The sequence below is a fragment of the Cupressus sempervirens genome, chromosome 9 (genome assembly GCF_028749045.1).
Source record: "Cupressus sempervirens isolate cs-2001-9-10 chromosome 9, ASM2874904v1, whole genome shotgun sequence".
In the NCBI taxonomy this organism is placed as follows: Eukaryota; Viridiplantae; Streptophyta; class Pinopsida; order Cupressales; family Cupressaceae; genus Cupressus; species Cupressus sempervirens.
Window position 1 is genome coordinate 91,246,167 of NC_143126.1, and position 144,179 is coordinate 91,390,345.

The 144,179-nt window shown below is 36.0% G+C and overlaps 1 protein-coding gene across 1 annotated transcript; it reads left to right on the plus strand.

Annotated features, from left to right (window-relative positions):
* The first annotated feature begins 29,276 nt into the window (after positions 1-29,276).
* Positions 29,277-106,657, plus strand: LOC149537771 (26S proteasome regulatory subunit 4 homolog A). The gene is made up of 6 exons (XM_089799161.1): positions 29,277-29,863; positions 57,649-57,894; positions 68,834-69,003; positions 69,108-69,324; positions 70,240-70,380; positions 106,329-106,657. The coding sequence occupies exons 1-6, from the start codon at positions 29,387-29,389 to the stop codon at positions 106,410-106,412; spliced, it is 1,335 nt and encodes a 444-aa protein (XP_089655287.1). The 5' UTR covers positions 29,277-29,386; the 3' UTR covers positions 106,413-106,657.
* The last annotated feature ends 37,522 nt before the right edge of the window (positions 106,658-144,179 follow it).

Sequence of the window (144,179 nt, forward strand, 5' to 3'; positions counted from 1 at the left end):
AAGGCGATCCACAACCACATATATGCAGTCTCTGCTTTGGGCTCTAGGCAGTCCTGTGATGAAGTCCATAGACAAACACTCCCCCTTCCTATCAGGAATCGGAAGTGGCTGAAGTAAACCGGCTGGATAGGAGTGTTCTTGCTTATTCTGCTGGCAAGTGGGACACTCCCTAACATATTGAAGTACCTATGCTTTGAGCCCTTTCCATGTGAATTGCTCTCTAATCTATCGGTATGTCTTGTAGAAACCAGGATGTCCTGCCATAGGTGAATCATGAAAAGATTTCAAAACCACCCTCCTCACTACTGATCCTGGGACCAAAAATATTCGTCCTTTGTAAATGATGAGCTCATTCACAAGGGTGTATCTGCTGTCCTGAATAGTCCCATCTATGAATCCAGCTGCCCAAGTGTCCTTTTCATACTCTGCAAGGATCAAGTGTCTCCAATCCTCCGATATGTCTGTCAATAAGCTCAAATGGGGCCTACGTGATAAGGCATCGGCAACTACATTCTGTGTCCCCTTAAAATATGTAATGTCAAAGTCATAGGACTGTAACTTGCTCACCCACTTTTGTTGCCTATCATTGAGATCTCGCTGCCCCAAAAAGTGTCTTAGGCTATTATGGTCGGTTTTGATACAAAATTTGCTACCTACCAAATATTGCCTGAATTTGGCCAAAGCATGCATAATGGCTAACATCTCCTTATCATATATGCTGAAGCTCAACTCTGGCCCTCTCAATTTCCTGCTCTCATAAGCAATAGGGTGCTTCTCCTGCATAAGCACCGCTCCAATGCCCTCTCCGGAAGCATCACAATGTAGCTCAAAAGGTTTGCTGAAATCTGGTAATGCTAACACTAGACAAGAAGTCATCAACCCCTTAAATTTCTCAAAACACTCCTGTGCCTCAAGAGTCCACAAGAAAGCTCCCTTTCTCATCAAATTTGTCAAGGGTGTCGCATGCCTGGAATATCCATCCACAAACCTTCTGTAGAAACCACATAGTCCTAGAAAGCCCCTCAACTGTGTAAGGTTCACCGGTGAAGGCCACTCCACAATGGCACGAATCTTTTCAGGATCCATGCACACGCCCTCTGCACTGATGATGTGACCCAAGTACAACAACTCTATCATGCCCAAATCACACTTTGACTCCTTTGCATACAAGGATTCTCTGTCCAATATACCCAGCACCGTGTCCAGGTGAACCAAGTGCTCCTCCCAAGATCTACTATATACCAAGATATCATCGAAGAAGACAAGTACAAATCTCCTCAACTGAGGATGGAAAACCCTATTCATTGTTGCCTGAAAAGTAGCAGGTGCGTTAGTTAGCCCAAATGGCATAACTACAAACTCAAAATGGCCACAATGACATCTAAAGGCTATCTTCTCGATTTCCTGCTCTCTAACTCTGATGTAGTGATAACCTGAGCTCAAATCTATCTTTGAGAAGAAGCAAGCTCCATGAAGCTCATCTATCAACTCATCGATCCTAGGAATGGGGTATCTGTTTTTAATCGTCTTCCTATTAAGCACTCTGTAATCAATGCACATCCTCAATGTCCCATCCTTCTTCTTTACTAACACCACTGAAGAAGCAAAAGGAGACTTACTTGGTCTAATGTGGCCCATAGCAAGTAACTCCTTTATGGTTTTCTCAATTTCATCCTTCAACCTCTTCGGATGCCTATAAGGTGTAATCATGATGGGCTTAGCCCCCTCCTCTAACTCAATGATGTGCTCAATACCTCTGTCTGGTGCTCTACCTGGTGGAATGTCACTGAACACCTTAGAGTGTTTAACTCTAAGCTCCTGAATATCAGGAGGATATTCAATCTTATGTTGTCCCTCCTGTGATGGCATCAACATGCACTCTGCTGCCCACTCTACCTGATCATGTCGAATCAATCTAGCCATTCTACGAAAAGAGACCATCCTGAGATCACTGTCCCTGATTGCCTTAAGAATATGTGTCTTCCCATTCACTTTAAACCTCATCTCCATCTCCTTGAGGTTAAGAGTGAACTCACCAATATCGTGCAACCAACTCATCCCAAGAACTATATCTGTATCTCCCATAGGTACAACATAAAAATCTGCCTTAAAGTCATAATTATTAACTTTCAATGGGAGTCCAGTGATCCTATGATCACATTTGAGGACATAGCCTGTGAAGAACCTCCTTATAGCAATATCGTGAGAATGCTCGAAATAACAGAATACAAAGTGATAGCAGAACTCAGAATGAATCTACTGATCGCAAGCCACTTCGAGGGGGTAACCTCCTTTGAGCAAGCTCAATACAATAAATTCGTCCGTGCCCATCAAGGGCCTCAACCTATTCTTATATACTGAGTACGATCTAGAAAAGTAATGCTACCTATGCATGTGGGATAATAAAATATACTCACGGGATGACTTACAAAGCATATGCGTCCAACAACACTACTCTAACAAAATAAACAGAAGGAACACACAGGTTCCTAACATCCCCTCTCCCTTAGAAAAAAGCTTTGTCCTCAAAGCTTAAGGTGTGGAAATTGTTGTTGAATCTGAAGAAGGGGTTCCCAGGTAGCACCCTCTGGTTGCATGCCATGCCACTGAATCAAGACCTCAGAGATGGAGCGAGAGCGAAGCTGGCGAGTGCGCTGGTCAATGATTGCCACCAGCTCCAGGATAATGGATCCTTCCGTATCCATTTCAGGGAGAGTAGTTTGTGCTCTGACAGTGGTACCCAGAACTTTCTTTAGACAAGAAACATGAAAGACTGGATGAATGCGGGAAGAAGGAGGAAGTTCCAGTTTATAAGCAACTGAACCAATCTTCTGCAGAACCTTATAAGGCCCATAAAATTTTGGGGCCAGCTTATGACGCCCTTTCAGCTTTAGGGAGGATTGTTTGTATGGCTGTAGACGAAAAAAAACCATATCCCCAACTTGAAATGAGCGCTCAGAACGGTGTTGATCTGCTTGCTGTTTCATCCGATTACGGGCCATGTGAAGATTATCCTGTAAGGTACGAAGAATCTGATCCCTGCTGCGGAGAACTATGTCAACTGCCTGGACTGGTGAGCTGTTGGGAGTGTAGGGAAGGAGCACTGGAGGTGCCTGACCATAGACTGCTTCATATGGAGTCATTTTAGAGGCAGTGTGGTAAGAGGTATTGTACCACCATTCAGCTAAAGGGAGCCACTTGGCCCACTGATGTTGCTGTTCGGAAGTGAAGCAACGAAGATAAGTTTCCAAGCATTTATTGACAATTTCAGTTTGACCATCAGTTTGTGGGTGATAGCCCGAACTCATCTTCAGTTTGGTGCCAGTTTTCTGAAACAGTTCAGTCCAAAAATGACTGGTAAAAGTTGCATCACGATCAGAGACAATGGAAGAAGGGAGTCCATGAAGACGAAATATCTGGTCCATGAAGATTTGTGCAACAGAGGAGGCAGTATAGGGGTGGCTGAGGGCACAAAAATGACTATATTTCGAGAGACGATCGACCACAACCAAGATCACTGTCGTGCCACCGGATTTAGGAAGCCCTTCAATGAAATCCATAGAAATATCAGTCCAAATCCGTGTAGGGATGGGCAATGGTTCGAGCAAGCCAGGAAGGAGGGTCGTTTCACCCTTGTGGCGTTGGCAAGTATCACATTCAGCCACCATCTGTTGAATCGTCTGTTTCATCCCTTTCCAAAAGAAGTTTCTCCTTGCTCGCTCATAAGTTTTGAGGAAGCCTGAGTGCCCTGCTGAAGGAGAAGCATGGAGTTCATAAAAAATAGCCTGATGTAGAGCTGGGTTCTGAGGAAGCACTAGCCGACCCTTGTATCGAAGAGAAGCACCATCCCAAGAGTAATGTGGTATAGCAGAAGGATTATTGGCTAGCTGGTGAATGATTTGAGATAAAGAAGAGTCACTGTCATAGCCCTGCTGAACAGACGCTAACCAATTGGGAATGGGCATACAAATAGCGGAAAGGGAAGCTTGATTATCAAATGTGCGAGAAAGAGCATCTGCCACAATATTCTCCTTACCCTTCTTGTAGGTGATCTCATAATCATACCCCATGAGTTTGCTGACCCATTTCTGTTGTGTAGGAGAGGATACCCGTTGTTCCAGGAAGTATTTCAGACTTTGGTGATCGGTTCTGATGCAAAAATGACTCCCTAAGAGGTATGGCCGCCACTTCTGTACAACATGCAAAATAGCCATCATTTCTTTTTCATAAGTAGAGAGGGCTAGATTCTTACCAGAGAGGGCTTTGCTAGTGAACGCAATAGGATGGTCATCTTGCAGGAGAACAACACCCAATCCATTGCCGCAAGCATCACTCTCAATAGTGAAGGGTTTGGAAAAATCTGGCATCACGAGAACAGGTGTACTGCACATAGCCTGTTTCAGTTGTTCAAATGCAGTCTCAGCAACAGGGGTCCAGGAGAAGGCATCCTTTTTTAACAGAGCTGTCAATGGTGCTGCAATTTTCCCGTAATCTTTGACAAACTTGCGGTAGTAGCCAGTCAACCCCAAAAAACCTCGAAGGCTCTTGAGAGTTTTAGGATGCGGCCAAGTTTTCATGGCATCTATTTTTGTAGGATCCACCCGCACTCCATGGTGTGCAACAATATGCCCGAGATACTCCACTTCCTCCTGGCCAAACACACATTTAGATAGTTTTGCACAGAGTTGATGATCAGAGAGAAGTTGCAAGACAAGCTCCAGATGATGGAGATGCTCAGCCCAAGTTTTGCTATATATCAGGATATCATCAAAGAAGACCAGAATGAATTTCCGGAGGTATGGTCGAAATATGTTATTCATCACTGCCTGAAATGTTGAAGGAGCATTCGTGAGGCCAAAGGGCATGACTAAAAATTCATAGTGACCATCATGTGTGCGGAAGGCAGTTTTAGGTATATCCTCCTCATTAACCCGAATTTGATGATACCCAGAATGAAGATCTAACTTGGAGAAAAAATGAGCCCCATGAAGTTCATCAAGAAGTTCATCAACAACTGGAATGGGAAACTTGTCCTTTATAGTGAGATGATTAAGTGCTCGGAAATCAATGCAGAGTCGCCATGACCCATCTTTTTTGCGAACAAGCAGAACTGGAGAAGAAAAGGAACTGGTACTAGGGCGAATAATACCTTGCTTCAGTAAGTCACGGACAAGTATCTCGATTTCGGTCTTCTGATGAAATGGGTAGCGGTAGGGCCTGATGTTGGGCGGAACACTGCCAGGAAGGAGTTGAATACGGTGGTCCTCTGGACGAGAAGGAGGTAATCCCACAGGTTCAACAAATACACCAGAATACTTGTCCAAAATGTGTTGGAGATCGGCAGGAGTGCTAGAGACTGCTGATGGCTGCATCTGAATGGAATGGAGCTGAGCGATGACACCATGTGAATTCTTCTTAAGAAGTTTTTCCATACGGTGTGAACTGATGATGCTGAGAGACCCTGGTTGTAAGCCTTTCAAAGTGTGTTGGTGCCCCTCGGCTGAAAACTGCATCCAAAGTTCAGCAAAATCCCAGAGAATGGGGCCAAGAGTGCGTAACCATTGGGCACCCAAAACCACATCACAGCCACCTAAGGGTAAGGCAAACATGTCAGAGCGCATGTTATAATCTCCAATAGAGAGACGCACATTGCGACATTTCCCTTTACAAGGTAAAGTGCCCCCATTGGCAATCATGACTTCAAAGCTAGAGCAGGGATGGATAAAGCAATCAGCCTGTTTGGCTATTCGTGGATCAATGAAGTTATGAGTGCTACCAGAATCAATGAGTATAGTAAGAGGGATCTTCTTGAAGAAACCCTGGACCCGCATGGTTTGTGGAGTAGTGACTCCTGCCAAAGCATGGACAGATATCTCTGGTGGAGCTTCTGATGAAGGAGGTTCAGGCTGGTGAGGCTCAACCTCATCATCCACTGTTTCCTGAGCATCTACATATTCTTCCAGTTCCGGTGGAGAATCCACATCCAAGAGATAGAGCTTTTGCTGAACACATCTATGGCCCCGAGACCATTTCTCATCACAATTATAACAAAGCCCTTTGTCTCGCCTGACTCGCATCTCTGTTTCAGACAAGTGCTTGATCGGAGTAGTTCTGGGAGCTGGTATGACTGGAGGGTTGTGAGAACCTGTATTTCTGAATGGAACAAAATTAGATCTGGAGCGTTGTAGAGCACTAATCTTGTCTTCCGCTAACTTAGCCAACCCAAGGGCTTCCATCATTGTAGTAGGTCGAAACATTTTGACTTCTGAGCGAAGTGCATCCTTCAGACCACTGACAAAACAACTACGGAAGAATTCATCAGACAAGCCCTCTGTGTAATTAGCTAATTTTTCAAACTCTGTCTGGTATTCTCTTACAGTGCCTGTTTGACGCAGTTTAGTGAGTGCTCCTGTGAAATCATCAAAGGAACTAGGGCCAAAGCGCTCCAAAATGAGGGTGCACAAGTCTCTCCACGTTGGGCCTACATTAGCCTTGATGTACCAACAGAACCATTGAAGAGCTTCATGTTCCAAATGAAAAGATGCAAGGGGGACTTTGTGGTTATCCAAAGTATTATGCAAGCTGAAATACTGCTCTGCCCTATAGATCCATCCAGTCGGATCAGAACCATCGAAGCGTGGAAAATCAAGCTTTGGTCCACGGAAATTGCCAGAAGAGGACCCAGTATCTCCTGAATGGTTTCGGCTCATGGCTGACTGCTGAAAGTTAAGACCCAGAATTTTGTCATCCAGATCTTGAAGTTTGGTTTTGAGGGATGCAATTTCCTCTTCCATGATTTTTGCTCCTGTACGCGTAACAACCATAAAAGCAAGGTTTTTTTTTTTTTTTTTTTTTTTTTTTTTTTTTTGGAATGGGTAGAAGATGAGAAACAAAAACTTTTTTAGTTACGACAAACTTGGATTTGGGTAAAACTCATATAGGAAATGGGTGTTCGACGGGTGGTGGGAGACTATCTGGGGACAAGGGAAAAAGAAAAATGAGGGTTTCAAGGGTAGGGAGGCGAAATGAGGCGAACAGTCCAAGAGGGATAAGGGAGCAAAATGAGGAATTGAATCTTGTGGCTCAGTTTGGTGGCGATTGGATGAGAGGTGAAAAAGATAGGGCAAACCCTAAAATTAGATAAATGAGGGATTTAGGACTTTGATATGTAAAATTTGGGGTTGGGTCGCCAAGGAAGGAAGTATGCGAAATGATATTGCAGACGTTCTGCGGAAGTATGAGCAGAAACAGAAAGCAAACAAGGAAGCTACGACTAAAAAACAGAAAAATTTTTACTCTTTTTTTTTTTTTTTTTTTGAACAGTCGACTTAGAAAAATTCACTCACAGACAGAACAACTGAAAAGAGTTATTGCAATAACAAGAGATATTAGAAGTGAGAGGAACCTGAAGGCCACGACAGGAAAAAAAATTTCATGTAATTTCCACCCAGCGAGCCCAAGAGAGTGCTCTGATACCAGATGTGAAGAACCTCCTTATAGCAATATCGTGAGAATGCTCAAAATAACAGAATACAAAGTGATAGCAGAACTCAGAATGAATCTACTGATCGCAGGCCACTTCGAGGGGGTAACCTCCTTTGAGCAAGCTCAATACAATAAATTCGTCCGTGCCCATCAAGGGCCTCAACCTATTCTTATATACTGAGTACGATCTAGAAAAGTAATACTACCTATGCATGTGGGATAATAAAATATACTCACGGGACGACTTACAAAGCATATGCGTCCAACAACACTACTCTAACAAAATAAACAGAAGGAACACACAGGTTCCTAACATAGCCATCCGCTACCCTCACTCTAATTCCCCCAAACTCCTCTGTTTGTATGCCACACTTCTCCACCATCCTAGCATCAATGAAATTATGAGTGGCACCTGTATCAACCAAGGTTATGACTCACTGTCCAGCGAGTACTCCTCTCATCCGGAATGACCCTTCTTACTTAATACTAGTGAGACGAGCTTCCCTAAGTTGCCCATCTCCTTCCCCATCCTTGGACTCCATTTTAAACAAGTTTTCAGCCTTGTCTTCCTCTTTTTCATCATCTATTTCCTCTATATCAGACTGCTGATCTGAATTATCTGATTCTGATTCCTCAAAGTATGCCCACATAACTCTGTTAGCTTTTCCCTTTGGCCTAAGAGGACAATCATGGTTTGCATCATAGGGTCCCTTACAGTAGAAACATAATTTTTTCTTCCTCAAATTGTTTAATGTTTCCTTGTCAAAAGGTGCTGGAGTTTTATCTTTAAAATCATTTTAAAAATCAATCCTCTCTGATTTTTTATAAAATGGTTTGTTATCCTTACTAGAAGATGCTCCTTTGGACTGAAATTTGTTTGTTGGGACTACATGTTCCATACTTCTTGCCTTTTTCATCGCTTCCTATAAAGAAATAGGATCAAATGCCTTTATCCAACCTCTCAATGGTTCGGATAGGCCCTCAATGAAAAGAACTATCAATCTATGCTCTGAAATGTTTGGCACCATGACTGCCAACCGCTGAAATTCACCAATGAAATACTCCAAGTTGCCTATTTGTTTCAGCTGTGCTAAGTCTCAGAAGTAAATCTCTGGATCTTTTTTGTCAAATCTTTCAACCAACCTATCCACGAAGTCCTGGTATTCTATCACTTGGTTATGCTAAAGTGTTACCATACCATGGTACCACCAATCATGTGGTATTCCCTCCAAATGCAAGGTGGCATATTTGATAGCTTCAATCTCTGTCATTGGCCTCAGTCCCAAAAATGTGTCAAGCTTATGAATCCAAGCTTGAGCTGTCATCTTACCACTCCCATCAAATGTAGGCATAGTAAGCTTGCATGTAGCCCTCTTCAGCTCACTATTTTGACCTCTAGGCCTCCTATCTTGTCTGAGTGACCTGTAATGCTCTCTCCTCTGATTTACAAAGCGTTCAAAGGTCATCCTCTCCCGAACCTGCGGAGCTAATAATTCCCATTCATCATTTGCAGCCATGAGTGCATCTGTGAATATGGGGTCTCCTGTCGCCTCCTCTACCGGAGCTTCTTCTGGCTCCTCTGGAACAAATGTAGGGCGTGTAGGCCTATCAACTATTCTGGAATGGGTCCGTTGTGGTCTCTGATTACCTGTAGCACTCCTGTTATCTCCCTATTCTCCCGGCTCCCCATTTTGTCTAACAGGTGGGTTCATCCTTTCTACCATAGTAGTGAGTGCCTGTAATGCCTGTGCCATCTGCTGCTGCCCTGTAACCATAGCACGGTAGAATTCTCTGGTATCCTGATCATCATTATTTCTCCTGTTTCTAGGTGGACTACCATCATGCCTCTCTTCCATATTTCCTGTTTCCTGTAACTATTCTCTTTCAATTAGAGCTCTCCTACGAGTATGGTACCTGTGTGGTCCAATTTTCGGTGGCTGCATATGACTCCCCAAACCCTCAGGATGGCAGGAACTAGGCTCTAATACCAATGTAAGAACCCCAAATAGGCTCTACGCTGATCACTGTTTGTTTCCCTGGGTGTAATAATTATTTTTGGTTTGTTTTTTAATGTTTTAAGCTGTTTTTGGGTTTTTGAGTTGATGAAAAGAAAATACAAATATTGAAAACTAATCTACCTCAAATTATAACTCAAATCTGATCAAATTCATTTATTCAGATGGCTCCTAATGTTTGTACAATACTTATTGCTGGAAGCATACATTAAAAAATCATCATTAATAGTTGAAAAAAACCCGATTTTTGTCTCTGATACGCAACCACGCTGCTGGCTGCTTCCTCCTTGGGCAGCGCCTATCAAAAACCGCAATATTAAATCTCTGATTTTTAATTCACTATAGCGTTGTACTGTTCACAGCACTGTAGCTGCTGTTATAACCCCTTCCAACCTGTAACAGATTCATCCAATTCTTTCCTACTAAACACAATATTGACTCCAGAATGAAGTCAACTCACAGGCAAAATTCAAGTGATATTTCACACCCTCAAATTGCATCAACTCTGAAGATACTACGTCCTCCACAGTCTGAATTCTTCTCAAACTTGTAGAAACCCTTGTTGCCACAACTTCAAGAAATTTCACAAGGCCAAGTTTTAAAGCACTTCTCATAACCTGCTCTTCAAGGAAGACAAGGTTTGTTTATAAGGACTCCTCGACTCCAGAATGAGTCTCCACGCTCAATGTGGGATAAAAGATATAATAATAACATAAAAAATGTTATTACATTAAAACTTAGAAAATCCCTTTTAATTTTTCCATAAGCTTGGACCCACAATTAATTGAAACAATGGCCCCTTTTATGATATCATGACCCTCACTTAAGTTATATATTATAACTTAACGATATAGGTTCAAAACCAATAATGTTTATTTTAACTAAATAAACATTAATATCTCCATTATTACTCAACATTTTTGAATGTCGTTTGGACTGGGAGCTAACATGATAGAACTGCATATGGCCATAACCCTTTTCTAAAAATAGCAGGGGTTTATCTTTATAACTCCAAAACTGCTAAAAATAGCCTGACCAAGCCAAACTCAAAGGAAAACTCATCATAAACAAACTCTGGCAACCCAGAAGAGTACTCTGCTTTGGTCCTTGGAGGATCTCCACACCAAGGTGACCCTCTATCCAATCTTATTAGCCTACGAGGGTCTCTGATAGGCTAATCACCAGCTAAAGTGATGTCTCTAGCTAGAAGGGGACATCACATAAATCTTGACCACACCATCTTTAATGAGTCCTTGCTCAAGGATCATTCCTTTTTCTTTGATATCTTTGTAGGTCTGCAAACAGTTCATGGTCATGTGGTGAGCCAAGCTGGGATGGGCATTATCAATAAACATTTTCACCAAATGGTGTTCTGGCAAGGTACAAGATATGCGGGTGGTAAGGGTTTGCCATCTTTGCAGATATTCGAGAAGGCTTTCTCCACCTTTTTGCTTAGTGTGGACAAGATCAACTACTGAGAGCTTTGTTTCAACAAGATGGGCATATTGGGCAACAAATGCCTCAAACAATTCAACAAAGTTTTTAATTGTGCCATATGGGATTCTATAAAACCATTCAAGAGTTGGTCCGGCCAAGCTTTTTGGAAAGAGACGCAAGAGGAAGACATCACCGTATGCCACTTCTTGGCAGTGCATGTAAAATTCTTTGATATGTGTGACAGGGTCTCCTTTTCCTCTAAATTTGTCAAACTTGGGTATCTCAAAGTGTTTGGGAAATGGTGTCATGGTAATGGCTTTGTCAAATGGGTAAGGACACACATTTTCAAACTTGAAGGTTTTTGGATCATTTCCCTCTTGGATGTTCTTCAAAGCTATCTTCATGGCTTCCCATTCTAAATTAATGGGTGATGGCTAGGGTGCACCCAATGTAAGAGTGCCCTAAGGTAGGTATGTGCTAGATGGGGCAATGGAACATGGATGGCTTTGAGGTATGGGTTGGTAGGGATTGTACATGGCTTGGGCAACTGAATGGTGGATGATGGGTTGCTGAGGTGGAGGAGGCACATATTGCTGCATGTGTTGCAAGGCTTGCTGTTGATATGGGATTTGGGATGATGTAAACTGATGAAATGTGTAGAATTGTATGAATTTTATGCCTATAATTTTTATAATTTTTTTGACTAAGAATTTATTCATTTTATTTTATTTTGAAGTCCCTTTTTTAACTGTAAAAAATATAGAATGTAGTTCCCGTCAAACAAGTATGTGCAAATCATCTTTTTTTGTTCTAATTTGAAAATATTTTATAGATGACATGTATAGCTAGTGAACAAAAAAAGAAATAATTATTTTTGATGTATATTTTCTTTGTTATAAGTACTCAAGTTCGACCTTGTCAAGATCCAACAATTTTTTCCTCCCGTCAAAACTTCTCTATCAAATCTATACCTTCTTGAAAAAAAATTACATATTCATGAAGAGGATTCTCTCCTCTAGTGATAAATATAATTTTTTTATTTTTTTGATATGACTTACTATTTTTTTTCATTTTTTGAGAGAGCATCTTCTGAAATGTTGAAATATTGACTTATAATATTTTGAGATTATACATATTATAACTAATCAAAACACTCAACAATTTATATAATGATGATATTGAATCTGAGATCTATAAAAGGGTATTTTTAATTTTTGAAAAAAATTGAGTTTTAATAGAAAAATGAGATTTGACCAAAACAGGTTTTTGTATCACAAACGGTGACACAGATCTGTGCTTTTACCCATAAGATGGTTGTGAAGCTTGGAGAATGGATCGGGGAGCTTGTGGAACTTGACTTGGGATTTGAGGAGTTTGACCAATATATGTGGGTTGTGCCCCCATTTGGGAGGGTATCATGGCAAAGGAGGCCAAGTAATTGGTGGTTGGTGGTGGTGGATTTCCTCCTAGAAGTGGCATAGAAAAATAGTTAGTAATAGGAGGTAATGGATTAGTTGGTGGTGGAGGCGGTGGGAATTGAAAGCTTGGGAATAGAACTGATGGGGTTTGATAGCTTGGTGGTTGGATTTGAAAGCTTAGTAAAGTGGTGGCAGGAGCTTGGGTCACTTGAGAGCTTGGTAGAACATTGGTAGTACCTTGTGGGGTTTGATAGCTTTGTGGAGTGAGGGCAGTAGCTTGTGGATTTGTGGCTGATGGCATTGAGCTCCAAGGACTTAGTGGAAATGATGGAATTGTGCTCTGAGCTGAGGTAAACAAGTTGGGGGTGATGAAATGTTGATTTCTTGGCCCCATGGGTGGCATCCCGGTTGTATATTGCTAAGGTTAGCCAAAGATGCTAGCACTGATTTGGGAGATGGGTGGATTTGGAAGGCTAGGTTGGAGAGCAGCAACAACAATAGTGAAGGGAGTGAATGATGAGGTGTTTTGGGCGAAGGGGGTTTGGGATGGAGTGGTATGGACCAATGGTGGAGTGGTGGTGGCTAGATTGGCTTATGAAAGGGAGATTTCAACTTGAGTGGAGGCTGGTATGTTTGGGTCTGTTGGATCATAAGGATTGGCTTGAGGCTCTTCTTTTGGCACATATGGAGGATAATCTAAATCATAAGAGCCTATTGGGAGTGGTAGTTGTCCAAACAATGGGTGAGATGGATCTGATAAGGGAGGAGGTCTTCCAAAGTCGAAGGCTCCTATATTGTCCCTTCAAAAGTTAGCCATGATTGTTTCTTTGTTCTTGTCTATAATGGCGTTCACCAATACTACATTTCTTGGTTGGTTCATGAAAGCTTCAATGTCAGTAGGTGATGGTATAGTGTTCTCTGGGTTGAAGGATGGTTGAGTGCTCAAGGGGAGCGATGTTATTTGATCCAAATGATAGGGTTCCATTGTTTCTTTCTTCTTCTTGGCTAAGCGAGTGATGGGTGGCATGAAAATATTCCTAGGGATGAGATGCAACAATGTTGATGGATGCTAAGGGGGAAGGCTTTTCTATGAAAATGATTTCTTGGGTTGAGGCAAAGCTATATGACAAACCTAAGGAGGATTGGGTTGGGGATTCTAACTTCAAAGATATGTCGCCAAATCATGAAAGGTCTACTTTCCTATGTGCAAGCTTGGTGGTGATTGTGTCAACTTAAGGATAGACTGATGATCCTTTAGGAAAAACATGAGATTGACCACTTGTGGATCCCAACCTTTAGCTCAAGGTGATGAGGGATAACAAGTGACAAAGCTAGATTACCCTAAACAAAGCTCTATCAAAGGGATAACCTTGGTGAGATTGGTGGATTTGCAAGATGGTAGGAATGGCAGACTTTGGCAAGGTGACAACAATTTTGAAGGCTTGGATGTGAAGTTTAGGCTTTTGGGATGCTAGCTAGGTTTGAGGGGATTGGTTTGGTTCTAAGGCAAAGATCTAAATGAGATGGGTGAGCTAAAATTCTTAAGGGGATGACTAAGGGTGGCTGGCTTACCTGCAAGGATGACTCTAAAGTGGAGCTTATGCAAGAAGATGTGGAGGAACAAGGGGGCCTAATCATAGAAATCATGCCTAGTTGGTAAGGCATAAGCAGGGTTAACTCTTGGATGCTTGCTAAATTTGATAGTGCGATCTAACCAGGCATCTTGAAGGGCTTTGTCGACAGCTTTGTCTTCTACTTTGTGGAGTTTGGCAATTCGAGGGCTTGGTGTTACTTCCTTTTTCTTAGCTGCAATTTCTTGGTATGCCTGAGATGGCTTGAGTTTGGCTTTGTGAAACTTCTATTTGGGTTTGGGTTTTTCTGACATAAATTCTTGAATCTGCTTGGCTTAGATAGATTTTGGTTGTTTTGCTTCAACTCATTCAACTTCTAGAATAGGCAGTGACTATGCTAAGTATGCCCTAAGCTAGGATTGACCAAGTTTGGCAAACATTCATTCAACAAGTAAAAAATCAAGCAATAGATAGGAACAACCAGATAGAAGTTTTTGATTCTCAGAATGTGATACTTGCGCCAAGGAGTGTGTATGTTTTACAAATGTTTTGATCAGTCACTTCAAACACATTAACACCCTAGATGGTTGTCTGCAAGGCTGACAGTTGGTTTAGCTAAAGAGTCCTCGATATACCCAAGGTACGTGAGGCCCAAATCCATAGATGAAAACAAAAAGATGTCACACAACCGAGAGGAGCGGTAACCCACTTCTCCTCTTTCACTTCTCAAGGGTATAAAGTTCCTTGAGGCTTAGCCCAAGTGACAAAATCTTGATCCCAAGAGAGGTGTCTTTGGATTCACCTCTCGATCTTTATACTCCGCTGAAACGCTGGAGTTGAGGTCGTCCCAAGGGGTGATGAAATCCTCAAGCAAGCCTCCTAAAATTTAAACAAGATTTTGGATCCTAATCTTATGCAACCAAGATGGCCTCGAAAGACAATAAGGGGAGAGAAGACTTGGATGATCTTGGGCTAAAAGACAGAATTCTTTTCCAACTGACGCTTAAGTTTTTTTGATATAGACCTTGCAAACACACATGTTTAGGATGCAAATGTTCAATTCCAACTTGAAGCATTAACAAAAGTAAAATCGATCAAAGAATGAATACACCAAGAAGATTTAGGGTCAACAAAAGTAAACTCGCACGCCCGGAGGCCCTCCACGTCTAGTATCGATTGATTTTTCTTTAAGGCATTCAAGATTGAGTGTGAGTTTGTTTTAAGCCCAAAATAAAGATGTGTAAAACTCGGTTTCAAGCGCGTGCCCGAAGGCCCTCCACGTCAAGATTTGTTCAATTTTTATGCCCAAATGAAGTGTTAGCGAGAATAATGTGCATTCAAGAAATTTTTTATCTTAGAAAAACCAATAAAAACTCAAGTGAGTGGAATTTGATTTTTGTGGAGCACTTAACACCTTCTTAGGTAGACCCATCCCCACATATGGCGTTGATATTGCAACCAATGGTTACAATGATGAGTGATTAAAGAGGGTGAGTCCAACAACAAATTCACTCAAAGTGTCTTTATTTGTTTTTATAACTTAGAAAGTTTCTAAAATGTAGATTCTTTTTATGCCCCAAAAGATGAAGTGTGAGATATTGTAATGATTAATTGACCTTTTGCATTCAAGATTGAATTTGTTGTTTTAATCATGCATTCATTAAAAAAAAAACCTTGATTTTAATCCATGGCACTCAAGAGTGATTTTAACAACATGCATTCAAAGACAAGTGATTAAACATTCAATTTTTTTCTTTTGAGCATTCAAGATTGAGATTTTGTGTGTTGTTTTAAGAACTTTGAAGTGCTTTGTTTTAACCTTAGATCATTCAAGATTGTTTTGGACTTAAAAGTGAAAATGACTCTTTGGAATTTGGTTTTCATTCAAGATTTTGTGTTCTAGTTTGCATGTTTTAAGCCCAAAAATGATATTCCTAGATTGTTTTGATGCATGAAAAACCTAAGAAACATTCAAGATTTTGCAACAAGACATTTGTTTGGAACAAATAACAAAGCTTTTAGGACAATTTTGGCAACCATTTAGGACTCTTAGTTTTCATGAGATTTTTAAAAGAACTTTAAAATATTTGCAAATGAGGTTCATTTATCCTTGATTGATGCTTTGAGTTTGATTTAGATTTTAGTGTGCACTTAGTGTTGATTTTGAACCTTTTGAAATGGAAACATGAAGTTCTTTTTAAATTTCCAAAAATGAAGTGTTCCTAACTTTGCATGAATGCATCTAAAACCTTGATGTTGCAAGGATGCAAATGATTGGATTGGTTTAGTTTCACTTGTTAAAAGTTTTTTTTTTTTTTTTTTTTGCATTTTTTTAATTTTTAATGGATTTAAGTATGATTTGGGGGTTCATTTTAAGCACTAAAAAGAAGTGTGTATGATTTTGCTTCCTTAAAAAAAAAAATGGCCAAGATCTCCCACAAGAAGAAGAAGAAGAAGTAGATGGAATAAGAAGAATATAGACAAAAAGAGAAAGAAGAATTCCAAGTGCTTTGTCCACCTATAAGCTTGAAAAATCTGCAAACACTATGAGATAGACTATGAGTTCCTTTGTCTTCTTCATGCTCATGTGGACCTACAAAACCAATTTATACAATCCTACCAATCACAAAAACAAGCAAAATTAGCCAAAATTAGCAAATGACATACAAAACTTGACTAAAAAAGCTAATCAAGATGACCCATGCGGAGTCCCACCCGACATGCCAAAATGTATATGAGCAATGTTAGTATGTTAATAGAACCCAAATTTAAATAAAGCTTCTACAAACTAAACAAAATTCATAAACTTCAAAATAGACTAAGATGAGCTCTCAATTGAGAATATGAGCCATTAATGGGCTCTCTCAATGAGAAGCTCCCTTTTTGAGTGGCTTTGTCTAAATAGATAGGATGTATGCTCAAGCTTATGCTTCAAAAAGGGCTTCAAATGGAGTTGGAATTTGGGTGTGAGTGTATGGTTTTGATGTAAAATGGCATTATGACTTTACTTCATGGATTGTGTTCTTTTGCAAAGGAGAAGGATCCAATTTATAGGCAAGAGGCTTGAGGGATTGAGGGCTAAGATGCAAGGATGGGAAAAAGCTCATGGAGGGCTCAGATTGCATGAGAGGAGAGCACATGGATTGTGCTTCCTTACAGGCAATCAGGGAGTGACACATGTCACAGGGTGAGAGGATGGAGGAAAGGGGAAGGATGAGTCAACAAAGGAGGCTCAAGGGATAAAATATTCATAAAGACCCTCATAATGGCTTGTAAGAGCAATGAAAGGGCTTGGAAGAGTCATTTATGGCCTAGTGGGCTTCATAAAGTTTTATGATCGGGATATTTTGAAGGAGATGAGAGGAATTTCGACTTGGGCTTGATTAGGAAGGTTTTAAGCTTGCTTAGGATTGTGCAAATGATTAGAGGATGGATTAGGATGGTTTAGGATTAGCTTAGGGATAGGCAAGTGGATGGCATTTAATGAGGGTGGGTGAAGGAGGGGATATTTGTTAACTTTGGCTTGGGTTAGTAAGTCTTAACCCATGTTTAGGGAATGTGACAAGGTTAGGAGGGGATTAGGATTAGGTTTAAAGACATCTTCTAGAAGAGTCTAGACTTTGGATGAGGATAAAGACTTTCTAGAATAGTCTAGAACTTCCTAAGATGAGGATGAAGACTTTCTAGAAGAGTCTAGAACTTCTTAGGATGAGGATAAATTAGATTTTTAGGAAATAAATAAAATTTTATTTATTTCAAGGGTTTGGGTTGAAGAGATATTTATTAAAACTTTTTTAATAAACATCAGGATTAATATTTAATCTTAATTAAATATTTTGAGTTGGGATTAGGAGTAGGAAATGATGGGATTAGCCTTTAATCAAAATTAAAGAAGGATTAGAAGATTTTGGAAGAGGTTAGTGGTCTTAAGGAAATTGGCCAAGTTTTGGGCAAAAAATAAATTTTTTATTTATTTTGGGTTTTTTGGTCAATTTATTAATTAAATAATTAATAAATAAAGAAATAATGTTTAAATAAGATTTAAACATTTTTGGGAGGGATTCCTTAATTAAATATTTTTAATTAAGATAAAGGGATTTAATGGCATAAAAATAAATAAATTAATTAATGATGATGTCATCAGGAATTTTTTCAAAAACTAAAAATACTTTATTTTCTAAAGGATTTAGGTGTCTACAATGATGTGTTGTTAGAAGTACTGAATGTAGTAATAATGGTGGAAACATGGTGAACTTTCTCAGTACTGAAATTTCAAAAGTCTAAAGGAGGTTGCTATGTCGCAACTAGGAAATGAAGGAATCCTACCGATAGCGACATAGCACCTTAACAGAGAAGGGAAATGCGGTAAAATTTAAAGGATGGGTCCCAAGAGTCTCCTAGTTAGTGATGAGTCAACTATCCAATGTGACATGTTGGCATCAGTTAAAGCATGTATGCCAGAGGTCGCTATGTCACAACCAAAAAACCCATGTTGATTGCCAATAGCGACATAGCTCCTTACTGGAAAAGACGAAACACAATGGGGCTCAGTTTTACGGTGTTACAGAAAGGATTAAAATATTATATGGTTTGTCGGCTTGTCAGAATATTGCCAAGTCACATATGACATGGTAACGCACTAAAGAAAAGGGTGGATGAAGATTCAAGACCATCAAATTAGAGTTAATCAATGATTGTCACTAAGTCGTTATGAGGACTTGCTCATTTTTTAAGAGTAGTGACATAGTGACCTAAGAAAGAAAAGGAGGGACCCACCACAATCACATTAAATCACTAATCAAATACACATTGTTAGATTGAAGTGGAATCGACGATGGTCATTATGTTGCGTAAAGAATCTACTCACTATTTAAGCATGGCGACATAACAAGAAGACGCCACGTGTCCACAAAGCGCTAGTGGGACCAGTCCAAATTGCCAGCAGTGAAAGAAAAGCTTATATGGAGAAAGCTAATTGGGTTGACTTCTGGCTTGGCAACTGGAAAATGAGTCATTCTTGTTTTTATTCCTGGATCATCAGATTTTTCTCAGATCGACAACATATTTTCAAAATTAGAAGGTGGTGTCACTATGTTCTCCTTACAATTCATTTATGAAGGTTTAAAACTCCTCGTGCAAATTAGGAACATAGTATATTGTAGAAAATCTCATCATTTCTTTCATATGTGAACAAATCTCTAGGCTTTCAAAGAATTCAGAGCTACTAAGAATTTGCACTGGGTGACTACAACGTGAAAGATTTGCAACTTGTCCATAAAATATTGTAGAATTGTTGGAGGTAGCAGAGAGTCAAAGTAAGTTTCTTTTCTCACCAAATACATTAAAGTTTTCTAGTTTTTTGCAAAGTCATTCACCATACCTCCAAAGAAAGTTTTTTCAGGTCAGGTTGATTATTTGTCTAGAAACATACATGATGACCTCCTTGCATTGTTGCCTAAATCCACCAATGAATCTACCCAAGTGAAGAAATTAACCACTCTAAACCTAGACTCAAAATTGTTGATGGATTGTATGATAAGGGAAATTGGGTTAGGGATGCTAAGACTTCTCAAATAGGGCTTGTTATTTTCAAAAAATGGTTCTTAGAAAGGAAGTTGTTTGCCCTTCATGGGAACATCTGGAACTTTGACCTGGGAAAACTAGTGGTCCCTAGTGTTTTCATGGATTATGACCTAGTAGAGGTCATTGCTAAAAATTATGACCCAATAATCAAAGTAGTGAAGAGGTTGGATGGTGAATGTCTTGTCACCATAAGTCCTAACGAGATTTGAGAAGTTTTTGGTCTTGAGCCATTGTCAGACTATCATATCCCTATTGACCTACAAGAATTAGAAAAAATAATATATATCTAAGAGATCAGACAAGGTGCATTGAGGGCACACATAGGCACAATTGGGAACTTACCAGTGATCACAATATTTACTAGGGAACCTTTTAAAAAGGAATATTTCACTTCCTGGGCTGTGGAGATATATGGGACTCTGTGCAATTTTTTCAGTGAGGATGAGCTGAATTTTATGCCTATAAGTTTTATGTATATGATGGCTAAGATTTCTTCTTTTGGTGTTGACATTCTTTTTGATTTCGGCTCATACTTAGCAGAAGAAATCCATACAGGCCTAGTTGGAATTGCTAGGGGCAAGGTGGAAAAAACTTTTGGTCATTATTCACTATTGACGCATATATTCTTGTTTAATTGTGTAACATATTTTGGCAAAGAAATGGATTTGAACAAAGAACAAGAGGGAGAAGCTCTACTAGTTCAGTTGTGGAGTGCAAATATGACCTGGGATGCATAAAATGCTAGCTTTGTCAGGTTTGATAGGTACTTTGCCTCAAGGTTAAGGTGCCTCTTATTAAGTGACAATCCCAGAGTTCCTAAGGCACTAGTAAATTATATCAAAGCCATGGATAACCCATCTAGTTTGAAAGTATCACACAACTGGGGAGACATTATACCATACTCTATATCTACTATGTTTAGAGTTTATGGTTTCAAGGGGGCTCCTCATGTATTGCTCTACTAGCTGCCTCTAAAGGTGGGGATAGTTGAGATAATATGGTAGCTGGGAGCATTGGAGGAAAATTATTTGGTAAAATGACAAAGAGGCTTAATTTTCCCAACTTGTAGTGTAGTTCACTAGTTTGTGATCACAAAGGGTGGTTTGTTGTTTTTATACAAATTATTAGACTAGTACAAGATGGTAGTATCCCATACCCATTTTTGTGATACTAAGGGATTCTATGATTTGGTTTTTAGACACAGGGCTAAGCTTGGTTCTATAAAGCATGAGCCTTATTACCCTAAGGACATAATAAGGACTGAGTTCTCTTTGCAAGAGCAAGAGACCAAGAAAGAAAAGTGGAGAGTTCTTTCAAGAGTTTTGGAGTTCATTCATTGTTTTGACAAAGATTATGCTCCTCATGGTAATGCAAAAACAGAGGCAGATAGAATCAATAAACTCATGATTACCTTTCCTGAAACAATGGAAACCATGAATGAGAAAAAATAATTCTTTATTAATGCATATCAAGATAAGGCCAAAGAGGTTATGAAGAGATTGGAATTCACTCCCAATATGGGAATAGGAAAATTGATTGTCCAAAAAAGGTCAGGTTATAATGTGATCCAGAATGAGAAGACCACTATGGATAAAGGCAAACAAATAATAGGATCCACCAGCATTGTCTTGGAAGAGAGACCTAATGAGCCCTCCCCTAAGAGGCAGAAAATAATAAAAGAGCAAGGTCCTCACATTGAGGAGTATTCACCTACCCAATCCCCTTTGTAGATTGGAGAGGAGTAGCTCACTTGGGAGCAAGTTGAACAACTCGGGTCCCAAGGGGGAGTATTTATTACCCAAGCAGAGCTAGATGAGGGAAACCCTCAAGAGCCTGCGATGCCAAGCCTTGATTTGACAATGGTAGATTATAAATGAAGGGAATTGGACCCTATAATAGAACAAGCTAGCCATGAATTTTTGTCAGATGACAATTTTGTTAAATCGAGAGCTTTTTACCAATTTTCATGGAGATCAAATATAGGTAGATATGAGGAAAGGTGCAATAAGTTGAGGAATGAGCACCCATAAATGGAGGAGGTAGCCATACAAAGCCAAATAAAAGATGAAATGATGCAAGAACTCCAAAACCTAACCCTTGAGGAAGGGAGACAACTAGTGAAAGCATCAGGTGTTTTGCTACTACCTAATTGGGATATAGCAGATGCTTTAGTTTTCAATTTTATTTCTAATAAATTAGACTTATGAGTTCAAAACAAGAAAGAAATAAAGACGCCACCTTCAGTGAAGACCAAGCTACCTTAGTTATTTGGTCATTAAGGAAAGGATCCAGGACTATTTCATCACAGCTAGATGACACTAGCTTAATGGGGAATATCATTGTAAAGAGAGTGGCAAATACTACCCACGTGGAGACTGCACATTTGAATGTTGGAACATCTCATTTAGCTCTGGCCACTATAGAATGAGATGAGCAGGAAAGGTTGGAATTACAAGCTAAATATGAGAGAGTTTTGGAGGCTTACAATAAAGAAGTTCAGAAAAGGATTGAACTTGAAAACAAAGTGAAGGGACAGTCTTCCAGGCCAAGGATTACATACCCTCGCCCACCAATGGAGCCTTTTAAATCCACTCCTCTTATTGAAATGCCAGATACTCCACAAAGGCCACAATACTATGCGACTGAAGATTTTGAAGAAGAGAAGAGCAAACTATGGGTACAACATGTAGAGTTAAATGTGCAATATCAAGATAAATTGAAGAAAGCTCTTATGTATCTGGTTGATAAAATTGAATGGCCATTATTCTATGATCAATTAGCAAGGGTAATGAACATATGAGAGGAAATAAAAGCAAGCGAGGAGACTTTGAAACCCATTGTTAATAAGTGGAATAAGAGGAGGAAAAATGTTACATTCTTACGTTATTCTGTTATAGAATTTTCTCATGACTACATTGAAAAAACTTTTGATATTACTAATGACCTCCTGGATTTTGATGATAGAAGAGTTAGGTTATAAAGAAGAATTGTTAGTTACTTGGATAAGTACAAAAGTGTAAAATTTGACTTATTCCCATGTGCTCTAGATAGAAAGAATAAATTGAAAAGTAAAGATGAGTGGGCCAAGGAATTATATGACTTATTTTGTTTAAGAATGAATAAAGTCATAAACAAAAAAGGACATGCATGGTGGGCAACCACAATAGAAGAAATGGTGAAGGTCCAATTATTCTTTGATTCTTTAAAACAAGATTTTGTTAACATTGATAAAGAGGCTAAATATGTGATTAAGAAGCAAAATGATATCCTACAGTTTAACTGGCCAGATGACACAGTTTTTGACAAGTGGATGGTAGATATTACTTCTAAAGAGCAGTGGGAAGAAGGTGAAAGTTATGGTGATGAGATGGATCAAGATGAAGTACAAATCATTGATGCACCTTTAGGAGATCAAAAGAAAGAGTAGGACAAAGACACACAACCAATTGTAGTTGCAGGCAAAGAAGCCCAAACTGATGATATGGTAGAGGAAGAGGTAGGAATAAAGGTGGTTTTATCAGTTCATGATGAAAACAACAAAAATCCTCGAGTTGAGGTTGATTTGCAAGTATTAGAGCAAGACACAACATTGGCCAGTCAAATAGCTACATATTTCGAAAAGCCAAAATAACATAGGAGCCAATCATGGAATCAATAGCATTTGGAGATGTAACCGAAATGGGACCTACCAAAGGAATACTATGATGTATAAGTTTTCTGTTACACAAAAGTTTATCTTTTTGACAAGCAAAATGTAAATATCTTTTGTCTTAAGGGACAACTATCATTTTCTCTTAGCCTGAAGCTTGTTGCATCTCACATTATATAACTGAGATCCCAAGGCTAGAGAAAGTGGTCTGAATTATTATCTTTTTAAGTCTTAACTAGGTCTGTTTGGTCCATTTTTTTAAAAAGATATACTTTATGATATTTTAATTTGCAAATTAATGAGAATTGTATTAGTGTGACAGGATCTTAATGCTTGGTCTTGAGTTATTCTGAGTTTTATTTAATTGTATGCAAACTTTTCAAAAGAAATCAATGCAAATATGAACTGTCATCACATTTTTTCTGGTTGAATCTTGTCTCCATTTGTGTTATTTGGTTGCCTTGAAACTGTATGAGCAAGTCTTATTCAATTGAATATAATTAAATCAGATTGTATGTTAATTTTCTATTGCTTTTAATTCAAAGAATTAAGTAAATGCTTCAATGAAATTGATAGGATTACCATGATAATAGAAGGGATGTCTATAAGAATGAGTTTCAGTCAAAATTGTTGATAATATTGATTGTAATGCAATCAGTAAGATCTAGGAATTGAGTAGACTCTGGATCCCAATAGATTAGGTACTAATCTAATTATTTTAGTTTGCAGAAAGAAAGATCATGAAGAACCATCAAACTTAATTTCAAAATCCATTTTATTTTACTGTTGAAGATTATTAATGCTGATCAACACTCGTTTGCATATGATCTCTAAGTCTTAGTTAGCTACTATTGCCATAAATATTTGTAAACTTGAGGAGAATTGTGACCAAATTTTCTTTTAAGAGATGTATATAATTTTAAAATGTCATGGAATGAACAAACCATCTATATGTCAGAGATAGGAGATGAGAATCAGAATGAAACTAAAAAGATTCTTACTCACTAGTATTCATTTGAACCATCCCTCATGTATACCCACCTTGGTTCTACAAAGCCTAAAGAGTAGGAAATCCATCTTGATTTCGTTGCAGTTGGGTCTAAATAAGAGACATTCAATTGTTTATAGGAAGTAGCTGACCCTGAGATTTTTTGTGTTTTCATTATCTTGGTATTGAGTATCTCGTTAATTGGTAGTTTGAAAAAACACCAAAAATGTCTATTGCAACGACACTCTTTGAACTATCACTTGCCACATATCCAACTTTCAATGGAGTCAACTTGCCTTTCAAAGCACCATTAAAGTTCCCCTCTCAACAATTTTACAATATTTTCAATTCAAGATCAACCCAAAAAGATTCAAGATCAAGCACATTGTTGGATTTCGAATTAAGATCCATGTCATAATATTGGAATGTTAGAATTATTTAGAATAACTGAGAGGGGGGTGAATCAGTTATTCAAGGTCCAATAATGTCCAATTCAAATTTTCTAATAAAACAGGAGTGAATCAGAAGTATTATCCTTTTACTTTCTTATCATGCATGCAATTAAACATTAAACAATCATGAAAAGTAAACATGCATCACACCATAACACAAAGGATTTTGATGACCCAGAAACCCTCTAGGAATAAGAAGGTAAAACTGGGGTGGGGATGACACCCACAAAATAACTGCGCAATTGACTTCAACCACTTCTAATGGTTTGCCCTGTTAAAGGCCTGCCCTGATAAAGGCTTTACACATTGTAAGATGTGACCCTATTAAAGGATTTGTACACCCTGTTAGGAGTGTGCCTTGTTAGAGGACTTAAGAACATTCAACTTGGAGTGTCACCCTATTAAGGGATTTACATAGAGCTGTTAGGCTCACCCAAGTCCATGGGATTTACAGTCACCTTCTCAAAAGAATCTTTTATCCTTCTCTTGAGGATCTCTTATCCTTCTCCTAAGGATCTCTTATCCTTCTCCTGGGGATCTTCTATCCTTTTCCTGAGGCTTATCCACCTAGCTGTTAAGATAACCTAGCAATGTAGGATTTCAATATCTACTACAATGGTAAGAGGGTATTAGAAGGGTTTCGACCTAATAAAGATTACAACCCTAACTGTGCAGATTTTAGGTCACTCTTCAGTTCTTTTCTTTGCTTGGCTTTTCTTCCTTGTAGTGAAGACAACTTGTTCACCCTTCAAGATCTGTCTCCTTGAGTTCTTTCACTCATTATGCCAATGCACTCTATGGTCACTTGATCAACTCAGAGCCTTGATGCTCTGTTCGTACTCCTCTTGGCTTCTTCACACAACCACACTTATGACCAACTCCCTCTCATACATGCACACTTGATCTTTGACCTATAACTCCTTATATAGAAGTTTTGTTCTTCATTTCCCACTCAAATCTTAATTTGATCTTGAGAAAATAGTATTGTTTTCCCTCCAAATTGTTTCTTCTAGAAACTTCATGATAAGTCCATTAGCATTCGCCTTGAATTGGTTTGCATGGTTTACATAAAATTCTGTGACATCTACTCATCATCCTTATCATCCAAATAATTCACAAAATTTGATGTAACAACCTTATCGCTACTAATCTGGCAAATCTTTGACTTAACAAATAATGCAACAACTCGGCATCATTGGTTTACTAATGCTTGGCTCCTTCTGTGTTACTTGACTTCTACTACTTTTACTGATGCTCGACACCTGAAGAAATTTGCTCGACATCCATTACCTTTTTCTGATGCTCGACACTTAACCAATTTTGTGTTACTCGACACCTGAATATCACTTGGCTCCTATATCATGCTCGGCACCTGAAGATCACTTGGCACACACTAAAGTTGAACTTGCTCTGCTTCAACTGAGAATCTGTTCGGCTCTAACTAGCTTGCTCAACTCTCTCCAATGAACTTATTTAGGCTTTACAAATGACTTAGTTAATCCTTACATCTTTGATGTGTCTCAGTGTATCCATCCTCTGTGTTTTAGAGTATGTCATCAATACACTATTTCATCACTGGCTTAGCTGATCCTTATACTTCTTTACAACATCATAACTTCAACCTTTCTCTAGGTGCTCTAGTTACATCTTATTGATTGCCACCTCTTTGTTAATCAACCAATTAATAGTACTTGGATCACTTAAGCAATTATCATTCCTGCAAGTAGCAAGTTTGACATCAATGACAAAACAATGATTGAAAACATTCTTTACCAGTTCCATTATTCTTCATTCATGATCTTTTCAATCATTTTCAACAAATGGAAAGGCATACAAAAATTGCTTAGTGTTGCAATGCTTTGGTCCCTTAGACTGCCATAGTCTCATAGACGTCATTAAATTCATTCATTCATACACTACTAATACTAATAAAATTACAAAATCAATTTAATTACTAATTTTTATTTCTATATTTTAAAATAGATAACTATTAACCTACTAAATATTTTTTATTAGAATTTTAATCAATGAAATCCAATAAACAACAAGGACACAATGCGTCTAGTACCTGCCTATAGTAGTTTAGTAGTTTTGATTTGTGTTGTGGATAGTAGTTTTGAGTTTTGTTGAGTTTAATTGAAAGAAGTAATATTCATGTAAAGTGTGTTTAACAATTGAAATAAATGTTACAAATTTTGTTATAATAGGTACCAAATATTGAGGGTAGATTTATTTTATGGACATGCTAGATAAATAATTTCTTCTAGATTATAAAAAAATCAACATAAATTAAAACTACATACTTACAAAAAAGATGCTGAAAAATAAAATGTTAAAAATTTGAAAAAAAAGTCTATAGTTACATTTTTCTTTTAAAACTTTATAGTTACAAAAAGTGATTAAATAATAAACTATTTTGATAGGACAAAAAAGTTGCACTCCCTACCGTAGCAAAAACAACCAATCAAAGTGTCAATAATGTTAAATTATTTTTTATGCAATAAATATGCAAACTTTATTGTTCAAAAAGTATTTGAACAAGAGCTACACAGAGCTTGAATCCTTGCCTTGATATAGAAAAAGAGAAGTAAAAAACAAGAAGGAATTAAATAAGGAATTATAAAATTTAAGAAGCATTGGAACAGTGAGAAAAAGATAAACAAGTTTTTGATCATTATTAACAATATATAGAATAAAGAAGTTTTATATATTTTGAATAAACCACTAGTACAATTACAAAATTTCAACGAAGTATTGCAATAATTTGAATGCAATAGAAGAGTCATTAGATTAAATTACAGTACAACATACCAATCCATGACACTTCGTACTACTAATGGAATCATCGAGAAATTATGTAATATTTAGAAAACATTATACAAATTTGATATTTTCAATAATTGGAACTTTTGTAATTTCAAAATTTTAGGTTAAATAAATAGTTTAATCAAACTACAAAGATTTTTTTCTATTTTTATTTATTTTTGGTTTGAACTGAAATCCTTATGAAAGAATAGAAAAATATAAAAATTACAAAAATATATTTTTAAATCACTAATAATTAGACAACTTTATCTTAGAATTAATTGTACGATGCAATCACATTAGATTGAGAATTTTCAGCCTGGAATCTTGATAAAGGTTGATAAATAAATTCACCCATAGTCATTATACCATATCCATATACAATGATAATCAGAAAAAGATTGACATACTTAAGCCATATAAATCAATTCACAACTTTCAATCTGCAGATTGTTGCCAACAAGATAGAATTTGAATAGTCTATTTTTTGTGTTTCTTATAAAATTTCATTAAAAAAAGTAGAAAATGAAGGAAAAATCTCATAGCAATTTTAATAGACACATTTAGCAATATTGTTTCTAACAAAACTAACCATACTCCTGTCAGATGAGCGACTAGAGAAAACAATAGTCCTATCAGATGAGTAGCTAGAGAAAATACAAAAAATATCCTGTAACAGTCAACGTCACAAAAATAAAGGTTTACTTCCCTAGTCAAGTGAACTTCTTTTGCCTTGTGTTTATAGAAAAAAATATCCACCAAAACAACAATGAAAATATTTATTCATCAAATTACATTTTTGAATAAATTTTATTGAAAAGATTCATTCATAAGGTTGCATTGTAGAATAATTCTCATGTTAGGATTTCAAAGCCAAAAGGAAAAAGGAGTATACTTTGCACCTTTGCAACCAACTTCTCGTCCACATTCATTTTTCCAAATACTTCGTCACCAATAAATTGTGAACATCCAAGATGACATTTGAAAACAACAAATCATAGAGTAGGGAGGAATGGTTCTATATCAAATGAAAAGGCATGATTCATTTTATCATATACTAATCTAAATCCTAAGCATTTGAATAAAGAAATGTTTCATTTTATTTTAGTCTAAACTAAAACAAAGACATTTGATTTAGAAATAGTTCATCTGATAAAGCCAAATTCAAACTGAAGGACATATTTGTAACTAAATTAGGTATCTAAAAATTTCTATATTTGGATTTGGGATCAATTTTTGCACCAGATAATTATCTTCTATGATAAATATACTCAATCACATAGTGTTTCAGATTAAAAATGGAATATGTTGATGTGAATTAATTAAAATGGCCAGATCATGCACAATGTGGAAGTACAAAAATTAGGCATGTATTTTATTTTAGGCCACTGCATGCTCAATGTGGAAGCACACAGGCAACTTGAAATGTGTGAAAAGAGCCAAATGTTCAACCTTCAAAATATCCACAATGTATTTTTTCTTAAATTTTGAGACAAAAATAGAAAAGACCACTTGGAAAAATAGATGTAGCCAATAGGAAAAAACTAAATTTTATTTTTAGTGCACATTTAATTCTAAAATTTCTTTAGCACTATAGTTTAAGGCATGAATTTTTTAATGTTAGCGATTCCCAAGAAAGAAATTATTGCTGAAGAAGTACTCTAAAACTATAGTCTCATGCCTTAACAGCAAAGACTAAGAATAGTTTATTCTAATTAGACAAGTGCATTAAATGCTATAGTTTCTCCAAGTAACAATTGAAATATGAAATAATTTAACTTTGAAAACAACAAACCAAACTTCATATAACAAAATTTCACAGCATAACCGACTGCAATATTATATTGTCCACCCTCAAAAAGAAAACAAAGGTGAATTTCGACCATTGAAGAAAGCTTCGAACCAAATCAAACAGCAGCACCAGTTTCGTGAAGGGAAACTGGTATTCCCAAATTGAAGCAGCGAAAAGGGAAGAAAAAAACAATGGGGCAAGGACCCTCGGGTGGATTCAGCAAGGGAGGCGCACCAGGGGAGCGCAAGCAGGATGACAAGAAAGAGAAGAAGTACGAGCCTGCGGCACCACCATCTCGTGTGGGTAGAAAGCAGCGAAAGCAGAAAGGCCCCGAGGCGGCCGCACGCCTTCCCACTGTAACCCCGCTCTCAAAATGCAAGCTGAGGCTTTTAAAACTCGAGAGAATCAAAGATTATCTGCTCATGGAGGAAGAGTTCGTGGCGAACCAGGAGCGCCTGAAACCACAGGAGGAAAAGAACGAGGAAGACAGGTCAAAGGTCGACGATTTGCGGGGCTCTCCCATGAGCGTTGGGAATCTGGAGGAGTTGATTGATGAAAATCATGCCATCGTTTCGTCCTCAGTGGGGCCTGAATATTATGTGGGGATTTTGTCTTTTGTCGATAAGGACCAACTCGAGCCTGGCTGTGCCATTCTCATGCACAATAAGGTCAGTAAATTCGATTCTCCTTGAGGGCTCTTTCTTTGATTGTTTTGCGAGTAGTGATGTTGCTTTGCTGATTGCTCTCTATCGTACTTTGTATCATTTCGGGCGTTCCTAGTCTTTCTGTTGCCTCCGTTATCTGGGTTTCAAAGTTCGTTTTCTTTATAGACTGATTAGTTCATAGTGATGTTGCCGTGCCAATTGGCCCTCCATTGAATTGTGTTTAACGTCTGGTGTTTCTAGTCTCTCTGTGGAATCCATCATCAGGGTTTCAAAGCCCATTGCTCTCTTTCAGAAAGAATAGGTTGTTAGTAGTGATAAAAAAGTATATTGTTAGAAGCAATACTGCTCTGGCAATTGCCTCTCCATCGCATTATGCTTAATTTCTGGCATTTATTAGTGTCTGCTAAATCCGTCCAGAGTTTCAAAATCAATTAATATCTCGTTCTCAGTAGTAGCAATGGTTGTTTGCTAATTGTCCCTCCATCGTATCATATTTAATTTCTGGCATTTCTCGTATCTGCGCTGGATTCATCATCAGGGTTTCAAAGTTCTATTCTCGCTCTCTATGATTAGTTAGTAGCAATGTTACTCAGCTAATTGACATTTCATCGTATTATGTTTAATTTCCAATGTTTCTAGTCTCTCTTCTGAAAAGGTTTTAAAGTTGCCTTATCTATTTTTCAAGAGAATGTAGTTAGTAGTGATGTTGCTTTAATTTTCAACATTTCGGGTTTTTCCGCTGAATCCATGGTCAGGTTATAAAAGGTGAACTTTTATTTACTATCTTCTAGGCAACATAGAGCTATTCGGACAGTTTTCGTTTTAAACAGTTTGGTGACTCGTAGCTAACTCTTGTTAAAAGATGCAATCAATTCTGTACAGTGATTGTGTTTTTTATTTGTATAAATTTGTACTGTATTTACAATTTTTTTTGTTGTTGAGTAGTTTATCTTTCAAATACCCATAGCATGGTATGCTTTTGCTTAGACTACAAAACTGAGGGATGGAGGTACCGTAACTTCACTGGTTTTTGTCTTTGAAGCTATGTGACTACTATTTGGATGTGGAATTTGTAATGTCGGCTGATTCCTTTAGTTTTACCATGTTTCTTAGAGACTGAAACCTGAAGCTCTTCTCAAATGTACCAGAAACCCAAAGAGTGTTTGTGGACATGATATTTGTCCAATTTAAACTTAATATCGCTGATTGGAAAATTATTTCTAGCAATATTAGTAGACTAATACAAACTCCTTCTAAGCAATATAATGAGATTACCACAAGTTCTGTCAAGCACTACTTTGGAATCCACACTAGAAACTACCAATGGAAGACCAAAGTCAGGACTTGGAGCTATGTGACTACTATTTGGATGTGGAATTTATAATGTCGGCTGATTCCTTAAGTTTTGTCATGTTTCTTAGAGATTGAAACCTGAGGCTTTTCTCAAATGTACCAGAAACCCAAAGAGTGTATGTGGACGTGGTATCTGTCCAATCTAAACTTAATAACCCTGGTTGCAAAATTATTTCTAGCAATATTAGTAGACTAATACAAACTCCTTTTGAGCAATATAATGAGATTAACACAAAGTTCTGTCAAGCACTGATTAGGAATCCACACTAGAAACTACCAATGGAAGACCAGAATCATGACTTGGAAATCCACTCATTGATAAACCATTTAAACACTTGATGCTAACTATGAAAGACCAAGAGTCACAACTTAGAATTCCATAGAAGATGACCCTCCTCAAGGGATCTCAATTTTGGGTCTCCGCAATAAGAATGCAACACTTTAACTAATTGAGTTTAACTACAAAAGCCAAGGAAATCAATAAATGTTAAGTTTTTAAGAATTAAAGAAAGACCCTTTTTTTTGATTTCATGCCAGATAGGCATAGGGACAGAAAGTGAATCACAACAAGAGCGTAGACCATGAAATATGGATTTTGTTCATTAATTTTGAGGTTGTTGATTGCATAGTTGGAAAACTCGCCAAAGGCAAAAGCTCGCCAATCCCCCCAAAAGTTTAATCGAGAAAAACTCGGCGATTTTTAAAAAAACTTGGAAACCTTAAAAAATTGCTGAAATTTAATTAAAATACATTTATTTTGCAAAATTTAATGAGAAGATGCATCTAATAAGTTAATTAAAGAGAACACAAAAGAAACGAGCAGAGTTTAGATATATAAATGCATAGTGGGTACAAAATTGCATTCTCATGAGGAATGCTCATGGCAGGAAGCAAAATAGTAAATAGTTTCAATCTATCAAACTAGAAGTCTAAATACATCAATACAATCACATCTTCCTCTTTCCAGCTGCACTAGTAGGAAAGCAAGGGGCTCTAGTCCTCAAAGAAGTGCCCCGCACTGGGATAGGGTGTGCGTTGTGTGATTGTGAGCTCTGTGGTTGTGCCTCCTCGCTCGACATCCCTACTGACTGGCCCGGCGTCCTGGAAGAGGATGTATCTCCCCCTATATGTGGCCCTGGTAATACCTCATCCTCTGAGCTTGAATCATCATTGTCCTCATCCTCAATGTCATCCATTCTGAAATGAAAATCAATTCCAGCATCCCCCTCCATGGCCTGCCTCTCCAAGTCAGTGATCTCATCTGGTGAAAACAATGGACTTGGCTCTTGTGCTGTCCAATCAAAATAAGGATCTATCTCTTCCAGATCAAGTGGACTAGGTAGTGCTGAACTTTGTGCCCTTTTTATGCGCAACTTAAGATTATAGTGCACATAAACAAGGTCATTAAACTGTTTTTGAGTCATTCTGTTTCTTTTCTTTGTGTGGACGGACTCAAATAATCTCCAATTGCGCTCACAATGGGATAAGCTACAAGGTTGGCATAGGACTCTGAGAGCAAAATTCTTTAAAATTGGGGGTATTGCCACCCTAACTTGCCCACCAAGCATCTGCAAAACAAAATATAAAAAGTTATAAAGCAATGAAAAAAGATAACCAGAATCACAACTTATCAATTTGCAAAAGTTTTAAAGTTTGATGCTTTACTTGGTGCTTGAGTAGATCTTGCTCTCTTTGCTAGCATAGAAGAGAACAAGTTACTCCTCTGTTGGCTCCTGATTTAACATATTTAAAAATAACCATGAAACCAAACCAATACATCTAAGGCTAGCAGATTCCTATGATGGATGCACTTAATTGCTAATCTTGGGCCAGCTATAAGGCATAACTCCTTCACTTCAGGCTCTGCAACACCTAGGTGGGTTAACTTTGAGGTTCTAATATATGGTACTAGTGCAGATAAACATAAAATCTGAACCTATTAACAATAGATGAAACCCTTATATCTTCTGATACTTATGAAACAACATAGGAATGAAATAGCTACAAATCATAACCTATGAACCCATAAGCTAAGTGAGGGTTAATTCCTTTCGGCCCACTACAAAACATGAAAAACTGAATTGATTTGATTAAATGATTTGTGCAAATGACTTTCATCTCAGCTTGCATCTGAATTAGTGATCAATGCCTTATCCATTGCAACATAGTCATTACCAGCAAGATGACCTAACTTGATTGCCTTACAATTAAGTTTATCAATTGAAATCCCAAAACTACATTCTTACTAGCATCCCCTCCATACACCCAAAAACCCTATCAAATCATTGAAGCATTTACTTAACTCCTTGAATTAAAAGCAACGAGAGATCTGACACACAACTCATCCAAGCTGTCTTAAATTAAATGAACCTTATTCATTCAATCACAAAGTTAACAGCATATGAAGAATTAGGAGACAGAATAAGAGAACACCAATAATTCATTGTAAATCCCCTTTTGTATTTATCCTTGGAAAGACTGAATACATTAACTGGTAACACTAAATGAAACTCAAGATATGTTACATGATCTATCATCAATTTTCATTATCTTAGAGAAACAATACATGAAATGAAACTAGAAACCTGCACAAGAATGGATGTGTGGCCTTCATAGTTAGAGCTCTGCTCAACAGATAGGAATTAAAACCAACCAACAACCTGGTATCACAGTAAAAACTAGAACCCCTACAATGGATGAGAAAGAGAAAGATAAAGAAGAATAATGGAATCCCGGATCTGATCTGGAAGTGACATGTGTCCACTTGAATCTCCATTCCTTTGCTGTTGTATAACATCTCTCATCTTTCTACCCATGAAATCTGATTTGGTTTTCATCATTGTTTTGTAACAAACACAAAATATCTCTTCTTCAATGATGAAAAACCTTATGTTGCCAAAATATCTGAAATGCATTTGGAATGCTGATAAAACCTCCATTTAACTGACTTAGATATGACAAAACTTGCCCATAACTGCATTCATGCTGCCTTTTACATTCACTCAATTCATCATTTTATTGGAAATCAGATCTCAACTGCCTTAACCGAATCAAACTAAAAAAGGGCACCTGAGACAAATCCTCACATAATTGGAACCAACGACCTCTTGTGTAAAAACAAACTCCAAAAATGGAAAGTTCGTTTTCTCCTGATTCCGGCGATATATAATACTCCTATATGGACTTACTAGAAACTCCCAAGATCTTGCTTTGAAAATCAGGCTCCTTCTATGGCTTTAGAGTGCATTTGGGCAAATATTTTGACTTTCCCTAAAGTAACTATAGGTTTAAATGAAATTTCATTTAAAATTTACGCTGCACGTTCAGAAGAGGAGAACAATAAAAAATTAATTTTTTAAACCTGTTGATGTTTCCCTCATTTTCTCCATCCGGGTCAAACTTGTATGATCATCCTTCTGACACGTGTCATCACCGGATTGGCTGATTCCTACACAGTCATTTGACATATGCCACGTGGCCACTACACGTCTACCACGTCATTGGTCGCCATGTTGCGTGATGAGTTAGCATAGTGTCACGTCATTGCGACATAGCGATCACGTGATACGTGTCATCTTCCTCCACCTCAGCATCCAGTCATCATGCTGTATCAGCTTGCCACATCATCGGTCCATGTCATCGCCACGTCACCTCCGCATTAGCTGGTCGCTATGTTCCATGGTTAACGTTCAAGCGTCTTTCCTTTAGCATAATAGCGACAACTGTCAAATCTGCCACGTGGCATGATCTGGTGCATTTGGTCTATCTCGATCCAGCTGGCTCTATGTATTGCTACTTGTCGCTCTGTGATTTGTCATCAGGGTCCACATCATCATTCTTGGTTTGCGTGTCAGTTCAAAATTTCTTTGGTCTCTGCACCAGCTGTCTTAGTCGTCTATGGTGGGCCCTCCACATCACACTGTGGCTTTTCAAAAAGCTCGTGCCTTATTAGACACTTAAGAATGGAGCTCTGTGGTATTTAAACAACTAAGACTTCGTCCGCCCACTCAATGTGGGATAAAACCTTTTCATGGTTTTTCTCCTCTGCTCGCAGTTTCGTCTCTCAACTCTGCTTTTTCCCTCATTGTTCTCTTGCTTTGAATGGCATTAGACTCTTTGACTTTTGTTTTGCACGCCTCAGACCTTTTGCATTCCTTTATATGCCTTGCATAGGTTCTCAAAACGGCTCCTCTTTACATCCTTGGCGGACTTTGGATGAGTGTGTATAGCGTATGACAAGGGACCGACTTTTGCATTGGTTTTTGACTTGTGAAATGCTTCATCTTCACATGCCGTGCCCTGTTCAACAAGTTTCTTTCAATCTTCTTTGGACGAACCTTACTTGTTATTGTGCTTTCCTCCTTCAGTTTGGCCATTTCCTCCACTTTCTCACACTTCTCCCCCACCTCCACATTATTATCCTCATTACCAGATCCATAATTCCCATCCCCTAGCTCCATCGTCCTAAACTCAACCACCATACTGAAGCGCACTTACCTTGGAAAGCTACAGTAGCATAACTTAATAGCAATTAATGGCTCAAATCCAACTTGCATTGGAATTCTGCACCAGCCACTCAAAAAGTGACAGCTCACCCAAGAAAACTCTATTGACTTGGCCAATCAATAAATGCAACCCGTGGAGTGAATCCTACAACCCAAATCATGAATCTTTATTTGGTCTGATATCAATTTATTGGGAAAATCCATCACCCCACCTCTTCTCTGTATTTAAACATTTCAAACGTTTATCCAGTAGAAAGCATAAAGCGAATCAAGAGCTTGTATTTTCTCTGACAACTACTAATTCAAGATCAACATCAACAATCCACTAAAGAAACTCCTCCACCATATGCCATTCACTGGGTAGAAAATAGACGAAACCGACCCAATCGTCTATCTGAAAAACTATTTACTAGGTCTTGCAGTTGCCTGGCAGCAATCCTCTTTGCAGGTGTTGACATTGGTAACTTGTGATGAACTCTCGCATATATCTCAAAAGTTTGGCCAGCTAAAAGGTCGAAAGTATATAGACATGAGTGGATACAACGATTGTAGAGGCTTTTCTAGTGATTTAAAAAGTTTTAGCTCACTAATTTCAATGAAGGCTTCATGATAATTATATCCTCCACCCTTGTCAATTTAGCATTTGCATTGTCATTTGCAACCCCGTTTTTTCTCTCAATGTCACTATTGATTCATGCCTCACATATATTTGTCTTCTTTTTTTCCCTAGTAGTTAGTACATTGATTTACCCGTTCAATCCCATTTTTCATTTCCACCTTCCAAACTTTGTTTGCTCGATGGAATTAGTCGGCCCCTAAATGGGTTCGGCTAATTTTATTTTCTTTTTCAAACAACTGATATTCCAAACTGGCCTATTCACCATCTAACACTGATTTGAAACAAAATTAATCACTGGAAACAAATTTGCAACTCACTTTACACTTTGTCTACAAACTGTCAACTTCATGCCAAGAGGTCCTTTGATTGGCTTTAAAAACTGACAAAAACAACTGACTGGGCTTTGAAATCAACAATATTGATTCTCTGTTCTGCATTCTTGTACCCTATCAAATCTTATCTCATGATGAATTCTCAGTCAAAAGATATTGACTGTCAAAGTTGCTCATTTAAAACTGCCTGCAAGAAAACATGTTAGAAACTAGTAAATTGTGTTCTGTTTTGGCTTCAAAAACAGGGCAAACTGACACTTGGGGGCACGGAAGCTGGGGAATTAGTTCATTGTCATGAAGAGAATATGAATCTGTGATTAGGGCTCATGATGAATAATAGGGTGAAAATGGCGAGCGGTCAAAGTGGGCTACTCAGAATTGCAACGCTGGGAACAATGGCAAAAAAACGGTTTTTGCAAATGGAATGGACCTGGGAAAGTGTGCAGACGGATTCGTCAAAACTTGCAAACTGGCACACTTAAAGCATTTTCAGAGTAAAACACAATGGTAGAATCCATTTGATCTCACCTATCACGGATTTAGAGATATGAGATCACGAACAGGGGTACCAACCAATCTGCATTTACCGACACCAATAAAACTTTACAAATTGCATTTGGAATTGTGTTTGAAAACTGATCAAACAGATTCGTCATAAGCTCAAAATTGAAACATAACAAGTCTCTGACCCCTAGAAAGCAGCACAAAAGGAATTTTCTCATTTTGGTCAACTGGGTCAAAGATATAACAAGTCAAACAGGGCCTCTCAGAATTCTGAAAAATTTGCATCAGCATGACAACAATAAATGACCAACTTTGAGGGATTCAAAACCTAGTCAAAACATATTGAAACGATTTGAAATTTGAAGCATAGGTTCTCTGATATGGATATTAAACACTCCAAAGCGGTGAGTCATGAAACATTACTGGGTGCGAAATATTCAAATGCAAACTAGGCCTCCTGTCATTGTTTGACACTTTTGCAAAAATGCAGATTTGGACATTGCTCAAAACAGAACTTCATAGAATGACTCGGAATGGCAATTTATCTTCATGGGACGAGTGGATATGCTGAATGTAAGGTGTTGGAAACATTAAACACCTCTTAGGCCTTGAAAGGACAGTCGGGTACACATGCATTAAAAAGCATTTATAGGGCTTGATCACATCAATGGTACTCAATCAGGGCTTCAATTTTGAGTCCCAACACCCTCGATTCCACATAGACTTGTTGTTCGGTCACAACAATGTCTCTCTCTGCTTCATTGGATATCATTCTCTCAATGCATTTAGAGAGACCTTCCATGACCTCTCCGTTAGGATCTGAGTAGGAATCATCAGCCCTAAAACAAATAGAAAATGATATCAAGTCTTACTACACAACCTTAAAAAGTAAAGTAAAATAAAGTCTTAGTAAAATCTCAACTTCAAGGACAATCATAGTACCTGAATTTGGGGTTTAGGAAGTAGGCTTCTATATGAATGGGTTGATGGAGCATATTGTTCCACCTCCTATCAATTATTTCTCAAATGGGGTCAAATCTGAGTCTGTTTACATGATAGTAATTTCTAACAGTCTCTTTGGCCTTATCTATGGTCTCATAAAGACCTCCAATTGGGGATTGTTGCCCATCACATATGCGCAAGACTCTAACCAGGGGCATAGACATCTACATTTGAAATTTGAAATTTGAAAAATACAAATTAGTTAATAACATAGTAAGTTATGAATTAATAATGAAACTTGAATCAACTAAAAATATAATGTTTATATTCTTGAACTTACCTCCACAATCTCCTTAGCCTTTGCAAAAAAACTATCATCAAAGACTATCCATGCCACAGCCTCTCCTTTGGGCTTCTTTGAGTAAGATGAAGCAACCCAATCAGCACACACAAACATTTGTTTCAAAGCCACACACAAACATTTGTTTCAAAGCCAATATGTGGTCTCGAGAATAATTTGCAACGTCAAGAACACCGTTGCAAACCTTGTCATAGCAGGTCTCACCAAATCTTTGCCTTTAGTGTTCTTTTTCATCAAATTGAGAACCCATGGGTGATTATAGATATATTTGGTGACTCACCTAGCATCTTCCACAACTGGACTCACCCAATCAAGTTTTCCTATGTCCTCCAAAAGAAGGTCAAGGACATGTGCTACACAAGGTGACCAAAAAAGTGTGGAATGCCTCTCTTGGAGGATTCTACTTTAAAGATTAGTAAAAAATCAATAATTAGTAAAAAATCTAAATTGAATAATTCTATAGCATTACATTCATGATTCATATTGAACAAAAAAAAATAAAAATTTACCTGTTGTCACATATGCTGTTGCATTATCTGTGATGATTTGCACCACATTCTCTTCTCCCACCTCCATGACAACATTCTCCAACATTAAAGCCAATGTATGTATTTTTCACTTTGTTGGTGGCGTCAACAGATTTTCAAAACACCACATCATCTTTGCAAGCAACCAAGAAATTAATAATTGTTCTACTTCTTCCATCTGTCCACCCATAAGATAAGATGGTGCAACCATATTTCTTCCACTCTTTCTTTTGGTCTTCTATCAATACTATTGCCTTATGAACCGCATGGTCAAGCAACCTACAAAATTTAGGTGTAATAAAGTGTTAGAAAAAAATAAGAAATAACAATTGAGATTTAAAATATAACAATGAACTGAAGTGAATCACAATTATTTATAGTGACAAAATAGTGAAATACTAACCTTCCACTCAAATCCTTGCGAGTAGGCGGCTTGTACCCTTTGCCCGATATTGAAATTGCATTCACCAAATTCAACCAATAGGGACTATCAGCCACATACATTGAGATATTGTTGAAAAACCAAAAATCAGCTGCTGCAATATCAGTTTGCTCATGCACCTCCTTCAACCATCCAGTGCCCTCTAATGATGGTTGTGATCTAGCTGTGTTCCAGGGCATAAAATAAGTCCCTATCCTTGATGTGGATGGTGATGAAGAACTAGGAAATGTAGAAGAAGTGGCACCAACAAAAGAGGCATTTTGTTTGCGGATTTGTGGGCCACGAAGAGATCTTGGTATGTTCTCAAGTGCTTCTTCTTCTTTTTGCATATCAAAAGGAGCTCCTTGAAATTCAGCTATGGCTGCCCTCATAGCTAATTTCACCCTCTCCCTATTCAATTTTTTCTCTTCAGCAGCTGCAAGTAGGGCATTGATGAATCTTTTTTCTTCTTCAGTTACCTTGAAACAAGGAATTGAATCATGTTTCTTTATGCTTGTAAGGTGTTATTTGAAGCGGTTTATGCCTCCAGAAATAAGTGTCTCACATGGAATGCATATAACCTTTCCAACATCATTTGGAGCTTCATAGGCATACCGCCATGCCTTATTTCTTGCATTTTTAAGCCGAGTGCCTATATATCGAGATGGGCATGGTGTTTGTGGCCACTCTTCTTGCGGATTTGTCATTTTTTTTAATGCTTGACCGCTGCCCTACACATAAATTTATAGAAAAATGAATAAACAAAGTTAGAACAACCAGGGTTTGTTTTTAGAAAATCTTACATATTTGTCAAAAGAATTGTGAAACATAAGAGCTGAATGGCTTTCAAATGATTCAAATATAGAGTTAAAATACTTTTAAATGATTTGAAATCATTTACAAACAACAACAAAAATGATAGAATATTTGTTAAAACTTTAAAAAGTTTTCAAACTATGATTAAAAAACATACTTGGAAAGAGATTTGTCTTCTAAAATTGGTTAGAATCCTCTAAAATCCACTCAAATCCGCCTTGAATCACTTGCAATAAGCTAAGAATGCCTCCAAACCTTTTTCGCTCCACACCTCAAGGCTCTAGAGAACACAAATGCAACAAACAATGCAAAAAAAAAGAGTTTTTTGCCCTATTAAGCCGTCATAGCGCGCGGGTTACCTGAACCGCGAGTTTTTGATTAAAACTCGCCGATTTGCAATTAATCGGCGATTTTTTGCCCATGCACCAAGTTTTTAATCCTACGAGTTAAACTGGGATTTACTCGCCAAGTTTTTTGAAACTCGCCGAGTGTTCCATCTATGGTTGATTGTATTGCATTGATGACTCTGTTTGTCTTTCTCTCGCAATTGCAAGGATTATCACTTCTTGAAGTCATGGCTGTTTTTTTACGCCTGTTGTTGATTCCATGGTGATGACTGTTCCTCCTTTTCATCTAGGGCTTTCTTACATTCCCTTGTTTGTTGAAACATTTTTGAGATCCACTTTTGGCTTTTATTCACAATATAGTTTGAGTTTCAGAATTTGATAATTTGATTGAGAGCTTGTGTAATCGGAATAAAGTACTTGTTATGTTTAGTACTTGTTAAAGCTAGTTGGGTTGGGTAGTTAGGTGGTGAGGAAATGCGTTGGTTGGTTTCCAACCAACCGACCCATTTATAAATACTTGGAATATTGGTAATGTACTCATGTTGGTTTTTGGTATTAATGAAAAATTATTTCCTTGCCTACTAGTATTGTGGTATGTTCTATGTTTTACTACATATGTATTAATTGGATTACTCTGTGGGATTAGCATACATTGTTATTTGTGATATATCCATTCTACATTTTTGGCACCGTTGCTTAAGTCCGAACTTGGAGGTCGGCAGGATGGAGTAATGGGAAGGCCCTTTGTATTGCTCATCCAAGTAACAAATAGTGATAAGAAAGAGGAGGAAATAACTAGGGAAGATCAGTTGACATGTGATCTAGTAACAGCTTGGGAAGTTGCGGTCAATCAGTATGTACAAAGGGAAGCCTGTGAGAGAACGGTCCCTGAGGGTATAGTACGCAACGAACTTGTGGTGCCGCCAGCAGTGTACGATCTCCTGGGAGAGATTCCTTGCCTGTTAGCACGAAATTTGTTACGAGTGGAAGAGGAAAGAGCAGAGACACAAAGGGAAACGAGGAGACAAGTACTACAACAATTTGCGGAAAGGAGGACAAGGGAGCACGAAGAACGTGAAAATTCCAAAAAGGGAAACAAACCTTAAAACGATTCATGCCCCTAATTCCTAATATATATCCCAGGTGGACACAGGGAGAAGAAACTAAGGAAGAAGTCGCCTTGAGGATACTATGTCTCCAACATCAGGAGACGTCGTAATTGGAAAGGAGGATAAGGGGATTCTACGAGAATCTAGGAAGGATTGATTGAGAATACAATTGAAGGTATAGCAAATTTGGTCATCTCTGAGACACCAACAAAGAAGTTGGGATACAAAAACCTAGAGACACTGGTAGGAAGAGACTTCCGACAGGAGCAAAGTCAAGAAGGAGGGGATACTTTCAGCAGTTCCTCCTCGAGAACAAACTTCCAACAGGGAGGGAGTGTTCCATCGGGAGAGTGTTCCATCTGAAAGTGTTCCATTGGGAGGCGTTCCATCTAGAAGTGTTTCATCAGGGGGTGTTCCATTAGGAAGTGTTCTAGCGGGGGGTGTTCCATTGGGAGGTGTTCACATAATGTCAATAGATAAACAAAAATTACCAAGGGTCACAGGGGATGACTCGGAGGACCTTGCTCGCCATTGTAAAACATGTATAACGATATGGCAGGCCAATGGACAAAATGACGCGATGGAATGACTAAAAGCCTTTCTGGCCACATTAAGGGGTATTGGTATTGATTGGTATACGGACTTGGAGGTAGGAAAGAAAAATACATGGAATAACATCCGCACAACCTTCGAGGAAGAATTCAGACTCCTGAGAGATGACGATGAAATAGTAACAGAGATCTATAGCACAAGACAAGGGCAGAGTTAATCTGTCAAGGCCTATAGCAGAAGAATGAAAGAGCTGATAGGAAAACTAGATAACAAGCCAACAGATGGACTAAAAAAATGATGGTTCATCGAAGGATTAACACCATCTCTTAGGAGAAAGATAAAGATAGTCCCACCATCTACTTTTGTAGATGCATGTACCCATGCCATGGACATAGAGAGCGGGAGTAAAACCTCCAAGGCAAGAAGGCATGGAAGTTCAAGTGAAGGCTCAGAGGAGAGCGAAGAAGAATCTAAAACCATTCAAGCCCTGAGGAAAGACCTGAGGCGTTTGATGAAGGAGGTGGCAAGGAGCAAGGAAGAAAAGAAAGAAGGGAGAGAACTTTGGTGTACGGAGTCTGAAAAAGAAGGCCATACTAAGGGAGCATGCCCGAAGAAAGCATTTTGTGAGATCTGTCAGGTACTGGGGCATGAAATTAAAGATTGCCCCTATAATTTGAAAACAAGGAGCGCCCAAGTATTCCTAACTCAAGGGGGGCAATCCCCACCTCCTTCCACTCTGCTGAAGAACACAAATATAGAAGCCTCCCTAGGGGGATATAGAAACAACAAGAGAGGAAGCAACAATAATAGTAACAATAATAGCAACAACAACACACTGTGACGGCCACTCCAGTATGATTCTAAGGGGAGGCCGATGATTCAATGTAGGAGATGTAATGAATGGGGACACTTTGCCCGAGATTGCCAAAGTAGAGGACAAAATGGACGGATGCTCTGTAAATTGTGTGGGCCAGGGAACCATGAGGATGCAACTTGCCCGAGACAAAAGGGAGTAAATATGCTAGACATTGATGATCCAAAAGGCGAGATTCTTGCAGTCACCAGGATGTAGGCCAGAAAATTAACCTATCCGGATGCTACTACAGAAATTGAAAGATTTCAAGAAACAAAGAAACACATTCAAGATAGCATGAGAAAGGAAAGGTAAAAGCAGAGAAGCCTGTTTCAAATAGAGGTGTAACGAATATTGTGCGACAAGTCCTGGGAATTGCTATCCTAGTGAAAATAGGTGATCTATTAGAAACACTACCCCAGCTGCAGGTAGCGCTAACACAGGGGGTAAACCCGAAAGGTGTAAGCCCAAAGAAAGAAAAGGAGGGAGAAGTACGCACAGAAGACAATACATTATTCGCGATAGGGATGGGGAGAACACCTACCGTAGCAGAGATGGAGATACTAGGGTGTAAACTCTCAAATACTATTGTGGATGGAGGTTCTAGTGTAAATGTCTTATCAAAGGAAGCATGGAAGGAAATAGGGAAACGTACACTCTAGCCTTTGACATTTCAACTAGTGGGAGCAGACCGACATGTAATCAAGAGTATAGGGATGCTAATGGGACAAAAAGTCATAGTTGGTACACAACAATTCTTTATTGATTTTGTGGTTATCACTCTAGCGAAGAAAGGATACAATGCTCTATTAGGGAGGGGATGGCTGGTTGTAGCAAAAGCTACCCATAACTGGAAGCGAAACACTCTATTGATTGAGTCAGAAGGAAGAAAGTACATCATAGACCTCAAGAACCAATCAGTAAGTTAGGACTTGCCTTCTAACTCCGAAGAAGAAGACTATGGAGGAATAGAACCAGAGGAGGAAGGAATATTGAGATTAGGGGAATGCTTAGAAGATGACACAAGTTCCCTTAATGGATTATTTTATTGGTATATGGGAGACTATGAAATTTCCCATGTTGGATGTAATATGTTGGAGGTACAAGAATCTAAAGCGGAGGAACAATACCCCGAAGTATACATAGAGTATAAGGAAGGGATGACAACCCTCAGCAAGACACCTGTACACGTCTTTGAATAGAAGGTGGAATACGAAGAGGCCAAGCTCTAGGCTTTGAACCTCGAAGATGGAGATCAACCCAAGGAAATATGGATAGGAGATAATTGGAACCCAATATCGAAAGCAGCAGCCCTTAGAATCTTCTTGGAGTATAAGGACGTTTTTGCCTGGACGTACAAAGACTTAAGGGAGTACCTCCGAAACTATGTGTCCATCAGATCTAATTGGTACTTGGAGCAAGACCAATACGGAAAAGACCTTATAGAATGAATAAAAACTATGTAAAAAGGTTAGGGAAGAGATCACAAAGATGTTAGAAGCAAGGATAATATTCAAAGTACAAATGAGTGAATGGGTATCTCCTATAGTCATATCACTCAAGAAGGATGGCGCTCAAATTCGGATATGTGTAGATTTCAAATGTTTGAACGCGGTAACAATAAAATACCCATTTCCAATTCCGTTTATGGATAGCATTTTGGCGGAGGTAGCCGGTCATGAGATATATTCTTTCATGGATGGATTTTCAGGATATAATCAGATTAGCATTGCGGAAGAAGATAAGTTAAAAACTACATTTGTGGTTGAAGGAGGGGTATATGCCTATAATAGGATGCCCTTCAGTCTATGCAATGCACCAGCCACGTTCCAGAGGATAATACTACATATCTTTGATGGAATGTCTGTGGAAATTTTAAAACATTCCTAGATGATTGGTCGGTTTACAGTGGGCAGGAGCAATACCTCAAAATTCTGGGAGAATGCATGGAGAAATGTCGAAGAGCAAGATTAGCTCTCAATCCAAAAAAATGCAGGTTCATGGTTCCCCATGGGAGATTGCTTGGCCATATTGTGTGCAAAGAAGGATTAAAGACAGATTTTGATAAGATCAAGGTGATTTTGGAAATGGAAGTGCCATCCAATATAATAGGTGTGAAGTCATTTCTGGGTCATGTAGGATACTATAGAAGATTTATAAAAGGATATGCCGAAGTATCAATGCCATTAGAAAGATTAACCAGGAAAGGCGAGCGATTTGAGTGGAAGGAAGAGCAGGCAGAGGCATTGCAAGAACTGAAGAAAATATTATTTGGGGCCCCTATTCTCATATATCCCGACAGGGACAAAGAATTTCTGGTCCATGTGGATGCCTCCAATTATGCAGCTTGCCTTTCTCGTTCCATCTTAAGCAACTTTATTTGCAATGTTGGAGTTAAAAGCAACTTTATTAGCCATATTGGAGACACGTTTTTCCAATCTCGACTTTACTTAATCTCTTATTGTTGTGAATTTGAAAGATTTATAAGGGACATAGTGGTGTATACTCTTCATGATCACATCCTTATTTATCATGCCAAGAGATATAATTACAATGGCAGTAAGGCATGGATTGCAATGGCTCGAGTGGGTTAAAAAGTGCCCCTAAACTTAAATATGATAGCCATTTACACATCAAATCTAGGTTATTGAATTACTAAAAGACCAAGTCAAGTTTGGTTATGAAATGCCTCAAAATTACAGAGTTTGAATCAAAGTGGCATGGAATTATGTAGAATTTGGAATTTTTGTGTTTGAATCTTTTGAAGTCACTACCAACCAAGCCTAGGCAATTTTGAGGTTTACATGTTATTTCCAATCACGAATTGGAGGTGAGAAACTCTAAAATACAGTATTTATTCTTGAAAGTAAAAAACTCTAATCAATAAAGCTCAAACACATTTGACTGCAATTAAGATATGCTGGGAGGATCCTTCGAGAATTGTCATGGACTGTCTTTGCATGAATTGGAGACATCACTCGGAAAGACACCTCATTCCCAAATGTAGTCACTTAGAGAAATGGTGGGCGGAATAGGTACAGATTCATCATAATAATAATCAATCTATATTTATATACTAAAAAACATAAATGTTTATGTGATATCCCCATTTTGAAATAAGATTTAATAATAAACTAATCATTAAATAATAAAATTTTAATAGATAAGCAATAACATTAGCATAAAATTAGACAAATAAATAAATAATAATATCAAAATATATAGATAGATGATTAAATAAATAATATAATGTACTTAAATACAAGATAATTGTAATATATTTATGATATTTTTATTTTTTATTTATTTTTATTTTGGGGTAAACGCTTTGACTTGGAGCTATGAACCAGTGAGGCCACAAACGGGGGACCTCATCCCCATTAGATTTGAACCTTGATGACAAGGATAACAACTCAACAACTTAACCATCACAACATGCCCCTATTGGCAATATATTTACAATATAAATAACAAATAAATAACTTATATCAATATATATATATGGAAACCAGTAATTTATACCTTTAAAATGAAATATATACTAATTAAACATTATCATAAAACATAATCATAAAACATATATACACCAAACTTTAAATATCCTTGATGCTGAAATATCTAAATATAAATAGAAACTGAAATATAGTATATATTTTCGAAAGTATGTTTCACAAAAGATATTATAAATGATTAATATTAAATAGCTCTGAGTAACCTATGGCTGAAATGAGGGGAGGTGGGAGAGGGAGTGGGGCGATCCTAGGGTTTTTGGGAATGTTGGAGAGGAAGGGGAAGTCTTTGAATCCGATGATGACAATTGCTTTAGGTGTTTGCTCTGGTTAAAGGCTCCTGCTTGCTGGGTTGGTTTATTTTGCTTGGTACCTTGTAGTAGAGATATCTTTCACATTTTTTGTTCAAAGATGATTATGTTGAGGGCAGTGTTGTGTTCAGTGGTTTGCTGTTCTGTTCGTGCTTTCATGGAGGAGGAGTTTTTGGTTTGTGGAGCTTCTGTTGGACGTCTTTGGCGTGTTCTCCCCCGTGGTGCACGCTGTTTGCAGATGGGTCTTCTTGGGCTTGTGGGGCAGTATGCTTTGTGTTTTCAGTAGTGTGAAGGGCCTGGAGGCTCCTATTTTTGGTGGGGAGCATTTTTTTGGGGTTATGCTGCGTGGTTCTCTGAAGGGAGATGGAGTTCCCTAAGTTTGTTGCTGTTGTGGGTCGATGGTGATGTGTTCTCCTTTCCAGTTGTCTGGGACAGGCTTCCTTTGGCTTTGTGAGACAGTTCAGTTTGGGGATTTTTCGTGTTGCCTTGGATCTGGAAGCACTTGGCTTTGGTGGGGAACTCGGTTTCAACGCTGTTCCTTGTTTCTGCATTTATATTTGGGGCCTTTGTGGGGAATGACATATGGTTCTTCTTGGGCTCATTGCTAGGCAGTTTGTTGGTCTGTTCTTAGAATTCTTCACTTTTGGGGGTATTTGGGTGAGCTTTTGGTTGATTTGGTCTATCTTGTGGTCTTTCAGTTAGGCTTTGTTGATTGGGCATTTGATGTGGTATCATTTTGGTGTTCCTTTATTGGTAAGCTCCTTGGTGCTTAAAGCTAATTTTCTGGAGAGCTGGTCTTTTCCTCTTGGGTCTTTATAGACTGTTTCTATTGCTGATGCTCTTATGGGGCTTTCTTTTCAAACTTCATGATGGCTGTCTCCTTCTCTGTATGGTTCTTGACCGGGAGGTGCTAACCCCGATTGAGGCGGGGTTTCAGCCTATGGCTATTTTGGGGATTAGGCTCAGGGTGCTTCGTCTCTCTTCTTTCATGTCTCCTATTGAGGTGGATGCAAATCCTATGGAGGTGGATTGTTGCTAGTGGAAAGAGGTGTTTAGTGGTTTTGTTTGGTCGTCTCTCTCTTTTGGCGGTGGGGTTGCTGGTTGGACTTGGGGTAGGACTTCTTTTTCGGTTGCCTTATTCTCAGCAGACCCTATTGAGGTAGGCCCTTGTTGTTGGTAAAATCTATATTGTAACCGATGGTTAGAATAGTAACTAAATGGGTGTGTGACGGTTGAGTCACCCCTTCAGAAAGGTATATGTACACCATCTGGAATGGATTTTGGAATCATAATTGTAATCAAGCATATCGAATATTGTAGTATCTTTTGTATACATACGAAAAATAAAAGGAATACTACTGTGTTACATGTTCTTGTCTATTGTCTAAATGCATTAATAAACCGTTTACCTTGTATGGTAAACAGTTCTGATGGAGTTCATGATACCGAGTGACATGGGAAGCCTAAGGGAGAGATTGTACAACCTAAATAAGAGGTGCAACAAGATCAGACCAAGTAGATTCAAAATAAAGTGGGTCGGGCCATATAAAATCCACGAAGTGGGCAATAACAGAGGAATAAAATTGTGGACGCTTGATGAGAAGAAAGTAACCGATGCAGTGAATGGGTCGAAGCTGAAAGTCTATCATGAAAGAAATAACGCACCTCTTTGGACAAGCAACTGAGAGACAGCCTAAAAATAATAAATATGAATGTATATATGTAAATAGGTGTAGATAAAGAATAAAAATTCTCATAGTTGGTAGAAGCAGGAATACACAAGGAACGCACATAAAGCAATAGAATAGCATAGTACAATCATTGACAATGTAATAATAGTCACTGTACGACCTAAAACAAACCAAGGAGAAAGAGACAAGTACTGTTATAGTTGTACAACCACCACAGATAGAAGAAATGATGTTGTACGGCTGTACGAGCATGCATCCTATAAAAACCACTGTACGATGGGTAATTGCAAGCACAAAGTATTGTTAAAAATAGTACTGTACGGAAACCACCATGCATTGTACAACATCCATAGAAGCCATTGTCGGAGAATCGTGGATGTCGTACGACCGAAAGGAAAGCGACTATAAGGGGTGAGCCATCATCTTAACATTGCATCGAGAGAGTAGGAAAAATAGTGTATGACATTTGGAAAGCATAAATCCACCGTACAGATAGGAAAGGTTGTAGTACGGCAAGAGAAGATTGGAAGAGGTGGAAAGAACCACCGTACAACACTCGAAGACAGAAGGAAAGGCACATCGTATGACATTGTATGACACATATGAAGGAGACTGTATGAACACATGATGAAGAAGAACTTTGACCGTATGAACATGTGGGAAGGAGAGAACTTGGCCGTATAGCTCAAGGAGGAATAAAATTCAAGTAGGAAGGAAAACTGTACGACAAGCTAGAGAAAGGAACAGAGCACCATACGGCCCCCACCTAGAACACTGTATGGCTGAGAAGGAGCATCATACGACCCCATCAAGATCACCGTACGTCCTTGGAAGGAGCTATTAGAAGGCTATATAAAATCTTCTGTACGGTCAGTTGAGGTGATTGTATGGCCTAAGGAAAGTACGGTCGCCAAAGAGAAGACATAAAGACAGAGCATCACCATTACGGCCATTACAGAGGGAGACCACTGTACGGATACAGAAGAAGGGTGATAGGATGTTCTCTAAAAAAAAAAAAATGACAACAAATCAAAACAGTCGAGAAGGGAAAACGTATGGTATCAGAGGGACAGACATAAACAGGTAATGAAGAAAACATGAACGGTTGGCAGTAAGAGTGTGGGATTGGAAGAAAATCACAAAATTGGTGTGGTCAATGGACTTTTGTGTGGGTTTGAGAGTGCTAATTTGGTCTTGGCAGCGGGGGTGCTGCCCCTTGACCCCGTTGGGGGCGATGCCCCCTAGACCCCTAGTCAGTTTAGTTATTAGTCGTGGGAAGTGTGACTAGTTCATGAGACTTGGAGCTACTACAGGCATGGAGTGTTTGCATGTTAGAGGTGGAGAGAGCATTGGAGCAAGCCTTTCGAGAAGGATGCTACGCTTCGAGGCGCTCGGAGTGGGTGTTGGACGTGTGGCTGTCTTGGTGGATGCATAGAGAGCTTGGGAGGAGCTGACCATCCAATTGGAGGCAGTACAACGACACTTGGCTTGGCGTACCCAGGCGTTGGAAGCAAAGAAGACGGCATAGGTGGCTATCAAGGTCAGATTGGCTAAGGTGACAGTGTTGTGTTAGAGGCTACAGATGCAATGTGTTTTGGAGACCTGTTTAGTGCAAGCACGGGACGAATGTGAAAGTGGTGTGACGGAAACAAATCTATAGTTAGTCAGTTAACGTATTTTGTTTTGTTAATTGTCGTCCAAAGACGACTTTTCTTTTGGGGGGATGATGTTGTCGGTAAAATCTATATTGTAGCCGATGGGTACAATAGTATCCGAACGGGCGCGTGACGGTTGAGTCACCCCTTTGGAAAGGTATATGTACACCATCTGGAATGGATTTTGGAATCATAATTGTAATCAAGCATATCGAATATTGTAGTATCTTCTGTATACATGTGAAGAATAAAAGGAATACTTCTGTGTTACATGCTCTTGTCTATTGTCTAAATGCATTAATAAACCGTTTACCCTATACGGTAAACAACTCTCGTCCTATGGAGGTGGAGAGAAGTTATGTTGTTGGGATCTGGACTAGCTGGTGATCTGTCCTTGCTTTCAACTTCTTACTAATTTTGGAAACTAGGTTGAAACCTCGTAGTTTCAAATTCTGTTGTATGATCTATCTTTTGAGGTATTCGATGTATTTTGGTTGTTGGATCCAGGATAAAATCTATGGGGCAGGTTTGGGGAGCCTTTGGAAACCCCATGATGAGGTCCAGGGTTCCTTCCAAAAACCTGTTTCTTTGTTGTAGGCAGGGGGAGGCTTTCATATCCCCTCTGCCCCAGAGCAGCTGATGCTCAAATTGTTCATGTGGTTAAGCTGTTGTTTTTGTTTTGGTTCAACTGGGCTGGAAAGGATCTTTTGTTGCAGTTGTTTCAACCAGGATAATGATGATCGATATTTTGAGCTGGTTTGTATTTTTTGGTTGTGGGAGCCAAGCGTAAAACCCTTGCTGTTGGTTTGGGGAGCCTTTCAAAACCCCTTTTTGAGCTGCAGGAGTGTCCCTTTCCTCTTGCTTCTTTTCGTCTGTCTATCTGGATGCTGACAGTTTTCAAGGCCCCAGCTTAGACTGGTGTTATTTTTGGTTATGGCACAAGTTGTTGGTTGTTGGGGCCATGTCAAAGCCCACTGGGAATGCTGTTGGTTCTTCGATGTCAAATACTTTGTGGCATTTTCTTAGGTATGTTTTGAGAACCATGACAAAACCCAAATTGTGGTTTTGGGACCCAGGTTAAAGCTTAAAACCCAATATTGTGGTTTGGGGAGTCATGAAAACCCCATGGAGCTCATTGCTTATGAGGTTTGCACATTGATGTAACGCTTAGGCCACTTGTGGGGTTCTCTTGGGCAGCTGGTGCTATGGATGAATTGTATTTAGTGGTTGCTGCCAGTTTGTTGACTTTGGGCTGCTGCTCAGTAAATGCTTTATTTGTAGTAGAGTTTTATCTTAGTGGTATTCCAGATTCCTTTCAAAATCTGTTTGTATTGAATTTTTGGGCCCCTTCAAAACCTTAATAAAAGAATTACAGCTGAGAGATGCAATGTTTTACTTCCGAAAGCCTTGATCCTTGAAAGGTCCTTCACCCCCCTCCCACATGGGTATAAGTTGGGGGTAGTGAATTGACAAAAGAATAAGGCATTAAACACAAAAAGGAGGCTGGAATGCAGTCACCAGTCAAACACCCAATCAACACCTCTATATTATACAGTCAGCATAGCATACAAACAAATAATTGACCTAACAGCATCACATACACAGCATATTATACGGGAAAACATGGAGAAGGGAAGGAAGATATAAGATAGAAACAAAGATTATTAAGGGACTGACTGGCGGTGAAATAGTGGACAAAGATTATTAAGGTCAAAGAGTATTAAGAAACATAGACCTAATTCAGTGATATGTGCTTTTGGGATCAGAGATTCCAATTTGACTTAAAATATGAGCGGGGTATCATATTCTGTGCGTTGGAATGGGCATGCGCTACATCATACAAGGTCAGTAGTTTCATGACATGTTCCTCATCAAACAAGAATGGATGCCTTCCACAAAAGTTTAAGGGATCAGTCCTCAAGATTGAGATCAACTCTCTAAGGAGCAAATTAAAATCTATTTTTAAAAAAAACTTTAAATTAAAAGTGAACCAATCTATAAGCATAAACAAAGCATCTAGCCTAACTAATTTAGCTTAAAAGAAGGTTCCCCGTTTAGAAAATCAACTAATCCAGTTTTAAGACAAACAAAATTAATCCAAATGCTAAGTCAACCTAAACTTAAATAAAAAAAAGTTTAAATTACTAAATCTAACTAAATTAATAAAAATCTCATTGAACACTATCTCTAACAAACAACAACAAATTTTATCTAAACTAAGAGAATCTAACTAAGAAAAGAAAATTTAAACTAAAATAACAAAATCTAAATAAGAAAAGAAAAGGAAAAAAACTTAACTAACAAAATGTAACTAAGAAGAGAAAATTTTAAATTAAATTAATTACAAACTAATCAAATTAAAACTAATGTAACAAAAAACAAATCTTAAATAACAACATAAAATTAACTAATCTAAATTCTTAACGCTAACAAACCAATAAAAAAATTCTCAATTAAACTAACAATACTAAATTAATGCTACTAAACTGAATCAATTACTAAATGTAATGTGCAGTCAGCAATGCATGAACAGTCAACAACTAATGCATGGACTCTAAGGACAAATGCATGGATGACTGACAAATGCATGGATGACTAACAAAAGAAATATTGATGCAGAGGAGTGTGGAAATACAAGGTTTACTGAATATGCCTAATGGCACCTAAATGGGTCCAAGAGGACAAAATTCTAACTATCACTTACCCAATTTCCCAAATGACTTGAATCACCTTTTTGTTCCTAATTTAAAGTGTTCCAATAGGTTTACTTTTAGGCTTCTAGGTAGTGGGTTTGTCTTCAAACCCCAAATTGCTCCTTATGGGCCTAGTTTTGCTCAAATTAATACAGCTGGGACTTATTTTTTCCCGTTTTCTTACAACTTTTCCACACAACTTGAAAAATAAATTACATTTCAGGTGCCCATTTCGCTTCTTTACAACATATCAAAAACTTTGGTAGGGTTGTTTTGGACCGTGTCCTTGCTGTATCACTATGGCCTTTTTTGAGGCTTAAAAACCACCACTTTTACAAAGGAAGTTCAAGAAATATTTAACCCCAATATGCCAAACCTTGGATACTATTGAGTTTTTGATCCCAATTAAAGGATTCTACAATCAATTTCAGTCTATGACTTTATTTTCTATGAAAACCCCAAAACCCTCCTCAAATAGGCCCTAAAATGAGAGTTTCTTCATTCAACTTACGCCAATCACTTCTGGGATCAATTGGTTGATTCTACAACACGTTCTTGATATACTACAACTTCTCCAATCATAAAAACAAAGGCTCCTTCAGCCAGAACTCTTGCTGCTATAGGCTAGCCTCAAGTTTCCTTCACTTTACTCCACAAAACTCATAGGGCATCCCTGCAAATCTTAGTTTCCTTTCATGAAACGTGTTAGTACATTAATGTACATATTATTTGTAGCCCATTCCTTGAGAATCAGAAAGCCGTTCAAGCAATGGACCCCAAAATTCAAAGTTCTACCAAAACTTATTAATTAAAACCTTGATTTCCTTGCACCAGTCAGTATAAATCAGATTCTAATGTATTAGCAGATCAAAAAAAACATGTAAAGACTTACATTATGATTGCATTAATATTCTCCAACCATCCAAATGCAGAGATCAATCAATAAGAATCAATAACAATCCACACTCAGGAGAAAGCCTTTGATATTTATTGCAAAAACTCCACTTCCAGCAAAAACTCTAATTTCCCTCTTAAATCTAGGTAACCATTACTATTCAGATTTTTGAATTTGTAACTTATTATTTATAAACTCTTTGGGACTTCTAACCTATCAAACTTTAATAAATGGCTTTATATCATTATTATAAGTCCTCTTAAACTATTTTAGACCCCTTGGGTACTTTTGACCCCCTTTACATTAGCAATTAGTCTTATGACGCTTAAGACCATTATTCTTTAAATTGGTATAATTTCCTCCAAAGGCCATTATTGGCTCCAATAGATTCAATTTGATTTGATGAACTCCATGTATCCTTGTATGCTTTCTCCCTACCTCATTGATCCTAGTTGAAGGCCTTGGTGCTCCTGCACCAAAAACACAAAAAATGGCCAATGTAAATTGCAAACATGTACATGCAGATTGGTAACCTGTACAGACCATACTATAACAATAGCAGACTGTACTATAATAAACTAAAAATGCAGTAGATATGAACGAGGAGGTAACGTCCAGTAGCATGTAATGCACATGAATGCAAACACAATCTAATATAAAATGCAAGTATAAATGCAAGATTAGAAATGCAGACAGAGCAAAATATAACAGAGATTGTAATGTTGGTCAATGACAAGAAAAGTCCATGATAAAATCATAAAAGACCACACAGATAAAAGACCATGCAAAATGTAACAGCTGGAAAAAAAAATGTATGGACATCCTAATATAATGTACACAGTCTCAGCAAATGACATGTTGTCTCAAGTGGGGTCAAGGCAAGATAACACATTCAGATGCTCACACAGAACAATGGAGATGCAACGTTCACAAAGAACACATGCAATATAGCTCAAAGTAGCCTTGCATTCATCATGGTATTAGTGGAAATATAGGTCAAAATGGGGAGGCACAGGTACGTCAAGACAAACATTCTATAGATACAAGATAAAAGGTTTGACATAATGTGTCAAGCGAACTTATCTTAAGAAATCAATAAAACAACTTCAAAATGTGCTTTTAATGGATAATCTTTTTTGCTAATGAAGCATTCTATAGTGCATATAGACAAAGTGTCAAAGCATTGATAAGATTTGACATTGATAAGATACGTGTGTTTAACATATGCGAGCTGTAGCCTGAAGAAGTGCACACAAGACAATGCAAAATTAAAATAATGCATTTGGGATTAGCCAAACAGTATGCAGGGGGCCTCAGATGAAGACAAATGTAATCTCAGACAAATCTTCACTTAACCTATATATATATATATATATATATATATATATATATATATATATCCAAAATAACCCGTCGAACACAAATCTGCAAAACAAAAGTTTTAAAAACCTTAAACAAACACCATGTGCTCATTAGAAACCTGCAAACAAATGCAATAATTAAGTGAAAATAAAAGGACAAAGTACATCCCATTGGGCATGCCAAATGTAGATGAGGGAAACGAGGATTTACTTTTTCAAATCCTTTCAACATCCAATAGTGGAATACCTTCCAAACACACACGTATGCAAAATAAAATATCTAATCTAACACACACATGCATGCAAATTGATTTTTGATTCCATTGCTCAATGGATTTTGATTCCATTACTCACCTATTTGTCAAGGTCTTGTGCTTAATAATGGATGCTCACAATAGCACATGGACAAGAAGCTATGAAAAACAAAGATTGAGAGATGAATGATCAAAAAGATGAACATACTAGGATGGTTGATGTAGGAGCATCTTGGGTGTAAGAGCAATCTTGCATCAACCAAAAAATATTTCATTTCAGTTGTTTGAATAGGGGTTGTCTTAATGTAGAGTTGTTTGTGGACGCTTGCTACTTAGTAAGTCAGTCATTCTTATGTTACCTGGGGACGCATTTCTAGCCCTAAGCCTCGAGTTTCGAAAACTGTCCCCGTTTCAAGGACTTGGGGACAGCTGGAAACGTTTCCAAGCCGTCCCTACCCAAGCAAGAAAATCAGAAACCCGTCCCCGAAACTTCGGAAACCGTCAACGCGTTTCCAGATGGTGTTGACCGTCCTCGGGACTCCGTAGCTGTTTCCCATCCGTCTTGGGGACTGCTTGAAGTTTCCAATTTTAAAATAAAATTCAACTTTAAAAAAAAATCAATAAATGGTGATTTTCTGCCCATTCGCTGGCCCCACATTAAAATAATAAAATATGTTAATATAACCCATGTTGAAATATTTTTTTTTGGAAGCTATTACAAATTTAGCATCCAACTATGACTGAAAATTGAAACTTCAACTTTTGTTCAACAAACTAGACCTGAAAAATGATTGTAAATCAGACTTCTATTTGATATTCGTATTGTAGACTTGGAAATGATTGTGTTGGGTTGAGGAATACTCAGATTGTTTTCAGCTTTGATAATGCTCTAATAGCAGCAATAATTGCCCATAAATAAATTGTTGTAGTTGATTACAACTCAAACAAGATGGTTGCTACCCGTCTAGGAAGATTTGGCACAACAAATTTGGTTTTTCTCCAAAACCCACAAGAAAGGGCTCTAAAGTCTAATCTATGGCAGATTGATTCTCTCATTTGATGCCATGCTATGTTCCAATTCGTAGACGATGATTCGATTTGATGTTATGATCTATGCTGATTTGATGAATGAAATTGATAATTTTAAACTATGTTGCTATGATGAATGTAACAATGCTATGTAATTCTGAAATTCATGAATACACACACACACACACACACACACAGCCGTCCCCTGCCGTCCCTTATTTTAGCTAGAAAAAATTGTCCCGGAAACCCGGTTCCTCATTCGCCCGTCCTGGAAACTCGGGCTAACATAGCTAATTTCAGAGGTGGATGTTCATTTTGGATATATTAGTCTACCAGTTGAGGTTCAGTGCCATATCATGCGTATTCATGGATTTATTGCAGATTTTTGGTTTGTAATTTTGGTATATAAACTTTAGGCTCACTGTAAAAGGCCTAAATGTGCTCGGATGAGGCCCAAAAATTCGATGGATGGGCGCTCGCGCCAATCTGATATTTGTAGATCAGGAGTTGAGGTTTCCGAAAAGTGGTTATAATAGCCAATTGGAGCAACAGTTTGAGAGTTATGGCTTTTTGAAGTTGGGCCGACCCAAACTTCCAAAATAAACGTCAAAAATGTATTTAGCTGACTATATATGTTTTTTTGGGGTCTGTCGACCCTAGGTATTAAGTTTGAGTATCTAGAACCTTCCTAGGCAGCATAAAATTGCCTATTTAAGAAATGCCCGAACATTGTCTAGGACAACTCTGGGTGATAGTTCACAACTTTGTCTTGTACAAATATTAACTAAAATAATCGTATTGTAGACATGAAAAATAATGTCACAAAAGATAAAGTATAACTCTATTAAAACTTTTTCTTTTTTCATCAGCTTTATTAGCCATAGCTCACAACTAGCAGGTATGTTTCTTTTCAAACTGGAATACTTCTGCATTTCATTGATCTGCACCTTTATTGTGGATTATTGGTGTGATCATTTTAGAGAATCAATTTATGTATACAAAATTAAGGATTTACCTATGTAAGCCTTTCCTAAAAAATAGTACTAATAAGTAATATGTTCTTGCTTCTTTAATGTTGGATATATTTATGATAATAAGCTTTTGGATTATAGTTGTTTGAGCATAATTGTTGTATTCATTTCTCTGCAGGTTCTTTCTGTTGTTGGTCTTTTGCAAGATGAGGTAGATCCCATGGTGTCAGTGATGAAGGTTGAGAAAGCACCATTGGAGTCATATGCTGACATTGGAGGTTTAGATGCTCAAATTCAAGAAATTAAAGAAGCAGTGGAACTTCCTCTGACGCATCCTGAATTGTATGAAGATATTGGTATAAAGCCTCCAAAGGGAGTTATCCTCTATGGAGAACCAGGAACAGGGAAAACTCTTCTTGCAAAGGTATGCTATGTAGATTTCTTAAAAGTATGCTTTTATCTTGTTAATATGTAAATTAACAGAAACGTTTTGCATAATTTGAAGTATGGCTGCAGGGGTGTTTCTTTTATATTAAACTGGTGTGCCTGGCTAGTTAGGAGTGAAAGAAGCTTGTGTTTTCTGTTTCAAGAAAACCAGTCTTATTGCTATGATTTGATGGGCTAACACAGCTAGTTTATCAGCAGTTGCACGTTTTTGAACGTGCAACGATAAGCCGATACAACTGATATTTTTGATAAGGATAAAAATGTGACATAATTAATAATATGGGTTTGATAAAAGAATAGATTTCAATATGACATTAAATATAATAGTTTGAATTTCAAATAATCAAAATGAAAAAATAATAAAACTTTGAGAATGCATGACTTAAATTGAATTGTAATATTAACCCAACACACATGTTTAGATCTCGTTTGGATATTATTTCTAAAGATATTTATAACAATTTTATTATAGACTGACTGTAAAAAAATGTCATGAAAATTTGAGAGAAACTTATTATTGAAAAATAACATATTATTGACCAGCCAAATTCCCAGGTACTCTTATTCTCATTTTGGAAGATGATCTATATATGTATACACATGCAAATGTTGTTGGGTTTGGCTCATTTCTGTATCCTTTGCCTCTCCCTACACACATGAATTTGACATATTTAGCCCCAACTTATCGACATGAGTATTATAAATAGTTAGATATTATTCAATTAATTACATATGTATTCATATATTAACCCTAGTATAGTTCATATCCATCTAAATCAAGAAGTCTATCCTCCTATGATCATCTTTGTGGCCATGAACTCAACCATATAGATGTAGACTTGACCATCATCTTGACAATATTTAAATTTTAAAATTAGACAACTCTCATATGTTTTTTCCTTGAGTTGATTAAGTACATGGTTTTTTAAATGTCTAGTATTTATAAAATCTAGTTCACTTTTATCGTCCAAAGATCTTATATGTATATTTTATTCACATAATTTTACATTAAATCACTTTAATTGATCTTTAATCTTTTCAATACAATTGTAAATATTATTATCATTTAAATTTTAAAAAAGATTTAAGATGGTGAATATAACTTAGTAAAATAATAAAGAAACTCTATTTTGAGTAGGTTCAAATCTAGATATAAAGAGAAAATCCAAAACCTAAACTTTGACTTGAATATTTCATATCAAACAAAGTATAAATTCAATAGGTAGTGTGTGTTAGATGTACTTTTTACAAATGACTAATCATGGGTTTAGGTTTATGTATAAAATTAGGGTTAGACTATGGGTTTACACAATTCTTGGTATGATGTTAAGGATAGGAAGGTTTTTACTAGGGTTGCTAATTAAGGTTATAGTTTAGCAATTACAATTATAGACTATCATTCAGAGTTGGGGTTAGGGTTTAACATCTAGTATTTAACAATATAAGTAGGAATAGGGTTAGGATATTGGTTTACATCATTGTTAGAATTATGTTTAATTTTAGGGTTTGTATTAAAGTTAGCACTTGGGATAAGAGTATATTGTTAAGATTGTGATTTTTAAAATCATACTTTATCATTTAAGATTAATAATAAAATAATCATAATTTTAGCCTTAATTTGAGTACCCTATTATCATAATTTAAAATTATATTTTATGTTATACATATTTAAATAAAATATTATTTACTACTTTTACTTTGTAAGATAGGACATCATTTTAGTTGTAAAAAAATAAAAAATAAAAATAAATTTAGATTTAAAAAAAATTACCATTCTATTTTTCTTTTTGACATGTAAGTCAAAAATATTCTTAAATTAAACTTGATTTCATTTTTAAAAAGATAAAATGAGTCATCACCTTTCTAAACTTAATTTCAAAATATATTTTTTTATTTCAATAAAATCTTTCTAAATTTTAACTAAGATCTATGTGATTTTCTAAAAATATTTTTATTAAAAATTAAAAATTGAAATCTTGATCACAATAGAATGTTTCTATATTTTAACTATGAAATATTTTTATAAATGTATTTTAATTTTTTTAAAGGTTATCAATAATTTTTAAAATTAAAATCTAGATTTCAATAGAATCTATCTATGTGATGAAGGTACGCTCTGATACCACTAATGTAGGTACGCTCTGATACCACTGATGAAGGTATGCTCTGATACCACTAACGAAGGACCACACCACCCTTACCAACTCACAACCAAGAATGCAACAATAAGGAAACAAAGAGATGACAAAATACTTCCCAAGCAATTTTATTATACTTGACAATCCTTAGCAATTACAATAACATTTCTCCAAGATCTCTCAAGATCCAATCCAAGCCCAAGCTAGTCCAAATCCACACTCTGGTAGAAACCTCTGAGATCTCAACTTGTGCTCGCAAGCCACCAAGTAAACTCCTTGTTTCTAAACCGCAGTGACTAGCTCTTCTCCAACTTTATCCAAGATCCAAGTGTAAACTGCCTCACATTCGGCGCTCTGTCTACACACTCACAAGTCCATCACAATCCTGCTGTAAACTGCCTCACATTCGGCGCTCTGTCCACAGACTCAGGAAAACTCACTCTTCACTTTCTCCTCTTTCTCTTTCACACCTTGAAGCCTTCACCTTCCCAAGCTTCCACTTCTCGAGCTTCTTCTTCTCAAGCTACTCCTTGAGCTTCTACTCCTCAAGCTTCTCCTTGAGCTTTCACCTTCTTCTCGAGCTTCTACTCCTCAAGCTTCTCCTTCCACAACTTTCACCTTTCCAAGCTTTCCTTCCAAAGCTTCTACTTCCCAAGCTTCCACTTCTCAAGCTTCTCCTTGAGCTTCTACTCCTCGAGCTTCTACTCCTCAAGCTTGATTAGAAATGCTCATATGCCTTGCTTAAATAGGCACTTATCACCCAATGCATGACTTATCCACAACCTTCTAGAATTCCTCCACAACCTTCTACAACTTCCATAACCTTCTACAATATCCACAACTTTCTACAATATTCATAACTTTCTAGAATTCTCCCCACACACCTCGATAAATGGAATGACAACAATTTATTTTTTATTTTTTCTAGTATGCCACCTATGCACCTCGAAAATAGAAATCCCATTTTCCTTTCTTTTATCTTTTTTTATTATTTCTCCTCTAATTTTCGTCACTTTCTCTCTCCTCCAGAAATTTTTTTTTTTCAATTTTTATTTTATTTTATTTTTTACTAATTTTTCCATGCAAGATGCTCCTGCATCACTATGTTATTAACAATATTTAAGAAACATTAAGTTTATCAAAAAAATTTGAAGGAACATTGCTATTCTATTATTCTTTCTTTCAAATTCTATATTAAGTAAAGTTGTATTCTTTTAATTTTTAAATGCAACATAAATTAGTTTTCAAATAAATTGATTTTTAAATTTATAATTAAACAAATAGAAAATTATAATATTAAAATTTTTTTTTATTAAATATAGATTAATGAAAAATAAAGTCCTCTTCCACTATTTAACATTTAAGGTGTCCTCATTACAAGTTCTATACAATTTTCTATTAAGAATATGATTTTTTATAAATAGATTTTCTATTTTAACCATTGCTTTATATTTTCTTCATTTACTTTCATTTTTATTTACAATCTATTAGTAAATTTTTTGATATTTAGATTGTAAAATCATCAAATCTTGTATTGAAAGTTTTAGATTTCAAAATATATTAGCTAATAATGTCAATTAGTATAATACAATTTTCCTATATTTTCTTTGAAGAACTTTCTTTATCATTGAAAATAATTATTAAACTATATAACTCAAATGAATACCTCTAATATTTTAAAAGACATCAACATAAAATTCAAAAAGATATGGATATCTCTGATTTTTTTTCATTCCAATCTAGAAATCATTATACTTCAACAATGTCAACATATACAAAAAGGAGAAAAATACATTTTTATTATATACATTTTGTTTTCTTTTTCTATAATAAATAAAATTTAAATTGACTTTAAAAAATAAATAGCATATTAATATTATTAGGTCCATATGAATGTATACGAAAGAAATCCCCACATAATATTCATAATTAAATTGCAATGCTTGACATTTCCTCTGGAATTTATGCATGCAGTCCTTAGCATCGAGAGAATTGTAGGATACTAAAAAATATATGATAGAGTTTTGATCCCGTATCTTTCCATTGTTTGGTTACTCAGATCTCACCATATATTTGATAGATTAATTATATTATAAGAAACATGAATTTGAGCTAAACATTAAAAGTCAATGAAAGGAGTGCTCATAGAGGAATGCACAATGAAATACCTTGAAACATAACACAAATAAATAATAAAATTGTAAAATTTATTCCTTTACTCATGCAATCTTCATTTTGCATCTTGTAATCACCATCTTGAATTGTTGCTTGACCTGTGACTTAAATAAATTCATAGTAGAAGAGAAATTTAAATACATCACAACCTAAAAAGGTTATGCATGAAGAAGGAAAAAACAAGTTAAAAGGAAATATTTTGATATAACAAATCTTCAAAGGAGGGGAAAAATAGAAACAAACAAATAATTTATTTAGTTTATGTGTTACATAAATAAAAGAAAATCAAATAAAATGAAAATAATTAGAAAGAAGCAAAAAATAATTGAGTTTTTTTTTTTTTTTTTGACTAAGATTGACATTTTTCCAACTAGGGCTGACAATTTCCGGGCAAGAAATTGTAAAATCCGGGAGCAAAGCTCCCACATATAAGCCTATCGGCTTAAATATAGAAAAGTTTCAAATTACCTAGAGCAAGTTCTCATTGAGAAGGTAGGAATTTAGGAGAAATTGTTTTACAAGAAAGCAAATTGATGCCTTGGTAGATCACATCAATACAAATTTGCTGTTTATATTTGAAATTTGTTTGTTATATTGAACATTATTTATGCAGATTTCATACAGGATGCTTTATTTTTTAGATCTTGTTGGGCTTGGATAAATAGACCATCCTTGTCTTCAAATGGTTGTGTTGTTCTAGCTTTTTGATATCACAACATGACATGTGTGTGTGTTTGTTTGTAATCAAATTGAGGAGTGACACTTTAGGTTTTGAAGTTGAGTTGTAAGCCCAACATGTTATTTGCAATCTTTGCCTGCAAGCCTTCTAGTTCACCTTCATCTCCATCTGCACAGTGCATGAGAAGTCAATCTATTTGGGGGGGTTCTAGTTTTACTTTTGTAATAATAAACTAATATTTTATAATTTATTTCTATTAAAAAACTTTATATAATATTTTATTTCATTGTTTTGCTTTATAATTTTAATTATTATTTTTTTTTAACATCAACATTTAATGAGTTAGAATTTTCATATTTTAGAATATTTAACTATTAATGTATAAAATTTAACAAATATAAATTTATCATATTCAAATTTAATCAAACAAATATCGTATGACTTATTTTGATAATTTTGTGGTTATATCACTTGATTTTTTAAAATTAAATTTATATTAAGTGAATTTAATAGTGATTTTTATTTTTTATTTTTTCCTTTTGCTGAATTTCATTTTTGCTGAACATCAACTCAAACTCAAACCTTGTATATATAGATGTTGGTAGTCTATAGATATAGCTCAAATGAGAATCTGAGCTAAATAATACTTAATAGTTAGCTCTTTAAGATTAGAGCATACAAATTCCCACTAGAAGCCAAATAGGAAAAGATCAAGAACCATTACTTTTGGTACATTAAGAACAAATATTGCAAGTGTATGATGATTATATAAGGGCAAACATAACAAATGACAAATTCAAACCCCAGAAAACTCTCTTCTAGAAGTGTCACTTTTGGATAATGTAAATGTGCAACTGTTCATATATTATCCCTTACCTTGCATTTGTTGTATGAGTTTGTAACAAACATTAAATCCGGGACTTAATTAACATCTAACATATCAAAGAAATACAGTTATTACTTCGTTCTCTTAGGAAGATAGTTATATCAGTTATGTTCATGTGAATGACATTAACAGTTACAATTACTTAAACGGAAAACTCATAACTAACATCTGAAAACACCATCAATAAATTTACTATGGAAATTAAAATCTACATACCATGAAATTTGAACTGAAAAGTCAATGTAGGGATGCTTCTGCAATCATCCAGATTAGTCCACAAATATCACTTAGGATAAATTGACGATTACCATTGAATACCACTTTATCAAAATCAAATGACGATTACCATCAAATACCACTATATTGTTTAGGGCATCACATACCACTGTATCAATTAGGGCATCAATTACCATTGGATCATTTAATGGGCATCAGAGACCATTGTATCATTTGGGGTGTCAATACCACTATATCATTTAGGGCTTCAGATACCACTGTATCATTTAGGGCATCAGATACCACTGTATCACTCCTTTCCTTTCGATTTCTTAACTATGGCAATAACATAAGATTATAAAATATGCTCATAATCATTATTCTTATAAATAAAAGATTGAAATAACAATCCATTAAATAAATCTATCTCTCAAAAATAAATATATTCCACATTCAGTTAGAAGATCAACTGATATAACTGGTTGCCAATTATATTTACGATAAGAGTTGCTTACATTTAAAGAAATAATTGTAACGGTGATACAACTCAATTTATCTTACCTTCTACTTGAAAATATATCATAAAAGTAAAAATACCTATTTTCGACAAACGTTTGAATGCATAACTTATCTTTATTTGGTGCACGTCCGACATATTGTGGAGAGGGGAAACATTGTTAGGGGCTTAACCACCCAACCTTGGACCATGACTTATCCCCACACAAACTCTAACGAGAAAGACCCTCCATATTCGGAATAGACATGGAACACCTTGTCAGCGACTAAGCATTCTGGTATCTAATCACACCACTTCACTTGACAGTAGGAGAATACAATAAACATGATCATGCATGAACTATTAAATGATTCTTTTTAAAAATGATAAACATTGTTATGTCACATCTGATTCTATTTCATGTTATTGTAGATTCTATCTCACCTCTTCACCTTTTCCATGGCTATACAGCCAGTGAGTCCTAGGTGTTCAGAATCTCAGCGCAATTCGGCTTTGTCCGTTGATTTTAAACTGAATTATATATATATATATATATAGTCCATCTTATCACAATCTGTGATTTGAAGAATGTGTTCTTGAGATTGCAGAAAATATCATTTGAATTCCAATGGCATATTAAATCATTATTTCACAACATGGTTGGTTGGCTTTTTATTTGCCATAGACAACTCCTATTAAACAAGATAATTTACATGTCATAAGCTGTAGCTTACTGCTATATAGATCATAATGCTGTATCAAATTTGGTAGAAATTACATTGCAATGTTTGGTTTTAGGTTAATCACATAACCTGATATATTCTGAAAGATGAATGCAGTTTTGTCGAAAGTTCAATAACCTGCCTTGAATGCCAGTTTCCAGTATAAATGTTGTTCACGATTTGTGGTTGATAACATGGAGAAGTCGGGTGCTTGAAACATATGGAAGTCGGGTGCATGAGAATAAATGTCGGACGCTTGGAAAGATATAAAAGTCGGGTGTTTGGATCTTGCTAAACGATTTTGTATCTGCTTTTCTTCGGTTTTCCTTCAGGCATAACCACAGTATAAAAAATATCACTTCAATCCTCAACAAAGAAGAACACATACAATAGACTGTAATACAATGACACTGCCATGAAAGGTAAAGGTTTTCGAATGAAATTTGCAGAAATTTCAATTGATTTAGCAGAGCATCGGTTAAGGAAGAAAACCAGAATGAACAAGGAAAAATGCGATAATATTATATGGAAGTCGGGAATGTGACTTCTTGAATATCCCGTCTCTCCCAACCCATAATATAAATATTAAAGGTTAAAGACTCTTTGGCTTCCAAGAAGCTGTAACATAAAGAATTATCTTGGCTCTTGGACCCCAAATAAATGTGCCAAGTGTTAAATTGGTTCTAAACAAAAGAAGAATAAAAGGTGGAAAAAGAGTTGAAAGGTTATAATTCGAAAATTATTATGATTTATATTTATATGCTTACATGTAAATATATTGGTGAGGTGGCATCATTTTATTATAAGAAAATAATATGATGGTGTCACTTCATTTTTATATCTATGTGTACGTGCATAGATATATATTATAATAATATGGTGAAAGATCATTTAATATCCTTTGAGCTACGAAATATATTTTAATTTAAATTATTTTATGTTTTAAATTGTTAATTTAATAGCTCATGCGGTTCCATCGATTATATCCTAATGTTCAGGTCGCTATGTCCTCAACCATGGTGATTCACAATTCATACCCATTTGCCCAGTGATGGTGATGCTCATGTGCCCAATTCTTTTCTGACAATGCTTCCACCCCTTCGACGTGCTTCCTACAAGGAAATTCTCCACAGTTAAATCATATTATCATAACAACTTATTTAATCATAAATAATCATAACGGCTAACCGCCTATTCAATTCCATGAATTCGTGATAATTAATCAACTAGTATGTTATCTTCACATGAAATTATAATGACTAACCATCTTACTATTTTTCAGTATTATAACAAATTTAACTGTCAACTGACTTCATGTGAACCACAATAGCTATATTTTAAATTAGGCCAAAAATTTATAATTAAAAATTTAAGATTATAATAAATTTAATTATATTCAAATTTTAAATGCTCCTTTATAATGCTTGTTACAATTTCAAGTTCATTGAGGACGATGAAACACAAAGGGAATGGAATGTTACATCCCAATTTTTGATCTAATTTAAAATATAGCCGTTGTTGAGAGTCTTCAAATCAACACTAGAAGATGTGATGTTGAGAGTCTTGATAAAATGCTCATAGGACTTTAGTAAACTTCGAAGAGTGATAACCACAATGTCCTCTTCCTCCATCTTGCGACCGATGGGAAGCAACTGATCACTGATATCTTGAATCCTATTCAGATGTGCCTGGAGCGAGGTTCGCTATCCATGACAATAGAAAACAGAGTGTTCTTAAAAAAGAAAGCTCTGCTTTTGTCAGAAGTCCCATGAAGACCTTTGAGATGTGTCTAGATCTTGACAGCTATCTTGCTAGATGGAATCTGCAAAAGTTGATCATCAGCCACGAATAATTTGAGAAGCATCACCGCCTCTCGATTATTCAGATACCATGGATCTTGATCAGTACCAAGAGTAGTCAGACGTTTCGTAACACCCAAAACAATTTGGTTAGTATTCCGATATTCAAAAATTGCTATGATCTGTTGCTTCTAAGTGCCATAATTTTGACCATTGAATTGTGAGTTGTGCTCAAGCAAAATGTTTGTTAGAGATGCCATGACACATTTTTCAATGAAAAGACAAAAAATTGTTAAGGTACATTTTTCGAGGCAAACAAATGGAAGACCCAAAAAATTTGGAGAGTGACTCAGAAGAGCTCAAAAACCCAGGAAGAATGTTGTAGGTTTCTGGATCCACTGGATCGAAAAATGAGGCATGAAAATCGAGGTACCCAAAAAAATGGACAACCTAGTTGAGCTCTTGAAAAACACAACTTGGAATCGATACTTAGAAAAAAAATTCGATATCAAGAAGCTAGGGTCTCGAAGAAAACACTAGCCGGCGGCTATGGAGGTCAGATTTGCAGAGATAATGGCCAATCCGCTGTAAAAAAAATGCTCAAAAATGGATGATGCTGATACTGAGAGTCATTTATGTTGGATTAGGCAACAAACGACACCAATCATTTCATGAAATTGCTATTTTACTAGACGTTGTTGGCAAAATGGCAATTTTATCAGACGTTACAAGCCCTTTTTGTCTCCACAAATGGTAGTGTAGGGTGCGTTTCAATTGTAGGAGAGGACAATGCACGCAGGGTTGAAAATGCCACCAATTAGACATGTTGAGTTCGTGAGGCAGAAGGAAAAACACGTGATTTGTAGTTTGTGATTTTCAGAGGTGATTTGCAAAGACAAAACCACGGTTTTTTCTACTCGTGGTTTCCTAGCTCGCGATATTCAGCTCATAGAACCTCAAACAAAACCCTTGTTCGAAAATTAGGGGATTTTGATATGACGAAGCAAGGATCACAGAAAAATAATTTCGAAAATGGGTTTGATAATTTTGAAGAAGAAATTGATTTTTGAAAAAATTTAAGAACTAGGCTCTAATACCATATTACAAAGTATTTGGTAAATGCTTGCTTGTTATTAACAGAGATCAAGAGGTCATTATATACAAATGAATGAAACCAATCGTAAAGAATAGAAACATTCTACTCTAGCTATTAGTTATTGACAACTAACTTAAATGTTAGAAACATTCTAATATTTACAGTAGTTTACAAATAGATTACCATTAACTAATAATAGACTATAATCTATTATCGTAATAAAAGCGGAAAATGATAATATAAACAGTAAATGCTTGTAGAAAAGAATGAGAACACTAAGTGAAGTGAAACCAAGATCCAACTGCTTGCATGTTACACAACACCCTTGAAAAAATATAAACTATCTTGACTTGTTTGATAATTTTGAAATTGTTCCTTTTTATTCCGAAATTCCTTATCTTGTAGAGTTATATATTTGGAGAAAAATTTAAACATTTTCGGTTCATTCTTCCAGGACATGTTTGAAATTTTATCAAGGTAAAATTATGTTTTCTTTATCCTATTATGATGGACGTAGTTTGGAAGTCTCTTAAATCTATATTCTCTTATTGTTACGTTTATTTATTTATTTATTTATCCTTATCCTATTGCTTGAACATTTGCTGATGAACCTCAAACAGACAAAAAGAATTTAAATTTGGAATAATACGGGAGTCTTTGAAATATGAATATTTAGTGGAATGTATTAACAGGTTGAAAATTGGTGCAGGCTGTGGCTAACTCCACTTCAGCAACCTTTTTGCGTGTTGTTGGAAGTGAACTTATACAAAAGTATCTAGGTGATGGTCCAAAGTTGGTCAGAGAACTGTTTCGAGTTGCTGATGATCTTTCTCCTTCAATTGTCTTCATTGATGAAATTGATGCGGTTGGAACAAAGAGGTATCTCTCCACTTAACCTGTGTTTTAATGTACCTTTGGTTATGATAGACTGACTAGGATTCTTAGTCTAATGGATCTTACTACTGTTGGTTTGAAATTTGCAGATATGATGCACATTCAGGTGGTGAACGTGAAATTCAGCGGACTATGTTGGAGTTACTAAATCAGCTAGATGGGTTTGATTCAAGAGGTGATGTGAAGGTTATTCTGGCAACAAACCGAATTGACAGTCTTGATCCTGCTTTGTTGCGCCCTGGACGAATAGACCGAAAGATTGAATTTCCCTTACCAGACATAAAAACAAAGAGGCGTATATTCCAGGTGATGATTGGATTTCATGCTAAAAAAACTGAAATTCACCCCAATTGTGTGCTTATAATACCTCTGCACAAGCAAATGCCACAAGAATAACATTCAGTAATGTTACTTTTTTTGAAGTTTTTGGTTTCAATCTTGATAATAAATTAATAATAGTTAGTTGCCCAACATTTGAGGTGGCATGCTTAAGTAGTACTTTCTTGTATAGTTTCGTCGTAGGCTTGTAGTTAATAAAATTATTCGACTATTTACCCTTTAGACTTTTGGTTTACAAGATATCCAGGTTGATACTTCTATGTGTTCGCATGAGATATGTTTAAGATTGAATGTTCCTTTTATTGACTTGTTATTGAGTTTTCCTACTTTTAAGTTTTACTATGAACCAATATTTTTTGTTCTAAATGAACAAATGCAATGTAATAAACCTTCACTGTTGTGCAAATTTAGGGTTTCAGATACTTTTAGAGAACTCAGTAATGTTGGACAGTTTATTAGTAATTAATTGCTTGTTGAAAAGGGTAAATTGAAATGTCTGACACAATATTTTTCTTCGTTTATTCCTCTCTTTTTCTCCCATCTTCTTGGAAAATAATAACTTGGTTTATTTTATAAAAGAAAGTAGATAATAAGTCAGCTGGCAATTGTATTCTATTGTTCAACTTATATTTATAAATTAATTTAATGGCAGTATCTTCTTTCACATTTATGTCTGTAGCTGTTGGCATTTATCTTTTGATATTATTAGTGTTTAATTATAATCGATGTGTTTATGTCATGTTTGAAATTTGAGTTACTTTCCGTTACAATTGACTTTCTTTGTTTTTAACTGTCAGTAGAAGCAGTTCTGATAGTTGTTGTTATATGTTGAACTTTTTAAAGAATCCCCTAATTCTTACCTGCTAGTTCTATGTTTTGCAGATACATACCTCAAGAATGACCTTATCAGGTGATTTTAATCTAGAGGAATTTGTTATGACTAAGGATGAATTTTCTGGGGCAGATATAAAAGCTATATGCACTGAAGCTGGATTGCTTGCATTGAGAGAAAGACGTATGAAGGTAGGTTGTAAATGAAGATCAGCGATGTGTGTGATCAATTTGTGGTTGTTTTTTGGTGTAATACATTATGTTTCGATTCTTTTGAATTGTTTTCATGATGTTTGATTGTAATTGGCACTGATTGTCATTTGATATAATTTTACTGGCTATTGTTTAGTCACATTTTGTTGTCTAACTTAATTTTTATCCACCTTCCAATTTTATCCAACGGGAAATTGATTTGATGTTGATGTAAGGAAATTTAGGCTAAACCACTTCCAGGTTAGCTGGATTTTGTCATCATCATCTGAGATGCTTTCCCTATTGAATTTGAGATTTTCCTACCATTGTACCATAGAAACTATGAGGAATCCTGCTAGTAGTGAACAACATTGTTGGACAGTTATATGGGTGATAGTTTATATATATACGACATGAGTCAATGTGGATTTGGTGGAATGATGCACTACCACTGAAGTATGTTGAAAGACTCGAAACTTTTTCCGTGAATGACCACAGATGTTAATGGAATTGAGTTAGATGAGTGTCATTGCAGCAAGGGAATATGAAAGGCTTTTGCTGAGATGGAAGTAAATAGGTGACATGTTGAGTTTTAAGATGATCCTCTCTGCACTTCCAGAGCCACAATTTTTTGGCTCTATCAACAATGAAAGGCAAGGCCATTAAAAGAAAATTATATTATTTAATATTTTTATTTATAAAAATGATGCAATTGCAGATCAACAGAACATGCCATGTTTTCTCAAGGGTATGGAATAAAGTCCCCCTTTTGGAGGCATTTGTCTAATGTGATGGCTAAAAAATGACAGTGCTTCGCTTTCAGTATCATATCTTCTTTCTCTGAGCAATTAATTGTATTAGAAATCTCAAGGATTCACTATTTCTAAATAGTGATTCTTTAGGATGTTTTAGACTCAAATACTAGTGCAGGTAATCACCTATGCAATAAATATCCGTTTTATATTTGGTTTGTGTTTTTAAGTTAAGTTGCCTTTTTTAATGAGGCATACAAAAATGGGGCCATTAAAAATATGGTTTAAAATTCCTGAGTAACTTCAAGCTGATGAACTAGGCAGCTTTATGTAAAAAATACATGGATCTAAACAACTTCAAAAAAATTGTTAAAATAGAGAATTAAAACCTCAAAATCGGCCAAATGCCATCTAGAGAAGAATAATTGGCAATCAATCTGGTGCAATTTTAATATGCTTGGAATGAAGACATTCTCCAGAGGGTGATAGTTGCACTGAATTGGAAGCCAGATGTATTTAGGAAGCACGTTCGTACCTAATTATGATGCCACATGCTGCAGCTGGCATGGACAAGCCAGGGTACACCCCAAAAATCACAATCTTCCCCTGATCTTTGGGTTTCACACATAAATGCCAAGATCCGATATTAGCTTTCAACCAGAAGGAAGGTCTGTTCATTGTACTTGGCAAGAAAGATAAGATCTTGTTATCCGACATCGTCATGGATTGTACACAGAGAAAGCCACACTGCATCATTGCAGCTTTCAGTGGGCAGTAAGAATGTCACCATTGGTTACTGAGCCCCAAGAACACCTTTTAGAGGACTCAGGATGTGGCCATCTTGGAGGAGGCTTTGCAATCCTAAATTTTATTTTCTTTTCTAGCAGCCATAATTTGGGTGCAGATCTTTGGCACTCCTCCGATTACAGACATCTGATTTTTGTATTTCTCTTCTCTTTTACAGGGCACCTAGCTTTGTACTATTTTATGTTCTTCACGACATTTCATACCTTATGCACCATGTATTTTGAGCCTTTCCAGCTGCTCTCATTTCCCTTCTCATATGGTTCTTCTCATTTTCCACACACAGACATTTGAGACTAGAACACTGATATAAGGAGCATATCAAGTTTTAGATTGATTACAACATTAGAGGTGTTTATATTTGCATATTTATCAGACTTGTATTTCAGATTTATGAATTGTATTAGAATTGTTAGTAGATTTCAAGTTGTATTTGTGTATTTCAATAAAATATTAAAACACAAATTATTTATTGCTGTTGTATTTCTAGATTTGTTATTTTGTATGCAATTAATGTTAGTGTGAATGGGGTATATCACCTAATTATTTCTTCGCTTAGTTCACTTAGAGCCTAATTTCAGTTTGTGTTGAATAGAATACATTTTCTTCTATAATATTTGATTCTCTGTGAATGTTTTCGTTTCACTCATTTGCATTCTTGTGTAGTTTAATAGCCAAATCTCACCTAATAAATTACATGAAGGCTAATCCCAAGCATGAGTAATTACAATGATAGCAACAAATCAGCATATCTAGGTCATGTCACCCAAGAGATAAAAAACAAAATTAATATGGGATGAAGTTAAAATTTCTTAAGTAAACTAAGTTTGCAAAGAATCTAATTGGAGAACTAGTTAAGAAATATATCTATTCACACTAACACCCTGCCTCAAGTGCACCTTGGGGTGAAAATAAAAGATGTGTCCTCATTACAAGGTTTAATGAGGTACCAATGTATAACAAAATTCTCAGTTGGAAAGAACAGGAGAAAGCTTAGTAGGAAAAAAACTCCTCATGAGGATGAACTAGAAGGGTTAAATAGCTTCCTTCAAAGGACTGATGTTCCACACCCCCAAAAGATCTTGTAGATGGAGATACATGCTCTCAGTGAAGTGTTTAAACAAAATATTTGCCGCATATTTCTTTGTAGGACAATAATGCAATTCAATTACTTGCTCTTATATTAGCTCCCTGAGAAAGTGCATATGGATCTTGATGTGTGTGTGTGGTATTGATGGATTGAAATTTTTGAGATTTGGAAGGCGCTTTGGTTGTCAGCCTTTAGTGACTATATTAAAAGCCTCCTGATACTCATTGTTTGTTGATTGGAGAGTGATATTACATTGCTTCTTTTGTCAAAAGCAAATGAGACTGACAATCATCAAGATTGCCAGCCCAATTAGAGTTTGTGTAACCAATCAAAACATATGCTGGCTGCATAATGGATATCGTATCTTTGAGTAACATGTATGTATTGAAGATGTGTTTGGTTGCTTCTAATGCAGCTAATGAGGCTGCCAACAAGTTTTCAATACAAGGTAGCAACAACCAAGGAAATGGAACACTTGGGGCTCTAGTTCAACTTCTAATAGAATGGGAGTTGCTGGAGGCTTGCAATAATCCATATAAAATTGAGTAAGGAGATCAAGGGTTACTTAGGTTGTGTGAGAGTGATTTCACAAGAGGATTGAGTGATCTTAATCTCAAGAAAGTGGTGTAGCAAACCTATGTCATTGGTGATAAATATCTTGTGCAAGCGGTTTTGACTTTGTTAATAATGGATGAGGTGCTTTAGGTGACAATCAAATATTCAACATAAAGAACCAAAAAGACAAGAGCATGCTCTAGTCTCAAATTGTAGACATCTGGATTAGAATTGGATCGAGAGAATTTGATAAAGAGAAGCAAGGAGTTCATCTAGCTGTACCAAGCTAATGGGCCTTGCTTGAGGCTTTAGACGGAATTTTGCAACATACAATCTAATTTTTTTAAATAAATGAATCCTTCTGATTGCTTTTGTTAAAATCTCCTCCTATGTTACATCCATTTGATGTACAACCCAACCATGATTTAAAACAATGACAAGAGTTAGGCTGATGGAGTTCATCTTGGCTATTGGGGCAAATGTCTTAGTGTAGTCAATAGTAGGAATTCATGAGAAGCCCTTGACCACATGCTTTGTACCTGTCAATTGATCAATTCACAACAAATTTGGTTTGTTATAATCACTCACATTGAGTTGGTTTTCTTCCCTTAGAAAATAGAACAAGCTCCCATGTGTTGTTTTGTATGTTCCAAGGCATTATTGGGATAAGGACATGATGAAGGGTACTCCCCTTATTAAGACAAACATACACAACATGATAGAGAAATAAACAACAAATTGCAAGAATCAAACAATTACAAGATCATGAAACATGCTTTCTATTATCTTTAATGAAATGATATTACAATATTCAAAAATATGACATGCAACAACCACATGGGCATTTTCATTACAATAATCTGCATGCCAGAGCCACCATATCCACCATTAGAACTGCGATAGATAACCTTGCAACCTTTTTTATGTAAGGAAAACTTAACTGCCCTAGAAGGTTCTAGAAATTCTAACCCTAAATTTTGAGGCTGACAATCCCTAAAATATAATTATTTATCTTTTGTTATATTGGAATAGGCCCCAAACAATTTTTGGATCAAATGAGTGTTTGAAAGAAATTTATTTTCAATCCCAATTAGTGCAACTTCCAAAGGCCATAACTCTTGGCTCATTTTTCCGATTGGCTATTATATGTCATTTCAGAAATGGTAGGAAGTGCTTTACAACAATGAATTGCCTTTGGAGCCTCTAAAACCTACAAAATCAAAATTTTTTAATAGCTACAAAATCAGACTTGATCTTGCAGTAAAACTTTACTGGTAGGCTGATATGACCAAAGTAAACCTCCAGGGAAGAAATTAGAACATTTTGAGCTCAAACAAACAACTTAAAAATAGTAAATTTTTAGAACTTTGCGCAATGATAACCCTTGTTGAAAAACTAGATAATTTTTTTTTTTTTTTTTGGTGATGCAAGATTGTCCATACACCTAGGATGCTCTTGCATCAGACACTCAAGGTAATTTGAGAAGTGACCTTGTCACTTCTTAGGTGTTTAGAGCAAAACCAAGACAATTAACATCCTCTCTTGACAACCACAATGAATCTTCAACAAGCCCTCCTTTCAATTTTACCGAATATTCTTCATATGTCTTGTTTCTTGTGCTTCTGCCAACACGACAATCCAAGATGTCTTCAATCTCCTCTATAGTTGAAGTAGTTATTGGAATATTCAGTTGTGCTTTTGTTATCTCATCTTCAACACTTTATGATACTCTTATCAGAGTTGAAATATTAAGCACTGGTGAAATATTGAGTTCATAGGGCAACTCTGCTTCATTAGTATTTCTTAAGTCATGCTTCTTCAATATTTTGCATGATCCAAACTTCATCTTCAATTTATTTTATGTTCCCATTGGAAAACTTTCCTTCCACAAATAAACCATGACCTCATCTCCAATCTGAAATTTCTTATGCCTCCTCTCATTCGCCTTAGCCTTGTATTGTGTATTCATTTTATTCCTTATGCTTCCTCATCTCATGCAAATTCTTCAAGTGTTGCCCAAAGTCTCTAGTTTTGGCCTACTTGTCGCTCCTTTGTCCAACTTCCTTAGTTCTTAAGCATTTCTGGGATTACTTCATATCCTATTTGGAATGGTGATTTACTAGTGCTCCTATTGACAAAATTATTATATGGAAATTCTGTTTGTGGTAAAATCAAATCCCATCCCTTCAATTTATCTCCAACAAAGCATCTCAATGAGTTCCCCAAACTTCTATTGACCACTTCTATCTGTCCATTAGCCTGTGAATGATGGGCTAAGTTGAACTTCAAATTTCTCACCTTTTTCATAGTGTTTTCCAAAAGTACGCAACAAACTTGATGCCTTGATCTAAAACTACGCTCTTGGGTAAACCATTTAGTCTCAACCCCTTTCCTAAAAAACAACTTTGCCACATGAACAACACTAGTCTTCTTGCAAGGAATGAAAAGTGTTAGCTTTGAAAACTTATCTACCACCATAAAAATGGAATCATGCCCCCTCTGAGTCCTTGGGAAACCAAGAACAAAGTCCATACTAATATCCTCCCATGGTTTCTCTGGTTTAGGTAATGGTTGGTATAACCTTATATTTTGCTTGGCTCCTTTTGCCATCTGACATATTTTGCAACTTTCTACAAACTTTAACATCTTGTTACAAGTATGGGCAATATTATTTCTTACTAACCAGTGCAATGGTTTTATCTTGACCAAAATATCTAACTAATTCTCTACTGTGCTTTTCCTTGATTAGATTCTCACTCATGGAACTCTTTGGAATGCGTAATTGACTGCTTTTGAATAACATACCATCTTGGATTAAAAAGTCCATCCATCTTGTTATGCCCAAAGTAACAGGTTTTTGTACAAGCTCCCCAAGCCTCGCCAATATTAGGATCCTTAGGGTACAAACTCTTCAGCTTCATGAATCCAACAACTTCAATCTCCATTTCTGTCAACAAATTTTGTCTTCTGTTGAGGGCATCTGCAACCCTGTTAGACTTTCCACTCTGCTTCAAAACAAAAGTGTAACTCTACAAAATCTCAACCCATCTCAAATCCTTTGATTCAACTTTCTTTGACCATTCAAATATTGTAACACTTGATGTTCATTAGATAAAACAAACTCTTTAGGCAAAAGATAATGTCTTTACTTCCATAAATGCTTGGACTATAGCATATAACTCTTGATCATAAACAAAATACTTTCTTTTGGTATCATTCAACTTCTCACTAAAATAAGCAATGGTTTACCTTCCTGACTCAAAACATCTGAAGTGGCATTGCCACTAGCATTACAGTCTACTTTTAATACCTTATTAAATGTGGAAGTGCCAAATAAGCTGTCCTCTAATTTTTCTTTTCAATAAATCAAAGTTATTTATTGCTCCTATAGTCTAGTTAAACTCTTTCTTATCCCCTCTCATTGTTTCAATCAAGGGTTCACAAATACTATTGAATTTTTTGATAAGCTTTCTGTAAAAGTTTGCCAAACAATGAAAAGATCTTACCTGAGTAGTACTCCTTGGAGTAAGCCATTTAAGGATAGCATTCACTTTCTCTGAGTCCATTTTAAGACCGTTTGCTGAAACTACAAATCCCAAATACACTAACTCGTTGACAAAATTGTACTTCTTTAGATTAATCAAATTCTTTTCCCTTAACCTCTCAAAAACCCTCTCTACAAATGTGCATTATCTGCTCTTCCAATGTCTTACTAAAGATCAAAATATCATCCAAATAAACAATGACAAACTTGCCTGGTTATTCTTTCAGTACCTCATTCATGAGTCGCATGAATGTGCTTGGTGCATTGGTTATCCCAAAGGCATGACTAACCACTCGTACAAGCCCTCCTTTGCCTTGAAGGTTGTCTTCCAATCATTATTACGATAATAGATAATCATTTATTATTAGTTAATGGTAATCTATTGTATATATTTAGTTAGCTGTAGCCTTTTCAGCTTTCTTTCAGCTAGAATAGAATGTTTCTATTCTTTACGATTGTTTCCTAAGGAAACATCGTTCCATTCTTGTGTATATAATGACCTCTCGGTCTTTGTTAATAACAAGCAAGTGTTTTACCAATTACTTCGTAATATGGTATCAGAGCGTGGTTGAATTTTTTTTCGAAAATAATAGTTTCTTAATTAAAATTTTTGGATCATAATTTTTGAAATTATTCCTCATATACCTGCTTCCTAATATCTAGTCAGGGGGGTTTCAGAGACAAAGATCTGCGAATTTATCTGGAAAAATGGCGTATTTTCTGTAAATCACAAATTAGTAATTTCTTGTGCATTTTTTTCGTGGGCGTTTAGTCTACAATAAAAATGACTTCTCTAGTCGTTTTTTCATGCGATTTCTAGTGCTGCTCGCGTCTACAAACACCTCTAAACAAGGGCCATTTTTTCTTTGACGAATTTTTTTGCAGATATGCTTCTTGGCAGCACTCTTTGGTTTGCAAATCAGCTCACATCTCCGAAACTCCATTTTGTAACCACAGGTCACCATTTTTTGGCATGCAAACACCATTTTTTTGCAACTTCGACCATTCATGGCCGTCGGCTAGGGTTTTGCTCGAAACCCTAAATTTTGAGCTCGAAAATTTATTTTGATTTCAAATTCTTGGTAAGTTTTTTGGAGCTCCATTGGGTGGTTAGATTTTTCTTGGTGACTTGATTTTTGTGCCTGATTTTCGAGCCAATGGATCTAGAAATCGACAACATATTCCTTTTGGGTTTTTCGAGCTCTCTTTTGGGTTACTCTCCAAATTTTCTGGGTCCTCCGTTTTTTGCTTCAAAGAATGTGCCTTCATAGGTTTTCACATTTTAATTGAAAAATGTGCCATGGCATCTTTGACAAACATTCTACTCGAGTACAACTCAAAATTCAATGGTTGAAATTATGGCACTTGGAAGCAGAAGATCATCACAATTTTTGAATACAGGAATATTGATCAACTTGTTTTGGGTGTTACAAAGCATCTGACTGCTCCTGGTCTTGATTATGATACATGGGATCTAAATAATCTAGAGGCGGTGATGCTTTTCAAATTATTCGTGGCTGATGATGCTTCTCAAATTATTTGTGGCTGATGATCAACTTTTGTAGATTCTATCTGGCAATACACCTACCGAGATCTTGACACATCTCAAAGGTCTTCATGGGACTTTTGACAAAAGCAGAGCTTTCTTTTTGAAGAACACTCTGTTTTCTATTGTCATGGATGAGCGAACCTTGCTTCAGGCACACCTGAATAGGATTCAGGATATCCATGATTAGTTGCTTTCCATTGGTCGCAAGATGGAGGAAGAGGACATTGTGGTTATCACTCTTCAGAGTTTACTAAAGTCCTATGAGCATTTTATCAAGACACTCAACATCACGTCTTTTGGTGTTGATTTGAAGTTCATTGATCTCTACACACTTTTGCTTAAGCAAGATTAGTGGAAGCAATAGTTCAGTAGGAGTTCCATCTCCTCCTCGACAAAGCAAGCCTTTGCTGCTAAATCCTTTCAGAAGGATAAAGGCAAGTTTCAACAGTCGTCTCAGCAGAAGTCTTCTGCTCCAGCATCTGATGGCTCCCGAAAGAAGAACATCCAATGCAACTATTGCCACAAGTTTGGGCACATGAAGGATGAATTTTGGAAACACTTAGTTGCACAATCTAGCAATCAAGTTTGCAACCCAAAGAAAATAGTACAGAGCGCATTGAGCAAATAGAATCTGCCTTTTACACCTTCATGGCTAAAAAACTTGCAGATCATGTCAAGTCGTCTGCCTAGTACATTGATTTAGGTGCCTCTCATCACTTCACTCACCACAAAGACTGGTTCACTGACTACCAACCTTATTCAGATTCTGCTATTTTTGGTTGCAGAGAAGAGTACACTGTTGTCGGAAAAGGCAACATTCAGATTCAATCTGTTGGGAGGAATCTCATTTTCCTCGATGTGTACTATGTTCTAGGGATGGAACTAAATCTACTTTCAGTCAGTCTGTTACTACGACATTCTCCACACTTGGATGTCACCTTCAGTTCACATTAGTGCACCATCATTGATTGGGCGACTCAGTCTATTGTTGCAGTGGGTCTTGAGGATCATGGTCGTTTTTGACTTACTGATTCTGGTTATTCTTGGGATGTAGCTATGGCTGCTCGACGGTCTTATGTTAGCACACTTTGGCATCAACGATATGGGCACTTAAATGTGCATTATCTCTCACAACTTGCTCGGGATGAGCTTGTTCTTGGATTGGCAGAGATTTAAACTCAATAGCTTGGAGTTTGTGATGCATGCCAGGCTAGGAAGCAACATCGCACACCTTTCACTAGTGGCGATTCATGGCAAGCTTCTCAGGTACTCCAGCTTGTTCATGCCGATATTTGTGGCCCTATGGCCACTCTTGTTCTTGGGTCCAGGTATTTTCTGTTGTTTGTGGATGATTTCAGTAAGAGAATGTGGGTGTATATCCTTAAAAAGGAATCAGATGCATTTCCTATATTTCAGAAATTAAAACCATTAGTTGAAAAAGTGTCTGGGAAATCCATTATTACTCTTAGATTAGACAAACGGGGGGGGGGGGGAATTTTGTTCTAATGTTTTCTCTAGCTTCTTGGATACTCATGTCATCAAACGCCTGTTAACCACACCCCACACACCACAACAAAACAATGTTGTTGAACGATGAAACAAAACAGTCACCGAGATGGCTTGATCCATCCTCGAATACAAACATGTTTTGAAGAAGTTCCGGGCATAAGTAGTTAAGACTAAAGCTTATTTGTTGAACCGGTCACCCACAGTGGCAGTGAAAGGTAAAACTCCGAAAGAGGCTTGGTCAGGTCGCAAGCCCAAAATCAGTTGCTTGAAGGTTTCTGGCTCCCTTGCTTTTGTTTGGATCCCTGATGTGTCATGCACCAAGTTGGATGCCAAGAGTTAGAAACTCATGTATGTTGGATAAAGTAGTCTTCACAAAGCCTATCGCCTAATCGATGTTGAGACATCTCATCTCATCTACAGTTGTGATACTACTTTGATGAGCAATGAGGACCATTCATGCATGTTTGTCCTGTTCCTAATCCAACAGACCAGCCTATGAAGGCTCATGATTTGGGAGTTAGGCTTCCATTACGTCCACGTGATGGGAGGGCTCCAGTAGCTCAAGTTATACCAGTGATCCCTGTACAGACACCTCCAACTTCTCTTGCAGGATCACCTCGCTTTGTAGATGCTTCGCCTGAGTTTGATCCAATTTCTTCTGATGAGGAACCTGATCTCTAAGCATCTTCTAATACTAATGTTGGTCGTTCTCCTCTCCCGCCTAAGTGGTGGGTTAAGAAACTTGCTGATCTTCTTGATGCTGAGCTCATTGGTGGGAAAATTGCTCTGAAAAAGAGCAAACCTACTGAGTCTGTCAACTTTGCTTTGATGGCCAACATACATAGTGTTTGAAACTCAAACATACTTTGAGGCTAAAGGAATTCCAGAGTGGGAACATGCCATGACATCTGAAATCCAGAGCATGCTGAAGAGTAACACTTGGGTCCTTTATGATCTTCCATCAGGGAAGACCCATTGGCTGCAAAAGGGTTTACAAGATTAAATACAAATTTGATGGTACTTTGGATAGTACAAACATCGTTTAGTTGCGAAGGGCTTTTCTTAGCATCAAGGCATTGATTATGAGGAAACCTTTGCTCCTACTACAAAGATAAGCACCGTCAGATTAGTCCTAGCCGTAGCAACTCAGTTTGGCTGGAAGGTCCATCAGATGGATGTCAATAGTGCTTTCCTGAATGGTGATCTCCATAAAGAGCTCTACATGACATAGCCTCCTGGTTTCAAGGTTACTAGTAAAGACCATCAGGTTCTCAAATTGGTAAAAGCTTTCTATTGCTTGAAGCAGACCCCTCGGGCATGACACATAAAAATTGATAAGTACCTCAGTGATCGAGGCTTCAAGAGGAGTTCTTTAGACTCAAATCTGTATATCAAGACTACTGACAATGATATCATCCTTTTGGTTATTTATGTGGATGATTTGATCATCACTGGTAGTTTGACATTTTTGATTTAGAGAATCAAACAAAATTTATGTTAGTCTTTTGATATGACTGACCTTGGGCTCATGCATTATTGCCTAGGTGTTGAGGTTTGGCAACAGTTTTCTGGTATATTCATCTCTCAGTCCAAATATGCTAGGGCTCTATTAGACAAATTCCGTATGCAGGATTGCAAGCTTGCATCTACACCTGTGGAGGAAGGTCTCAAGTTATCCGCCAAGTCTAATTCTCATTCTGTTGATGATACTACATATAGGCAACTAGTAGGCACCCTCATCTACGTCTCTGCTACGAGGCTTGATATCAGCTTCATAGTTAGCTATATCTCACGCTTTATGACAGCTTTTAAGGCTGATCATTGTTTGGCCGCAAATCGTGTGCTTCATTATGTGAAGGGCACTTTAGATTATGGACTTCTGTACTTTCGAAGTTTTGACTCAGTGGGTTCACATATTCAGATTGGGTTGGCTTTGTTGATGATAAAAAAGTCAACTTTTGGATATGTGTTCAATTTGGGATCCAGTGCAGTCACATGGACTAGTAAGAAGTAGCAACCAATTTCTCTCTCCTCTATAGAGGTTGACAATAGAGGGGTTGTTAAAGCAAGATGTGAAGTTGTTTGGCTTTGTTGGATGCTTGGGGATATGCAGATGTCACCAACAGGACCAACTACTCTGTTTGTTGATGATGAAGGCATTATCAAGTTAGCTTGAAATCCAGTCTTCCATGAACGAACCAAGGTTGTGGATGTTCATTGTTACTGCATACGACAGCTGGTTGAAGATGGGACAATATATTTGCAGTATGTTCCTACCACAGATTAGACTGCTGACATTCTCACCAAGCCTCTTGGTCCTAATAAGTTTTTCAAGTTTAGAGGACAACTTGGTGTTATAGATAGATTAACCATTAAGGGAGGGTATTACGATAATAGATAATCAACTATTATTAGTTAATGGTAATCTATTGTATATATTTAATGAGCTATAGCTTTTTTAGCTTTCTTTCAGCTAGAATAGAATGCTTCTATTCTTTACGATCGTTTCCTAATGAAACATTGTTTTATTCTGTTGTATATAATGACCTCTCAGTCTCTGTTAATAACAAGCAAGTATTTTACCAATTACTTCGTAATAATCATCACCTCTAATTCGGATTAGTTGATATTGACTCTTCAGATCTTTCTTTATGAAGTACACAACTCCACTCAAACAATCCATAATGTCATGCATCCCTGGCAAGGGAAATCCATACTTGATTATAATCTTTATCATAGCTCAAGAATTTTCGCACATCCTCCATTCACTATTTTCTTTGGTGCTAGTACTATTGTTATAACATAGACTCAAACTTTCTCGAATCAATCCTTCTATAACTCTTGCACTTGCTTGTTCAACTCCACACTTTCTATCGGAATTATTCTATGGGATGCCTTATTCGGATTTTGGCTCTTGGAATTAAGTCCATTTGGTGCCCAATCTTTCTCACTGGTGGCAATTTATGAGGTACATTATTGGATACAATATTTTGAAACTCATCCAACAAATTTGCAACTTCTGCAAACACATCTTTCTCTTTATCATCTTTTGGAGTTAAAGCAAAACACATTTGCTCATGCTTTATGCCTTCTAGAAATTTCCTTCCATCAAGTAAAGAGATTCTTGCATTACTACATACCTTTCCTTTGTTTCCTTCAATGGCTTCATGTATCAGACCCCATCCTTTGTTAGAGAATAGGTATTTGCGTACCCATCATTTATTGTATGACGATCAAATTGCCATTGTCTCCCTAAGAATAGATGGTAGACATCCATAGGCATAATATCACACAAAAACTCATCTTGATAGTTCCCAATCTTGACCAAAACCTGATGATCCTTTTGGAACCAAAGCAATTTGGTAGGGATTTAGATGCATTCTTCTTTTTAACTTCAATTTATCAACCATTTCCTTTGAAGCAAGATTATTTGTGCTACTACTATCGACAATGACATTACATACTTTACCATTACGCTTATATGTTGTTGGGAACAATTTCTTCCTGTGCTCAGGTTCATTCTCATCATTCAACAAGTCTCGTTTGGTAACAAGGACCTCTCCATGTTTAACATCTTAAAATGTGATGACTTGGCATCTCCATCTATACGTGCCACCCAAGCATTATCACCTTGTCTTCTATTTTTTCTCCTCTGATGTTGAGCACACCGATAAGCTCTATGTACCCTTTACAATGGAATAATGTCCCACAAAAACCTCCTCTTCCAGATCCTTTCCCATTCCCTCTTTCTCTTTGATCTTTGTTATTTTGATCACAAGAACGATATAAATTATTTCCCCTCTGATTCTAACTGTTACTTAAGTCATCATTTTTTTCTGATCTTCAATTTCGATCTCCATAAACTCGTCCACTAGGTCCTCTGCCATGACCGCATCCACTTTACTTGCTTTCAAACTTATTGTTCAATTTTTCTTTTACCTTCAAAGCAAATTGATATTCATCTTCAGTGATAGTCATTCTTACTGTTATCAACTCTTCTTGAATACAACTTCAACCCATTTATGTAACAGACAACCACTCTTTGTTGGCTTTATGGTGACCCATTTTGATAAGAACCTAATAAAACTCTCCTGTATACTCTTGGACAGATTTCCCTACCTTCTTCAACCCTTGCATTTTCTTCAGCAAATCAATCTCATAGTCAACAAGAACGAATTGTCTCTTTAGTTTCTGCATCATCTGATCCCATTTTGTTATCTTCTCCTTCCCTTTTCTATTTCTCTCTACTTGGATCTCTTTTCACCAATTTAGCATGAACTGTCAGTATGGCTTTTGTGAATTTAATCCTCCCCAAATCTTCTACTTCTATACTGAAAATACTCTTCCATGTCATAGACCCTATTGATAAGTTCTTCTAGATTTTGATTACCAAAAAATGTGGAAACTTTCAATGTTAGGTCCTTTTCCAATTCTAGAAAGAACTCTCAAAAACCTATATTCCTTAGGGTGTCTCTAGCCACTTTTGGTTGCTCTCTTCAACTTGTCCTTATATGTATTCATCCTTTCTTTCGTTTCTTGCCCTAATATTGTTTCCTCTTTGCAACTCCTCTTGCAATGCTTCTACTTGATTTGAAACCCTTTTCTGTTACACTTGCAAATTTCCCCCCACGGTTCCTTCATCAAGGCATTTTTTGCACCTATATCTCAAAACCCACAATCACAGTCTAGGTGCAGATTGCCCCATGTTCGGGGATCTCTACACACAGTAATTTTTGCTCTGATACTACTTGATGAATGATACCCCCCTTATTAACACAAAAACACACAACAAAGAAGAGAAATAAACAACAAATTGCAAGAAGATGAAACTTTCTTTCTGTCATCTTCAATGAAATGATATTACAATATTCAGAAATATGACATGCTACAACTACATGGGCATTTTCTTTACAATAATTTGCAAGTCAAAGCCACTCTATCCACCATTAGAATTGCCCTAGATAACTTTATGACCACCTTTATATAGAGGAATTTTAACTGTCGTAGAGGGTTCTAAAAATGCTTAACCCAAACTTTGAGGCTGACAATCCCTAAAATATTATTATTTATCTTTTCTTACGTTGGAATAAGCCCCAAACAATTTTTGGAACTCAAACGAGTGTTTGTAGGAATTTCTTTTTTCTATCCTTTGTATTGCAACTTCCAAAAGCCATAACTCTTTGATCTGTTGATCCGATTAGCTATCATATCCCCATTTCAAGAATGGCAGGAAGTGCTCTATATTTGTTTCCCGCAAAATGTTGGTTAGCCAAGGATTGATTCCCCTTAGAGCCTCCAAAGCTTTCATAACTTCAAGAAATTCAATCACAACTACTAGGTAATGACCAATTCGTTGAAACCCATTGATACCACATCATCATGCAACTTCACATCACAAAAGATCCACTAGAATCAGCCCAAACATTACCGGTTGAGGATCAAACATAAACTATTCCAAGTGTTCTAACACTTTCTCTTGAACATACTTCAATCGATCCAAAACATGTCTTCCTGTAAACAAAACCATTCCTGATTGGAACACTGATCACATAAATGATATAGAGCATATATGCTGAATAGCAACATCTGAATCAGCACAGATTTGATAGACCAATCAAATCTTTCATTGTCTGTTAGTAACTGCTCAACCCGGTTGCTCTGTCACACTTAAAATCCATCATAATTTTTGGCCAACTTGTTTTTAGCTTGCGCGATGGTAGATAATCATTCGTGATTGAAAGATTGATCACATAACTAACAATAGATCATGAAGTCCGAATTACAACATTTGAAACATCACATATTTGATAGACCAATCAAATCATTCACCATCTATGCTCCCGGTAAATAGTTAATAAAACCTTCAAGTGGACATCAATGACAACACAATCGCTGATCAATTGAACATCAAACATACACTATAACATCTCTTCAACACAATCTACATCAGTTACGCCAACGATCTCCCCCTTTGACATTGATGGCAACATCAACTATTCATCATCTAGTGATGGCAACATCAAAATACTAGCCTGGCAACATCAACTATCAACTATCATTAGGTTTTCCCTTTGAGCTGAATTATCTTCAATTCTTCTCCTTTTGATTGCTTCTATTTCTCCCCTTTATTTTGGATACCCATTGACAACAATGCCAAATGGACCACTCAAACATGAGTCACTTATCTATTACTCTCCTACAACTTTTTGAATTTAATTACATCACTTCATACTACTCCCCCTAAGAAATAGCCCTGTTTACATTAATCCACTGTAAAATATGCAATGAAACTACTAAATTGATGCAACAATAACATCTTAGTTCCGCTTTGGTAGGGGAATGACCCCTAGCTTACCTCTTAAATACTCAAAAGCATCGTTAGGTAATGGCTTTGTGACGATATTTGCAACTTACTTTTAGGCCACATAATCCATCCACCTTTTTCTCCTGCACCTTTTCCCTTAGAAAGCAATACTTGATAGCAATGTGCTTAGTTTTGGGGTGCTCACTAGATTCGTAGATATGTTTATGGCATGGTATTTATCACAAAAGATACTTACTAGTTTTGTGGTCTTCTCATTAATCCCTTTCAAGACTTGCTTTACCCATATAGCTTGGGAGCAATTATTCGAAGCTACTACATATTCTGCCTCTACTGTGGATTATGAAATGTAATTCTACTTCTTATTGATCCAAGACACAAGTCTTCCACCTAAAAAGAATGCACCACCAGTTGTGCTCTTTCTATCATCAATCTTAGGTGCCCAATTTGCATCAGTAAACACACTTAGAGTAAAATTATCATCAAGAGGATATTGAAGTCCATAATCACTTGCTCCTTTTTGATATCTAAATATTCTTTTCGCTGCAACCATATGTGTTTCCTTGGGATTAAACTGAGATCTTGCAACAATCCCACCTGCACGAATAATATCCGGTCTATTATAAACAAATATAATGCAGCTTTTTAATCAGACATGTAAAGAGTATCATTCGCTGAACTTGAATCCTCATCTTTAGAGAACTTGTATCCGATAGCCACGAGGGTTCCAACTAGTTTGAATTCTTCCTTTCCCGAAGTCTTCAACAATCACATATTTTTGATTGCCAAATGAAAATACCATCATCGAGTTGCATCATCGCATGCCCTTGGTTTTTTTTTCAAAATCCAGGCTAATATCATCATTACCACCAAAGATAATGCCATCAACAAATACCAAGGTCACCAGGAGACTGGGAGATTTGGAGGTCTTTGGTATTGGTACTAGTACGACAATTTTTCAAAAATAGGAGATGGGGGTATTGGGAGACGACAATTTTTTTTAATTGTTTAAAGATTCTAATACTAAATACAAAATTTGAAAATAGTAATACAGTAAAACTAAAAGACTTAAGTAAATAATAATAGTAATGTCACATTAATATAGAGTCAAATATTTCAAAACTCACGTAATCACAATATTGTATCTCATTAGTCGTAATTTTTGCATTAAAAACATTAAAATGAGGGCTAAAATATATAAAATTATTTAATATTATATTTTACATTTATATTTTATCATGAGACTTTCGGCGAGACTTCACTTTTTGGATTAGGAGACTAGGAGACTTCATGCTTCATCATGAAGTCTCCAACCTTTTTTGACGTCTCCGGAGATGCGTCTCGGTCTTCGAGACACAACTTTTAGGTGGGAGATGGGTCTCCCGTAACCGTGACAAATACTTCAATAGTCAACAATTTGTCTCCTCCCATTTTAAGTAAACATTTATGTCTTCACTGGTTCTCTTGAAGCCATTCTTAACTAAGTATGAATGTAACCTTTCATACCATGCCCTTGGGTTTTTAATTTTCAAAATCCAGGCTAATATCATCATTACCACCAAAGATAGTGTCATCAACAAATACTTCAATAGTTAACAATTTGTCTCCCCATCTTAAAGTAAACAATACTTTTTCATTGGTCTTTTGAAGCCATTCTTAACTAAGTATGATAGTAGCCTTTCATACCATACACTTGGTGTTTTTCTAACCCATACAATGCTTTCTGCAACTTGCAAACCATATACCGATTTTCGGATAATGCAAATACTTTATCCTGTTCAATGTAGATTTCTTCTTCTAATATGTGATTCAAGAAAGCAGATTTGACATCCATTAGAAAGACTGTAAACTTCTTATAGGCTAGTGGCATCCTTAGACCTTCAAGTCTAGCTACCGATGCAAAAGTTTCGCCATAATCCAATCCTTCTTCTTGTGCATATCCTTTGCAAACTAATCTTGCCTTGTTTCTGATCGCTATTCCATATTCATTTAGCATGTTCTTGAATACCTACTTTGTACCTAACACATTTTTGTCTACAAATCTCAGAACTAACGTTCCAATGTCATTCTTCTCAATTTGATCAAGTTCCTCTTCCATAGCCTTGATCCAATCATCACTTTTCAATGCTCACTGACTATCCTAGGTTCAAACTCCGAAATCAAATAAGTGTTTTCCTTAATCTTTCTTTTAGTTTGTACTCTTGAAAAATATCCTAAGAAAATTCCTTCATAGCTTTTAGGATCAAATTTTCTTGTGAAATCATCACTTTTGATAGAATAATTTACTTCCAAAAACTTAGAAATGCTTCACATTAGGGGTATAACCATACCACAATTCATAAGGAGTCATATCAGTACCTTTCGCCACTTGTACTCAATTCATAGTGTAGACTATAATACTGATTGCTTCTGTCCAAAACTCTTAGCAACATCGCCTTGGATCAACATGGTTCTAGCCAATGTTTCACCTCCTTTCAATAATTCCATTCTGCTATATAGTCCTTGGAGTATACATTTGCCTCCGATTCCATTCCTATCACATTAACTGACAAACTCCCAAAAAGTATGCTCTTCAACTCTGCAAGATCTTAAACACTTTAGGTTCTTGCTGATTTCTTTCTCTTCTAGAGTTTTAAATACTTTGAACTTATGGAGTGCAGCTGACTTATCTCTCAAGAAAGTATATTCTAAGGTAAAACTGGATTTCATAACAGAATGACATAAAGGTAGTTATATTCGTTACTTCATTTAGAAAGAAAACTATCAACTGAATTCATTGTACAAGAATAAGTAAACATAAGTAAAGTAACAACCCTTTTCTAGTTCACATGAAAGGAGACTATTATAACTTCCATATCTAACTTCTACGAATACATTTGATAGGAACATCATGAAGAAATACATATATATATCTCAAGACAACATTAAAGTAAGATAAAGAACGTGCAAAAGATGAAGAGTCATACATGTATTAAATAACTGTCATTGTGCTCTGCAAGCCTCGACATCTGGTGAAGAGGAGAAGCATTGGCATGGGCTTAACCTCCCAATTGTGAACCTTAACTTATCCCCACACAATCTCATATGAGAAAGGCCCTCCCTACCCCAGGGTTAGGCTTGGGACACCATCTTGCCACCCGAGCATCCTGGTGTTAGAGTGTTAGCGAAGCAACAAACAAGGCACTAGATATCCTCGATCAACCTCCCCTCTATCAGCTAGCACTCTGACCTCTAGTGATCAATTGTGGCAAGCATGCCACTAGCCTACCTTGGCCTAGGATTTAGTGTAAGCCCGATCGCTAACTGCCCGACTTGACAACCAAAATATAATTTGGACAACCATGAGCTGACTCGGTATATGCAATACTATTCGTTTACTCTTGTTTACTGACATTCAACCTTTCTTGCATGGATACTACTCTCCACCCATTAATGCTCGACTAATCTGGTCTTGGGTGTATCCTGGGAGATTCAGAGTCATGTATAATGCAATTTTAAATTAAAGAATCAGATTACTTCATCCAATCTGATCTTATCTCAATGGCATATGGGCAATACCACTGTATAAATCAGATCGATGCCTCATGTTATATACTAATGCTAGCTTCTTATATAATGTACGTCATTTAGAAATGTGCTCGCTAAACATTCACAGTGGTGACAATCTGTTTTATGACAGTGCAGGTCTGTATGATCGTCAGCAGCCGATAAGCAAGGTAATGAGAGAGATGAAGTAGTTTCTATACTTTCTAAACCAATCACACTAGGGCCTTTGGTCACGACTAGTATTGCTTCATCATTGATACTGCAGGCATTCAATTACATCAAAGATAACCATATTGAAACAACTAGAAACAAAGAACATATGATAATGAAATATGAGCAAATGGTTGCACGACCTGAGAATGGTATTTACGCTCTGTCTATTGCGACTCGGGATCACAAGCTCCAACACGAAGAATGAATTCTGAACTGGTAGCAGAATAGTGTTGCTTAACTTGCAGCTTGGGATGTCACGATATGGGGCAGAGAATAATGGAATACTTCCGATGGAAGTTGCAGTGAACTTCTAGTTGTGGAAATGAATTCTTTGCTAGATAAAAACATAGAGCCAAAATGCAAAAAGAGGAGAGGAACATATCTCCGACAGCGGAGAATGATTTAAATGGATCACCCGCATGCTTCCTCAGTTACAAAAAAGATAGTGGGAGTGCAAGGCCAGCCATTGGTCACAAGTAACTCGAGCTTTTTAAAATTAAAAGGAATATAAGCTGATATGAAAGTGGTAGTTGCTCATCAATATGGAGCCAATATTAATGAAATAAGGATCATATTTTCTCATGATTTTCATATCTATCATAATGGCATCGTGCTATTTATTTCATCTCTACTTGTAAGTGCATATATATATATGTATGTATGTATGTATATATGTGTGAATTGGATCATGTAATTCCTTTTATCTACATACTCTTTGCTCATATATATGTAGGTGCAAGTATAGATGTTAAGATAACATGGTGTCAATATATATAGACATACATTTTGGTGACGCTTCAAGGATCTTAAATATAAAAAGGTAACCAATTTTATGTTTCTGTATATGTTCAAAGTTTTTTTTCTACTAGTAACCGACCGGTAGCTCATGGTTGTCCAAGGTATACTTTGTGTTGTCTAGCTGTTAAATCCTTAACCAAGATTATTAGAGTCCATACCTGATGGCTTGTTGATAGATCTTTTTGGTGCCCCATTCATTAAATCCCGTTTAGCAATGCTTCCCCCCTTTCGTCTTCTCCTACATCTAGAAAGAATATTCCCACAACAATAACATATTCCTCATTTTTAAATTAGGATAACTATACTCAAAAGTAATTCATAATTGTCACAACGGCTAATCACCATTACCACTAGCAACTATTTTTATAATTTCTTGAAATATAATTATTCATTTTCAATTAAATTGTAACAAACAACTAACAAGTCATTTTCACATGAATCAAAACAGTTAAACATAATTTCCATTTCACAACATCATAACATCCAATTGTTTTAACTAACCAATTGTCATTCACATAAAATAGAATGGCTATAAGGCTATTTTAAATGAGCAAAAAATTGGGATGTAACACTAGTCCTCATAGGACCACACAAATCAGTATGCACCAAGTGCAAGACATTCTGAGATGAATAAGACTTGCTACTGAAAGTAGTACTAGTCAGCTTACCCAATTGACATTCTTTGCACATAACATTGTCTGGTTTTAGTGATGGAGTCAATCTTCTAGACACATTAGTCTTGCTTATCTTGATCAGGCTATCAAAGTTCATATGGCAACACCTTCTATGCCATAGTCAACTACTTTCAACATTTGCAACCAAAGAACTGTTAACTATAGTACTCAAATGGAATAAGTTACCTTTGGTCTGTCTCCCGGTAGTAATCATATCTCCTGAGCTCCTAGAACCCAGCACATACCTCTCTTGAATTCTAGATGATAACTTTTGTAATTAAGCTGACCAATTGCTTCGAACCCTTCACCAAGGTAAACATCATCAGTATTACTCTTACCAATCAGAGAGATAGAACCTTTACCTTTTACCAAACTTCTCAAGCTTGATGAACTTGCTTCTATCACTGGTCATGTGATGAGAACATGCACAGACAATAACCAATGTGATCTAGATGTGAGAACAACAAACACTATTTCCTCTATGGTCTCCAACTTGACAACAACAAACACTATTTCCTCTTCCTCATTATCTTTTGATTTTTCATCAGTCACTCCTTCATCTACTGTAATATAGCATTGCTTCTTTTTTAATCTTTAAATCTTGCTTTGTGAACTTTCTGATCAACCTTAGGACATCTAGCAACAATGTGACCAATTATATTATGTGAGAAACATTTCAGAGTTAATTTACCTTCATACTTATCAGTGCCTGGAGGTAATGTTCTTGCAAGTAGAGCTTCATATTCATCTAGTTTTTTCTTTTCATCAAATAACGAGTCAAGCTCTTTGTAACCACTTACTTCTTTGCCTTTGCTTCTCGGAGCCAATGATAAGGAGGCCTTGAAAGTTGTTTCAACCTTGCAAACATTATTATCATAATTGTTCATCTCAAATACAATAAGCTTTCTGATTAGTCCATTAATGGATACTTATCAGTGCCTGGAGGTAATGTTCTTGCAAGTAGAGCTTCACATTCATCTAGTTTTTTCTTTTCATCAGATAATGAGTCAACCCCTTTACTTCTTTGCTTTTGCTTCCTGTAGCCAATGATAAGGAGGCCTTGAAAGTTGTTTCAGCCTTGCAGACATTATTATCATAATTGTTCATCTCAAATACAATAAGCTTTCTGATTAGTCCATTAATGGAAATTTTATCAAAAGTCCTCAACTCATCAATTGCAGAAACTCTATTGGCATAAGCAGACAACAAGGTCCTCAACATTTTACTTATCACTTCTTCATCTGCTATGGTTCTACCAACACTTACTGATTGCAACAACCACTTCTTGTAACCTGTAACCATACTCAACAACATTTTCATGTTCTACTATTCTCATGTCATCATATTTTCCTTTTAAACTGTCAACCCTAGCTCTTTGAGCATTTACACGTTATGTGCAGTATTAAGTCCATAATACCAACAAAATCAATATCAACTAAACTACTTACAATGACATCCAATGCTTGTATGCTTTCTGCCTCCACCTTTAACTGATCTACATGGAGTGTCCCATCTTGTCTGACATATTTGGTTTCAACACGTATTGAGCACTGTGGTCCCATTCCTCTGATATAGATCTCCATCCTATCACACCATATAGATCTCTGATTTGGAAATCTTTGTACCTTCTTTCTTCATCATCTTCATTTTTACCTCAAGCTGTTAGGCTTTCCACCAAGAGGACCTAAGCTCTGAGACCAATTTTTTATATACTACGGTCCAAGATTACTGCAAGGGGAGGTGAATCAATAATATATCAGATTCAAACTTTTACTAATTTATCAACAAAGATCAACAAAAAATGTTGACTTGGGAAACAAGAAGTAAAACAAATCATAAAAATATTCACACAAGTAACACAAAGACACCAATATTCTTCATGTGGAAACTGTTGGTTAGAGGGAAAACCACGGTGGGAATTAGTACCCACAAATATTTGCACTTTCCTGAAATGCGCTGTGTTAAAGACATAGCAGGACAATGTTAGGAGCAGACCCAGTGAGGAGTCACCCAGTTAAGGGATTTGCCTCTAGCCCTGTTAGGATCTTTACCGCGTTAAGAGTAACCTTGTAGGGGATTTCTAAAGTTAATTAGCTAACTAGTTAAGGGAATTAATCTTTAGATCTGTTAGGATCCTATTCACCCTGTTAAGAGCAACCCCAATAAGGGATTTAGACTTGGAGAACCTGTTAAGATTCAACAAGGAAAGTGATCTGGGTTGGTACTTCTCAATTGCTTGTACAGATCTAATTTAGCTCAACATCTGCTTCTATTTGCAAGAATTCAACTACCAACTTGATTACACACACCATTCATGATCTACACACTTACAATTGCAAGTTTCTGTCTTATAAATACACATTTCAATCTCTATGGTGGTCACCGACTTAACCAAACCATATTAATGTATTATTAAACCTTAATCCAATAATTACTAAATCCACTTGATCTCCAATTTGAACTGCACATTGGTTCAACAAAGAACTTCTGGCCTTTTGTACTCTTTCCAATGAAAATGCATAACTTAAATAAATTTGATCATATAGACCAATGTATGACCAATTCATCAAACCCATTGATGTGACATCATTGCCACATATCACACAAGTTTACATTGCAGAAGACCCACTGGAGTCGGCGCAAGCGTTACCGGTTGAGGATCAAAATAGACTGTTCTAAGTTTTCTAGGACTTTGATCCAAAACATGTCTTCCTGTAAACAAAATCACATGCGATTAGAACACTGATCATATAAGAGAGTATAGATCATAAATTCTGAATTGTAGCATCTGACACATCACCGATTTGATAGACTGTAATGAAAAATCATTCACTGCTCATTACTAACTGCTCAACTAGGTTGCTTTGTTACACTTAAATCCATCGTAACTTTTGACCAACTTGATTTCAGCTTGTGCGATGGTAGATTATGCATGATGAGAAATACCTTAGTTATCCATAGCTACCACACACTGTAGTTTCTACTCCCAACCACTTTCAGGCTGATTTGCACTCTATACATACTATAAAAATGCTCTTGGTAAATAGTCAACAAACAATCTTCAAGTTGACATCAATGACAACATAATAACTGTAATAACCCCAACAGGTTATAACTTCTTCAAACACCAAAAATCTTTATACTTCAGTGGTTTGACATTTCGTCAAACACTTTGCAAGCAAGCTCTGATACCACTGTAATAACCCCGCTCAAATCCGACCTTAAAATGCTGATTGAAGGCTCGAAGAATTTGTCAAACACTTTGCATACAAGGGGTCATATGACTGATATAACTTTTTAGATTGCTGCAATGACTCTTGTTTCGATTTGCCTCAAAGAGAATGCTTACAAAAAAGACTCCAGATTGTCTAAACAATGACCTAACATGAATGTGCAACTAATTTTGACAATATCCAATACAAATATGTGATTGAACTACTTGCAATATGCAGCTACAGCAACTAGTAATTATAACAAATACTTTGGATGCAACCTAAGATGGCATTAATGCACTTACAACCAAGTGTCATTAATATAAACACTTAGTATGCAAAATTATAACATAAATTATGACAAAAAGAGCACTTACAGCCAATTGATATTTTGTCAAACAATTGGAATGCAAACTAATAAGCTGATCATCAACTCTAGGTTTGCAATATAGATAGTCTAAAAATTACAACGCTCTTTCAATTGCAAAATCCTAGCCTTCCTTTGATACCAATAATGCCAAATGGCAAACAAAGACAAGTATAATGTGAAATAGTGAAGTGCTAAAGCTATATTTTGTATTCAGCTGAAAACTTACATTTCTCAGAAAATATGCCAAATGAGAAGTGAAGAACCTGATTGTAGATGGCTGTAAATAATTTTGTTCAATGCTGCCCTTTCTGCTTTGCTTTTTCTACTTGCTTTTGCCGGATTTTCTTTTTTCGTTTGCTTTTTCGAACTGCCTTTTCGGATTGCTTTTTGCGGAGCTGCTTTTTCGGATTGCTTTTTTGGTTCTGCTTTTTCGGATTGCTTTTTTGGTTCTGCTTTTTCGGATTGCTTTTTCGGTTCTGCTTTAAAATGGCTTCCAATAATTTCAAATTTGCTAGAAATGACCTCCAATAATTTCGGCTCTGTTAAAAATGCCTTTTGAAATGCTGAAATGCTGAAAATGGCCTTAGGCCCAATGATGCCCTAGCTGAAGTGAGTGAAGTATCACCTCCAAATGTGCAACCTACTTTTTCGGATTGCTTTTTCGGTTCTGCTTTAAAATGGCTTCCTATAATTTCAGACCAGCTAGAAATGACCTCCAATAATTTCGGCCCTGCTAAAAATGCCTTTTGAAATGCTGAAATGCTGAAAATGGCCTTAGGCCCAATGATGCCCTAGCTGAAGTGACTGAAGTATCACCTCCAAATGTGCAACCCTTCAGAAGATATTTCACTTCCTCAGTTATGCTAATCCAAGGGAGTTTTCGTTCCCAAAGATCAACTGACTATCTGAAACCACTTGGTTCCACAATAGACTATGTGACTGAATCACAATTTGATGTCAAAAGAGAAATAAACAACTGGATGATTAGAATGAAGCCCGGGGTGCTTATTTATTCTTTTTTCTCCACTTTCTCCAGAAGCTTCTAGAACATTATTTTATTTTATCTATTAAGTGACTTTATAAAATATTTTATAATTCAAGTCACTTTATTAAATAAATTAAATATAAAGTTACCTTTTAATATTTATTTATTTGATAACTTTATAAATAATTAACTTAATACCACTTATTTATTTAACTAAAATAATTAATTAGTCATCCCCATAAAATATTCATTATTTTGGATAATCTAATTAATTAAATTAATTAAATCAAATTGCCTCCAAAATGGGGACATGACAGTCCGCCCTTCCTGAAATTGCTTGTCCCCAAGCAATGGCTGAACAATAAACCAATCAATCTGCCTGGATCCCAAATGTAGTCATGAACTATACTACTATCAATTAACATAGGCTCCTGCAATATCCTCTGCAATATAACCAAGAGGAATTGATAGTCAAACTGACAATTACAGCTCAACCAAACTCCAAAATCACAACTGCCACAGTCAAAAACCCACGAGACACAAACTCTTAGAACATTAGAACCCAAGTAAAGTGGACAAATCAAGCTGCCAACACAATAAATACCATCAACGCATCCCAATGGTCTATACGGAATGTACAATCCAACTCTGCAACAATGGTGGATGCTCCCGAATGAAACTGTACTAAGTATGGAGAATCCACACACTGTACAACTCCTGCAGTCAACACAACTTGGCAGATCACCGACCACTGTCTCATAACCATAACTCCCATGCACTGCTGATGGTGAAAAGACATCACAAGATAAACAACAAGAAATGGAACCCAAACCAAATTTTCCTGCCATCAACTCCTCAACACAAGGATCAAATACTAACTGATGTACATACCCTGCAGTATAATGCTGATAAAAAGAACCAACCTCAGTCAACAGCTCACCATGAACAAGTGATACAACCCACTGTGACTGATCACCAGCTAAGTCAGGAGATGTCATAGCCAAAGGAGTAGAATCAATAATAACAACCGCTGAAGCATCACTCCCAAACTCCTGCTCTAAGTCATGTATTATCAAGCTGTCAACCACAGAATCTATCGCCATGTCATGCCCATCACAACTCTCATTCTGAGGTGTCAAACCGACCCATAACTGATGACAAGCACTAGGAACCAAAGTACATCTCTGTATCATCATCTCATCAACATGGTCATCAAAGGTAAATTGATGAGCATACCTCACAGTGTAATGCCGATAGAATGCGCCAATCTTAGTCAGTGGCTCAGACTACAATCCAGATGAAATTAACTGCAATTGATCATTAACCATGTTGGAACTGACTACTACCTCCGAAGATATCACCAAGGGAGTATTACTAGCAGGAACCATGCCAACTGTCGGCTCACCAACATCACACATGATCTTTGATACAACATCTCTAGTCTCTATGCCATCAATACTAGAGGCCACCACTATGTCAGGCATACCACAACAATCTGCTACAACACCCAACTCAACTGAACCTGACTCTAGTGGGAACGAACCCGATATGCCAATGTTAGTATCAAGGATGGATGCATCCCCATCTCCACTGTCTTTGACAATCTCGACCATGGACATCCTCAGATCACCAGACGCCACAGCTTGTGACTGTACATAATCTGGTAAAGACTGCAGTCGCTCTAACTCCATGGTCACCTTAGCCAAATGAAATTGTGACTCCTCGAAAGCCAACTGTGTACTCTCAAGAATCTTAGAAGTCACCTCGAGCTGCTGAATAAGCTCACTCACCTTATCTTCCTTGGCCAAAAATGCATCGTATGCTGTACTCCCCCACTCCATAAGATAATCTCTGTTGGCTACCAACTGCATATAATTTTGTCTCAGAATCCGGATAGCCTCCCATAAAGAGTGGAACTCTGTCAAGGAAAGATAACTGCCTCCCTGCTCATCACTAGTAGGAGAACCCCATCCATAAACTGCTAACAACTGACGAGCAGCATCGAAATGTTGGCAAGCGATAGCAATGTCTCGCTCACTAACTCTCAACTGAGTAGAACACATGATGGCACTGGCTAGACTGTCTCCTATAAACCTCCTCTAACGCACTGTCTAAAGGAGTATCCTCAAAGTTACTGGTCTCTAGAGTATTACCAACCATATCTTGCGAATCAACTCCAAAGCTCATGTCAACATACGGAGTATCAAAATCTGTAGCACTGCTGTCCAACTCCTCTGTACCAAAAGGAACTGCCAAGGAAACTAAGTCTTCAAAACTGCCCACTGCATCCTCCTGGATATCATCAATGCCAATATGATCTTGGGACTCATTTGTACACACTGCAAAATATGAAAGATTATCAACACATTCCAGCAATAATGGTCGACTGGATATATGAACAATGCCCAACACCGGTGAATAAAAACTAATACCAACATCAGACAAGTTGCTGGCACAAGGAAAGATAACACCGTGCAATCTGCTAATCAAATCCATGATAGCATCCAAACAATCACTGCTACCAAAAAGTGATAATGATCTCCAATCAATTGAATCCCAAACGCCAATATAACAATCTCGAGTCCATATCTGTAAACTAGAATCAGCTGGTAACTCAAGCAAACTCCTCACCTGAGTAATATGACTAGTACCAACTAACTCCACATACCTGTCTGATATTGTCCCTGTATCCTGGATGTGAATGCAAGATGAACTCATAACACTATCAACGACCACATATGATCCGCCTACTGCAGAAAGCTGAGTATCAGGAGTGCAAGATGAAACTAAACTCAACTCCATGCCATGCTTATACCCATGTCTCTCCCAGTCTTGTAATGCCAATGGAGTATTCACCAAAGAAGCTCGAGTGTCCTCAAGCTTGTGAGAAAGCCTGTCAACTTCCTCCTTCCTCCTCAAGGCATCTGAATAGTCTCCGACAAGGCTAAGAAGATGGTCACGATCTGATAGAAGATGTAAATAACTCAACTTCATCGTTCCCATTCCTTCCCTAATCACCTGTAAGTCAACACAAGAAGACTTTCCCTGAACTCCCTTATGTCTACCTTGTAACTGAATCATCCGGATGTGATCCTCTATCATACCCTGCATTCTGTCATGATGAGATAATGAAGTCACAATACTATCTTCGCTCACCTTCAGCTGGCTGGACAAATCATGTGAAGTACTACCAGCCTCAACCTCATGTGACGAAGCATCTATTTGTGCCTGGTACTCTCTCTCAGCAAAGTCATGAATGCTCAATGTCTGCTCATCTCTACCAAGTATCTCACCATTATGCACAACAACATCCTCATAATCATCATCTGAACCCACTACGTTGTAGTCACTGCCTGTTGGAACAGAAACATCCTGAGTACCTGAGACATCACCCTTTGGCAACCTGTATACAACTGTCTCAACTTGAGTATCATGTTGACGGTTACTATCCATCAGCGTAATATCCTTCACCACTTCTTCCTGTGGTTGAATTGAAACCTCTGCCTGGTTGCAAGCTTGTTTCTCGAATTCCTCATTAAGGTTCCTGGTAACATCTCTCACTGTATCATTTGGTGCTTTGCGAGAAGATCTGCCAAATAGAAATCCAGTCAACTTATCCACCTTAGCTGGGTCGGACATCATGCCATTCATTATACGGTGGTGCTTAACCAACAATTCAGACATGTTATGGCTTATTTTTCTAAGTTCATCTTGAATGTCTAAATTATTCCGACTCTGGATATTTTGTCTATCAATTGTCCAAGATTGTGTCCTCTGAGACTTTGTACTATACCTATCCATTCTGGGTAAAGTAGAGTGCTGATCACTCATGTAATTTAGTTCTCACCCCACAGGATGGCAAGAAAACCGCTCTGATACCACTGTAATAACCCCAACAGGTTATAACTTCTTCAAACACCAAAAATCTTTATACTTCAGTGGTTTGACATTTCGTCAAACACTTTGCAAGCAAGCTCTGATACCACTGTAATAATCCCGCTCAAATCCGACCTTAAAATGCTGATTGAAGGCTCGAAGAATTTGTCAAACACTTTGCATACAAGGGGTCATATGACTGATATAACTTTTTAGATTGCTGCAATGACTCTTGTTTCGATTTGCCTCAAAGAGAATGCTTACAAAAAAGACTCCAGATTGTCTAAACAATGACCTAACATGAATGTGCAATTAATTTTGACAATATCCAATACAAATATGTGATTGAACTACTTGCAATATGCAGCTACAACAACTAGTAATTATGACAAATACTTTGGATGCAACCTAAGATGGCATTAATGCACTTACAACCAAGTGTCATTAATATAAACACTTAGTATGCAAAATTATAACATTAATTATGCCAAAAAGAGCACTTACAGCCAATTGATATTTTGTCAAACAATTAGAATGCAAACTAATAAGCTGATCATCAACTCTAGGTTTGCAATATAGATAGTCTAAAAATTACAACGCTCTTTCAATTGCAAAATCCTAGCCTTCCTTTGATACCAATAATGCCAAATGGCAAACAAAGATAAGTATAATGTGAAATAGTGAAGTGCTAAAGCTATATTTTGTATTCAGCTGAAAACTTACATTTCTCAGAAAATATGCCAAATGAGAAGTGAAGAACCTGATTGTAGATGGCTGTAAATAATTTTGTTCAATGCTGCCCCTTCTGCTTTGCTTTTTTCTGATTTGCTTTTTCTACTTGCTTTTGCCGGATTTGCTTTTTTCGTTTGCTTTTTCGAACTGCCTTTTCGGATTGCTTTTTTCAGAGCTTCTTTTTCGGATCTTCTTTTCCGGCCTGCTTTTTGCGGATTGCTTTTTCAGTTTTGCTTTAAAATGGCTTCCTATAATTTCAAACCTGCTAGAAATGACCTCCAATAATTTCGGCCCTGCTAAAAATGCCTTTTGAAATGCTGAAATGCTGAAAATGGCCTTAGGCCCAATGATGCCCTAGCTGAAGTGACTGAAGTATCACCTCCAAATGTGCAACCTGCTTTTTCGGATTTCTTTTTCGGTTCTGCTTTAAAATGGCTTCCTATAATTTCTGACCTGCTAGAAATGACCTCCAATAATTTCGGCCCTGCTAAAAATGTCTTTTGAAATGCTGAAATGCTGAAAATGGCCTTAGGCCCAATGATGCCCTAGCTGAAGTGACTGAAGTATCACCTCCAAATGTGCAACCCTTCAGAAGATATTTCACTTCCTCAGTTATGCTAATCCAAGGGAGTTTTCGTTCCCAAAGATCAACTGACTATTTGAAACCACTTGGTTCCACAATAGACTATGTGATTGAATCACAATTTGATGTCAAAAGAGAAATAAACAACTGGATGATTAGAATGAAGCCCGGGGTGCTTATTTATTCTTTTTCCTCCACTTTCTCCAGAAGCTTCTAGAACATTATTTTATTTTATCTATTAAGTGACTTTATAAAATATTTTATAATTCAAGTCACTTTATGAAATTAATTAAATATAAAGTTACCTTTTAATATTTATTTATTTGATAACTTTATAAATAATTAACTTAATACCACTTATTTATTTAACTAAAATAATTAATTAGTCATCCTCATAAAATATTCATTATTTTGGATAATCTAATTAATTAAATTAATTAAATCAAATTGCCTCCAAAATGGGGACATGACAATAACTGATCAATTGAACATCAAGCATACATTGTAACATCTCTTCAACACAGTCTGCAACTATTATGCCAACAACTTGATGGTCAACCATCTCCATGCTAATACCAACCAGCCCTACGTGTGTAACTTTAGCACCCCTCATCAAACCCTGCTGGCTCCTTTGGCTATGTACCCACTATGTTGCTAGATTCTCCTTGTACAAAAGTGTGTTGCGGGTCAATGAGATCCAATGCACAATACATCTGCAGACTTCTCTTGCCTCCCTTTGAGGTAATCTTGTTCCTCTTTAAGGGAGTGGATGCTCATGCAACTATAAATAGTCTAGTTCCTCTCAGAAGCGAAAGAACTAGAAACTTGAGATAGTTAACAACTGGTTATAGTGGTCATTAAAGAATACGGTCCATGCATTTTCCACTACAAAACTGGGTCCTCCTGTGTAATAGTTATCCTATCCATCTTGGCCTACTCAGAATAATTCTGCGGCTGGTAGGGTGGGTGGGAGGAGACTAAGGGTGGAGAATTTTCTACACTCAAATACAAATGATGTTGGACTCTATAGGATGATTCATCTTTTGGAGGGTCCTTGTGAACCTGACCTTCATGTTAGCACCCTGTATGGGTACAACTCTACCAGTTCTTTGAACATAACACTTGGGCCTCAATGCATGGGCAGCCATGTGCAAGGGAGTGCTGATCATCTCCCATCACCGAGGAATGGTTGGCTAGAATGCTAACGTGGGGTCCTCTTGCACTTCTCCAAGGCTAGGTGCATTGGTATCCTTATATCTTCTTGCTTAGAGAACTGAAGTAATGATGGAAGCAATATATTTTGCATCACCCTGGAAAACATTGTTCTTCACCACATCCTTCATGCTCTTTTCTTGCTCTGTCTTGGAATCGGTTTACTGTTTCCATTTTTCTGTCATAACCATGATTACAACTTGCAGCATAAGAGAATGAAGTAGGATGCATGTTTAGTCTTGACAAGTATTAAGAGTTACTTCTCAGACGAGGTCCCAAAGAGTGCATGTGAAGTGTGGCGGTTGCAGATAAAGATCAACTCTAGCATCATAGTCCACTGCTTTGATCCAATTAATCTTTCTGATGCCCCAGAGAGCATTATGCATGGCACGCCTCAGTTAACCTCTTGCATATTTGTACACATGGGCTGCATTTGTAACGACTTGGACCACATTAAGTGGCCCAACCTCCTCAATAGCTTCCTTAAGGATTTGAAACTAAAAATTATCACTATGCCCCAAACAAGCAGCTGCCATAAAAAAAATACGGGCCCTTTGAACATGCAGCCAGATTGGTGATGAGTGGATGATGCCTAATGTCTATCCATCCGTTCATGACTATATCGCATCCACTTACCACTTAACATTCCTTCATTTTCTCCATTAACACAATTTTGGAATAGTCTTTATCCAAAGTTGTGGTCTTCAATTTTTTTTCCCTAGTATTGCATACGATAGTCCTTCCCTTACTACATTTGCTATTGCCTCCTTGTAGTAAGGAGATCAAGTCACATGGAATGGGATGCCATCAACAAATAAGTATCTGCCAATGGCATCATCCGCCTTGTCCTTTATTTGGACATTGAATAATTCAGCTAGTGGGTTAGGAGCATCACTTGTCAACTTGTGTTACCCCCCAGCCTCTGCTGCATGGGCTCCTGAGTAGAAGAAACTGACATACGTGCAAGTAGAAGTGGAATGGTGTGGCTGGCTTAAATGAGCCTACGGTTTGTGAGACAAAGAAGCATATGCAGTGTCTTCAGGACCGACACCCCATAGCATACATATCTCAGCCACAAACTTTAGGTTTGTCCTCAACACCTGACAGACATCTACAAAAATTTGTTAAATATAAATTGGGTGGGCATTAACTCTGGTAATGCTTACCTGAAATTCAAGGTTACAAAAGTGGCACTTCCACAACCTTGTGTCCCCTGGATGATGCCTTGGGCCAGTTCTTTAATTTTGTTTGAAATTGTTTCAATGAGACTTGGGATCAAAGATACACTTGGCAAAATCTGCTAGTAATGTGCAGGTGCATAATTGTATTCGGTTTCACTTTGAACTTCAACCTCATCCTTATATGCTATGAGAACTCAATGACATTTCAGTAATTGAGGTTTTGATTTTTGATCAGTAAATGCTCTTGACTAGTGCTATGAACTAACGAGGCCAAAATCTGGGGGACATCATCCCTAAACCTGACAATCTAGACCTGCAAGCACAGAATCCCAACAGGGACCCCAAGCTCACAGGAGTGTGGATCAGATACAAAGACACCAGGCACAAAAGACCTGTGTGGGCCCGACAGAAAGTCTGTGAGCAAAACCTGCCATGGAGAATCTGTAACCTTAAGTAGCAGACAAATTTACGTCAGTCTAGCGCGTGGTCCGCAAGCACTCCAGCCAAGCGAGGGGCTGGCCTAATAAGTCCCTAAGCTCCTCTGCCACACCTTGCTCCACAACTCTTCACATGACCACCACCTCCAACTACAACTCCTCTGCAACACCTTTCCTCCACACCTCACACGTTCACCACTCCCGAAATCCTCTATGCCACCAACATGATCACCAATATTATCCCTGCCAATATTCCTACACGTCTACCAAGGTGGGCCCAAACCAGCATTAACACTTGTTTTGGGCCGAGGATGGGATTTGAACCTTCTTGTACCATTAACAGTGCAACCAAATTACTACACCATAAGGTGATTCCCCAAAGAATTTATAAGTTTATAATAAGTGAAATTCAAACTATTCTTGCGACATAATGCAAAAGGATTAAGAGAATTTCTTTTTCCTTATTTGGATTTTCGTACTTCAGATTGCATGAAGCAGTGAGGCAGAGCATATAAAAAAAAAAAATATATATATTAATCTATGTCAACAAAGGATTTCACTTTTGTTTTTCTTTCTCAAAGTTGCACAAAGCCCAAAAGCAGAGGATACACAGTTTCATCCTAGTTTGACAAAATAAAAAATTTGAACATAAATTATAAGCTACTAAAAGCCATTATTTTTAAAACATTAAATTTAAATTAAAAAAATAAGAAAAATGATAGACTTGTCAATCAGTAAGATTTTTTATGATATTCAAATTTCAATGCTGATAAGATTTTTTATGATATTCAAATTTCAGTGTTGAATCTTGATGACAATTTGAACAGTGACCAATGAATATGCATTTGTAGACGTATATTTATGAATAAAATTAAAATATGATTTTCAAACAAAAAAAATAAAATTTAAAACAGGCGGGATTTTACGTTAGTCTTGAGAAATCTTTGCAACTTGGCATAGATCCACTTCTACTTGCTCCTCAACCCTCTCACACTTGCAACACTTCACTCAGTTTTTTTCACTTTTGCTCTTCAACCTTGCCGTTAAGTATGGTGAATGAATAAGAAATAAGGATTTTAAGGTGTTTATAGTGTTCGAGAAGCTTTGATGGGGTGCATTGGACATCAGGAAAAACTAAATTTTGTTATTATTTTAAATGCCTTTTTAGCCCTGCTGGTTGTGGCAGATGCCTGGGCACCCCTAGGACAGTGGGACAGTCTGGGAGCCCCTCAAACGTCTCGACATCCCCAGTTAATGGTTGAAGAATGGCAACGAGGAAACAGTGGGGGATGTGACTATAAACACAGTATATAGTTCAATGTCAATAAAAAACGAAGGCATATAGTGTGCCCTACCTTAAGGTGTCTGCTCTTTCAATGGATGTAATGATGGTTTGAAGAGACTCTTAGAAGGGTGAATTTGTTTTCCTTGGTAACAGGCTGTGATTGGCTGTGGTCATGAAGATTGAAGTGATTCTCACCGAGGGCCATTTGAAGGTTTTTTTTTGTTTGTACTCTTGTTTACAATATTTTGTATGGTGGAAAACTCATTAAATCATGTTCTTAGTCCTCCCAATAAGGATATTATAATAAGATTAATGCAGAGGTCAAGCTGCGTTTGTTGCCAATTCTACTGACAAATGTCGGGAAGTGTTTATTTTAGGGAAGCAGAATCAATATGTAACAAATATTTTCCATGAACAAGATGGGTTTTTTTGGGCTGGTACTACAACACATCTACAATTCTGAATTAAATATTGTGTACTCCCTTTTTAAATTGGGGACATGACTATGCGCATATAATGTTTTCTTATAGCACTACTTAACACCCTTTATTGCTTAGATGGTAGGAAGTCCCCAAATTCCTAATGTTTGTGGGGAATAATTGGACTTAATGATAAATATCTATATTAAAGTTGTGAATTTGATCAGTATTTTGGAAGCAGGATCACTTAAATCTTGTGCTGTATGCTTGGAATGACTTGCTGGTTTTTTAATATTTCAGGTGACGCAAGTTGATTTCAAGAAAGCAAAAGAGAAGGTTATGTTCAAGAAGAAGGAAGGTGTTCCGGAGGGTCTGTACATGTGAAAAAATAATGACGTTTTGTTATCAGCTGTTGTTAGGAGGATATATTTAAGACTGTATATAGTACTTTTTGGTATTATTCCTGGATATGATTCTATTTTGCACCCCTGTTATTGGCAGCGATGTCCACATGTGGTGTTTGGATAAAGTCATCACATATTTGTATGAATTTTTGATTACTAAGATGAAGATGCTCAATCCTTGGTTTAGGCTATATTATTTATTTTCAAGGAAATGCATTTTTTTAACATGCTGTCAGGCAAAATTTGAATTTTGAAAGTTCTGGTATAGGTTTACGTTGAGTTCCTTCTGTGCAGGTTTAGAGTTCTCGTCAAGTTTTACATGACAAGTCCTATTATATGGAACTAGGAGTTCCTGGCATGCATTTTGTGAGAAAAAAAATAGTAGTAGTTCTCTTCAAGATAAAGCACTCGAGAGGTCTTTTTCCTTTGGATATTTACGTTTCAGGGGGGTTCTATTAACTTTTAAAATTCAATGATTTATATGGGCCTTCACAATAATAATAACGGCAATTTGAGAGGCGTAAAATGGAAATTCCTCTTATGTTAAGACTGCATTTGGTTGATCACAGAATAATGGATTATTATTTTGGCTGATGTTTCTTTGTTGAATGTACATGTTCATAATACTAATGGAATATTTGCCCTCTAAAAGTGGATTTGCAAAGTACCAAACCTTAGAGAGTATTTCTTGTTTGTACATCTCTCATCTTTTTAGGGGAAATTTCTTGCAAAACATAGGTGAGTTATTTTATTATCCCACTTTAAGGAGCAACTATTATTCTTCAGAATGAGGGATTTGGGGGCATGCTGAAATTCTGATTGGAGTTGGTGATTAAAAATGGATTGCTTTTGGGTAACATTTCACAGGAACACACCCCTGGGTGTGTGGGAGGTGACCCAGGCATATTAACAATTTGGGAACTTACAGGAACATCTTTCCCTTTTCCCTCAAAATTGGACTGTCTGCTCTATATGGAGCATGAGAGTTGAAAGACATTTTGTAGTAGAGATACTTGAAAGCTTCAAATTTAGCACATTGTATTTATCTTGTTAGAAAGATGAAGTAACAAGAGAAGTTGGAAAAGATCAAGAAGAAAGAGGCAATGCTATATCAGCTAGAGATAAAGTTGAAGAAGCAACAAGGATAAAATATGTACAAATGTATTAATACAGCCATTGTTATTAGTGTGTGCTTATAAATATGAGAGGAGACATTCTCATGAAGAGACATGTCTCTAAGGTTATTCATCATTGTTGTCATGCCCAAAAATATGAGGGCAAAAACACACAATTTTTTTTTTTAATAATTAAACTTACTAGGTTCACTAAGGTTTAAGAGTTGAATTCGCAAGTGCAAGAATAGGTTTACTACATACATCTTAAGTTTATAATCATGAGAAGAAATACATCGATAAAGTTAAAATTCTCGTTATTAAATTGGTATCCACATTTGGTTCGTTATTACATTAAGATTTCAACGATATATTGAAATTATGCGAGCAACAATATAAATTGATCTTAAATTTAACTATGCAAACAAATTATATTATCCTATTAGTCTAACATTAAATCAAATTTTTACTAAACATTAATTAAGAGTGTAGCATTTATTGATTTGCCAAAAGAAAATATCACAACTACACTTTACTAATCTAATCATAATACTAATATAAAAAAATAACATTAAGATCACTATCAAGATAAAACTTAATTAAATTTAAAACTTTAACTAAATTAATAAACCAAAACTAACCAATATTAACCCATGATTAAAATAGATACATATTAAAACTCTAACAACTTAAAAACTAAGTTTATACACACCTAACTTAAATTACTTAAAACATAACTTAATTAATTTAACATCATAACAAAGTTACTATATAGATACTTAACTATCCTAACAAACACCCACTAATCAAACTTAAAAAAAAAACTAACATAATTATAACTAACTTTTAAACAAAAACTACTAACTTTTAAACAAAAACTTTTAAATAACAAAACAACTAACCTAAAATCTATCCTACCCCACTAACCTCTAACTCTCCCCTAACTCTACCTTACCCATCAACTACCATCCAAGTGGCCCACTCCACTTGTTTCCCCACGCAACCCAAGGACTCGCGTGCTGCCCAAGTGCTGATTGGGCACACTATGGGCAGGCGTGCCCACTAATGAAGCGCATGAAATTTCCAAATTGGCACCGAAGGGATAAAATGTAAAGTTTGTTTCCACCCCACGCGATCTCCAAGAAACAATGAACATTGCGCTTCCTCCCATGAGATTTGTTGCTACAAAAAGGATAAGGGGGGAGTACAGGGTGATGTCACCCTAAGCATGATTTATTTGACTTCACTTTAAAACTTTTTCAAGCCCATTCCAACAGCTGGTGCCAAGGAAAAGATGAGTAAATGCAAAAAGTTAAGTTGGTAAGATGGATATTTGCTTGTTTAATATGTTAAATATTTTGTTTTGATTGATTATATTAATTTTATATTTACTCATCCATTTGATAATTTATTTATATTATTCAACAAGAATAAATAGGGGAATCTTTAAAGATTCTCTGTTACCAAAGGGGGAATTAATTTGTTTCCCATACAGAAACCACAGAGAGTTTTTACTTTTGGGGCAATTTTTTTTTCAAGTCCTTATTTTTCTAAGCATAGATTTTCAAATTGATTAATTTGCTATGGGGATTATATTTTTTTAAAAAAAAGTTAGATTAATCATAGAGTGAAATGGTTTGCTATCATAATAAAGCAAGAGCAAATTTTTCTCCTAATAAGCACGAAGCAAAAACGAGTTCCCAACATAACAACATTTTTGACAAGTGGATTTTTTTTGCATGATTCAACATCATCATTTATCTCATTTTGATATTTATTCCTAAAATTAAAAAGAAAACACGAAAATTTCAAGAAAAGCGATATTACTCAATCACTATTTTATTGACAACCTGATTCAAAGGCTCAGCTAGGAAAGAACTAGAAAAAAAAACTTAACGTCTTTGCCATTACAACAAAGGTTTTAAATACAAATTTCATAGGATTCCAATTTCGAAATTACAACAATCAAATTAAATTTCCTTCATGACCCTTATCAAGGGATCCATATCATTTTTTGCAATACATTGCTAAGATCGTGGAGGGAACAAAAAATGATCAAGTGACAAAACAACATAACTAGAACTAAATCAGACATTCATATCCATACTAGGGTTTCACATCAAGATTCAACATTGAATCAAAACTAGGGAAAGGTGGATTTTTCCAACAGGAGATGTCAGACACCACCAAAATAGGTGCCCAATCGGGGCTATAACTCAAGAACTTCCGTTCTTCCCTTTTTACATGCCAAAACTCATACATGGTTTGTGCTGGCAGGTAGGGGCCCATAACACCCTACCCTCTCTCCCTCTTCTCATCTTGAGAAGAGACTCTACATTGTTGGAGTCCAACTGAATATCTTTCTCGAAATTGGCCACTTTTGTCCTATTCAAGGGTGAGTAATGCCAAAACACCCATACAAGAAAACTTCGAAATTCAAACAAAAACATGAAAGAAAAGCATTCAAAAAAACATGGTTTCAATCATTCCCAAGCATACCCAACATACATACAAGCATACCAATAAGCAACACAATAGCATAAGCATGAAACATTGTGCACAACATGAACAACATGAACAAAGGAGATGAAGAACTCCTACCTTCACAAAGAGGTTATGATAAAATGAACAATTTGAGAAGAGCTTTTCCTTCCTTGCCTTCAATCTTCCAAGACTTCTCTTTAAAAGTAGAGATTGGGTAATAACCAAAACTACTCAAAAAGGGCCTTTAAATAAGATCCAAACTCAACCACCAAAAAGGGTAATAACTTCCCCCACTCACCTAAAAATTTAGAGGTTTCTAACTCAACCAAACTTAAGGTTAACCTCTAAGTGGAGTTGAAGTTATTCAACTTATGGTAACAACTTTCAATTTTCGCACAAAGGCAAAAATAGACTTTTTGAGTGACCTCAAAAATCAACAAAAGGGGCTTGGGGGGTGGAAAATGCTCCCAACCCATACCCATACCCCTTGGGTATAAAGATTTCATGTTTTAAGGTCTTAGGAATAGATTTGGGACCAAACAAATGCTAGGAATATTTAGGACTATCCAACAACTCCAAAATGCGGATTAAGCACTAATCTAGATTAGGGATAACTAAACTCGATTAAAGACAAATTAACGAAAAGGGCACTAACTTAGTTCAACTTAGGTCCAAAGGTTACACAATTAATCCTAACTAGCATGCTGGAATGCATATGAAATTCACGAGTGTCAAGTGACACTATAAGAACACAATTACGAAACATTAAAATTTACTGAACACGGAAGATACATTCATACATCTCACAATACAATTAAGTTACGAACAACAAGGTTTCCACAAATGGCACATAGGGATCAGTTCCATTCCTCCATCGAGTTTCTTGGCTAAAATATCCTGCACACTCATTGCGCACATCAGTAGTCCCATAAAATCACATGCACATATGTATATACGTATCAGCGAATCAAATAAGTTAAAACATACATCTTTAAATCAATCAGGATTTCTCTCGTCCTACTCATATTCTTAATGATTACAATTTCAAAATCAAAGTGTTAATCCTGCATTTACTTACTTCACCAATATACATATTCATAAAGCATTAAATGACAAACTCAAATATCTGAAAGTAAGCATCACACAACATGAAATAATATAATATGTTCAAGGCATCAGATAGTGTCTCGACATTTCGAGTCATGAGTATCAAAATAATAATGTATCACTATGCTACGATGGGTCGAAGTGAGGCCTCACAATTGTGTGTGTGTGTGTGTGTGTGTTTAAATAATGGTTTACCATTAGCAATGTATCTCTTGATCAAATCAATTCGATGGAATTACAAACTTTAACACTCCCTCTTGGCAAAGGAGGATTGTTATAGAACACATTATGTTCTTAAGTATATGAAGAGATATAATCTCAATATGATATTCTTGGAATGATGTATTTAAGGATATCAACATATATTCATCAACTTAGATGTTATTTTTTAATACAATCAAAAGTATAATTCAACAAGAAATATCGATCATATGATATTCATCATACTTATATTCTTTTAACATGTGCACTAACATCAAAAAAATCCTTGATGCCTACCAAAAGAATATGTTTTATCCTGGTAACGTTTGGGTTTTTTTGATTTCGCCAATCCGAGACAACTTAATGAAGTTAATCGAATAACTAGTAATCAACATGTCATGAACTCTATCATGACAAGTATCATGATCTTCGACACTTTGAGTTAACAAGTTAATGTAGTCTGATCATGATACATTCATTATCATGACTACTGGTGCTTTGGGACATAAACTTAATGTAGTTTGTCATGATAACATGTCAAGCTATTGATAATATCGTCACCTTACAATAACAACCCTCCATATATATATATATATATATATATTGTTAGAAACAATAGTCCACCAAGATAACTGAGAGGGGGTTTTGGGGGTGGAGGTGAATCATTTATCCAATAATTAAAACATTTATCAACCTTAAACAATCTTATCTATTCAAACAAAGTAAACAACCACCATAACAAGATGCACATAGACAATTACACCAGATATGTTAACTAGAAAAGCCCGTGTTTAGAGGGAAAATCCTTGTGGGAATGATGCCCACAAGATAATGTACTAATATAAATATTTCTTGTTAGAGGATGGACCCTGTTAGGAGTCTATTACAACATTTAGTACATATTTGTCCTTGTTATGAGACTTTGAATCCTTGTTAGAAGATTTCAACCTTGTTAGGAGTAGTGCCAACCCTGTTAGGAGTTGTAGAAGACAAAATGACCCACTGTCCAAACAACTTCTAGGGCAAGATCACCGAACTCTCTGTCCAATTGATCTCTCAACTATTCCTTGCAGAATAATTGTATGTACTGTAATTTAATTTCTTTCTTTTGTCCTGTTAATCAGACCAATCACTGTTATACCTTTTAGATTAGGTCACAAACTTCAAATCCAAGTATCAAACTTCAGATCATACAATAAAACCTCGGCAACGAAGTTTCTTTCACCTTCGCTTTGCTCTGCTTATCTTCACATTTCCCTCTTCGTGCTACTTACAATCACTTCATCCATCCCATACATGATAAAGAAAAATGTCCTTCCTTTATACCGAATCCATAAAACAATTCCTTGAGTCGGTTGTTACACCTCAATTAATTATTATAGGACCACATTAAGAACTTGTTATACTTAACGATAACATTAATCTTCTGCCTTGTAACTTGAATATCTTTCTATACATGTATCATTATAATGAGCGAGCTTAGCCACACCATCACCAACATGTCTTCTTCAAATCTTTAATTTTGGCTTCTTAGAATGATAATTTTGTTAATAGATATAACAAATTTACTAGAACATGCCTCTATAAACTCTTATCTCAGAACAATTTTCACCAAAACTTGTATAACTTCTTCTAGATTTACCATCTTATGCTTCAGAGGTTAGTTGCATATACTAGACACTTAGTAGTATCTCCTTTTAACCTCGCTTAGTGAAAATGCTTAGCTATCTATTTGTACCAACTTGATCTTTCCATTGTTCTTTTGTCAGATACCACAAAAAACTGCTATGTTGACATCAATGACAAACACAATCATGAATGTAACATCTAATCATGTTTCTACAATACTCCCTCATATGAATATTATCAACATTCATGCTTCTAATATATATATGATCGTCACCTTTCATGACATAATCCACATAGGCAAAATAGTAACCACCATGAACCAAGTTAGAGGGTGGAACAAGGGCTTTCACCTCAACCTCTCTCATAGAGAAGAATGCATTACAAGAAATTTCACTTAAAAGTTTTTGTGGGGAACTCATTAACAAGGAATTGTACCTTAAAATTTTCCCTTTGAACAAAGATCTTGGGAAATTAGATACTCTAGTTACTCTCACAAGCTCTCTTCGTTCAAGGATGCATGTTATAACCTGTTAGACTCCCTCTGAATTTGATATCAATCTTCCAATTTTTTGGTGACAAGTCATCACTAATTTTTTTGGGAAATGTATCCCATCCTGGAACCTTGGAGGAACACCACAAGTTTTGGGATAATATTAGCTTCCAGTGAATTATGGAAGATCATAGTGGATGATGCATCTATATTGAATGCTCATTTTGAAGTTTCAATTGTTTGAAAGAAAAATTTGTTATAGATGTCCATTTTAAAGATCTATTTTATCATTGATGCACATATCTTGAAAGACATTTTGAGATGATAATACTTTGATTAATTCAATTGAAAAATTATTCATTATCTATACAAAGAATCTTTTGTAGTCATATATTATTTTTGATTGTTTGAGTTTCTTAATTCTTGGCATGCATTGAGCAATAATGGAACCTTGTACACATTGTTGGATAACAATTGTCACTTGATGCAAAATTATTCCTCTAACATGATAGTTAAAGAGTCAAGTTTAAAATAAAGGTAAAGATAACAAAATTGGGAATGGATGTTTTGTTGTGGTCATTTATTGCTTATCCTCCATTAATACTTTGGTTATGTGAGCATAACTCATCATGCTTGTTTGTTTGGCCTTGACGATAACACTTGGCAACATTGTATGGCAGAACTCAAAATAAGTCTATTTTGATTAAGGAAATCATTATGTGTTCGATGAGAAGAAAAAAAAAATACATTATTCTCATTTTGTTAACCCTAGCTGGGCATACACTCCCACGATTCTCTGTGTTATTTTTGAGGCCTTGGTTCTCAACATGTTTGATAGCTTGACCTTTTGGTTCTTTTGAAGTCACTATTGGGATATTTGAAAAAGGTATTTAACAGTTATTTGTATGAAATGGTGAAGACTTGTGCTTTGATTAAAAAAAAGGGAACAACTTAGATGTTTTTTGTACACTAGCACTAATACATATTTCACTTTTGTTTATGGTGATGAATAATGGCAAATGTGTTGATTGCACTCAAGTTTTAGAGTGCCACAAAGTTTGGCTACATGCTGTCTCATGAAAAAGATTTCCATAAAATGGTAAAAGTATTATTCATTTCTATTTCTTCCAGTAATTTGGAAAAAAAAACTTCTTTGTCATCTGAATCTGGTATTCTTTTTTCATCATCAGTAAATACAAATAAGTGAGATCTCTGGTTTGTTCTAAAGACATAGAAATCAATGAGACATTTATATTCTTATAAGGTGACAGTTTGAGTATTGATACTTTAATTATCTGTGTAGTTTCAATTCCTTGTGGACAATTATAAAACAATTGATGTTTATCTGTTGGTTAATTTTTTGAAGAACTGAAATTGGTTAATATGCAATTTTCTTAAACAAGTTCCTTTTTCACCTCTATTATGGATTATGCATTCAATAGTGATAAAGGAGAAGTTAAGTAATAACATTTAACAACAACGTGCTGCTTGTTCTCAAAAGGGGGATTTGTTATTTTGTGTAATCATGTTCATGATAGTTTCAAGACAATTGTAACTATCTCAAAATTATGAAGAACTTCTTTTATGTTGCTCAAACGCAATTGTTTTCTTAAATCAACAAATGCAAATAATTGATAGTATCTTCATGTATTAAACTGTATGAATGTGTGTAAAAGAAGTTAAGAAGAGACATACAATCATATTGTTATATGTGAAGAATACTTGATAGCAATTCAAAGAAAAGATCTTTTGTATTGTCTACATGTATAGGAGTGTGTAGTTTGAAACATGTAGTTATATATGTATTCAATTGATGATTGAACATTGGAAAGGAGAAAAGAAAAGAGTTGTTTTCCCTAGGAGTTATAGCTAATGTTGTAACAGAGATTTGTTACTCAATAAAGATAGTAGGTTCAAATGGAGTGGTTTCTCTGCCAATGATGAAATTGGAAGGCTTTTGAGGGTTTCTCTCTCTCTCTCTCTCTCTCTCTCTCTCTCTCTCTCTCTCTCTCTCTCTCTCTCATGAATTGTATTCATTTTCTCTAATATCTTGCATGTTAAATTTTATAATCATGGAATTCTATTGTGAGCAAATGTTATTTTGTGCATTTCAATTCAATTTAAAAGGTTGTTAGTAGTCCTATTGACCCCTTTAACATTTTTTGGTTTTCCCCCTAGTCCAATATGGTTCAAGATGGTCCAATTGGTATAAACAAGCTCAGGTATAAACAAGATCAAGAACTATGGCATGGGTTTGATGTGGTTCATAGGTTCATCGGGTTCAGTAATTCAAAGTTCAAGTTGTTGGCTTCTGATTTGACAAAATTTTAACAACCTTTTAAGAGTAAAGAATACCTTGGAGTTAGCTAAAAAACCATGATAAGTATGTTGAAACAATTTATAAGGACCAATTGACAAGACTCTATGATGTCTTCTCCACTTTGAATTACCTAGGAATTCACTTTCTTCATCTAATTTTCATGTCTCAATTTGAATTCCAATATAGCAGATAAATTGCCTTATATCGTTCTAATTCTAGGATTATCAAAGGAATGACAAATAGCTAGTCTATCAAACTCTAAGACTCCATGAATCAAGCATAGAATCCCTTCCAGACTTTCAACAAAGTGATGCTGGAGCATCTAGAGGTATAAGGGCAATCCTGTGTCAACCAAAAAATGTACTTAGACTTAGTTTCTATTTCACGTGTTTTCATTTCTGGATACCCATTTGGGTCAAATAAAGGTTCCAACTCTCACAGTTCCACTATTAGTGTTCTAGGATAGAGTATTTGAACACCTTAGGATACGTGTAAATGCCAAAAAAATAGGAGTATGTAATTGAGCCATCATTTTGGTGAACTAGAAGGTGTAAATTGGCCACATGAATGTAATTGTAATTTAGAGCATTCCAGAAAAAGAAACAGGTCAAAAGGCCCCACGGTTTGAAAGTTATTGCAGTTTTTTGGGTTCTAGAGACCTCTTAAGAATGCTTCAAAGTCAAGTTAGGGGCATTAAATGACCTCAAAAAGGGTCAAAAAATGGGGGATGAGTGAAGCTGGTCCATAGGGCTATAGAGCGCTTCGAGAGCTTTTCGAAAATGTAAACTGTTCGTCAATCTGAGCTACGGTTCAAAAGTTATGCCTCCCATAAGTTTGGTTACCATTTCTGGATTCTTCTAATTTTGCGCCAACTTCTAATGCAACTTCTAGAACCTTCTATTTGGTCGGTGGATGCCTACTAGCACTTTCTAGAATGTATTCCTAATCCTTAACCCTCCGAGGTCTATTTAAGAACATTTCTAGCATTGTAAAAGGCAATTCGGAGTGGAGTTTGAGAGGAGATACTAAAATGAGAAATTATCTCCAGATTATTACTGTTGTAAGCCCTTAGGGCATGTTTTGTAGTCTATTTTTTCTGTACTGAATGTAATAGCATATTTAAACAGTTAATACAATTTTCCCTTTTCTGTTGTGTCCATTCTGTGCTTGGGTTGTGCCCCCATCAAGTGGTATCAGAGTTGGTTTTCCTGAGTGTGTAGATAGAGTGTCGACTGTGAGGCAGTTTGCACCAGGACTGTGTGGTTGTGGGTTTGAATTAAGAAGATGCCTCCATGAAGAGAGCGTGGTGGAAGGGCCAAAGCTATTAATCTTGAGGAGGTTAGAGCCCTCCAAAGGCAGCTACAAGCATTGTAGGAGGAGCTCCGTAGAGGAACAAATGTTACTGTAGGTGACGAAAGTGAGGATGACCATGAAGAAGAAGAAATTGGACCAGAAGGGGAATTTGGCGGGGAAGTTCTAAATCAGGCAGAGGAAAGGCTTTTTAGGGCCATTATTATGTTTGGAAAAAGACCTACAATTGATGTGGGTGTATTTTCAGGAAATTTGAAACCAGATGAGTTGATCGATTGGATCAATGAATTGGAAGAATACTTTGAGTATAAGGATATCAGAGACCCAGATAGGGTTAAGTTTGCAAAGGCCAAACTGAAAGGACATGCCAAAATCTGGTGGCAAGAGGTTCAATTGGAAAGAAATAGAAGAGGAAAGGAGAAGATCACAAGGTGGGATCGTATGGTGGACAAATTGAAGAAGCAATTCATTCCTGTTGATTATGAGCTTGATTTGTTTAAGAAGATGCATGGGTTAAAGAAAGTAGGAAAATCAGTCCAAAAATATACAGAGGAGTTTTAACGACTTTTGATTAGAGCGGGGCATGCAGAAGCAAATAAGGAGAAGGTTTCTCGTTATATCAGTGGGTTGTAACCTAGCATCCAGGAGGAATTAAGTTTGGTAAGAATGACCAGTGTTGAAGAGGCATACCAGTTTGCCCTATGAGTTGAAGAGAAGCTAAATAAGAGGTTTGAACGGAGACAAAGAGGGCATGGTCAAGGAGGAAGGGGTAGTGATAGGTCATCTGGAGGCCGAAATGAAACCCAAAAGAAAACTGAAGATGTGGATACTAGCAGGAACAGAAGGAACGAGGGTTTCAACCGCTCCTGTGATCAAGACTTTGGAAATCAGAGAGGAAGAGGTAGAGGACGTGGACAAGGAAGAGGAGGCTTCCGTGGTACCTGTTTCCATTGCAATGAAGAAGGTCATCGTGCCTTTGAATGCCCTCAACGACAAGGAAGGAAAGATAGGAGAGCTGAGGGTTAAGCTAGGGTTGCTCATGTGGATTAGGATGCACAATCATCACATTTAGAGGATGCAGAAGGAGGAGAGACTTTAGTAAATGAAAGGGTCCTACTAAGTGGTGAGATTGAACCAGGACAAAGGAGGAGTTTATTCTGTACTAGGTTCAAGTGTGAGGATAAATGTTGTGATTTGATCATTGATGGTGGTAGCACTGATAACTTGGTATCAGAGGAGATGGTCTCTAAGCTGAAGCTGAAGAGGGAGAAACACCCCCAGCCCTATCGGATTGCTTGGGTGAAAGATGATCATAAGGTCCTGGTAAGTGAACAATGTTTAGTGAAATTCAAAATTGGGAATTACCATGATGAAGTTCTCTATGATGTTATTCCAATGGATGTTTGCCATCTATTGTTGGGTAGACCGTGGCAGTTTGATAGGCATGCAGTACATGATGGTCATGCAAACACATACTCTCTAACAAAGGATGGAGTTCGCCACAAACTGAAGCCCATGAAAAAGGAAGGTGAAAAGGTATCTAGCAGTGCTAGGATTTGTCTTGTTGATGGAAGGAAGTTTTTGGATGGCATGAAACATCAACGTATGTGGTATGCTTTGATTCCTAGGAAAGATAAAGAAGGTAGTAGTGAAATACCACTTGAAGTTTTAGATTTACTAGGTGAATTTGGAGATATCATCTCTGATAATGTTCTAGAAAGATTGCCACCGGTAAGGAAAATCAGTCATCAGATAGAAATAATTCCAGGAGCTAGTTTGCTTAACAAGGCTACTCACAGGATGACTCCTGCTGAAACTGAGGAGCTAAATAGACAGGTTCATGAGCTTTTGAGGAAGGACTTGATTCAGGAGAGCCTGAGTCCATGTGCAGTACCTGCAGTACTGGCACCAAAGAAGGATGGAGAGTGGAGGATGTGTACAGACTCTCGAGCTATACATAGGATAACCATCAAGTATCGGTTTCCTTTGCCAAGAATGGATGATCTTATGGATTGCTTGAGTGGAGTTGAGTATTTCACAAAGATAGATCTCAAGAGTGGCTATCATCAGATATAGATTCGAGAAGGAGATGAGTGGAAAACTGCCTTCAAGACCAAGGAGGGTCTTTATGAGTGGTTAGTCATGCCCTTTGGATTGACAAATGCCCCAAGCACCTTCATGTGGTTTATGAATGAGGTACTTAAGAAGTTCTTGGAGAAATTTCTTATTGTCTATTTGGATGATATTTTAATTTTCAGCAAGACTTTGGAAGAACATTTATTGCATATTCATAGGGTCCTTAAAAGGTTAAGGGAAGAGAAACTGTTAATTAATTTGAAGAAGTGTATCTTTGTAGAAAGGGAGTTAGTCTACTTGGGGTTTTTTATATCACCTGAAGGTCTCAAAATGGATCCAGAGAAGGTAAAAGCCATCTTGGAATGGCCTACTCCAAGGTTTGCTACTGAGGTAAGATCATTTCATGGTCTGGTTAGTTTTTACAAGAAGTTCATTAAGAATTTTTGTGGCATATGTGCACCCCTGACTGACACAATAAGAGGGGATAGAAAAGACTTCAAATGGACTGCGGCAGCTGCGAGAAGTTTTGAATTGCTGAAGAAGAAGGTGACTAAACAACCTGTATTGGCACTTCGAGATTTTAGAAAGGTGTTCCAGGTGGATTGTGATGCTAGTGGCAGTGCTATTGGGGCTGTATTAAGCCAAGAAGGTAAGCCTATTAAATATTTTAGTGAAAAATTGAATGATGCAAAAAGGAAGTATTCTGTTTATGATCAAGAGTTCTATGCAATAGTTCAGGCCTTAAAGAAATGGAGGCATTATTTATTGCCAAAGGAATTTGTTTTGTATGCTGATCATCAGGCATTACAGTACTTAAATAGCCAAGGTAAATTGAATCAAACGCATATGAAGTGGGTAGAGCTCTTGTAGAGCTATACATTTGTGTTGAAGCATATAAAGTAGGAGACAATTGTTGCTTACAGTAATGCAGGATGAAATAGTTGGGTTTGATGAACTTAAGAATTTGTACCCTGAGGATTTTGATTTTTCTGAAGCATGGAAAGCTTGTAAAGAGCCTGTTGCTATAGACAGAACTAAATGGTTAGACTATCTGATTTAGGATGGTATGTTATTCAAGGGCAGTCAATTATGCATTCCAAGGAGTTCCATGAGGGAACATCTGATTAAGGAGAAACACAATGGAGGGATGGCAGGACATTTTGGTCGAGATAAGACCATTGCCATTCTTAAAGAACATTATTTTTGGCCTCAAATTTCACAGGATGTGAAAAAGTTTGTACAGAGTTGTCAGATTTGTCAAGTGGCCAAGGGATTTAGTCACAATACTGGACTATATCAACCATTGCCTGTTCCATCAAAGCCATGGGAGGATATAAGTATGGATTTTTTTCTTGGATTGCCGAGGACAAAAAGGAGTAATGACTCAGTATTTGTGGTGGTTGATAGGTTCTCCAAAATGGCACATTTCATTCCATGCCACAAAACTCATGATGCTGTCCATATTGCAGATTTGTTTTTTAGAGAGGTGGTATGACTACATGGTCTTCCAAGGAGTATAGTTTTTGACAGAGATACTAAATTTATAGGGTATTTCTAGAGAACATTATGGAAGAAGTTGAGAATAGACTTGAAATTCAGTTCCACACATCACCCATAGACTGACGGCCAAACAAAAGTGGTAAACAGAAGTCTGGGCAATTTGCTGAGATGTTTAGTTGGGGATAAGCCAAAGGGATGGGATTTTATTCTACCACAAGCAGAGTTTGCTTACAATAACTCTATAAACAGGAGTACTGGTAGATCACAATTCCAAATTGTATATGGAAGTAGCCCAAGGACTGTAACAGAATTGAGGAAGATAGAGCAAGGGGAGAGGACAAGTGCTGAAGTTGAAGAATTTGTTGAACATATCAAGCATCTACATGGGGAGGTTCAGGCAAACATTACCAAGATGAATCAAGAGTATAAAGCTAGGGCTGATGAAAGGAGAAGAAATAAGGAATTCCAAGTAGGGGATCTAGTCATGGTACACTTACAAAAAGAAATATTTCTAGTCGGTACTTACGACAAGCTGAAAATGAAAAAATTTGGCCCCTGCAAAATTCTAAAGAAACATGACTCAGGAAATGCATATGAGGTGGAGTTGCCAGATGGTATTCACATTTCTCCTATTTTCAACATTACAGACTTAACAGAGTATCATGATGATGGTGCAGATGAGGAGCTGGAATTAGAGCCATGTCCAATTCCTACTTCTAAGGAGGAGATAGAGGAGAGTCTGGATAGTCGTGTGGGTAGGAGTACCAAAAATAGGCAGTATGAAGAGTATTTGGTCAAGTGAAAAGGATGGTCGATCGAGGACTCAACTTGGATATCAGCAGCTGAGGTTTCCCATTTGAAATTTCCTCTACCATTCATAAAGTGACAGTGTCACTTTTCAATCTACCCTGGGTGTCTGATGCAGGAGCATCTAGAGGTATAAGGGCAATCCTCTATCAACCAAAAAATGTACTTAAACTTAGTTTCTATTTCACGTGTTTTCATTTTTGGATACCCATTTGGGTCAAATAAAGGTTCCAACTCTCACAGTTCCACTATCAGTGTTCTAGGATAGAGTATTTGAACACCTTGGGATACTTGTAAATGCCAAAAAATAGGAGTATGTAATTGAGCTATCACTTTGGTTAACTAGAAGGTGTAAATTGGCCAAATGAATGTAATTGTAATTTAGAGCATTCTAGAAAAAGAATCAGGTCAAAAGGCCCAACGGTTTGAAAGTTATTGCAGTTTTTCAGTTTCTAGAGACCTCCTAAGAATGCTTCAAAGTCAAGTTAGGGACATTAAATAACCTCAAAAATGGCAAAAAAATGGGAGACAAGAAAAGATGGTCCATAGGGCTATAGAGTGCTTCGAGAGCTTTCCAAAAATGTAAACGGTTCGTCAATCGAAGCTACGGTTCAAAAGTTATGCCTCTCGAAAGCTCGATTACCGTTTCTGGATTCTTCTAATTTTGTGCCAACTTCTAATGCGATTTCTAGAGCCTTCTATTTGGTCGGTGGATGCCTACTAGCACTTTCTAGAATGTATTCCTAATCCTTAACCCTCTGGGGTCTATTGAAGAACATTTTTGGCATTGTAAAATGCAGTTCGGAGTGGAGTTTGAGAAGAGGTACTAAAAGAAGAAATTATCTCCAAATTATTACTATTGTAATCCCTTAGGGCATGTTTTGAAGTCTATTTTCTCTGTACTGAATATAACAACATATTTACACAATTAATGCAATTTTCCCTTTTCTGTTGTGTCCATTCTGTGCTTGGGTTGTGTCCCCATCACAAAGAAACTTCAAAAGATTTGATTTATAAATTGATACACCATAATAACTGTAATAACCCAAAATTGGCTCATTGCCATGTTACCAATTCTGGTCTATTTCTGATCAATCCTAAGACCTATTCTAATAGGAAATTCTCATTCTGCTACTCCCTACTTGACTTAATTGTCAAATGCAGAAAACCTAAATCTGCATTCATCATGCTTATTATTTAATTCCTATAGTATTTACTCATATTAGTCACATTAAACCTACTTGATTTAATTATAATTTAATTATTAAGTATTTATACTTTAATTAAATTAAATTATATCCTAATGCTAATGTACTATGGAATTAAATTTATTTATTTTAATAAATATGCCTATCTTGATTAATTAAATGTAATTATTTAATTAAATGGGAAAGGTATTTCTAATTAATTAAACAAAATTATTTAATTAAAAGGAGAACTTACTTCTAATTAATTAAACAAAGTTATTTAATTAAATGGGAAGCCATTCCTAATTAATTAAATGAAGTTATTTAATTAAATAAGAAAAATGTCTCTAATTAATTAAAAATTATTTAATTAAATAGAAAAAGTAATTATGAGAGCATATCTCATTTTATTAAATTAAATATTTCACCAAAATCTCTCTTCAGTTCAAAAAAGGGAAATTTCCAGTTCACTATTGATAAAAAATGACTTAAATCAATTAACTCCTTTTTCTACTCAAATTGAATCAGTTAACTCCTTATTTTACTCAAATTAAATCTGTTAACTCCCTTTAATTTGGGAATCTCCCATTATGAATGAACTTCACCTTTAATGCTGACCATTGATTGGAATCGATCTCAACCGTTGATGAATTCCAGGAAAGTCTATTTAAGAGACCCTGATCTCTTCATTTTGAAAGGTTGAATGAGAATTTGCATCGAATTGTTGCTGGAATTCATACTCACATTTGCTCATATTCACATACGCAAAGATCAAGTTTGACCAGAAGTTGACCAAATTTAACCACAGTTGACTTGAGTTGAGTAGTTTCGAAATTTTTTTTGAAATAATTAAACGAAATTATTTAATTAAATGGAGTACTTACTTCTAATTAATTAAACAAAGTTATTTAATTAAATGAGAAGCCATTCCTAATTAATTAAATAAAGTTATTTAATTAAATAAAAAAAGTGTCTCTAATTAATTAAAGATTATTTAATTAAATAGAAAAAGTAATTATGAGAGCATATCTCATTTTATTAAATTAAATATCTCAAAAAAATCTTTTTTCAGCGCAAAAAGGGAAATTTCCAGTTCACTATTGATCAAAAATTAGTTAAATGAGTTAACCCCTTTTTCTACTCAAATTGAATCAGTTTACTCTTTATTTTACTCAAATTAAATCTGTTAACTCTCTTTAATTTGGAAATCTCTCTTTATGACTGAACTTCACTTTTAATCCTGACCGTTGATTGAAATCGATCTCAACCGTTGATGAATTCCAGGAAAGTCTATTTAAGAGACCCTCATCTCTTCATTTTGAAAGGCTGAATGAGAATTTAAATTGAATTGTTGCTGGAATTCATACTCACATTTGCTCATATTCACATACGCAAAGATCAAGTTTGACCAAAAGTTGACCAGATTTAACCACGGTTGACATGAGTTGACTAGTTTCAAATTTTTTTTTGAAATAATTAAATGAAATTATTTAATTAAATGGAGTACTTACTTCTAATTAATTAAACAAAGTTATTTAATTAAATGAGAAGCCATTCCTAATTAATTAAATGAAGTTATTGAATTAAAAAAGAAAAGTGTCTCTAATTAATTAAAGATTATTTAATTAAATAGAAAAAGTAATTATGAGAGCATATCTCATTTTATTAAATTAAATATCTCAACAAAATCTCTCTTCAGTTCAAAAAGGGAAATTTCTAGTTCACTATTGATCAAAAATGAGTTAAATGAGTTAACTCCATTTTCTACTCAAATTGAATCAGTTAACTCCTTATTTTACTCAAATTAAATCCGTTAACTCCCTTTAATTTGGAAATCTCCCTTTATGATTGAACTTCACCTTTAATCTTGACCGTTGGTTGAAACCGATATCAACCGTTGATGAATTTCAGGAAAGTCTATTTAACAGACTCTCATGTCTTCCTTTTGAAAGGTTGAATGAGAATTTGCATCGAATTGTTGTTGGAATTCATACTCACATTTGCTCATATTCACATACACAAAGATCAAGTTTGAACAAAAGTTGACCAGATTTAACCACAGTTGACTTGAGTTGACTAGTTTCGAAAAGAATTTTGAAATAATTAAACAAAATTATTTAATTAAATGAAGTTATTTAATTAAATATGAAAAGTGTCTCTAATTAATGAAAGATTATTTATTTAAATATAAAATGTAATTATGAGAGCATATCTCATTTTATTAAATTAAATATCTCAACAAAATCTCTCTTCAGTTCAAAAAGGGAAATTTCTAGTTCACTATTGATAAAAAATGAGTTAAATCAGTTAACTACTTTTTGTACTCAAATTGAATCAATTAACTCTTTATTTTACTCAAATTAAATCCGTTAACTCCCTTTAATTCGGAAATCTCCCTTTATGACTGAACTTCACCTTTAATCCTGACCGTTGATTGAAATAGATCTCAACTGTTGATGAATTCCAGGAAAGTCTATTTAAGAGACCCTCATCTCTTCATTTTGAAAGGTTGAATGAGCATTTGCATAGAATTTTTGATGGAATTCATACTCACATTTGCTCATATTCACATACGCAAAGATCAAGTTCGACCAAAAGTTGACCAGATTTAACCACGGTTGACTTGAGTTGACTAGTTTTAAATTTTTTTAAAAATAATTAAACGAAATTATTTAATTAAATGAAGCACTTACTTTTAATTAATTAAACAAAGTTATTTAATTAAATGAGAAGCCATTCCTAATTAATTAAATGAAGTTATTTAATTAAATAAGAAAAGTGTCTCTAATTAATTAAAGATTATTTAATGAAATGTAAAAAGTAATTATGAGAGCATATCTCATTTTATTAAATTAAATATCTCAACAAAATCTCTCTTCAGTTCAAAAAAGGAAATTTCCAGTTCACTATTGATTAAAAATGAGTTAAATGAGTTAACTCCTTTTTCTACTCAAATTTAATCAGTTAACTCCGTATTTTACTCAACTTAAATCCGTTAACTCCCTTTAATTTGAAAATCTCCCTTTATGACTGAACTTCACGTTTAGTCCTCACCGTTGATTGAAATCAATCTCAACCGTTGATGAATTCCAGGAAAGTCTATTTAAGAGACCCTCATCTCTTCATTTTGAAAGGTTGAATGAGAATTTGCATCGAAATATTGTTGGAATTCATACTCACATTTGCTCATATTCACATACGCAAAGATCACGTTTGACCAAAAGTTGACAATATTTAACCACGGTTGACTAGAGTTGACCATTTTCGAAAAGAATTTTGAAATAATTAAACGAAATTATTTAATTAAATGGAGAACTTACTTATAATAAATTAAACAAAGTTATTTAATTAAATGAGAAGCCATTCCTAATTTATTAAATGAAGTTATTTAATTAAATAGGAAAAGTGTCTCTAATTAATTAAAGATTATTTATTTAAATAGAAAAAGTAATTATGAGAGCATATATCATTTTATTAAATTAAATATCTCAACAACATCTCTCTTCAGTTCAAAAAGGAAAATTTCCAATTCACTATTGATAAAAAATGAGTTAAATCAGTTAACTCCTTTTTTTAGTCAAATTGAATCAGTTAACTCCTTATTTTACTCAAATTAAATCTGTTAACTCCCTTTAATTTGGAAATCTCCCTTTATGACTAAACTTCACCTTTAATCTTGACCGTTGATTGAAATCGATCTCAACTGTCGATGAATTCCAGGAAAGTCTATTTAAAAGACCCTCATCTCTTAATTTTGAAAGGTTGAATGAGAATTTGCATCGAATTGTTGCTAGAATTCATACTCACATTTGCTCATATTCACATACGCAAAGATCAAGTTTGACCAAAAGTTGACCAGATTTAACCACGGTTGACTTGAGTTGACTACTTTCGAAAAGAATTTTTAAATAATTAAACGAAATTATTTAATTAAATGGAGTACTTATTTCTAATTGATTAAACAAAGTTATTTAATTAAATGAGAAACCATTCCTAATTAATTAAATAAAGTTATTTAATGAAATAAGAAAAGTGTCTCTAATTAATTAAAAATTATTTAATTAAATAGAAAAAGTAATTATGAGAGCATATCTCATTTTATTAAATTAAATATCTCAACAAAATCTATCTTCAGTTCAAAAAGGGAAATTTTCAGTTCACTATAGATAAAAAATGAGTTAAATGAGTTAACTCCTTTTTCTACTCAAATTGAATCAGTTAACTCCTTATTTTACTCAAATTAAATCTGTCAGCTCCCTTTAATTTGGAAATCTCCCTTTATGATTGAACTTCAACTTTAATCCTGACCGTTGATTGAAATCGATCTCAACCGTTGATGAATTGCAGGAAAGTCTATTTAAGAGACCCTCATCTCTTGATTTTGAAAGGTTGAATGAGAATTTGCATCGAATTGTTGCTGGAATTCATACTCACATTTGCTCATATTCACATACACAAAGATCAAATTTGACCAAAAGTTGAATAGATTTAACCACGGTTTACTTGAGTTGACTAGTTTCGAATTTTTGTTTGAAATAATTAAACGAAATTATTTAATTAAATAGAGTACTTACTTCTAATTAATTAAACAAAGTTATTTAATTAAATGAGAAGCCAATCCTAATTAATTAAATGAAGTTATTTAATTAAATAAGAAAAGTGTCTTTAATTAATTAAAGATTATTTAATTAAATAGAAAAAGTAATTATGAGAGCATATCTCATTTTATTAAATTAAATATCTCAACAAAATCTCTTTTCAGTTAAGAAAGGGAAATTTCCAGTTCACTATTGATCAAAAATGAGTTAAATGAGTTAACTCTTTTTTCTACTCAAATTGAATCAGTTAACTCCTTATTTTACTCAAATTAAATCTGTTAACTCCCTTTAATTTGGAAATCTCCCTTGATGACTAAACTTCACCTTTAATCCTGACCGTTGATTGAAATCGATATCAACCGTTGATGAATTCCAAGATAGTCTATTTAAGAGACCCTCATCTCTTCATTTTGAAAAGTTGAATGAGAATTTGCATCGAATTGTTGCTGAAATTCATACTCACATTTGCTCATATTCACATATGGAAAGATTAAGTTTGACCAAAAGTTGACCAGATTTAACCACGGTTGAGTTAAGTTGACTAGTTTCGAAAAGAATTTTGAAATAATTAAATGCAATTATTTAATTAAACGGAGTACTTACTTCTAATTAATTAAACAAAGTTATTTAATTAAATGAGAAGGCATTCCTAATTAATGAAATGAAGTTATTTCATTAAATACGAAAATTGTGTCTAATTAATTAAAAATTATTTAATTAAATAGAAAAATTAATTATGAGAGCATATTTAATTTTATTAAATTAAATATCTCAACAAAATCTCTTTTTAGTGCAGAAAGGGAAATTTTCAGTTCACTATTGATAAAAAATGAGTTAAATGAGTTAACTCCTTTTTCTACTGAAAAATTAAATCTGTTAAATCCCTTTAATTTGGAAATCTTCCATTATGACCGAACTTCACCTATAATCCTGACCGTTGATTGAAATCGATCTCAACCGTTGATGAATTCTAGGAAAGTCTATTTAAGAGACCCTCATCTCTTCATTTTGAAAGGTTGAATGAGAATTTGCATCGAATTGTTGCTGGAATTCATACTCACATTTGGTCATATTCACATACGCAAAGATCAAGTTTGATCAAAAGTTGACCAGATTTAGCCACGGTTGACTATTTTCGAAAAGAATTTTTAAGTAACTAAACGAAATTGTTTAATTAAATGGTGTACAAACTTCTAATTAATTAAAAAAAGTTATTTAATTAAATGAGAAGGCATTCCTAATTAATTAAATGAAGTTATTTAATTAAATAAAAAAAGTGTCTCTAATTAATTGAAGATTATTTAATTAAATATAAAAAGTAATTATGAGTTCATATCTCATTTTATTAAATTCAATATCTCAACAAAATCTCTCTTCAGTTCAAAAAGGGAAATTTCCAGTTCACTATTGATAAAAAATGAGTTAAATCTCTTAACTCTTTTTTCTACTCAAATTGAATCAGTTAACTCTTTATTTTACTCAAATTAAATCTATTAACTCCCTTTAATTTGGAAATCTCCCTTTATGACTGAACTTCACCTTTAATCCTGACCGTTGATTTAAATCGATCTCAATCGTTGATGAATTTCAGGAAACTCTATTTAAGAGACCCTCATCTCTTCATTTTGAAAGGTTGAATGGGAATTTGCATAGAATTGTTGCTGGAATTCATACTCATATTTGCTCATATTCACATACACAAAGATCAAGTTTGACCAAAAGTTGACCAGATTTAACCACGGTTGACTTGAGTTGACTAGTTTCGAAAAGAATTCTCAAATAATTAAACAAAATTATTTAATTAAATGAAGTACTTACTTCTAATTAATTAAACAAAGTTATTTAATTAAATGAGAAGCAATTCCTAATTAATTAAATGAAGTTATTTAATTAAATAAGAAAAGTGTCTCTAATTAATTAAAGATTATTTAATTAAATAGAAAAAGTAATTATGAGAGCATATCTCATTTTATTAAATTAAATATCTCAACAAAATCTCTCTTCAGTGCAAAAAGAAAAATTTCAAGTTCACTATTGATAAAAAATGAGTTAAATCAGTTAACTCCTTTTTCTACTCAAATTGAATCAGTTAACTCCTTGTTTTACTCAAATTAAATCTGTTAACTCCCTTTAATTTGGATATCTCCCTTTATGACTGAATTTCACCTTTAATCCTGACCGTTGATTGAAATCGATCTCAACCGTTGATGAATTTCAAAAAAATCTATTTAAGAGACCCTCATCTCTTCATTTTGAAAGGTTGGATGAGAATTTACATCGAATTGTTGCTGGAATTCATACTCACATTTGCTCATATTCACATACGCAAAGATCAAGTTTGACCAAAAGTTGACCAGATTTAACCACGGTTGAGTTGAGTTGACTAGTTTCAAAAAGAATTTTGAAATAATTAAACAAAATTATTTAATTAAATGGAGTACTTACTTCTAATTAATTAAACAAAGTTATTTAATTAAATGAGATGCCATTCCTAATTAATTAAATGAAGTTATTTAATTAAATAAAAAAAGTGTCTGTAATTAATTGAAGATTATTTATTTAAATAGAAAAAGTAATTATGAGAGCATATCTCATTTTATTAAATTAAATATCTCAACAAAATCTCTCTTTAGTTCTAAAAGGGAAATTTCCAATTCACTATTGATAAAAAATGAGTTAAATGAGTTAACCCCTTTTTCTACTCAAATTGAATCAGTTAACTCCTTATTTTAGTCAAATTAAATCCGTTAACTCCCTTTAGTTTGGAAATCTCCCTTTATGACTGAACTTCACCTTTAGTCCGGACTGTTGATTGAAATCGATCTCAACCGTTGATGAATTTTAGAAAAGTCTATTTAAGAGACCCTCCTCTCTTCATTTTGAAAGGTTGAAAGAGAATTTGCATCGAATTGTTGCTGGAATTTATACTCACATTTGCTCATATTCACATACGCAAAGATCAAGTTGGACCAAAATTTGACCAGATTTGACCTCGGTTGACTTGAGTTGACTAGTTTCGACAAGAATTTTGAAATAATTAAATGAAATTATTTAATTAAACGGAGTACTTCTAATTAATTAAACAAAGTTATTAAATTAAATTAGAAGCCATTCCTAATTAATTAAATGAAGTTATTTAATTAAAAATTAGAAAAGTGTCTCTAATTAATTAAAGATTATTTATTTAAATAGAAAAAGTAATTATGAGAGCATATCTAATTTTATTAAATTAAATATCTCAGCAAAATCTCTCTTCAGTTCAAAAAGAGAAATTTCAATTCACTATTGATAAAAAATGAGTTAAATCAGTTAACTCCATTTTCTATTCAAATTGAATCAGTTAACTCCTTATTTTACTCAAATTAAATCCGTTAACTCCCTTTAATTTGAAAATCTCCTTTTATGACTGAACTTCACCTTTAGTCCTGACCGTGGATTGAAATCGATGTCATCCGTTGATGAATTTCAAGAAAGTCTATTTAAGAGACCCTCATCTCTTTATTTTGAAAGGTTGAATGAGAATTTGCATCGAATTCTTGCTAGAATTCATACTCGCATTTGCTCATATTGATATATGCAAAGATAAAGTTTGACCAAAAGTTGACCAGATTTAACCACGGTTGACTTGAGTTGACGAGTTTCGAAAAGAATTTTGAAATAATTAAATGAAATTATTTAATTAAATGGAGTACTTACTTCTAATTAATTAAAGAAAGTTATTTAATTAAATGAGAAACCATTCTTAATTAATTAAATGAAGTTATTTAATTAAATAAGAAAAGTGTCTCTAATTAATTAAAGATTATTTAATTAAATAGAAAAAGTAATTACGAGAGCATATCTCATTTTAATAAATTAAATATCTCAACAAAATTTCTCTTCAGTTGAAAAAGGGAAATTTTTAGTTCACTATTCATAAAAAATGAGTTAAATCAGTTAACTCCTTTTTCTACTCAAATTGAATCAGTTAACGCCTTATTTTATTCAAATTAAATCCGTTAACTTCCTTTAATTTGGAAATCTCCCTTTATGACTGAAGTTCATCTTTAATGCTGACCGTTGATTAAAATTGATCTCAATCGTTGATGAATTCCAGGAAGGTCTATTTAAGAGACCCTCATCTCTTCATTTTGAAAAGTTGAATGAGAATTTGCATTGAATTGTTGATAGAATTCGTACTCACATTTGCTCATGTTCACATACGCAAAGATCAAGTTTGACCAAAAGTTTACCAGATTTAACCACGGTTGACTTGAGTTGACTAGTTTCGAAAAGAATTTTGAAATAATTAAATGAAATTATTTAATTAAATGGAGTACTTACTTCTAACTAATTAAACAAAGTTATTTAATTAAATGAGAAGCCATTCCTAATAAATTAAATGAAGTTACTTAATTAAATAGGAAAAGTGTCTCTAATTAATTAAAGATTATTTAATTAAATAGAAAAAGTAATTATGAGAGCATATCTCATTTTATTAAATTAAATATCTCATCAAAATCTCTCTTCAGTTCAAAAAGAGAAATTTTCAGTTCACTATTGATAAAAAATGAGTTAAATCAGTTAACTCCTTTTTCTACTGAAATTGAATCAGTTAACTCCTTATTTTACTGAAATTAAATCTGTTAACTCCCTTTAATTTGGAAAACTTCCTTTATGACTGAACTTCACCTTTAATCTTGACCGTTGATTGAAATCGATCTCAACTGTTGATGAATTTTAGGAAAGTCTATTTAAGAGTTCCTCATCTCTTTATTTTGAAAGGTTGAATGAGAATTTGCATCGAATTGTTGCTGGAATTCATACTCACATTTGCTCATATTCAGATACGCAAAGATCAAGTTTGACGAAAAGTTGACCAGATTTAACCACAGTTGACTTGAGTTGACTAGTTTTGAAAAGAATATTAAAATTATTAAACGAAATTATTTAATTAAATGGAGTACTTACTTCTAATTAATTAAAATAAGTTATTTAATTAAACGAAAAGCCATTCCTAATTAATTAAATGAAGTTATTTAATTAAATAAGAAAAGTGTCTCTGATTAATTAAAATTTATTTAATTAAATAGAAAAAGTAATTATGAGAGCATATCTCATTTTATTAAATTAAATATCTCAACAAAATCTCTCTTCAATTCAAAAAGGGAAATTTCCAGTTCACTATTGATAAAAAATGAGTTAAATTAGTTAACTCCTTTTTCTACTCAAATTGAATCAGTTAACTCTTTATTTTACTCAAATTAAATCTGTTAACTCCTTTTAATTTGGAAATCTCCCTTTATGACCAAACTTCACCTTTAAATCCTGACCGTTGATTGAAATCGATCTCAATCGTTGATGAATTTCAGGAAAGTTTATTTAAGAGACCCTCATCTCTTCAGTTTGAAAGGTTGAATGAGAATTTGCATCGAATTGTTGCTGGAATTCATACTCACATTTGCTGATATTCACATACGCAAAAATCAAGTTTGACCAAAAGTTGACCAGATTTAACCACGATTGACTTGAGCTGACTAGTTTCGAAAAGAATTTTGAAATAATTAAACGAAAGTATTTAATTTAATTGAGTACTTACTTCTAATTAATTAAACAAAGTTATTTGATTAAATGATAAGCAATTCCTAATTAATTAAATGTAGTTATTTAATTAAATAAGAAAAGTGTCTAATTAATTAAAGATTATTTAATTAAATAGAAAAAGTAATAATGAGAGCATATCTCATTTTATTAAATTAAATATCTCAACAAAATCTCTCTTCAGTTCAAAAAGGGAAAAGTTCAGTTCACTAATGAGCGAAAATGAGTTAAATCAATTAACTCCTTCTTCTACTCAAATTGAATCAGTTAACTCCTTATTTTACTCAAATTAAATCTGTTAACTCCCTTTAATTTGGAAATGTTCCTTTATGAAAGAACTTCACCTTTAAATCCTGATCGTTGATTGAAATCGATCTCAACCGTTGATGAATTTCAGGAAAGCTATTTAAAAGTCCCTCATCTCTTCATTTTGAAAGGTTGAATGAGAATTTGCATCGAATTGTTGCTGGAATTCATACTCACATTTTCTCATATTCACATATGCAAAGATCAAGTTTGACCAAAAGTTGACTAGATTTAACCACGGTTGACCTGAGTTGACTAGTTTCGAAAAGAATTTTGAAATAATTAAACGAAATTATTTAATTAAATGGAGTACTTACTTCTAATTAATTAAACAAAGTTATTTAATTAAATGAGAAGCCATTTCTAATTAATTAAATGAAGTTATTTAATTAAATAAGAAAGGTGTCTCTAATTAATCAAAGATTATTTATTTAAATAGAAAAAGTAATTATGAGAGCATATCTCATTTTTTTAAATTAAATATCTCAACAAAATCTCTCTTCAGTTCAAAAAGGGAAATTTCCAGTTTACTATTGATCGAAAATGAGTTAAATCAGTTAACTCCTTTTTCTACTCAAATTGAATCAGTTAAATCCTTATTTTTCTCAAATTAAATCTGTTAACTCCCTTTAATTTGGAAATCTCGCTTTATGACTGAACTTCACCTTTAATCCTGACTGTTGATTGAAATTGATCTCAACCGTTGATGAATTCCAAGAAAGTCTATTTAAGAGACCCTCATCTCTTCATTTTGAAAAGTTGAATGAGAATTTGCATCGAAGTATTGCTGGAATTCATACTCACATTTGCTCATATTCACATACGCAAAGATCAAGTTTGACCAAAATTTGACCAGATTTAACCACGGTTTACTTGAGTTGACTAGTTTCGAAAAGAATTTTGAAATAATTAAACGAAATTATTTAATTAAATGGAGTACTTACTTCTAATTAATTAAACAAATTTATTTAATTAAATGAGAAGCCATTCCTAATTAATTAAATGAAGTTATTTAATTAAATAAAAAAAGTGTCTCGAATTAATTAAAGATTATTTAATTAAATAGAAGAAGTAATTATGAGACAATATCTCATTTTATTAAATTAAATATCTCAACAAAATCTCTCTTCAGTTCAAAAAGGGAAATTTCCAGTTCACTATTGATCAAAAATGAGTTAATGAGTTAACTCCTTTTTCTACTCAAATTGAATCAGTTAACTCTTTATTTTACTCAAATTAAATCTGTTAACTCCTTTTAATTTGAAAATCTCGCTTGATGACTGAACTTTACCTTTAATCCTAACCGTTGATTGAAATCAATCTCGACTGTTGATGAATTTCAGGAAAGTCTATTTAAGAGACCCTCATCTCTTCATTTTGAAAGGTTGAATGAGAATTTGCATCGAATTGTTGCTGGAATTCATACTCACATTTTCTCATATTCACATACGCAAAGATCAAGTTTGACCAAAAGTTGAACAGATTTAACCACAGTTGACTTGAGTTGACTAGTTTCAAAAAGAATTTTGAAATAATTAAACGAAATTATTTAATTAAATGCAGTACTTACTTCTAACTAATTAAACAAAGTTATTTAATTAAATGAGAAGCCATTCCTATTTAATTAAATAAAGTTATTTAATGAAATAAGAAAAGTGTCTCTAATTAATTAAAGATTATTTAATTAAATAGAAAAAGTAATTATGAGAGCATATCTCATTTTCTTAAATTAAATATCTCGACAAAATCTCTCTTCAGTTCAAAAAGAGAAATTTCTAGTTCACTATTGATAAAAAATGAGTTAAATCAGTTAACTCCTTTTTCTACTCAAATTGAATCAATGAACTCCTTATTTTACTCAAATTAAATCTGTTAACTCCCTTTAATTTGGAAATCTCGCTTTGTGACTGAACTTCACCTTTAATCCTTACTGTTGATTGAAATCGATCTCAACCGTTGATGAATTCTAGGAAAGTCTATTTAAGAGACCGTCATCTCTTCATTTTGAAAGGTTGAATGAGAATTTGCATCGAATTGTTGCTGGAATTCATACTCACATTTGCTCATATTCACATACTATTAGAGCCGAGTTTTGAAGACTAGGTACCTTAAACCATTGTGCTTCCTAAACTTAACTCAAACTTTTAATTGTGTAGATGCCGCCTGTTACTCGTAGCCGGCGAGGAAGAGGTCGTAAGGCTAGGGGTGGTAGAGCGGGACAGGAGGATGGACCACCTCCACCACCACCGAACCTGAACCAGGATATTATAGATGCACTTCAGACTTTGATCGATGTAGTTCAGCAGAGAGTAGTACCTGTAGTTCAGCCAGTTCAGCAGATTCCAGTAGTGGAAGCAGAGGGACCTGAAGGAGGCGGGCCCAGAGTCAGAGAGAGGACTAGGAGTCCCCTACCGAGGTAGTTAGAGGGTCAGGGTGAACACGAGGAAGAGTCCATACACCAGAGAGGACCCCCATTTGACAGACCTCCTAGACATGTAGGAGATGATATCAGGGAATTGATTCGACTTGGGCCACCATTATTTACCGATTCCACTGAGGGAACAGTAGCAGAGGCATGGTTGCAGAGCCTATAGTGGTGCTTTGGGTTACACCCTTATGGGAGTAATCTAAAAGCATGCCTAGCAGTTCATCATTTGAGAGGGGATGCCTCCGACTGGTGGCATCAGGAGGAGATCATAGGTGGAGTGAGGATGGACACCCTCACATGAGAATCTTTAATAGAAAGATTCTGAGAGAGGTACTTGTCAGAGCATTTCCAACAAAAACATATTGAGGAGTTCCATTCTCTTTATCAGAGAGGCCTTATAGTGGTACAGTACGAGAGCAGGTTTCTCGAGCTCCTTCCTTATGTGGAATACATGAAGGATGAGAAACTACGGGTGCATCGCTTTATCATGGGGCTGAATTTCTCTCTTCAGGGACCAATTCGGATGGCCTTCCTTACCACCTTTAGACAGGCAGTGGAGATAGCACTAGTTGTTGAGGATACTCGAGGTAGGAAGGAGTGACGGGATCGGTCTCAGAATCGAAACTCCTCCCAACAGAAACCCCCTTGGAAAGGGAATCAGAACTACATAGCAGGGTCCTCTAAGGGCCAGCAGTCTCAGCAGCCAAAACCCTAGCAGCAGCAGCAGCAGAAACCTTCTCAGGGTTATCAGGGCTCCAAGCCCAAGCAGTGCCAGTCACAGGGACCTAGGCAGGATCAGAAAGTACAGGCCCCACAGTCACAGTCAGTGAAGACTCAACAGTCTTCTAGGGGTGGATACAACAGATCTAGTAGGTCAGGAGGCCCACAATAGTCTGGGTCACAGGGTGCATGATCTTATACTCACGGACCATGCTACACTTGTGGTGGCATGGGTCATATAGCTAGGGAGTGTCCGCAGGGACAAGCATCCAGTGGTCAGAGCAGGGCTTTTCAGAGCCGACAGTTGGTGACATGGGTAGATCCCATAGAGTTTTTGTAGCGGTTAACAACTACCAAGCTGAGCATCAGGCCACAATTATCGAGGCTATAGGTATTATACATAGCCATATGGTTGCAGTTTTATTTGATTTTGGGGCTACTGACTCTTTTATATCTCCATTTGTGGTGGAGCGTTGCGGGCTAGTGGCAGTTAGACAGGATGTTAGTTGGGAGGTAGAGTTAGCCTTAGGAGCCAGAGTGTTAGTTAGTTCCTTGGTGTGGAGTTGTCAGATGCAGATTGGAGATATGTCCACTAGGAATGATCTACGTATTACCCCTCTAGGTTCTTATGATGTTGTTCTTGGCATGGATTGGCTTTATGCACACAACGCCAAGATGGATTGTCAATAGAAGAGGGTGGAATGTGTGGATGATGATGGTATCTCTAGGGAGATCTTCAGAGTGAAGAGGCCAGTGTCCCTTCGTATGATTTCCGCTATGCAGCTTAGACGGTGCATGCGAAAGGGTTGTCAGTTGTTTGCTATCACTATTAGTGATAGAGAGGAAGATTTAGAGAGGGAGCCATCCCTTGATGATTTTTCAATCCTTCAAGAGTTTGCAGATGTGTTTCCTTCAGAGCTTCCTGGTATGCCTCCACCTCGAGCAGTGGATTTTCATATAGACCTAGTGCCAAGAGCTGAGCCAGTTTCGAGAGCACCATACAAGATGACTACTCATGAGCTTAGTGAGCTAAAAGCTCAGTTGGAGGAACTCTTAGGGAAGGGGCATATTCAACCTAGTGTGTCACCTTGGGGTGCACCAGTGATCTTCGTCAAGAAGAAGGATGGATCACTTAGGTTGTGTATCAATTATTGGCAATTGAACAAAGTGACCATCAAGAACCGATATCCTCTTCCTAGAATCGATGACCTCTTTGATCAGTTGCAAGGTGCCCGAGTATTTTCAAAGATTGACCTAAAGTCGAGTTACCATCAGTTAAGGATTACGGATAGTGATAACCCCAAGACAACTTTTCATACTAGGTATGGCCACTATGAGTTCACCATGGTACCTTTTGGCCTTATGAATACTCTAGCCATATTCATGAGCCTCATGAATGGAGTATTTCGTACCTTTTTGGATAAGTTTGTTGTTGTGTTTCTTGATGACATTTCTGATTTATTCTCATAATGAGAGAGAGCATGAAGAGCACCTGAGACAGGTTTTGCAGAGGCTGAGAGAGAATCAGTTGTTTGATAGCTTGTCGAAGTGTGCATTCTTCAGACCCGAGATACATTATTTTGGTCATGTCATATCAGGTGATGGTGTCTTAGTAGACCCATCAAAGATTAGGGCTATCATGGATTGGCCAGCACCCACCAGTGTTACTGAAGTGAGGAGGTTAATGGGGCTAGCAGGATATTACCGACGTTTCATTTTAGGATTCTCTAGATTGGCACACCCCATCACATTTCTTCAAAAAAAATGAAAGAAGTACGAGTGGACAGAAAAGTGTGATAAAGCTTTTCAAGAGCTCAAGAGAGCGCTCACGAGTGCACCGATTCTTGCAGTACCAAATCCTATTGCAAATTTTGTGGTGTGCACTGATGCATCTTTAGATGGTTTAGGGGCAATCCTTATGCAGGAAGGACGACCTATTTCCTTTGAGTCTAGGAAGTTGAAGACTCATGAACTCAATTATCCTACTCATGACCTAGAACTAGTGGCAGTGGTTCATGCCTTGGTGAGATGGCGACATTTCCTTCTGGGTCATATATTCGAGCTTCATTCCGATCACCAAAGCTTGTAGTACATATTTTCTCAGCTGAACCTTAATGCTAGGCAAAGAAGGTGGATGGAGTTCTTGTGTGAGTATGATTTTGATGTTCATTACATCAAGGGAAAGGAGAATGTGGTTGCAGATGCCTTAAGCAGAAGGCGCCATGAGCTTTTATCTGTGACTACTTGCACTGACTTGAGAGAGCGGATCTTACAACACTTACCAACTGATGAGCTTTATGCAGAAGTTAGTCAATTAGTACTTTCTCAGAGACCCTTGGAAGGGAAGTTTGCAGAGTATTCCTTGGAGTTTGATGGACTTTTGCATCATAGGGGATGTATGTATGTACCTTCCATTGGGGGTTTGCGCGAGGTCATTGTACTGGAGGCTCACAGAGCACCTTATGCAGTGCACCCTGGTGTTAAGAAGGTACATGTAGATTTGAGAGAGTTGTATCATTGGCCAGGCATGAGAGTGCAGATTGCTAGCATAGTTGCGAGATGCCTTGAGTGCCAGAGGGTGAAGGCGGAGCATCATCACCCTGGTGGGCTTCTCCAGCCGCATGAGATTGCAGTGTGGAAATGGGACACTATATCTATGTATTTTATTGTTGGTCTTCCTATGTCATCTCATCGCCATGATGCCATTTTGGTGATAGTTGACACATTGACCAAGGTTTCCCATTTCACACCCATGCGTACTACATTCACAGCATGAGATATAGCCCAGGTTTTCTTGCAGGACATTGTTAGACTTCATGGTGTTCCTCGTAAGATCATCTCCGATAGAGACTCATTGTTCACTTCTTCATTTTGGAGAGAGTTGCAGTCGGCTTTGGGCACTAGGCTCAATTTTAGTACAGCGTACCATCCTCAGACCAATGGCTAGATCGAGCGAGTGAATCAGGTTTTGGAGAACATGTTACGTATGTATGTGATGGATCATCAGGTCAAATGGGAGGAATACCTACATCTTGTCGAGTTTGCCTATAACTGTAGACACCTAAAAATCTTTTAGAAAATAAAGTATTTTTATTTTCTGAAAAATTCCCGATGACATCATCATTTATTAATTAATTAATTATTTAATTAATTAATTAATTAATTTTTATGCCATTAAATCCTTTTATCTTAATTAAAAATATTTAATTAAGGAATCCCTCCCAAAAATGTTTAAATCTTATTTAAACATTATTTCCTTATTTATTAATTATTTAATTAATAAATTGACCAAAAATCTTAAAATAAATAAAAAATTTATTTTTTTCCCAAAAGTTGGCCAATTTCCTTATGACCAATAACCTCTTCCAAAATCTTCTAATCCTTCTTTAATTTTGATTAAAGGCTAATCCCATCATTTCCTACCCCTAATCCCAACTCAAAATATTTAATTAAGATTAAATATTAATCCTCATGTTTATTAAAAAAGTTTTAATAAATATCTCCTCAACCCAAACCCTTGAAATAAATAAAACTTTATTTATTTCCTAAAAATCTAATTTATCCTCTCCCTAAGAAGTTGTAGACTCTTCTAGAAAGTCTTCATCCTCATCCTAGGAAATTCTAGACTATTCTAGAAAGTCTTTATCCTCCTCCAAAATCTAGACTCTTCTAGAAGATGTATTTAAACCTAATCCTAATCCCCTCCTAACCTTGTCACATTCCCTAAACATGGGTTAAAACTTACTAACCCAAGCCAAAGTTAACAAATATCTCTTCCTTCACCCACCCTCATTAAATGCCATCCACTTGCCTATCCTTAAGCTAATCCTAAACCATCCTAATCCATCCTCTAATCATTTGCACAAGCCTAAACAAGCTTAGAACCTTCCTAATCAAGTCCAAGTCGAATTTGCTCTCATCACCCTCAAAATATCTCAACCATAAAACTTTATGAAGTCCACTAGGTCATAAATGACTCTTACAAGCCCTTTTATTGCTCTTACAAGTCATTATGAGGGTCTTTATGAAGATTTTATCTCTTGAGCCTCCTTTGTTGACTCATCCTTACCCTTTCCTCCATCCTCTCACCATGTGACATGTGTCACTCCTTGATTGGCTATAAGGAAGCACAATCCATGTGCTCTCCTCTCATGCAATCTGAGCCTTCCATAAGCTTTTTCCCATCCTTGCATCTTAGCCCTCAATCCCTCAAGCCTCTTGCCTATAAATTGGATCCTTCCCCTTTACAAAATAACACAATCCATGAAGTAAAGTTATAATGCTATTTTGAGAGCCAAATCCATACTTAAGCCATCTATCCACACCAAAAATCCACAATCATCCATTGAAGCCTTTGGAAGCATATTGAGCATACATCCTATCCATTTAGATAAAGCTACTCAACAAGAGAGCTTCTTATTGAGAGAGTCCATTAATAGCTCATATTCTCAATTGAGAGCTCATCTTAGTCTATCTTGAAGTTTATGAATTTTGCTTAGTTTGTAGAAGCTTTATTTAAATTTGGTTTCTATTAGCATACTAACATTGCTCATATACAATAACAATGGGCATCATTCTTCCATAGGTATGCCGCCTTATGAGGCCTTGTATGGGAGACCATGCAGGACACCCTTGAGTTGGGATAGGATCGAGGATCGAGTATCTATTGGTCCCCAGTTAGTAAAGGAGATGGTGTAGCAGGTGACCCTGATTAGACAGTGCTTGAAAGAGGCACAGGATAGGCAAAAGAAGTATGCTGATGTGAAGAGGATAGATTGAGAGTATCAGGTTGGTGATAGAGTGTTCTTGAGGGTGCGACCACACAAGAGTCTGATTCGATTCGAAAAGGGCTCTAAGTTGGCACCCCGTTTTGTTGGGCCGTTCGAGATCCTTGAGAGGATAGGACCTATTGCATATCGTTTAGCTTTGCCACCTAGCCTGTCATGCATCCACGATGTGTTTCATATTTTAGTACTTAGAGGATATATTTATGATGAGTCTCATATTATAGATTGGGATGCTTTACAAGTGGAGTTGGACGGACAACTAGCACTGGAGCCTATCCGCATTATTGCCCGACGAACCCTAGCACTTCAAGGCCAAGAGCTAGACCAAGGTAGGGTCTAATGAGATTGTTATGATGAGGTCACGGCTTCATGGGAGGATGCAGCGCATATGCGATCTTAGTACCCGTATCTTTTTGATGAACTCCAGGAGGAAGTTCATGCCTAGTGGGGGAGGATGTGAGGCCTCACCCCAACCCATCATAGCATAGTGATACATTACTATTATTTTGATATTCATGACTCGAGATGTCGAGACATTATTTGATGCTTAGAACATACTTTATTATTTCATGTTGTGTGATGTTACTTTCACATATATTTGATGATTGTCATTTAATGTTTCATGTATATGTATGTTGATGAAATCAGTAAATGTAAGATTGAGATTTTGATTTAAGAGATTTTAAATGATTAAGAATTAAGCAGGATGAAGAAACCCTTATTGATGTATGTTTTAATTTATGTGAATTTTTGATACATATACATTATGTACATGTGATTTTACAGGACTACTGATGTGTGCAATGAGTGTGCAGATATTTAGCCGAGAAACCCTATGGAGGAATAGAACTGATCTCCTTGTGCTAATTTTGGAGACCTTATTGTTCGTAATTCACGTATTGTCTTGTGAGATATATGTATGTATCTTCTTTGTTCAGTGAATGTTAATGTTCATAATTATGTTCTTTCAGTGTCGCTTGACACTCGTAAAATGTTTATGTGCTTTAGTGTGCTATTTAGGGTTAGTTGTTTAACCTTTGGACCCAAGTTGGTTTAGTTGGTGTCAGTTTTCTATTGGGTTCTTAATCGAGGTTAGTCATCCCTTAATCCGGATTAGTGTTTAATCTGCAAAGTTAGAGTAGTTAGATGGTCCTATTTTATTCCTAGATTTTATTTGGCTCTAAACCTCTTTTCTAAAGCTTAAAACTTGATATAATTATACCCAAAGGGTATGGGTATGGGTTAGGGATCTTTTCCAACCCCTAAGCCCCTTTTATTGACTTTTGAGGTCACTCAAAAAGTCTCTTTTTGCCTTTGTGCGAAAATTGACCATGGTTATCTTGAGTTACTTCACCTCATCTCCACTTAGGGTTTAGTCATAGTGTAGGTTGAGTTAGGAGTTTCTAGAATTGCAAGTGGGTGGGGTAGTTATTGAGCCCTTGGGTGGTTGAGTTGGAAGCCTATTTAGAGGCCCTTCTTGGTCTTGTGGAGGTTGTTACCCAATCTCTACATTTAGAGAGGAGTTTTGAAGATTGAAGGAAGGAAGTGGAAACTATACTCAAACTTGTTCTTTGCCATTACCTCTTTGTGAAGGTAGGAAATTCTCATCTCCCTTATTCAGTTTTCATGTTTGTTTCATGCTTTTGCTACTTTGTTGTTGTTTCAATGTTTGTATGTTTGTGGGTATGTTGGGAAGATTTGAAAACCTTGTTATTGTGGATGTTTTCTTTTCTTGTTTATGTTTGCAATTTTGAGATTTTTCTTGCATGGGTGTTTTGGTATTACTCACCCTTGGAGAGGGCAGAAGTGACCAATTTTGGGAAAGGTTTGTTTAGTTGGACTCCAACTAGTTCAGAGTCTCTTCTCAGGATGAGAAGAGGGAGAAAGGGTAGGGTGTTATGGGCCCCTACGCGTCAGCACAAACCTCGTATGAGTATGACATTTTTAAATGGAAGAATGGAAGTTCTTGGTTAATAGCCCCGATTGGGCATCTGATTTGGTGTTGTGCTCGACTTCTCCTAGTTGGAAGAATCCACCTTTCCCTAGTGTTGATTTATTGTAGATCTTGTTGTGAAAACCTTGTATAAATATGCATGTTTTGAATTGTTCTTGTTCATGCTTTTGGTCACCTGATCAGATTCTGTTCCCTCCATGGTTCTAGAAATGAGTTGCAGAAAACATTATAAATCCCTTGAATAGGGTCATGAAGAAAATTTGATTTAATTGTTGAAATTTGGGATTGAGATCCTATTGTAAATTGTATTTTAAACCTTGTTGTAATTGGCAACGAAGCCGGGTTTTCTTCCTGATTCTTTCCCTACTGAGCCTTGAATCAGGTTTGCCAATAAAATTGGTGTTGAGTATAATTGCTTGTCATGTGATGTAATTTTGTAAACTTTATTTTGGATGGATGCACATCAAAATAAGATGGAAATGGTGTTGATTTAATTAGGCAAATTTCAAGTTTACTTCTATGTTGGAAATGAAAATTATATCATGGATGTAGATTTAGTTGGATTGAGCAAATTTTTAAGTTCTTTATATGTTCTTTATATGTACAAATGAGAACTATGTTCAGGAAAGGAATTAACGTCTATGGTTGTTTTATTGCAATGCAAGTTACATAGGAGTTCATATTAAATATGGTGTTAATATACCTTAAACTTTTGTATCAATGTTTAAAGCCTTTCAAAAAAAAAATATACACCCTTAAAAAAAATACATGGCTTGAAATCTATACTTAGAAATTCTCATAAAAAAAAAATGTGTTGCAAGAGAGTAAAACTCTCTGCCTTTTGTATGGGAGGAAATTTAAATGCCTCCTTGCAATAGAGAATATTCCCCAGAATAATCTTATTTATAAAATTTGAAATAAAACAAAATAAAAAGAAAATATAGATATTAATGTTCAAAAATCAAAAGAAATTCAAAAAAAAAAAAAAAAAAAAAATATATATATATATATATAATCATCTACCTAAATATCCTACTCTTACCAAATTAACTTTTAAATTTAATACTTACCTCCCATCCTACTCTCCCTAGGCGATGGGATTGATAGTGTCATCATGTCCATCGATGACATCACCTGTCCCCATAAATGT

Excerpts from the sequence above, each read along its gene's own strand:
- LOC149537771 (XM_089799161.1), top strand. The coding sequence starts at position 29,387 with ATGGGGCAAGGACCCTCGGGTGGATTCAGCAAGGGAGGCGCACCAGGG. Across the intron at positions 57,895-68,833 it reads GGAAAACTCTTCTTGCAAAG|GCTGTGGCTAACTCCACTTC; the intron begins GTATGCTATGTA and ends AAATTGGTGCAG. Across the intron at positions 70,381-106,328 it reads TGAGAGAAAGACGTATGAAG|GTGACGCAAGTTGATTTCAA; the intron begins GTAGGTTGTAAA and ends TTAATATTTCAG.